This window comes from Poecilia formosa, unplaced genomic scaffold (genome assembly GCF_000485575.1).
Source record: "Poecilia formosa unplaced genomic scaffold, Poecilia_formosa-5.1.2 Scaffold52, whole genome shotgun sequence".
In the NCBI taxonomy this organism is placed as follows: Eukaryota; Metazoa; Chordata; class Actinopteri; order Cyprinodontiformes; family Poeciliidae; genus Poecilia; species Poecilia formosa.
In genome coordinates, this window is record NW_006799991.1 from 1,104,511 (window position 1) to 1,233,782 (window position 129,272).

Here is a 129,272-nt window from a genome sequence, read left to right on the forward strand (position 1 = left end):
ACGACGCAAAATACGTCAAATGCGTGGCTATGGCTCTGTTTTTAAAATTAAAAATCGATCAGTTGTGCTTTGGAAATAAATTCATAAAGGTCTTGTGTGTCTGAATGGACACCATCTGTACTGCTGCGGATTTAGTTTTCAAAAATGATTTTTCAAAAATTCTGAATCTAATCGCGCCTTGATCTTGATTTACGTCAGGACGCCGTCTCACCTACAGACACTGGTTGTCACCACGCTTTCCATAAAATCATTCAGGGATTAATTAAGATCGAGATGGAAGAGGCAAACCAGATTAAGACGGAGAAAATCAATACGTCGTCAGAAAGAAAAAAAAAAAGCATTTTTGCTCTGCAGGCGAATACTTCTGTGATCAGCACCTTGGACAGAGACGGAAATCCTTACCGAGCGCACACGGTTTTATGTAAAGACATTTATTATATTCTGGTACAAATGTATCTGAAAAAAAGGCAACATTTACTATGTGAGGATTGATTTTCCCTAAAAACGAGAATGTACCATAATAACAGAGAAAGAAGGTGAAAACAGGATCAGGAAACGCGTTATTGGAAAACGTCAGAACGAGAGAAAATCCTGAATGAACAAATCTCCAACACATTTCAATAACATATGAAAACCTAATAATTTTCATTTATTATAAAAATGTTTTTTTTTCCCCTCTGTCTGATTTATTACAATTTTTGCATTTTTTTAAAGGAGGAAACTCTTGGTTGATTTTAACAAAGGATTCATATATAAATTCCTCACCGCTGAAATTCTGCACACAATCTACTTCGGCAATGTGAGAAATAAAGAAAACCCTCTCCTTCGAAACGACTTCCTATAAATACAGCGAACCTCTCTGATGATGTTGGACCTTTGCCTGCCTTGTGCCGGTGGCTGAGTGTGACATGGCCTTCTCGTTGTTTCTCCTGGCAGAGATCCCTCAGTGTGCAGGCTGCAGTCAGCACATCCTGGATAAGTTCATCCTGAAGGTGCTGGACAGACATTGGCACTCCAAGTGCCTCAAGTGCGCAGACTGCCAGACCCCGCTGGCGGATAAATGCTTCTCCCGGGCAGGCAGCGTCTACTGCAAGGAGGACTTTTTCAAGTCAGTGCGCCTTTCTCTTTTCTCCTTTTCGTTGTGTTCTTGTTATTTTTGAAATGAGCATAATCACTGTTTTGTGTTTTTATTTTGAGTCGCACAGATTGCAGCTTTTCCATGGAGGACTATATTTAATGCATCAAAACTGCAAAAAAAAAAAAAAAAAAAGTGGCAAAATTCCAGAAATAATGCTTAGAATATGTCATGTAGCTAATATATATTTTATGCATAGCATAAATATTGCTGCAGATTAGACATGAACCGGCATTCTATGTTCACGATATATGATGTGCAAAAATACAATATTATCACAGTATTGCAATATTTATAATAAAAAAAAAACAATTATCATAAAGTCTATTTTATTCTTAGCAAGACAGCTGAATGCATCCATACCAGAGCTAAATTTTTTATAACATTAGAGGTATTATTACAATCAATGGCTTTGTTTTTTTTTATGTGATACACAAATTTAAGCCAAAATACACAATACACAATAAACTGACGCCAAACTTATTAGGTTTTGAATGCTTATTGCATGAAATATACCTGCCGTCATTCTGCTCTTTGTAGAGTAACGTAAGTCCAATATGCTGGTATTATCTGGTTAATTAGTGGAATTGCCTGGTTGTGACTTTAATCAGCTTTATCATTGGCGTCTTTTTAGTTTCCATATCATGTTTGACTAGAAGTATTTTGGAACAGCTGATTTTTTATCTTTTTTGTAGGGGGGCAGGAAGGTGCAATAGGTCTCTTTCAGCCATCTGACTGGCAGTGTGTAGCAACATGTGGGGGATGGGGCAGATGGTGAAAATCCTTTTATCTGATGTCTCATTAAAAGGATTTTAATGTGTCACAACAGTCTAATGGAAGAAAGTTGTGAAATATTTATTTTAAATCGGTGGTAAACCTTCACACTGGTTCCCTGCCTCCCTGGTGAAGATGCTATTTATAACATCTGTGATTTCCACACCCATAGATTAACTTGGCTCTGATTATAAATCCCTATTTTTCACTATCTTCTTTCTTTCTTTCATTTTTTTTTTTTTGCCGTTTTGCTTCTTTCTTTTAATGATTGGATTTCAGAAGCATTACAGAAGAAAATTGAGTTTGACTTTCATCCAAAACAGGATCAGCAGATCTGGGCTTTTTACTAAATCACGTTTGAAAGGTTTTAATGCTCAAAGCTTGAACGAGACCCCCGAGGAGCTCTGGAGTCTAACTGGTTGCTAACTGTATTAGCTGACCCAGGGGGACCCGCGAGGGGGGACGTTGGCATGTTCAAAACTCTTCAAACATGGAACAACACACATGTGGTTTTGCTGGTTAGAGACTCGAAGGCTTCACTTTGCTTTTTTATGTTTGATTGGGTGGTTTCCTGATTTAGAGCCTCTCCTCTCCTCTGTCAGTGTTTTACTGTTTCTCCTCAGGGTGGGTTTACTGTGTGCTGCCTCCCTCAACAAGCTCTGTTTAATGTCGGTACTTTAGCTGCAAAAAAAAAAAAAAAACAAGCATGCCAACACACAAGCAGATATGCAAACCTGATGGATTCCACCGATGCATCAGTCAGGCTTGCTGTTAACAGAAATGCACTGCAGAGCTCGTTTCCTTTTGCTTTTAACAGCAAGGACTTCAAATGTTGCAAGCTCTGTGACATATTTCTGTTTGACAATGTATTTTATGGAAGCTTCGCTGTCTGCATCATCATCATCATCATCATCATCATCATCATCATCATCATCATCATCATCATCATCACCACCTCTGCTTCCTGTTTCCCCTTCAGGCGTTTTGGAACAAAATGCGCGTCGTGCCAGCAGGGCATCCCTCCGACGCAGGTGGTGCGGAAGGCGCAGGACTTTGTGTATCACCTGCACTGCTTCGCCTGCATCATGTGCAGCAGACAGCTGGCCACCGGCGACGAGTTTTACCTCATGGAGGACGGGAGGCTGGTGTGCAAGGTGGATTATGAGACCGCCAAACAGAACGGTAGGTGTGCGCACTGACAAGGCAGAACGAGAAGAAAGGGTGAACATGTACTTCCAGCGACATAAAATGATTGTTGCAAATGTCCATCTATTTGCTTCACTGCTGAAAGGCTCTGACCTAACTGGGCCGCATCAGAATTGCAGAAGAGCGTGATAGATCAAGCTGTATGCACCTCTCAGCGAGGCGAAATAACTTCTGACTGTGGATCGTTGGTGTTTGTCATCTGGGTGTGTGTGTGCTGTTTCTGTCCCTCCCTCTCCTCTGAGATTTCCATGCGTCTCTGATTGATTATGTAAAGTGAACTGATGCTCTTATATGGTGCGGCTCCAATAACTCCTCTCCTCTGGCAAAGGGTAGATTTATGTCCTCTGCTGTGGGAGTGGGACAGATGCACAAGGACAATAATACACTGCCCCGCATAACTATTCTCTTCATTTAAAACACACACACACACACACACACGCACACACACACACACACAAATATATGCAGAGGGTTGCCACTCATGTTTGCAACTGTGTTTGCAGATGATTCAGAGGGTGGGACCAAACGACCAAGGACCACCATCACCGCCAAGCAGCTGGAGACCCTCAAAAGTGCCTACAAAAACTCGCCAAAGCCAGCGCGCCACGTCAGAGAGCAGCTGTCCTCTGAGACAGGCCTGGACATGAGGGTGGTGCAGGTAGAGCGTTCATCTTTTAAAAATTTATTTTTAGGAAATTGACTTCCAAAATGAGTACGCTCCAATTTTAGCGTTGATTGAGTGAATTCCTCTGTCGTAGGACATTAATACTTGTCTCTCTGATCATCTGTAGTAAATTAAACAATGTCATTATGACTGGAAAAGTCTGCAGTTTTATCACCAGGACTTAAAATCATGTTTGCTTTACGTGTTTAGAAGCTTCTGGGTATTTTTGCGAACCTCTGTTTCTTGATTATGCTGAGATAGAACATAGTTATTATTTTAATCCATTCTCTTTGTTGCACTGACATCGTTTTTATAGTTTTTTTTTTAATCCTTTAAAAAAAAACAATAAATAATTATTTATCTATGTTCTGTATGTGCAGAATTTTGAATTAATTAAAATGTATAGATTTATTTATAAATGTATTTGTACATTTTATAATTTTTAGTTAATGTTCTAAATTAATAAACATATTCTTATTTTTCGATTTTAAAGTTTTTATTGCAGCAAAATCTTTGATTATATCATATATTGGTAAAAAAAAAATCAGTTATAAGTTATTATTATTTATTCAGCTTTTTATAGGTGCTATAAACTGTATGCCAAGCAATTGGAGAGGTTAAATATTACATCATGTTTACATGAAAAATAAACTTGTTTTTAATGACAAACTAAAATTTTCAACCAAGGTTAAAAAAAAAGAAAAAAAAAAGGAAATTATGATGGCGATGTTATTGCTTTCACAAACTCAAATAATCTGGTCTGAATCCTTGATCTGTCTTTTTAAAGATGAACATTACGGTTTAACCCGACAGGTTTGGTTCCAGAACCGGCGAGCAAAGGAGAAGCGTCTAAAGAAAGACGCCGGTCGCCACCGTTGGACTCAGTTCTATAAAAGTGTCAAACGCAGCAGAGGAGGAACCAAAGTGGAGAAGGAGAGCTCGGCTGACGATGCAGGGCTCAGCGACAGCGAGCTGAGCTTCAGAGGTATTTTTTTTTTTTCCAGATCATTTAGTCCCAGAAAGGGAATTAGCAGACATATTCCTGCTAATAGGATTAAGGGAGCATTCAAAATGGTAAACCACACGAGAGCTGCAGATACCAACGTGGCTTTTCATTTGCCTGCTTGTGTTTCCTGTTGGAGCGTGCCACTTTGAGGCAAATCTGAAATGTCATACCTGTTTGGGTTTTCCTCTGCGGCCGCTGATGCCTCCTGCCTTTGTTTGTTTGTGTGATGGAGCTTATTGGAAACGAGCAACGGCTCCTTGGTGGGATGCAAATGGAGTTTTAGGCATCTTTTTGTTATTTAATATTCACAGCCCCCCCCCTCCTCTTTTCCCTTTTTGGATAATTGTAAAAGTCTCTGAACCCATTTGAAAAAGAACGCTGTTTTTATGAGAAATGAAAACATGGTGACAGAAACTCTATAAAGCATGTGAGGCTTTTATTCAATTAGAGAGAAAGTGCTTTTGGGCTTTGTTGTTATTGAAGCCACACAGGGGATCGATTGGAGATGTAAACACATATTTTGTGCTGCAGTTATTGACCAGCACACAGACATAGATATGAATTTCAGGTTTAGCATATGCGTCATGTTATTTAGAAGATCAGGAGCCACACATTTTACTTGATATGAGTCAAGAGCTTCTGCAGCCTTTAATAATGAAGGCTAAAAAGCAAAGTTTTTAAAATCTTTTAAGTTTCTTTGGAGAGAATCCCAAAACTTCTTCTGTAAATACTCATATCGCTTGATTTATTTATTTATTTTTTCACATTTTGTCATGTTGCAACCCCTAAATTCAGTCTATTTTACAATACACAAAAAAGGCAGTGCACACATTTTTTTCCCTGAAGAAAAACAATGCATTGTTTGATTTTTTTTTTTTGATTTTTTTTGTCCTCAAATAAAAACATTTGGTGTGGATTTGTATTCACTCTCCTTTTTTCTAATAGCTCTAGATAAAATCCCATTCAACCAAGAGGATATTCCTCCAAATAATATCCCAAACTTTGACAGTCTCACAAAGCTCCGTTTGATCAATCACCTTAAAAAGGAGAGAGTGTGATGGAGGACTAGCATTAATCATGCTAGTGGCAGCATCATGCTGTGGGGCTGTTTTTCTTCGAGAGGTACAGAAAAACTGGTCACAGTTTCTCGGCCTCGTTGTGGAGAAAACCCGTTCACCTTACAGGTTTTCTGCATTGACCCTGAAACACAGTCAGATCTATAACAGCTCAATGTACGTACAGACTGGCCCAGTCAAAGCCCTGACCCAAAATACAACTAGGAATATATGGTAAGGATTGTTCATGCTGAGTTATTTGGATGGGAAAATTGTTCAGTCTAGATCTGCCGAGCTCCAAAACGTATGCCGCAAAATAATTGCAATTATGTTTGGTTGTTTCTCCAAACCTTTTAACCTGGGAGACGTTCAAAACTGTTTTTCCAAACACCTCAAAGTTGTTCACCACTTTGAGGCTTCTCTGTCATGTAAAAAGCTTTAAAACAGATTCCCGCTGCAAAAATAAAACGTTAAAGTTGTTTGAATACTCAAGCAAAGGACTGTGTCTTACTTACTGCTCAATTAAACCTATTAAAGAAGAGAAATCTCCTGTCTTATTTCTTACTGATCTTCTTCTCTGATCTCCTCTCTAGACGACCAAGTCTTGTCTGACCTCAGCCACGCGAACGGCCTTTACGGGAGCGTGGGAGACATGACCAGCAGCGCCGTCCTGAACGGCGGCTTCTCCGTCGACGCGGCGGGACAGCCCTACCAAGACATCCGGCCAGGGAGCCCCTACGGCCTACCACAGTCACCTTCCTCCATCACCTCCCTGCCCGGCCACACGCCTCTCCTCAACAACCTGACCTTTAACATGGACAGTCTGGTGGCGCAGGGGGGCCCGGGCGGAGTGGGACAGGCTCTGAGGGCCATGGCGGGGGGCCCCACCTCAGACCTCTCCACGGGCAGCAGTACGGGATACCCTGACTTCCCCACCAGCCCGGCCTCCTGGCTGGATGAGATGGACCATTCCCAGTTTTGAGCCTCCAGCTCAGCAGAAGAACCACTATGAGGATTTATCAAAAGGACACGACAGATTTTGTTTTTTTGTTTTTTTTACATTTCTTTACTTCACACTGCGAGACTTGCTGTGCTTTGTGTTGCTTGGTGGAGAGAAAAAGCTTGACTGGAGTCCAAACAGTGAGATAACAACCAGGCTGGAAGGTGCAGACTGGACTAAAGCAGTAAAGCAACACATGAATGTTCAATCTCAACACCACATCATCACCATCATTTTTTCTTTCTTTTTTTTTTTAATTATTGCCTGTTTTTATTTCGTTCAATCGCTTCAAAGGAGACTAAACTCCAGAAACATTGGTGGACTGTGCTCAAACACACAGGTCAGGGCCGTCATTTGTACCGGGCCCAGAAGGCAGCTGCATGCTTCTGATTCACAATGAGTTGAACTGCTGGCCGGCCGGCCGCACCGGAGCCTTCACATTGGCATTGCACTTTACTCTCCTCTTCTTTTTCTACATGGACGGACAGGAGTGCAGAGGAGAGAGACGTATGCACAAGGCAAACAGTGTTTCACTCGGAGAAAAACTTACAAGAGCAGTGGCACAAGCGTGAATCTAGAAACATGTTCATGTTTTTTTTCCTTTTTTTTTCTGTTTAGTTTTTTCACGTGTTACCGACAAAGTGTTTTGAGAAATGGTCTGATCTGCTGATCTGTGCATCCAGAAATTGTTTTAATGAGGGCGTTTTGAGACAAAGCGGTCATATTTACAGAATTTAACCTGAGTAAAAGACGCTTCAGAGAAGAAATCCGTTAGTATTAAACCCTTTTTCACACGAAGGAGCCGAAACTTCCAGTATAGATCATATTTCTGCATTCATTTATCCTTCAGATGCAGAGATATAAAACATGTCGTTTCTGTAATAAATAAAAACACCAACAAGTATTAAAAGCAACAAAGAAACCCCCCCTTTTGTGTTTGCTCTCTTCAGTCAGAACCAGCCTTCTCCTGATAATCTTCTCAGTCAGCAGCAGCCTCAGCTCTGCCTGCTGTCAACCTACTTCCCCCAACTCCAGATGTGATGTCGGCCCTTTGTACCAGAGGGATTAACACAGTCTGCCACATTTGGAGCTGATAATTCAGCATCCGAGCTGGATCGGCTGCAGAGATCAGTCACCGTCAGCTCCAGCTTCACAAATTATTTGCTACAAGAAGAATATCTCAAAAGTAAATACCGCCCCCGCCCCCGCCGTGAGCTGCGTTTAAGTTGTAAAGTTATCTAACAGTTTCATGCTTGTGCAGGAAAATGCATCCTCCCAGATCTCATCTCTGCTCCTGTCTCTGATCTGAGGACAAACCGGTCGATGTGAGCAACTTTTTGGAGAAAACGAAATGCCAAGTCGTCTTCTTTTTTTTTNCAGGACGCCGTCTCACCTACAGACACTGGTTGTCACCACGCTTTCCATAAAATCATTCAGGGATTAATTAAGATCGAGATGGAAGAGGCAAACCAGATTAAGACGGAGAAAATCAATACGTCGTCAGAAAGAAAAAAAAAAAGCATTTTTGCTCTGCAGGCGAATACTTCTGTGATCAGCACCTTGGACAGAGACGGAAATCCTTACCGAGCGCACACGGTTTTATGTAAAGACATTTATTATATTCTGGTACAAATGTATCTGAAAAAAAGGCAACATTTACTATGTGAGGATTGATTTTCCCTAAAAACGAGAATGTACCATAATAACAGAGAAAGAAGGTGAAAACAGGATCAGGAAACGCGTTATTGGAAAACGTCAGAACGAGAGAAAATCCTGAATGAACAAATCTCCAACACATTTCAATAACATATGAAAACCTAATAATTTTCATTTATTATAAAAATGTTTTTTTTTCCCCTCTGTCTGATTTATTACAATTTTTGCATTTTTTTAAAGGAGGAAACTCTTGGTTGATTTTAACAAAGGATTCATATATAAATTCCTCACCGCTGAAATTCTGCACACAATCTACTTCGGCAATGTGAGAAATAAAGAAAACCCTCTCCTTCGAAACGACTTCCTATAAATACAGCGAACCTCTCTGATGATGTTGGACCTTTGCCTGCCTTGTGCCGGTGGCTGAGTGTGACATGGCCTTCTCGTTGTTTCTCCTGGCAGAGATCCCTCAGTGTGCAGGCTGCAGTCAGCACATCCTGGATAAGTTCATCCTGAAGGTGCTGGACAGACATTGGCACTCCAAGTGCCTCAAGTGCGCAGACTGCCAGACCCCGCTGGCGGATAAATGCTTCTCCCGGGCAGGCAGCGTCTACTGCAAGGAGGACTTTTTCAAGTCAGTGCGCCTTTCTCTTTTCTCCTTTTCGTTGTGTTCTTGTTATTTTTGAAATGAGCATAATCACTGTTTTGTGTTTTTATTTTGAGTCGCACAGATTGCAGCTTTTCCATGGAGGACTATATTTAATGCATCAAAACTGCAAAAAAAAAAAAAAAAAAAGTGGCAAAATTCCAGAAATAATGCTTAGAATATGTCATGTAGCTAATATATATTTTATGCATAGCATAAATATTGCTGCAGATTAGACATGAACCGGCATTCTATGTTCACGATATATGATGTGTAAAAATACAATATTATCACAGTATTGCAATATTTATAATAAAAAAAAAACAATTATCATAAAGTCTATTTTATTCTTAGCAAGACAGCTGAATGCATCCATACCAGAGCTAAATTTTTTATAACATTAGAGGTATTATTACAATCAATGGCTTTGTTTTTTTTTATGTGATACACAAATTTAAGCCAAAATACACAATACACAATAAACTGACGCCAAACTTATTAGGTTTTGAATGCTTATTGCATGAAATATACCTGCCGTCATTCTGCTCTTTGTAGAGTAACGTAAGTCCAATATGCTGGTATTATCTGGTTAATTAGTGGAATTGCCTGGTTGTGACTTTAATCAGCTTTATCATTGGCGTCTTTTTAGTTTCCATATCATGTTTGACTAGAAGTATTTTGGAACAGCTGATTTTTTATCTTTTTTGTAGGGGGGCAGGAAGGTGCAATAGGTCTCTTTCAGCCATCTGACTGGCAGTGTGTAGCAACATGTGGGGGATGGGGCAGATGGTGAAAATCCTTTTATCTGATGTCTCATTAAAAGGATTTTAATGTGTCACAACAGTCTAATGGAAGAAAGTTGTGAAATATTTATTTTAAATCGGTGGTAAACCTTCACACTGGTTCCCTGCCTCCCTGGTGAAGATGCTATTTATAACATCTGTGATTTCCACACCCATAGATTAACTTGGCTCTGATTATAAATCCCTATTTTTCACTATCTTCTTTCTTTCTTTCATTTTTTTTTTTTTGCCGTTTTGCTTCTTTCTTTTAATGATTGGATTTCAGAAGCATTACAGAAGAAAATTGAGTTTGACTTTCATCCAAAACAGGATCAGCAGATCTGGGCTTTTTACTAAATCACGTTTGAAAGGTTTTAATGCTCAAAGCTTGAACGAGACCCCCGAGGAGCTCTGGAGTCTAACTGGTTGCTAACTGTATTAGCTGACCCAGGGGGACCCGCGAGGGGGGACGTTGGCATGTTCAAAACTCTTCAAACATGGAACAACACACATGTGGTTTTGCTGGTTAGAGACTCGAAGGCTTCACTTTGCTTTTTTATGTTTGATTGGGTGGTTTCCTGATTTAGAGCCTCTCCTCTCCTCTGTCAGTGTTTTACTGTTTCTCCTCAGGGTGGGTTTACTGTGTGCTGCCTCCCTCAACAAGCTCTGTTTAATGTCGGTACTTTAGCTGCAAAAAAAAAAAAAAAACAAGCATGCCAACACACAAGCAGATATGCAAACCTGATGGATTCCACCGATGCATCAGTCAGGCTTGCTGTTAACAGAAATGCACTGCAGAGCTCGTTTCCTTTTGCTTTTAACAGCAAGGACTTCAAATGTTGCAAGCTCTGTGACATATTTCTGTTTGACAATGTATTTTATGGAAGCTTCGCTGTCTGCATCATCATCATCATCATCATCATCATCATCATCATCATCATCATCATCATCATCATCACCACCTCTGCTTCCTGTTTCCCCTTCAGGCGTTTTGGAACAAAATGCGCGTCGTGCCAGCAGGGCATCCCTCCGACGCAGGTGGTGCGGAAGGCGCAGGACTTTGTGTATCACCTGCACTGCTTCGCCTGCATCATGTGCAGCAGACAGCTGGCCACCGGCGACGAGTTTTACCTCATGGAGGACGGGAGGCTGGTGTGCAAGGTGGATTATGAGACCGCCAAACAGAACGGTAGGTGTGCGCACTGACAAGGCAGAACGAGAAGAAAGGGTGAACATGTACTTCCAGCGACATAAAATGATTGTTGCAAATGTCCATCTATTTGCTTCACTGCTGAAAGGCTCTGACCTAACTGGGCCGCATCAGAATTGCAGAAGAGCGTGATAGATCAAGCTGTATGCACCTCTCAGCGAGGCGAAATAACTTCTGACTGTGGATCGTTGGTGTTTGTCATCTGGGTGTGTGTGTGCTGTTTCTGTCCCTCCCTCTCCTCTGAGATTTCCATGCGTCTCTGATTGATTATGTAAAGTGAACTGATGCTCTTATATGGTGCGGCTCCAATAACTCCTCTCCTCTGGCAAAGGGTAGATTTATGTCCTCTGCTGTGGGAGTGGGACAGATGCACAAGGACAATAATACACTGCCCCGCATAACTATTCTCTTCATTTAAAACACACACACACACACACACACGCACACACACACACACACAAATATATGCAGAGGGTTGCCACTCATGTTTGCAACTGTGTTTGCAGATGATTCAGAGGGTGGGACCAAACGACCAAGGACCACCATCACCGCCAAGCAGCTGGAGACCCTCAAAAGTGCCTACAAAAACTCGCCAAAGCCAGCGCGCCACGTCAGAGAGCAGCTGTCCTCTGAGACAGGCCTGGACATGAGGGTGGTGCAGGTAGAGCGTTCATCTTTTAAAAATTTATTTTTAGGAAATTGACTTCCAAAATGAGTACGCTCCAATTTTAGCGTTGATTGAGTGAATTCCTCTGTCGTAGGACATTAATACTTGTCTCTCTGATCATCTGTAGTAAATTAAACAATGTCATTATGACTGGAAAAGTCTGCAGTTTTATCACCAGGACTTAAAATCATGTTTGCTTTACGTGTTTAGAAGCTTCTGGGTATTTTTGCGAACCTCTGTTTCTTGATTATGCTGAGATAGAACATAGTTATTATTTTAATCCATTCTCTTTGTTGCACTGACATCGTTTTTATAGTTTTTTTTTTAATCCTTTAAAAAAAAACAATAAATAATTATTTATCTATGTTCTGTATGTGCAGAATTTTGAATTAATTAAAATGTATAGATTTATTTATAAATGTATTTGTACATTTTATAATTTTTAGTTAATGTTCTAAATTAATAAACATATTCTTATTTTTCGATTTTAAAGTTTTTATTGCAGCAAAATCTTTGATTATATCAAATATTGGTAAAAAAAATCAGTTATAAGTTATTATTATTTATTCAGCTTTTTATAGGTGCTATAAACTGTATGCCAAGCAATTGGAGAGGTTAAATATTACATCATGTTTACATGAAAAATAAACTTGTTTTTAATGCCAAACTAAAATTTTCAACCAAGGTTAAATAAACAACAACAAAAAAACGGAAATTATGATGGCGATGTTATTGCTTTCACAAACTCAAATAATCTGGTCTGAATCCTTGATCTGTCTTTTTAAAGATGAACATTACGGTTTAACCCGACAGGTTTGGTTCCAGAACCGGCGAGCAAAGGAGAAGCGTCTAAAGAAAGACGCCGGTCGCCACCGTTGGACTCAGTTCTATAAAAGTGTCAAACGCAGCAGAGGAGGAACCAAAGTGGAGAAGGAGAGCTCGGCTGACGATGCAGGGCTCAGCGACAGCGAGCTGAGCTTCAGAGGTATTTTTTTTTTTTCCAGATCATTTAGTCCCAGAAAGGGAATTAGCAGACATATTCCTGCTAATAGGATTAAGGGAGCATTCAAAATGGTAAACCACACGAGAGCTGCAGATACCAACGTGGCTTTTCATTTGCCTGCTTGTGTTTCCTGTTGGAGCGTGCCACTTTGAGGCAAATCTGAAATGTCATACCTGTTTGGGTTTTCCTCTGCGGCCGCTGATGCCTCCTGCCTTTGTTTGTTTGTGTGATGGAGCTTATTGGAAACGAGCAACGGCTCCTTGGTGGGATGCAAATGGAGTTTTAGGCATCTTTTTGTTATTTAATATTCACAGCCCCCCCCCTCCTCTTTTCCCTTTTTGGATAATTGTAAAAGTCTCTGAACCCATTTGAAAAAGAACGCTGTTTTTATGAGAAATGAAAACATGGTGACAGAAACTCTATAAAGCATGTGAGGCTTTTATTCAATTAGAGAGAAAGTGCTTTTGGGCTTTGTTGTTATTGAAGCCACACAGGGGATCGATTGGAGATGTAAACACATATTTTGTGCTGCAGTTATTGACCAGCACACAGACATAGATATGAATTTCAGGTTTAGCATATGCGTCATGTTATTTAGAAGATCAGGAGCCACACATTTTACTTGATATGAGTCAAGAGCTTCTGCAGCCTTTAATAATGAAGGCTAAAAAGCAAAGTTTTTAAAATCTTTTAAGTTTCTTTGGAGAGAATCCCAAAACTTCTTCTGTAAATACTCATATCGCTTGATTTATTTATTTATTTTTTCACATTTTGTCATGTTGCAACCCCTAAATTCAGTCTATTTTACAATACACAAAAAAGGCAGTGCACACATTTTTTTCCCTGAAGAAAAACAATGCATTGTTTGATTTTTTTTTTTTGATTTTTTTTGTCCTCAAATAAAAACATTTGGTGTGGATTTGTATTCACTCTCCTTTTTTCTAATAGCTCTAGATAAAATCCCATTCAACCAAGAGGATATTCCTCCAAATAATATCCCAAACTTTGACAGTCTCACAAAGCTCCGTTTGATCAATCACCTTAAAAAGGAGAGAGTGTGATGGAGGACTAGCATTAATCATGCTAGTGGCAGCATCATGCTGTGGGGCTGTTTTTCTTCGAGAGGTACAGAAAAACTGGTCACAGTTTCTCGGCCTCGTTGTGGAGAAAACCCGTTCACCTTACAGGTTTTCTGCATTGACCCTGAAACACAGTCAGATCTATAACAGCTCAATGTACGTACAGACTGGCCCAGTCAAAGCCCTGACCCAAAATACAACTAGGAATATATGGTAAGGATTGTTCATGCTGAGTTATTTGGATGGGAAAATTGTTCAGTCTAGATCTGCCGAGCTCCAAAACGTATGCCGCAAAATAATTGCAATTATGTTTGGTTGTTTCTCCAAACCTTTTAACCTGGGAGACGTTCAAAACTGTTTTTCCAAACACCTCAAAGTTGTTCACCACTTTGAGGCTTCTCTGTCATGTAAAAAGCTTTAAAACAGATTCCCGCTGCAAAAATAAAACGTTAAAGTTGTTTGAATACTCAAGCAAAGGACTGTGTCTTACTTACTGCTCAATTAAACCTATTAAAGAAGAGAAATCTCCTGTCTTATTTCTTACTGATCTTCTTCTCTGATCTCCTCTCTAGACGACCAAGTCTTGTCTGACCTCAGCCACGCGAACGGCCTTTACGGGAGCGTGGGAGACATGACCAGCAGCGCCGTCCTGAACGGCGGCTTCTCCGTCGACGCAGCGGGACAGCCCTACCAAGACATCCGGCCAGGGAGCCCCTACGGCCTACCACAGTCACCTTCCTCCATCACCTCCCTGCCCGGCCACACGCCTCTCCTCAACAACCTGACCTTTAACATGGACAGTCTGGTGGCGCAGGGGGGCCCGGGCGGAGTGGGACAGGCTCTGAGGGCCATGGCGGGGGGCCCCACCTCAGACCTCTCCACGGGCAGCAGTACGGGATACCCTGACTTCCCCACCAGCCCGGCCTCCTGGCTGGATGAGATGGACCATTCCCAGTTTTGAGCCTCCAGCTCAGCAGAAGAACCACTATGAGGATTTATCAAAAGGACACGACAGATTTTGTTTTTTTGTTTTTTTTACATTTCTTTACTTCACACTGCGAGACTTGCTGTGCTTTGTGTTGCTTGGTGGAGAGAAAAAGCTTGACTGGAGTCCAAACAGTGAGATAACAACCAGGCTGGAAGGTGCAGACTGGACTAAAGCAGTAAAGCAACACATGAATGTTCAATCTCAACACCACATCATCACCATCATTTTTTCTTTCTTTTTTTTTTTAATTATTGCCTGTTTTTATTTCGTTCAATCGCTACAAAGGAGACTAAACTCCAGAAACATTGGTGGACTGTGCTCAAACACACAGGTCAGGGCCGTCATTTGTACCGGGCCCAGAAGGCAGCTGCATGCTTCTGATTCACAATGAGTTGAACTGCTGGCCGGCCGGCCGCACCGGAGCCTTCACATTGGCATTGCACTTTACTCTCCTCTTCTTTTTCTACATGGACGGACAGGAGTGCAGAGGAGAGAGACGTATGCACAAGGCAAACAGTGTTTCACTCGGAGAAAAACTTACAAGAGCAGTGGCACAAGCGTGAATCTAGAAACATGTTCATGTTTTTTTTCCTTTTTTTTTCTGTTTAGTTTTTTCACGTGTTACCGACAAAGTGTTTTGAGAAATGGTCTGATCTGCTGATCTGTGCATCCAGAAATTGTTTTAATGAGGGCGTTTTGAGACAAAGCGGTCATATTTACAGAATTTAATCTGAGTAAAAGACGCTTCAGAGAAGAAATCCGTTAGTATTAAACCCTTTTTCACACAAAGGAGCCAACACTTCCAGTATAGATCATATTTCTGCATTCATTTATCCTTCAGATGCAGAGATATAAAACATGTCGTTTCTGTAATAAATAAAAACACCAACAAGTATTAAAAGCAACAAAGAACCAACCCCTCTTGTGTTTGCTCTCTTCAGTCAGAACCAGCCTTCTCCTGATAATCTTCTCAGTCAGCAGCAGCCTCAGCTCTGCCTGCTGTCAACCTACTTCCCCCAACTCCAGATGTGATGTCGGCCCTTTGTACCAGAGGGATTAACACAGTCCGCCACATTTGGAGCTGATAATTCAGCATCCGAGCTGGATCGGCTGCAGAGATCAGTCACCGCCAGCTCCAGCTTCAGCTTCACAAATTATTTGCTACAAGAAGAATATCTCAAAAGTAAATACCGCCCCCGCCCCCGCCGTGAGCTGCGTTTAAGTTGTAAAGTTATCTAACAGTTTCATGCTTGTGCAGGAAAATGCATCCTCCCAGATCTCATCTCTGCTCCTGTCTCTGATCTGAGGACAAACCGGTCGATGTGAGCAACTTTTTGGAGAAAACGAAATGCCAAGTCGTCTTCTTTTTTTTTCTTTTTTCCCTCATATTTTACCTCAAGGCAAATCAAATAACAGGCAGTGACACAATTACAGATTACAGCCCACAAATTACAATGTGTTTACCTCTTAAAATCACAATACTTTTAACATGTGTGTGAAACAGACAAGCCAGGAGAGGGGAAGGAAAAAATTTGGCCTTTAAAATGGATCTTTATTTTTTAAAGTGCTTATTTATGCATAATTTATTTTGACTTTTTTTTTTAATAAAGGTTTTTTGATTATTAACTATTAAGACCTTACTTAAAAAAAAACATGAGTTAGAAAAGTAAAAAATGCCATGTATTCATGCATTCAGTGATGGCAGGTAATTCCAGTTAGTTTATGCCATGTAAATAAAAAGCAGAATCCCTCCAATTATAGACGTGTGTCACAGCTTTGTTCCCTGCACAAACCAGTGGATGCGCAGTAAATGCTGCTCACGGCTGAATTACAAAGTAATTTGTCGGCTGAAATCTGGGATTTTAGAGGAAAACAACACAGAAAACCCATCATCGAAGCAGTTTTGTTCAATCTGTTTTGCCTCAGAAGTTTGCATCTTATTGTTGTAAATTTTGTACAGTTTGAAAACGTGTAGATTGTCTTGTTTCATGAGTGCTATTTATTATTATTATTATTATTATTATTATTATTATTATTATTATTATTATTATTATTAATTATTAATTATTATTGCCATGTGTCTTTGAAAAAGATGTAAAAGAGAGCACTGAATTTATTCATTTATGCCTTCTGTGTAATGGTATGAACCGTGTACAGTTAAATCTATATGAGGAAAATAAAGCTGAATTGTCTTTGGTTACCCCTCGAGTGAGTTCTCCTTTATTTTTCACAGAGCTGCCTTGCAGTGACGAATGCGAGAGCTAAGATCGCCAGGCGAGCTTTATTTATGGCGCATTTAAAGAAAAATACGTCCTGTTTGTGTTTTTATTATTTTTTGCCTTATCGAAACGCTCTTCGAGCCAGTTAACCCACAAATTCATTTACCCATTGAGAGCATTTACCACACACTTAGGCCTCTATTCAATTGTGGAGATCCATTTAGTACCTCCAACAGGCACTGGTCAGTCATTTAACAGTGATCGATGCTGTTTTCCTCTCTCGCTCTCCGAGAGTGGGGGTGACAAGAAAGATGCATGAAAAGAAACTATATGGGAGGACAGAGGGGAGGGGAATAAAACATGCACACAAACAGATGCCTTGCTGGCTGCTTCTCTGATCCTATCAGTGCTGAGGAGACACTGGAGCAGATTGCAGCACAGTCAAATCTACCCTTAATCCCTAGACTGTTAACTAATCGTAGAGTGATTTGTGAAATATGGCCAAACATGCATTGTAGTTATCAAAGAGAACGTGTCTCTTATGAGAGTAAGTCAGGATTTTAAATACATTGTGCAGTGTTGATTTTAAGCCGTCACGCTTTGAGGATTTTCTCAAAGCTGACTAAAGTAATTTCCTTTTGTGGCACGTTGTTAGAGATGAAGATATTTCTTCTCGTTTTTATGGATCTCTGAGTCAGGAATCAAACCACAGACATTTGTGTCAACGACTAACAGTCTCTGTAAAAACGAGGCTCCTGCTCTGTAGACATGAAACTATCGCTAAGGTCTTCACTAGTGTCTCACATCCTTTTTCTTTTTTCTCATGCGACACAACTATTTAAAAGATTTGTAGTTATGCAGCACTTTGGAAAGGCATTCATACCTCTGGAGCTTTTTCTCATTTTGTCATATTACAACCAAGAACTTCAATGTGTCTTCTAAGGATAGTAACTATCCTCGACAGATTTGGTCTTTATGAAAGGAGTAAGCCTTCATCAACATAAAGCTACAATGTTTCTCGTTTGACATTTCCCACGAGTCATGCAGGGGATACAGGAATGTGGAAACGCCACAGTGAAACTTGTTGGTGGCAGCGTCATGCTGTGGGAATGCTGTTCTTCAGCAGAAATGGGGAAGCTTGTTTCTGCTGCGCCTGCAAGGGACTCGGTACTGTGGTGAAGATCCACCTTGCAGAAGAAAAGCAATCATAAGCATGCAGCTATTCATGCTATTCATGCGTTTGACCGGCCTAGTCAAAGACCTCCTTCGCTTCCTGCACTTAAAAAGAAATGTTTATTTGAACTCGTTTTATTAGTTTTACTCAAGCTATAGTTCTGATTTGGATAATTCTGAAGTCAGTTATAACTTGAGCAAAATTAATCAAATTAACTGTAACAAATTTGAGTAATTTTTGATGCTAGTTAAAAAAAAAAACAACTAAAAATGTTTTTCAGTGACAGTACGTGGATGGACAGATGGATGGACGTACCGTCCAGTGTGTGTCCCGCTACTCCTCCTTTTGCTGGTATAGTCCGGCCTCTCTGCCACGCTGATCCAGATTGAGTGGATGTGAAAGATGACTGAATTATGATCTTGGCTAAGCATGTTTATTAAAATAATTAGAAAGAAATGAAATGTGTTATAATGAAATTACAGCACAGCGTACATCGGTATGAAACTCATTTCTATGTGGGAATGTGGAACATTTGTCTGAAAGGAGGGGCTTGTAACCCAAACATAAGTGCTATCGATTGCTTTGTTTTAGATATTCTTTCAGCATTATAAAAACAAAAAGGCAAACACTCATTCCGGTTGGAGTTTGCACGTTTGCATAAAATGCCACAAATCTAGCTGATTTTTATTTAAGCATTGATTGGATGGGCTATGGGCATTAATGGATAGGGTCTAATAGAACCGGCATACAAAGATAAAGAGCCGCACAGACAGTTAGGATAATTTACACGCCACTTACAGCACTAGTATACATATAAATCTGAGGGAACTCCACCACTGTTGCTTTTGCAAAGATGACAAACACAAGCGCAAATGCCATTATCATCGATCGCAAGGCTTTTATTACAAACTTCCTAAAGGAAACGCCATGTTTTTTTTTTTTCCTTGCATGAAGCAAAAAGGAATAAATTAATATGCAAAACAGACAGGATTTGTTTTGGACCGAAAGTCAATCTCAGAGCATCGAGAAAGGACATTTTTCTCCTCAAGTGATTTCAATGTAGCCCTGCAGTAAACAATGATCTGCATGATGGCTGAGTTGGCTGGAGTCAAGCAGGAATCTTTCAATGACACATTCAAGGTTGTTTTAAAGGAAAACTGCGACTTGTCCACCAGATAGTTGCTGTAGCTGCAGATATTAGACAGATGACAGGTAAAATGATACGAGCTCATGATGATCTAGGGGGATCAGTCAATCAAATCAATAAATCTAATTTTATCTGTACAGCACATTTCAGCAATGAGGCCGTTCAACATAATAAAGGCACAAAAATCAACAAGTGAAACGTTACATTTTTCCAAGTGCCATTGTTACACATCGAAATGTTGGTTAGTGTTTCATTTGTTATGGTCCAAAAGCAACTCTAAACAGCTGGGATTTTAGTCTAGATTTAAAGGAACTCAGTGTTTCGGCTGTTTTACGATTTTCCAGAGGTTTGTTCCAGATTTGTAGTGCACAGAAGCTGAGTGCTGCCTCTCCATGTTTGGTTCTGGAGATGCAGAGCAGAACCAGAACCAGAAGACCTGAGAGGTCTGGAAGGTTGATACAACAACAAGGATAATATTCCTAATCCTTTATATGTTTTTTTTTATTTTTTTTTTAGCTTTGATGTATTTACTTGAAACAGATCATTCTCAGAATCCTGCAGTGTAGTTTGTTATCAAAATCTGGAATCTCAAGCAGCAGAAACACTTCCTTCATCATCTGAACTCCACAAAGATGAATATGATTTAATCTAAACACCTTTCGCTCCGGCTGCATGTTTAAGGTTGCTGTCCTACTGGAAGTTGAACGTTTGCTCCAAACTCAGGCCTTTTGCAGCCTTTCACATTTATTTTCATCCATCTTCATGTTAATTCTGACCAAGGTTTCCTGCCCTCAATGAAGAAATTCATCCCCACAGCATAATGCTGCCACTGCCATGTTTTTACATGAGATTAATGTTAGCAGGGTTCAGTTTGTGCAGTAGTTTGTGTGATGCCCAAAGAGTTTAGTGTTGGTCTCTTTTTTAAATATGTTTGCAGTTACAGTGACATGATTGCACATTTTCTTGAAGTACATCTTCCATAATGACATTAAGTTCTAGTTTAAAACAGAAAATAAGCGGTAAAATAAACAAATCTTTGCATAGATCTACAACTTAAATGTCATTTTAAGAAATACTCTGGCTTTGCAGTTGAATAAATAAAATTATTACATCGTTACAACTTTTATTATCATCATTAAGAGAGAAGATTTGATTCTCTTTCTTCTGACTTAGTAAGCTGAGTTCATAACATGGTGGGTTGAATCCTAATTTTACTAAACTAATAAAAACAATGTCTTACAAAAAGACATTGTAGATTTTTTTATGTTTGAATCTTTCTTGGTTATTAAAAATGTTACCTTGTTTTCTATTTCTAGATAAACTCTAAAGAAGATTTAAAAAAGGCTTTATGAAGCACTAAAGTGAAGTACATCTTAAACTGCTCCTGATCCTACTTTATTACTTTTCACCTGTAAAGAAACAGCATAAATATTCAGAAGGGCTGCTTACAGAGCGGTTGTGGTGCATGTGAGTCTGAGGCTTGCAGAGGGAGGGAGCTGCAGTGTCACAAGTGAAAAGCTCAAAGGAAAATTGAAGCTCCATAATGGAAGCATAATGGGCTTAGTGTCACAGTCTTGCAGACAACCCGGAGGGGGGGGGAAGTATGACTGCCGTCAACCTCTCTTACCTCTATCCATTGTAACCGAGGTTCAGGAAGCAACAAGGAGACAACAGTGAGACCAAAACAAGCTCCAGAGGAACACCAGCAGCCTAATGGCTGCATGTGGATGGAATTTATAACAGTGAAATGGCCTCCTCTCCTCTTTGTGGGATTGTAGATCATCACATCCCAGACTTGCCTTGAATACTCAAAAGCTTTTGATCTCAGCTTACGTAGGGTTCATGAAAACAAATCCTGTTCTATAAATCTCATACTGGAGTTGAAGATACTTTGGTTGGATTTCACAAATGCAAATAATAATAATAATACATTCAGAAAAACAACACCAGTTCTAAGGAACCAGAGTGTTTGATTAGAAGTAAAACTAACGCTACCAAAACATCAGCTCCCCTGATGATTAATTCATTTGAGCCATTCCAGTAATCTGAGGCTGCCCATACACTGAAAGTAAACAGATTCAATCGATTGTGGATTTTCATATTGGCCATATAGCTCACTGCACAGGGTGATATCCCTTACTTGCTGTTACAGAACAAGGTTTCTGTGCATTTGCAGTAGCAGGTGTCGCCCTGTGTTGTGCACAATGTAAACACTGTAGGAAAGTGTGGATGCGATGTCTAATGGCACTGGAGGTGGTCTGTTTTTAAGGAAGCATTTACTTAAAGTGTAAACTATCTAAACTGATCAAACCTTGATTTCACATTGAACAGATCTGTATGAAATACTAAGACTGATGGAGTCTTTATTTTTTCCTATAGTTTACTAATCCAGACAGCAATGAAGGAGGGATTAGTTCAGAAACCCGTTTGTGTGAGAAGTGCCACTAAGCTAGCATTTTAATTGGTCTTTATCAAGATATTAATCAAGATATAAATTGATGTGAAGTAAAAACCAGGATGTCTGCCATGTTTATAATGCACTGAGGTGAGGGACACCTTGTATCTCTATTTATTTTCTCATTTATTTTTGGCAGCTTTTGTGTCCCTACTGAAAAACCCTGATGCTGCCGCACACATACGCATGTCAAATGCTATCTTTCCACCAAACACAGGGTTTTGCATGTAGGTTAAAGAGTATTTCTTCCACAACTTTTTCATGTACCGTTTCTTCTTGCAACTCTTCCTTAGGGATCATGTTTGTAGAGTGAATCACTGTACTGTGTTCCTTAGTCCTCATGATGCAGCAGCTGTTATATAGAGGTACATCAGAACATCTATATGAAGAAAAAGTGTAAAACAAGTGGTAGGGTTTTACCAGGCAGACTAAAGAGTAAAGCTGAAAAAATGCACCTCTCACAGGCTGTTTTTCTAGATTTTACCTGGATATTTTTTAAATACATAACTTTCAGAAACTGTTTTTCTGTCTCAGGCTTTTCGTCTTGTTTTAGTTTCCACTTTTCTAATTATTTTAACACATACAGCACAATATGCTACATTATCAAACAAAAATAGTGGTCAAAAAACCTTCAAATTTTGTTTAAGAAGTCAAGTTTAAGAAAAAAAAAAGACGTCAATCCATTTTTTGTGCAGACTACTGTATGTACAATCCAGTTCAACCCATGGCTGAGGGTCTGGCAGCTTCCCACCAGACATGTTGATAGTTATCTAACACCTTAAGTCGCAGCAGATTTTCAGTGTGACACTGGGCAGAGAGGGGGGTTGAGCATGGGGTCAGAGTGAACTTGTGCGTTAGATAGTCAAGGATTAAGCTTTGTCTCAAGTGCTGTGCAGAAAATCTGCTGGGGGATCTTCATGAATGTGTAGTTAAAAAATCTGGGTCAAGGTTTAGCGTATTTTCAGAGTGTGTATCTGTGTGTGTTTGAGCCAAGGCTTGACGACAAGTAAAGGAGATTTAGACTCCAACCATGTGTTGGTTATGTCCAGATACGTTCCTCTATGACATCATAGTCCAGAGGCAGAGCTGAAAACATACTGTGTTGTTTTATGAGTTTACTTTAGATATGAATTGGTTACTTTTAAACATGAGGAGTATATTAAAGCTGCAAAATATTATAAACACTAGACAATATATATGTAGCATACACCTGTTGGAGTGGTTTTTAGTTGGTCTCAAAAGTGTAGAAATAAATTTAAATCTATTATTTAAACTTTTACCACATTTAATGTGACATTCTGCACAATTCAACTGAATAAAAACTGAAGCAATTCAAGCACAACCTAAAACTAATACCATGTTAAAGCACCTTCTGGCTCCACTACCAGTGTTTTTGGCAGGAGTTTTTCAGTATCCAATACCTTAATCTGATCGCTCAACTATAGCTGGTAATGTTCTCTAAATCTACCAGGTGTTAAGAACGTCTTTTGTCAGAAATGAATTAGCTGACCACTGTTTCTGCTTACAGGACCGAGCAACTGACGGAGGCCAGGCGAAGCTTTAATTAAGACTTTAATGATGAAAACTTAGAAATGAATGAAGCATTCCTTAATATACAACAACAGAATCATAAACTAACTCAGAGAGGACGAACGTAGAATAAAAGTGTGTCAGGTTATCAGGTTTCAGCTGGGAGACGGGTTGATATGAAGTGTCTGTATGGTGCAGTACATTATGTTCATAATACGTTATGTGGTATTGTTCATTTTTGTGGATTGTTCTAAAAGTATTTTCCCAAAGACTGAATAGTTCTCATAAATCCAGATACGTCACATCAAAATGATGCAAAATCATTCCAGTAAAATGTTTCCAAGACGTTATCCAGTTTATTAATTTGTCATATGGTCCACGTAGATGCTTGTTAAGCAGAAGTTATTCTGGGAGTGCTTCCCTCAGTACACCAAAATTATTGTCAACAGATCTTTACTGGTTACTACAATGTCTTGCAGTAACCATCATGTTATCCTGTTCTACTGTACAATCAACATACAGTTTTACAAATAACTGAAAACACATGCAATGCCCTGTTTTTGTCTTATCAGATGGGACATACATGTTCACAGATGAACTCCAGAAGAGCTAAACATGATTTCAGATTCACCTTCAAAACTTGAAAACTAAAGAACAACAAAACAAAACATCTGCAAACCGCAGAACCTAGAAAGTCTTTCCAAGGACCAAGGACAAGTAATGGGAATACCGGACAAATGTGTGGAGAAGAGACGAGAGAAGACTTGGATGGCACTATAAAGGGATGAGCTAGCCTTTCGGAGCGGTGTACTGGCGCAGGAGTGTGGAGATGGCGCTGGATTCAGTGACCTCCTCGGGAAGAGAGCCCTCCATGTCTTTGATGGATGGGTCAGCGCCGCTGTTCAGGAGGAGCTCTACAATGTCAGCAAACTCGCAGGCGGATGCTAGGAAACACAGAGGACATAATGAAGCAGAGGCTAGGAGGAGGTGTTCAAAGCAAAGTGTTGAGTTCATGAAGGAGAAAATAATTTTTCTGTAAACTGTGTCGATACATGACTAACTGGAATATGGAGATATGGAGAATTATCAACAAGTCATATAAAAACAGAGAACAAAGCACGCAAGCTGTATGTGTTTAGACAGACATGTTGCTAAAACATACATGTTTTAGCAACATGTCAAGATAACAATTTTTGCTGGACGACAAATTGTCCCAGGACTCATTGCGATAAACTATAAAACTGTTGTTTTGAGACCAATTTCAAGTAACATAATAGCAATAATGGCATAATAATGCCAGAACACATTCTCATGGATCAATAAAATTTTAATTCTAATGAACATTTAAACAGTGGAACTGGAAGACATTTGAAATATCCAAAACAAATAAAGAAAACAACAGAAACAACAAATGACATTAATTATGAAGTCTGTGTAAGCAAAAAATATCTTTTGAAAAAAGGGATAGTTGAGACCCAAACACCAAACTGAAGACTTTTATCAGTCAGTTTTTAGTAAAAGGAGAGGGAATACAGAAAAACGACAAATAAACCAAATGGAAATGATTGAGTTTCTTTTAATTTATCATGCAATTAATTGATGTATTGTTTATTGTGACTGGCCCAGGTGCCATGTTAGAACATTGCAGCTTTGTTGACCTTGTTAATTTACCAACGTGTTACGGCTGACCTGCAGATAATTTGCTAGGACAAAATACCGGTTGGAGTCAAGAAAGATGTAACATTCTGAACAAATCTCCATTGTATAATTACACAAAGGTAATACTGAGAAAAAGTAGAGTCCAGTTTTACTGCACAGTAAAGCCACTTAATGCCTTAAATAACAGTAAAGAAGTGTTGCACTAAAACATTTGGTGCATTCCTTTTGTTAGAAATTTGGTTGGAATAAAGATGAGCAAGAAGCATAGAAGGGAACAATAAACCTGCCAGGAATAGGTTTCACTTTAGATAGAAAGATAAAAAGAGTTGTTTTACTTTTTATATAATTAACTAACACTTAAGAGTACTATGTTTTATTCAGCAAGTATTTAACCATATATGTTTTGCTAAGCTATTGATATGATAAAGTTAGACATGCCTCTTTAGTGATGGGTATCTGCTTTAGGTAAACCTACCAAATATCTTTTCAACAGCTAGCATTGTTTAATATAGCATATGTAGAGGATTGAAGTTAATGAAAAGCTTATCTGCAGACCCTGCAGTGACACTAGCCTGGACCTGAGCCTCCTTCAAACACTTCATTTCTGCCCCACTGGCAATATGTGGCCCGCTAAAAGGGTCTTCTCTCTCTCTCCCTGTTTCAGTGCAGAATAAAGAGGAGAAGGGACAGCTTGCACTTTCCTAACCCAGTTAGTGAGTCCCATCATTCCTGATGCACCTCTAAACCATGTGGCACCCCCCCGCCCCACCACCTCCTCCCCTCTCTCCCTAGCCCTCTCTTGTTGTGAGTGCTCTTCTCTGTCAGTATCAATCGCAGGCTCCTTTTAAAAAGCAGACTTTGTGCTGTGCCACGTTCGCTGATGTCAGCAGCTGCGGTGATTGACAGCTAGGCCTTTTAACCTGCAGCCCAGAGGTGGCTGACGGGCCTGGATGCTGGTGGGAGTCCAAATGCGCGAGATGTGATGATACATCGGAATGCATGTGGGCAAGTAAGCAAATGTGAGTGGCACGTATGAATGCGGAGGTGAATGAAGTGTTAAAAGCTCAGGGAATCAGCCAAATCAGACTGAGCTCGACTGCTTTTTCTTTTTTTTTTCTTTTTTTCCGCTTTTTACAGCTTTGCTTGCAGCTTTCCTCTTGTTGCTCTAAACAGTATTTTATCCAGCCAGCCGAGTGCGCACGTGGCGGGTGTCTCGGCTGGGCCTTGAGCCGTAAAAAGTGGCCAGCCCTCAGGGGAGCAGTAGAGGAGGAGAACAATTTATGGTGAGCAGTAAACCCTCAATTAATCACTTGCCAGCCACTGCGGCCCTGTGCAAAGAGAGGTAGGAATGAATTTTCATTCTCTGCTATTTGTCTCTTTGAGTTCATCGCTTATGTTTATTAGTCATCTTTTTATACCACATCCTCAGGGGCTGCTCTGATGAGTGCATGTATATGTGTGTGTATGTAGCCTGCTGGTAGGTGATGCAACATGCCCGCTCCGACGCCACCACGCCGTCGGAGGACAGATGGTGTAGCAGCTCATACACACATGTACGCTCATAAAGAGGCTCAAAGGACGTGAGCACCGCCCATCAGGGACACGTGTGTTGGGGCACGAGAGGGTCAGGGGAGTCTGAGGACCACTGCTGATTTCCTCTGGGAGGTCTGGCGATTATTACACACACACAGAAAAGTGTGCACACACAGACACACACACACACTCAGCTAAGGAGGCACACATACAAACCAAAGAACAGAGAAGAATCACAGAGACTTGGTGAAAAAATAGAAAAGTGTTGAAAATTAAGATGAGGAATGGAGCAGAGAGTGAGAAGAAATATGATAAATCTGAGACAAATATGGGCAAAGGGTGTGTGTGTGTGTGTGTGTGTGTGTGTGTGTGTGTGTGCGCGTGTGTGTGGGCAAAAAACAAGCTGCTGTACAAAAAGGGAGGACGCATGCAGACAACATAGTCATGACAATGTACGTTTTTTCAATTGCAGAGATGAATACAAGGGGGGCTCCTTACCATAATGTAGCGCTGTCTGCCCTTCATTATCCTGAAAAAGGCAAAACAAGTGTTTACTTCAGCAGACCCATGACAGAGGAGCAATAAAATACTCCAGAGTGAGCAAATTCAGAGAATAATCAGGGTGAGATGCTGCATCTTTGCACTGCATATTGCAAAAAAAGTTTTGAGCAGTCAGTGTCTGTAGTGGAGGACATACTGACTGCTTTTGTTCACTCTATTTTCTCTGGTTATACTCTCCATTTACTGTTTACTGCTAACATTAACTTGAAATTCTCACTTTGTCCACCTTCCCATATAGACGGATGTCTTACTGACACACTTAGAAGTCAAGATCCAGCATGTTATAGACACGTCTCTGCATGGACACATCTCCAGCACGTTATCAAGTGTTCTCTTAATTTTGTCATTGTACTGTTTTTTGTTTTGTTTGTTTGTTAATTGTTTTGTGGGTTTTTTTTTTTTTATCACACAAAGCACTTTGAATTGTCTTGTTGCTGTCCAAATCAACATGTCTTAACCTTGTTAAAGCAAAGGTCACAGTTAAAGATTGTGTTTACTGTTAGATATGCTGCTTTTGTCCTGCTATAAAAAGAACAGGTCACGGTCTCACTTACTATTCAAAGCTGCGTTTTTCAGCAGATTGCTGCTCAAACTGAGTCTGGGTCTGCAGAGTCTAAAAGTGACAGTCTGTGTCAGAAAGTGTGCAGAAAATCCACAAAGGGTCTCTCATGTGGACGAGGATGACTCTGTGTCTTTATAACAGTACAAATGGCATTTGGGGTCAAAGGGTCAGAGGTGGAGATGTAACTCTTGTATGAATTGTTTGACTAGGGACAAGGGTGGGGAAATATGTGTGTGCGCAGGTATAATGAAGCAGAATATATGACAGGCAACATCAACAGCAGAATCACTTCTTAATCACCACTCCAGACTGCCTTTGCACCTCATAATTGAGACAAATGGATCAAACTGTTGCCACTGGTCTGAGAAATGAAGAGCTTGTACTGAGCACAGTGTTTTGAAATGCTCAGGAAGACAAATTGATTCGCATTACGCCAAGGGAATGCAAATAAAAACGTTGCAGAAAAAAAACAAACAAACAGAAATAACAACCTCCTGGTATATCAAAAACAAGCAAAGCGTTACATAAAAGTTTGATACATCACACAATATGAAGAAAGAAGCGGTAATAAGATAAAAACCCAAGACATGACAAAAATGATAGAGCTTTTTTGACATTTATGAAAAACCCGTAGTAAACAAAAAATGTTTTCCGTCCTGATTTAAAAGTGTCAGTGGTTCCTGCGTGTCTCAGTCTTTTGGACAATTGGATCTAGAGTTGAGGAGCACACTAGTAACTAAATGTGCCTTGATGTGTTTTAATTTGAGGTTTAAATTTGCAACGATTCCTAAATCTATTTTGGTCCTAAAGGCCTTTAGTGGAATAAACAGACAGGAAAACAGGCAGAGAGAAGAGAGGAAGACATGCAGCAAAGGTCTTAGGGACGGGAATCGAACCCAGGACGGCTGCGTTGAGGCTTCTACCCTCTGGATGTTGCACTTGCTCTACCTGTGCAACACACAGCGCCCCAGCATTATTAAAAGTGATATTAAATATCAATTTTTAAAAATATTTTAGAAAACCAAATGTGCTGTCTCAAAATGTCTTAATTCTTTTCATGTGACTGTGTTCCTTCTACTTTTCTTCAGTCCTAACATCCACCTTTCTCACTCTGCCTTTCCGTTTCCTCTTCACTTTCATGTCCTCTCCCTCTCTTTTCCACCCAGCTTCTGAGGCTGGGAGTCGGTGCATAGTGAAACCATTGCTGTGCTTTTCTTGGTCTCTCAGGACCAGCACTTTGGGGACCTGCTTATTGGATTAGCGCTTGGTATTCCCTCTGGGTGGATTTCAGAACACAGATGTGAATCGCCACCAGTGTGGAAATCAGTGATGTGATTCAACCAAGACAGCAATGCTGTCTGTCTGCAGGTAAAAAAAATCACAACTTAAGATGTTCCGCACAAATTGTCCATTTTATTTTTCTGCTGTGTGTAAAGCAGAGTTGAGAAAAGTATCATAAAAATACAGCTTTTAAATAAAGATTCTTATGGCAACTGCCATAAAAATCTGGTTATAAATATAAAACTTTGAAGGTAGTGGAGAGGGTATTATGTCAAATCAACTTTTTATTTAGCTTTATGTCATGTTATAATGTTATTCCCTCATCAAAAATATACCTGGAGTTCAGCTTTGATTCTTTAATGCAAATTTGAGACATCCTTGAATCTCCCATGGTAACCAATCAGGGGTGCGTAAACGAATACTCCCACAAAGCAACATCTATTTCCATGCAGTCCGCCTCATAGAGCATCCCTCTCCTGCAACTCTCCCCTCTCTGCTCCTACAGACTAGTGGCAGCAGTCAGCAAACACGTGGAGGAATTGTAAGTACTCCTAAGAATGGTTGTAAATGGCATCATGGAGGAGCACTGAGGTCATGATGGGCGGAAGAGGGCGTGTTGGAAAGTGTAGCAGCTTCTTAAAGAGATAAAGACCAATTTCAAGGTGTCAAATTGCATTTCTATAATAACTGATGGTAACATAGTTACCTGATTGTGGTATAATATGGCACTATGTGCCTAGAAAATACAAAATGTCCCTTCTTTAAAAAAAAGTTCCTTGTTTTTGTACACATCAAACAAAAGCAAAAACAGTGAGATGGGGACTGAAATGTAAAAACTGAAGTGTGTTAAATCACCTAACTCCATAGCTTTATTTAAAGTGAAAGGGATTACAGTTCCCATGTTAATTTTTTAAAACACAATGATCTCTTAGCTTTCTCATACAAAAAAAGAGTAATAATAACAGATTATGAGCATATTTGAAGAGGATTATAGTATATGTAGGCAGTGCAAATGCAGCCTAAGGCCTTCTTGCATGACTGTGGGGGTCATTCTCCGCAAACTTTAATGCCCCTGGATTCAGGACGGAAGCTTGATGGAATCACAGGAAATTGGATTGTCTTCTATTTGCTTTGGAAGCAGACACTCCCCCTCCGACCCTCTTACCTGCAGTCAACATCCCCCACCCCTCGCTCTCCTGTCTCCCCTGTTCCCATCCCATTATGGAAGCATGTCGCACCAAACCTTTGCTTTTACATGTCATCCAAAGTTTCCTCTTGCAAAACAGAAACGCTGGGCTGGATGTCAGCAGAGAGCTCAATAAAGTACCATAGTGGCAGAGGAGACCCGGCTCAGAGTGCTAGTGTATCACGCTCATGGGGAGGGAGGAGGCGGGAGCAATATGCTTAGAAGCTGCATGGATCTATCAGTCTGATTACAGTTTTGCTGAATTCAGGTCCCACTAATCTATCATTTCTACCACACAAATGATGTGAAGCAAGATGAATGTAAGGAAGAGAAAGTGAATTAGAGGGATATAAAAAGAAGGCAAGCAGTCTTGTGAAAAAAGGAAACACTGTAACTAGTCCAAAGTTGTTTGAAAAAAAAAAGAATAGCAAAGAGACCAAATAATAATTTTAACTTAAAGGAGCAGTTTCTGTTATTTTAAGTACAAGAACAGCATAGGTCAAACAACTAACTCCGTAACTCTAACTCAGGCCAGTAAAAAAAAAAAAAAAAAATTTACAAATCTATTTCGCTGTATTTTTGAAATACCAAATATACAGCTAGTGGTTCATTATACTTTGTTCATTTTCTGAACTTGTGGCTCTAAGCAAATAAAGCTCTAGCATTAACAGAGTTTGGTGTCTAACAGGGCTAAGCTAGCCTGCCACATATTTTTTTGGACATATAGTAAAACTACACAGCACTAGCACAACAACTTAGAGACACTATTTATAAATTGCACATAATTGTCACTGCTACAAAACTAAATGACATGCAACAACTTTTGCAATGACAGAAGAATAAGGTTGCTCCATATCGTACCACAACATGCCAACGCTCTGTCTGTACTGATGAAGTACAACTTCTCTCGGTATGCCGAATGCTTGGACTGGTCACAGTAGGACAGCTTGACCAATTTTCTGATTAATCCAGCTAATAAAGATTGGACAACTTGAGACAACTCTAGACCAACTCTAGAATGGAGGACAAGATTTTTTATTTATTCATTATGAAGACTCCTTTGAAGACTCCTTATAAGAATACACAAGTAAAATAGAAATGTGATAAAATTTGATGGATTTTTTACAGACATTAACATATGTACCAAAGCAAGCATAAGTGAGATGATAAGTGTAAAGTTTGGATGCTTAATCATTCTACAATGTATTCAAAAAACAGAAAGATATTGCTATTGTTCATTTGCAACAAGTAAAAATGTTGATGCATACAACATACTGTCAGAAAATTTAAATACTGCCCAAATTATTCAACTTGCTGAAATTCACTGTTAATAAATAAACTAATTTAGAGTATAAATATTGCAGTTCACTAAACCTGTAGTCTCTCTCAAGAAGACATCATGATGTCCAGAGATAAGTACATAGGTTTTGTTGACAGTTTTGTAAAGCCAACCAAAAATATTTTAGTTTTTATTTCTAGGAACTAACTACCAAGGTGGAATGGGCTTACATATTTGTCTCATTACAGTGATCTTTCCTGTAGCTCTCTTTTCTTAGCTCATTTTTCTGTGTCGCAGTAAACTTTCTTTGGGCTTTTCTTCCTCTCTTCCCTTCCCGCCTCCTCCTTTTCTCCTCCTGCTGTCCCTGACAGCAACATTAAACAAGTAGGGAAAAATGAACAAGCAATTATGATTTATGATCAATGCATGCAGCAGCTGCTGACTTTTATAATGACAGTGGTTGGGGGGAGGGAGGATGAATGTGTGTGTGGTTTGGATGAGGGGGAATCAATAGGGGCCTGGGATCATTGGTATGCAGATTCCAAGAGATAGGGTTATGACGAGTAGGTGCCATTAATCAGAAAGCCGAATGCAGATCAGGATGGAAGAGATGATACTCCTATACGGCATCATAAGTAAATCTGGAGCAGCTACTACAGAGCCAAAAATCAAAAATCAGACTCTGTGTGCAATAAATTACACAGTTTGTGCGTGGCATCCAGTTTTTAAAGATACTGTGTTTAAAACATTCAATGAAAGCTTCCAAAGGAAAAAAAAAAATCTTAGCAAACTTTTTCCTGCAAAGTGAGATTCCCTTATTATTTCATGCATCTTACATCAAATGTATTAATATATATTAATGATATATGGGTGGCGCAGTTGGTAGAGCTGTTGCCTTGCAGCAAGAAGGTTCTGGGTTCGATTCCCAGCCCCGGTCTTTCTGCATGGAGTTTGCATGTTCTTCCTGTGCATGCGTGGGTTTTCTCTGGGTACTCCGGTTTCCTCCCACAGTCCAAAAACATGACTCTAGAAATTGTCCCTAGGTGTGAGTGTGTGTGCATAATTGTGTGTCTCTGTGCTGCCCTGCGACAGACTGGCGACCTGTCCAGGGTGTACCCCGCCTCTCGCCTGGAACGATAGCTGGAGATAGGCACCAGCAACCCTCCCAACCCCACTAGGGACAAGGGTGTAAAGAAAATGGATGGATGGATTAATAATATATATATATTAGCTTAGTGAGATTATATATATGACATTTACAGTGAAAGACAATGAAGAGGATCGTGCAGATCCATCTCTTTGTGTTATGATCTAAGTACTGTAGTCTTTAAGTACTGTAGTCAAATATTCCCAGGCAAATCTTGTTCAAAGCAACATGCTAAGTTTATTAGGCAGTAGAACAATTTTTAGATAATGGCACTGAAATATGTTATAAGCCAAGCCATCAATAAGTCACATCAAAACTTATAACTCAGCTGCTGAAGGTGTTCAGTATGTTCTATATAAAATCCTTGCAGGCAGGAGCAAATCATAATCTTATTAAAGATTGTAGTTGACAGAAAATATCTTCCGGAGTAAAGAATAAAGGCTGGCATGTTTCAGGTGCTCCCAAACATTATAGTAAATTATAAATTCTGACATCTACATGGCTTAGCTTTTAAGAATTATAATAAGGTGTTGGCCTACAAATACACAAGCCATCATATCGAAAACAAAAAGTCTTTATCAATGTGTTTTTGAAAGTAGGTTAGACATAGTCTTGCACATGAATTTGCCCTTTGTATTTGTGTGCGGTTATCCTGCTGGTGAGTGTCTGAAAAGGCCCCCTCTTAAAAGGATCTGGGGCCAGCCGTAATCAGATTTAGGCATCTGTCTGTGTGCAGGGAGAGGTGAGTTTAACCATTCATTATGTGAGCGCTGCCACCCACGGCCAGATTAGCCTGACACCAAACTCCCTGCCCTTCACATGTCCAGGAAGTGTCCTTCACTTGCCTGGAACTTCACCCTGCCCCCTCTGATTCAAACCACCGAAAAGAAAATAAAAAAAATAAAAATACACAACTTCTATAAAACAATAATAACCTATTGGATGTTTTGGATACTTTTCGTTTGTCTTTTCTTGATGGAAATGCCTCCCTGTAAAAACCTTGCCAGTCTAGGACAATAGCAATGCTTTATCTCGGTCAGGTTTATTGAAATATCCTGAACACGTCATTACGTTTTGACTTTCTGGTCCCACCAAACAAAAGAAACTGGGTTTTCATCAAATTTGCTTCTCGATCTTTTTCTTACATGCTCATCTTCTCCCCCTACATTTTTCTCTTCCCCCTCCATGTCACTGGGCTTGCTTATCCTCATGGGACACCTTAGCCTCCATTAAAGCCATCAAAAGAGGAGGATAGGGCTGAGGCTCAGAATTAACCTCACCAGAGGCCCCGTCTGTCCTCCTGCGGCTCATCGATGATGTTTAAAAAGAAATATATGAAATAAATAAATACATAAAAGAGTGTAATATGAAAATCAATGCCAGCAGTGGGGGCTGTGGCTGAGGCATTTGGAGAGAGGGACTCATAAAGCTGAGTACTGCAGGAGACTGATGGAAGGCAAAACACTTACTTTGTTTATTCTCTCTCCTCGGCCCTGTCCCCTCCCCTGGCTGTCTGAATCCAGCTCGCACTCCCTCACTCTGCCCCCTCTCTCTGTCTGAAACAGTCGAGGACAGCTTTAATGCGCCTGACAATTTATGTGGATGGTTAAGAACGATGGAAATCAAATAGTTGAGTGTAGGCAAGGCCCAGTGAGTGGCCAATAAGAAAGAAACAACAGCTGATGATGGCAAAGAGGACTGTTACCTGCTTGAATGGCTCTTTAGGCTGCACTATTACTGTCAAGTTGCTGGCTCTTTTCTGAGTGCTCATATTATAGATTCATAACTGTTTCTGTGTCTGATAGGCGCTTTTAACACAGCTTGGCAACAGCTTCCTCATTTCATCGAGTTGGACTAATGTGCAGCAGGTACTAAATATGAATCCCATATGAGCAGCTTACAGTGTCACTTATAAAATGTCAAAGGCGGTGTGAGGTGGATATTGTGCCTTTTGTGTGGTTGTATGAACTTTTACAGAGGTATGCGTTCATTCCTACTTCCTCAGAAAGAACCATCTTGAGCTCGACCAATGTTGCGTGGAAACCAGAATAGCTGCTAAGCAGCAAAACTGCTGTTCTAGCATCAGCTAATCTTAGTGTTCATGTGGACGGCTTGGCAGGAATGCAGGCAGCCTTTTAAAATAAAACAAATTTAGATTGATTTAGATTGAGCATAATATTTTGCACTTTGAGTCTACAAGTCTCCTTAGCTATAAATCCATCTTTCTTGGAGTTAGACCTTCACAAACCTAAATATTAAGCTAAAAATAATACTTATGTGTAACATTTAATAATGTTCACTTGGACGTAAGTGCAGAAGAAAACGTTTGAACAGCAAAAATAGCTAAATCATAGTGTTACAAATCTTGCAATTTGAATATTATGAGTATCAAACAAAAATAAAATGTTCTCTGTGTTCAACAAACAATGCAATGGTGTCCATCTCGGAAATATTGATACATTCCTTTGGTTTGGCTACTTAAAAGTCCAGGCATCATATATATATATTTTAAATGTTAAAAGAAGCCATGAAAACTAAAGCAGGGTCTACAACGCATTGTTTCAAATCGCTATTATCACATACTTCTCCAGAGATTTCAATTCTTTTAAGCCCAGCTTTACAGTTAAACCTGTAAAGCTGGACATGATGGACAGACTGATGGACAGACGGATGGATGGATGGATGGGAAGAATTGACAAGTGGATGGATAATTCCACCCAGGATAAATAATCCTGGGTGGCCAGGATAAATAATCCTGGGTGGAATTATCCATCCACTTGTCCAATGGAGGGATGGATAGATGGAAAAATTGATGTATGTATGGATAGATCGATGGATGTGATGACTGAGGGTTGAACTGATAATTGACACACAAGCAACAGACGGAAGAATAACAGGAGTGGTGGACTGATCAACAGATGGATCGTTATGTTTCAAGAAAGATGGGAAGTTAGCTTTTATTACTTCGTCATGGAATTGCACACACTAAAAAAAAAAAAAAAAAAAATATATATATATATATATATATATATATATATATATATATATGACTTCATCCACCTGGTGTATTTTTGTGCAGGCTCTTCTGTCTAATTCTCTAATTTCCTCCATTTTTCTCTATCTGGGACATTTTAAACTGCTACGTTTCAGGAGAGGAGACTCTTGGCATCACTTGCTGCCTACCAGCCAGCGAGCGCACGAAACATCTATAAAAATCCCTTCATTTACTACATCCCCCCTTTCTCTGTGTAGGTTTCTGGTACACAAACAATCGGGTTCTGTTGTAGACGGGAGACGTTCACACAAATCCAGCAATTCAAGAGGTGAGCAGAGAGAGATGTGGATGTTTCTTTTTTCCAGTTTAGAACATAAAGTTTGATAAATTATGTTTTATTTCTCTGATTTACTGTTTTGTACAATTACAACTGGCTGCAGAAAGCCTCTTTCAGGCTCTTTCAGCAAAGATAGGGTAGAAGTGCAGTGCTTATAAACAGCATCTGCTTAGTCTGCATCTAAATGTGCTGTTATGGATTTTCTTTGCCTTTCTATGGATCCATCACATTATTGTGTGTATATATATTGGCATGTAAACATGCTATATAATGTATCATTTTTTTAAGGTGATATAGAGAAATTGCAAAAACCTTAACTGTTAACTGTTAACTTAACCTTAACTGTTCCAGTTGCCCAACTTAAAAAGGCAAAACGTGAGAATAGAGATCATGACATACTTACCAATATTGCCTTGGTATTTTTTCCATCACTTTTATTTTACACCTCATTTTGATGTAAATTTTTCAGAAGCTTTCAGCTGCTTAAGTTCCCACCTTTCTGCCTTTCCTCTCTTGATGACCCTTTACATTCGAGACGATGGGATGCACAATTACTCACACACAAACACACATGCACACACACAATTATGACGAATCTTGCTGGATATTTGTTATGACTGGGCTGACTGAGCCATTAGTTATAGGAGGCAGTGCTGGGAAAGGGGAGGGATACAAATGTGTAATAATGCCTCCGCCGTAGAATTTCAATCAGCCACCAAGGTGTGTGTTGGCCGATTTTATCACACAAACAGTTGATAGGAGTGAAGAAGACGCAGATGAGAGGATTAGGTCATCTCTGTTTGCCAAGAAACGACCCGAGCTTTACCTGAACAGCTTAATCTGCACACCAGATCCATGCAAAAGTAAAAAAAAAAAAAACTTTAGTTTTTTTTTCTTAAACATCAAAATGGTATTTACTTAATACTGATCAACTTACAACGTTTGTCATGACATCCTGCAAAACTGCACAATGTTTTATCCTGAATCCAACAATTTAAGAAATTTCACATTGTCAGTGCTTTAGCATCATCATATTTAACTTGGATCAGTGGGAACTACCATGAAGATTTAAATCTGTTATGGTTTACACATTAGCTTCTGATTTGTTTTCAATAAATGTATGGTTATGTTTGGGCAACAAAACTAAGGGCTGAGAATCTCTGGGCAGTTATGAGTGAACAATGTTTAGATCTTCTAAAACCTTTAAATGTTTTTCCACTTTCCAAGATGTCAGGATGGAAGGTTCCACAGAAATACCCAATTTGGATGAAACAGTTAAAGCCCAACTGGCCCATTATATTAGGAGGATTTCAGTTAATCAGTAAACAGTTATTTTGACTTGTCAGCTTCGTCTTGTTTCTGGCATCCAGGCTCTTGCTACATTAAAACATTTCCATCATTTTAATGAGTAATTAAATGGACTGTAAACTATATTATTCGCAGTTAACAGATCTCCACATAATTTAAAATCTGTTTTTGTTTCCTATGGGAATTACAACAGAATCAGTACTTCTGCGTTTAGCCTGGTTTCTTCCTGGACAAACCCATTTACGGCGATTTTAATAAACTGAATCCTGCTGTATTATAATTTGGATTGAACTGGACTCAAGGTAAATAAATCAGAATTAAACTATAGGGCTGGAATGAACTATGACCAATTTTAATTCTATTTAAATGGATAAGAATTTGATCAGTTGGCTTTGCAAAATGCCCTGAACAGAGATTTGTTGTGAATTAGCCTTAGAGAAATAGACTGAATTGTACTGAATTAACAAAGTCAGAACAGTCAAATGAGGAAACTTTATAAGGAGGGAAGTCTTCCAACACTTCAGCAGAGTGTTAGACCAGGACTTTATGCAGTGTGCTATGGTCCGACACCTTACAGACAACAACTTGTGTGCTTCTTTTTTGTTTGTCAAAAAAATATTGATATACACAGATTTGAGAAAGACCTATTTGACACACACACGCACGCACGCACACACACAAACAATAAAACTGTCCACATTTCTGTAAGGGGTTCAAGTGCAAACTGTGTGCATGAGATTTGTTGTGTATTCGCCAGCCACCAACTGAAGGCCACCCAGTCAGATATTTATTACTATTGATCTAGCTGGTCCTGGCTGGAGACTTTTGTTCGTTCGGCTTGAGGCTCTGACCTCAATTAAGTTATGAATTTCTATCTGATAGACTGAGAGTGCTTGGGGCCTGCCGTGGCCGAGCCACCACGCTGGATTAATTAGAATTAGCGGTGCTGCGAGTCGCTCTCCCCGCCTCATGGATCATGTTGTTTTAATACAAAGCAGGGGCAAAGGCAGGGAGAGTTGGATTGAAGGGAACCGGGGTGCGGGGGCAGGGCTGAGTTATGAGGAGAGGATGAGAAACAGAGTCGTGCAAAATGCAGAAAAAAAAGGAAAGAAAAAGCAAAAAATCCGGAACAAGTCGAGTAGAAGCATGTGACACACAGACATGTGCTTAACACCAGCGCTGCCTTTTCTTCCCATCAGCCCCCCTTTACGTCAAACCTTAATATTTCCTTCCTTCCTGGCATTGTGTTCCTGTTGGGTTAACCTGTCTCTCACCTGTCTATCCTCTTTGTCACCCTAATCCCCACTCTCTGTCACACAGCCTCTCTGTAATCACAGACTAACTCACGTATTGTGAATGTCTTCATTTGACCATTTTTGGCCATTGTTATCACCTGCAGCATCACAGACCCAAAGCACCCAAAGCGAGGCCTTTTTATTTTATTTTTAACCCCGTTTCATATTAATTGGCATGTGATATCTTCACATGCATATCTCCATAGTAACCCTAAGGCTTGATGGTAAGGTTAGAAGACAGGTTAGTATTTCCAACTGGAAAACAAAAGCAGTGCATATGTGAGAGACAGAGAGTGAATGTGTGCGTGAGTGTGCATGAATTTGGGATTACTCCACCCGCACTGCAATGACCACCAGCAGAGCGAACTCACACACACTTCTGTTGTGGAGACTCTCCATTGACAGAAAGCATTCCCAAGCTTCTTACCGTCACCTTTGACCATTTTATTTATATAACTAAGTATCTCAGTCCGTCCAAATGTAATTACAACACACATCTTATCAGTAAACTTACCCTAAAAACAAACATGTCCCATTAAATATCCCTTAGACCTAAATCATACCTTATCGAAGGAGTCCTATTGTTCTGTTAAACCCAGCAAGATGTTGCACATCGTTTGCAAATTTGTTGTAGAGAGTGTAATGTCTTCTGCCATCAGGCGTTTCTTCAGAGCTGCTGTAGTACTGACTGCTACAGGAGATCCTTCTGGCCCTCAGCCATTAGCATCTACAGCAATTCTCAGAAGAGAGCTTTATAATATAAGTTACAGCAACATTTAATCTACATTTGGGTTTAATAATGTATTTTTGAACTGAATTTGAATTTTGTTCTCCAGGAAAATTGTTTACTGTTCTCCTTTCAGATTTTATTGATGCACAGAACAGCTTTTTATCCAAATTAGTCTATTTTTTTGCAATCAACTGAGTAGTTTTGTTTGCTTGATTTTTTTTTTATCCTTTTGAGACACAGTAGCATATTTTCCACTGCATCAAGATGTGTATTTATACATGGTTGTTCAGTTTAATAAAAAGCTACTCGTCAAGCAGAGTTAGTAAACTTTTTGTCTGTGTAGTTTTTCTATTTGAAGACACACATCTTTTCTTGGTAAATGAAGATTAAATTGCATAATAATAAATGCATGCATAATAAACATTATGCATGCATACATCATGCTTCTAACATGGGCAAGCCTTCCAGCCCTTTTGGAGGATAACAATATAATCTTGACATTCTTGAATACTCAATTTGACCTGTTCCCAAAGAAAAACATTACAATTTGATTTTATGTTTACTTGTTTTATATATATATATATATATATATATATATATATATATATATATATATATATATATATATAGCACAACATTATTATCTCACAAGAAGGGGAAAACATGGTTACTATGTTTTTAGATCTGCTGTAATTCAAATATTTCTTATTTAGATCAACCTGTAGTTAGTAGCTCATTTATATAACTGAGCATAACCGAAACCACCACACCGCCTGTTTTAGAACATCCTCTCATTTACCTAAGCTTAATACGGTGTAATAAAAACCAATGACATTACTGACAAAATCAAAGAGCCTCAATGACAATTTCAAGATAGCTACAAGTCAACAGCTCTATTAAGACAATTAAGAACACAACACTTGTTTTTAGCAGTCTGTGCTAAAATGAATGTAGCACAAAATCACACAGGTTGCTCTGCATTTACTGGCACCCCTGGGAAATATGTGTAAAAATGTCTATAAAAAGAACAAACTAATCAAAATTTGTCATCATCACCATTCAGATTAACAAATATGTGGGTTTTTTGTTTTTTTTAAAACTGAACCTGTGAACAGAGGTGGACCAGGTCAAACCACTATGCAGTCAAATCTGCAAAGTTCACTGTTAGAGAATGCAGCCGCTGTTACTTAAAGGTTTCTACACACATTACCCAGGGGGGAGTTTTAAGGATTTTTGGTTTATCTAAGCATATTTCAATAATGCCTGCAAAAAAAAAAAACCTGCAGCTGGATGGTTTGAAAATAAATAACCATACCGACACCAAACTTATAAAATCTTAATCATTTACGACCGTTTTCCTGTGTGGATCAGGTTTTCCCTGTTGCTTTAGAACGAAAGCATGCTGAATATTTACACTCTACCATTCATTATTACGTACTCTGGCCTGAACAACAGGTCAATTATTCAAACTTCAGTTTACAGCGTTTTGTGAATTAAGGTTTTACTGCCTCTGTCCCCCACAGTTGGTGAAGCCTGCCCCACTTTTTCAGGGAGTATTAGCTGCAGGAACACGGCGAGGTTTAATGTACCGTACAAACACCAGAGCCGGCTCTACAGCTGGCAGGTGGCAGATCTGTGATCTGCGTATTCAAACTCACGCAGCTACCTATTGTGGTCCCTTGATCCTGGATTAACTATCAAACGAGCTCTTAATGCAGGTTACCAGGGTTTGGGAACAATTCCCTAAAACAATCAGTTGATTACTTTCCAACGATTTTCCTCCTCTGCCAAGCAAATAATAATACTTTTTGTTTTAACTCTTAAGCCCCCCTCCCTGTTTTAATCAACAAATTAAACATAAATCATGTTTGATCTTTATTTACTGGTTGCTCAGCAGTTGGTAGAGGTCAAGGGAGATTACTGGATGCTTTAATAGCCCGAAAACAAGCCAAACATTCCTCCGTTTCTCTCATGGACATGTACAACCATAAAGCGTCTTTGTTTCATGTCAGAGGCTTTGGGGGAAAGGACACATTTATAAAAGTCTTTATTACATTTTTTTTTTAATCTTCCCCATCTCCTTTGGTTTATTTTGGCTCCTCTCAAAGTAAAGGATGTTCAAACACATTCTAATTGAGAAGTGTACTGTTTAGTAAGCGATACATAGTGAGATAATTGGCATCTTGACAGAGTGATATGATTTAGCTGATTGTACTTTGCTCTCTGCCACCACATAAATCTGTCCCTAGTGACTCCAGTGGAAATTACCAGTTTTTTACATATTCAGTCTCCTCCACTGAACAGTTCCTCAGACACCTGAGAGAGCGGCAGGTGGAAAGTTCCCAATGACCTGAATTTATGAACAGATCAGTGCTTTGATTTCCTATGAAATCTCACTTCTTAAAAAAAAAAAAAAGTCCTGAAGTTTTCCATGAATGGACGAAAAATTGTTAATAGGATCAATAAATTAAAATGTGGTGTCAAGCAGTTCACTGCAGGCCAGCCTGAGCAAATTTCCTGACTAAGTAGGCAAGGAGAGGCAACTTTATTGTTTTTAGCACATTTCAGTGACAAAGCAATTTAAAGTGCTTTACATAATTAAAAAGTTGATAAAACAACAAATAAGCAAAACATGACATCGCAGTGGTAAAACAGAGGAAAGCAATGACAGGTTGAAAAACAAACTACAATTTATGATGGTCCAGTTGTTAATCAAAGGCAGCTTTAAACAAATGGACTTTTAAACGATACAAGAACTCAGTCTTCCAAAGTTTGTTCCAGATTAGTGGAGAAGAAAAGCTGAATGCTGTTTCATCAAGTTTGGATCCGACTCTGGGATTGCAGAGTCGACTTGAATCAGAAGAAGGAAGGTTGACGCGCTCAACATGCTCTGTGACACATTGCATAGGTCCTAATTTTCATTCTAAGTCTTACTTTTATAAGGGTAAAAAAAAATAAAAAATGCAAAAATAGGTGGAACCAGCACTTGAAGCCTACAGCTAAATCAGCAGGAGCTTCTCCAATAAAAAATAATTACAGATAAATCACAAATATTATTATCACAGTAATAATTAATGCCATACCGTAATAGCAAAGGCAGAAAAATGATTCTAAAATGTGCAACATTTTCTGTTTTAACTTTTTCGTGAAAGTATTTTGATACTGTCATATTTTCGCTCAAAGTTGCCATAATGTGAGACTCTAATATCAGCCAATGTTCACATTAATCAGAAATAAATTACTGTGAATGGGTTACGTTTTGAAAAGAGAAAAGTAAAAGAAAAAAGCCTCTATTTTCACACGGGTCCAGCCGTGCTTGAACCATCTTGGTGAGGCTGTAAATCACGAGTGAATTGTTTTGTACTTATTCCACTCTTACGTCCACCCCCCTCTCTGGGAGCATTCACAAACAAAAGGGGCCACACATGACCACAAAAGAGAAAGTCATTTGTGAAATGTCCTGATTATGTGGGTTGTGCAACGTAAAAACAATTTGCCTGATTACTTCCAATTGATTTGTCCTCGCAGTTAAAACCTCAGCGAGCAGCCCGGTGAGCCGCCCCGTGCCACGGCGGTGGGCAGGGGGAAGAGGAGTAATTTCTCGGATGTGCAGCTGAGCCAGCTTACTGCCTAAGCTAAAGCCCGCTGGATGCTGCTAAACCTCTGAGAGTCTAAACACCAGGCTAGCTACCAGCTAACAGTGTCTGCTAAAGCCCTGAGGGATTTATGTGTGGAACAAAGTGAATTAAAGGTGACCTTCTGAAAGGGATGGAGAGACAAAAGGGACGGCTGATGGGGGGTGCTGGGGATTTCACAGGTTGCTCATGCTTTACCTGAGCAGATGCAAAAAAAAAAAAAGCTCTGCTCCATAAAAAAAAGTCTCTCACAACTTTCCCATCTTCCCTGGCATTTGGAAAAATGTCCTCCAAATACATAAGAAATAGCTTCATTAAATTAAACTGAAGTAACTAAACAGTTTGGAAAAGCAGATCTGCTCCAAAAAGCTTTAGATTTAACAAGATCCTTAGAAAAAGAACAGAAAAAAAATGTCCACATTGTGTTGCTCTTCTGTAAAGGGGATCTTTACCTCCCAGATATATCTGAAAATACCAACTCAGTGGCCACTTAAGCGTCATTGCTGATTGAGTGCATAATAAGTTTACTTCACTCTGGATTGACGTAGACCGCTCTATGTTCGACTGCAAATTAGGATCTCTACTTTTTCTAAAGAAAGCAAAACCCTTAATTCTGTCCGCAAATAACCTGTTTTACCCCAATTTGCAGAAATTCAGCTTTTTTGTTCTTACCTGGAATAATGGACAACTTTCTAAATTCCAGTGACAAAGAAAGATCCAAACTGAATAACTTAATGAAAGAATCTAACCGGTTGTCATTTAATTAACTGATTTAAAAAAAATAATGTTTCAAAAAGGACTTTTTCTGGAAGTTACACATTAGGACTTATGAAAAATACTACACTGTTGATTTTTCAGGGCATATTAGATACAGTAAGACAATTTATTTTTACAGCGTCACCTACTTCTACTAGCATATTTTACAGTGCTCTTAAATGTCTCAATGCAGGGAAAACTACTCACTTGAAGGGAGTGTGGGAAAAGGGAAGTTAACTAAAATTACAGATGGTGAATGGAATGATGCCTGGAGAAATGTAAAATCTTTAAGTGTTTGCAACAGAGTCGAAGCAACTCAGCTTACCCTTGCACATTGCTTCTGGTGTTGTACTAAAGTGAAATAATTTTGACAGATCATTGGTGAGGAAATGAACAAAATTCTGTTAACTAAAACAATAATCTTCTATTAACTATTAGAATAACTTACCCAACTACTGCTGATAAATATAAAAGAAAGCGCTACAGAATGCTAACTTTCCGTTTGAGAAAATGCCTCTTCAGCTGGATTTTTGAAAAATATTTCGTCCAGGATACAATGGCAGAAGGTTATGCTCAGCTATGTCTCTCTTGTAACTGTCACAATTTTTTTTTTTTACATGGTCTTTTGTATTATAAAATAAATACAGTGCATGGTTCAGCACTAAGAGCTACATTCGTAACACCTGACTAGGACTCTTGAGTGTGCTTATGGGCTAAATGTTCTTTTGTTTGTTTGTTTGGTTTTTGTCTATCTACTATGTAGATGTTGAAAAACCCTATAAATATAGAGAGAGGATTTCTGGATTACCTGACTGTTGATGTCGGCTTTGTGCTGCAGTAAGACAGACACCAGCTCCTTGTGCCCTCTGTCACAGGCCCAGTGCAGGAGAGCCCGACCCTGCCAACACAAGCGCACAAATCACACAAACTTGAAGAGCTGCATAATTGTGAAGCGGAATAATGATGACTGATATTCAAGTGTTTTTTTTACAAATAGTAATTTCACAAGCATAGCCTGCACTTATATCCACAGCTCATGAATCAATACTTGGTGGAATCACTTTTTTATTGCAAATACATCTGTGAGTCCTTTGTGCCAATCGTCCTCCAGTTATGGACATCTAGAGACTGAAATGTTTGTCCATTCTTCTTTGCACATTACCTCAAATTGAAGGGAAAGTTTCTGAACACCAGTGTCAAAATTTAGGTTTGGACTTTTGCTGAGCCATTCTAATTACATTTAAAAACTTTGATCTAACAATTCCTCTGGATGTATGTTTGGGTTTGTCGTCCTGCTGGAAGGTGGAACATTTCAAGTCTTTCACAGCCTCTGACATATTTTCTTTCACCGTTGCTCAGCATTTAGCTCCAGCCTTCTTCCCGTCAACTCAAACCAGCTTGTCTGTCCCTGCTAATTAAAAAATAACCGCCGCATGATGCTGCCACCATTTTATTTTTTTTACCATGGGGGCTGTATGTGCAGCTTATTAGTCTTAATCTTCTTCTTAGTTGAATGCAGGTCAAAAAGTTTCATCTCATCTCTGAGATGAGATGAAACTTACAGACGGCCTTTTTTTCTTAAAGGTTCCTTTTAAACACAGTTTGTTTCTGCGCCACTCTTAAATAAAGGCAAGGTTTGTGGAGTGCACAATTAATAGTTGTTCTATTAGCGTATTCTTCCACATGAGCTGTAGGGCTGTGCAGTTCTTTCAAAGTTACGGGGGGGCCTTGTGGCTGCTTCTCTTTGCCCACAACCGGGTCCCTAACCTGTCGGAGGTGTTTTTTGGTTCAGGATTAAGCCGTTTGTTCACTAATGTTCTCTAACGAGCCTCTGAGCCCTTCACTGAACAGCTGTCTAGCACAGCTTTGACTGAGATTCATTTACAAACCTGTGGACTCCATTTACTAATTACAAAAGTTTGAAGACGGTTAATTGAACCTAATTTTTATTAAGAATAAATGACTAAAAGGAGCTGAATACATGTGCATGTTACACTTTACAGAATTGTATTAGGATGTTTTTTTGTTATTTTTTTTAAACCAATGCTTTTCTTCTTCAGATTCATGCACTACTTTGTGTGGACTCATCACATAAAATGTCAATGAAAGATAGAAATGTTTGTGGTAAAATGTGAAGAAAATATGAGGGGTATGAACACTTTTTTGAGGCGCTGTATCTTGGTTTGTGTGGAGAAGAATTGGTTAAAAGCCACAAGACAAACTGCAGAATCAAGCACTTCTTACGCATACACTATCCCACAGCCCTTTCCTTGGGTCTAAGATTCTTGTTCTAATAAAACTTCAAGAGCTCATTTTTCAATGAGGCCAATTAGGTAAAGCAAACTCTGCAAGTCCAATTCTGTTGCTTAAATCATATTGATCACCAGGGCTGCATGTTAAAATGGCTACTTATAAGTCAGGTCAGAATACCGATGTTGCCTTCTCTCACTCTCTCTTTAAGGTGCTCTGCTGCAGAGTGTTGCCTGCATTTTCACTGCACATCAGAGCCTCATGGTTCAAACAGGAGAATACAAACTCAGAAATATGATGGCTCTCAGGTCCAGCAGTGATAAAACCCTAATTAAATCATGTAGAAGACTGAACTGGTACAATAGATCGCACTAAATCATGACTAAATTAGTGGAGGGAGGCTTTTTTTTCTTTTTCTTTTTTTAGCACTGTCTTATTAAGTAAGAAAATCTTATTTTCTTAATGCAAAGAGTTGGGACATGTTCCAAAAAAAGAAACACATCTCCACAAGAGAATTAGCAGATAATAAAGCTGGCAAAGGTTATAACATCAGAAAAGAAAATAATTACACATTTATAAACACCTGTTGTGCAAGCCAGATGTGAAAACGTGTTTTGAGTCCTCCTGTCATTGAAACATTGACATCTTGCTTCAAAGGTGTGTATGTTACAACCTTTCTTTGACAACTCTGGCATTTTACTTGCGTGAATTTGCCAAGGGGTGGTTTAAGATTGCACTTGTTTGATGACAAGAAGTAAAAATAACATGTTTTTATGGTTATCATCTTAACAAAAAAAATGTATATAATGGAATTACTTTAAAACAGCTTGTCAACTAAATCAGCAGCACCTTAAAAAGCTTGATTAGTGATGCTCCTTTTTATTACCAAACGACGATTACGTCTTTCTAAGCATAGCAGCCTCTTTTTTTAAACTCAACTGACTGCCAGTGCATAGCAACAAGTGGGGGAGGGGCAGCATCGCATAACTCTATTTCTATTTCATATGGAGTTATCACAATACTTTGAGAAAGTAAAGTCTTTTTTTAATGTTTTGTTACGTGTTTTGCTGTTTTCATGCCTACCAGGATTATTTTTAACTGTCTTTATAATCATTCCACTGCTTTTGCTTCACTGACAGACACAGGACGCACAGCAGCAAATTGATTAAAGACAAAGTTAAGCCATTTCTTTTCACCTGCTGAAAATATATCACAAACTTTAACATTAACATTCAACACAAGAACTGAACTGAGGTGATATTTCTGATCCACACTCATAAAACAAGTGTTGAGACAGAGCCCCTTTCTTTTAACCTGCATTTAACACTATTTTGAGCTGAAACGTCACCACTGCCCTCTGCTGTCTAGTGGGCAGAACAACAAAAAATTAGAAGAACACAGTAGTTGTGGCTAGACAAGCGTTTTCAGCAGGGATGGCTCAACCATCTGGCCTTTGACTGTGAGCTCAGCGGATGAATGCCTGTTTATTGTGAAGAGTGGCGGTGATTGAAGAAAGGGCAGGGGGCCAGTTGGCTCGTCTGATAATGAATCAAAAGCAGACGGATGGATTTCACGATCCATCCAGGAAACACCTGATCACCGCAGCGGCAGTTTCTGCAGTTTTAGACATTTCAGTCCTACCTATTGGTCCTTATGTCTGAGTGAGAACAGAAACCTCTATGTGTAAACTAAGATGGAGCTGCATTGTCTGCCACTCATTAACAGGTCATATGCATCTTTACAGCAGGTCCAAGCAAAGTCACTGACTGTGGACACATACAGCTCTGGAAAAAATTAAGAGACCACTGCATTGAACCCCATTGAAAACCTCATGGTTATTCCACCAAATCTTGATTTTTGAACTCTTCCTGAGTTAAAACATTAGTAATGTTGTTTCTAAATGATTATGAACTTGTTTTCTTTGCATTATTTGACATCTGGAAACACTGCCTCTTTTTCGTTATTTTGACCATTTCTCCTTTTCTGCAAATAAATACTAAACTTTTGCTTGGAATTTTGGAGACATGTCAGTAGTTCATAGAATAAAAGAACAATGTTCATTTTGCTCAAACATGTACCTATAAAAAGTAAAATCTGAGAAACTGATCATTTTAGGTTGTCTCAATTTTTTTTTTTTCAGTGCCGTGTATGCAAAATATTGGTGAAAGAGTCCTCAGCAGGACAACTTTGTAGAAATAGCAGTCTAATAATAAGTAATAATTTGTTGGAGTAGGTCTATTTACAGCAACTCTCACATGGAAACTACGTCAGCCTTTACATGCTGTTTTTGGAGCTGTACCTCTTCGTCTTTGGTATTGACATCCAGTTTCTGCGTGCTGATGGCATTCCTGATGTGCTCGATGTTATTTTCTCTGCAGTAATCAAAGATGTTCTTGTCTTCTTCCCTGAGAACAAGATAGGAGGAAAAACAGAAACAAAAACAGTTATGTTGTCATTTTTCTTTTAGCAAAACAGGAAAATAAGGGCAATAATTTATGGTCACTAAGTCTTTGTAAATTAGTGGGTAAATCCCTGTGCAACTCAAGTTTTGATACAATTTTTTTTCCTCATACGTTGTTTTTGGTTACTTACAGCTTGCAAGAAATGCATTTGCGAAAACCATCGATGTCAAAGTTATTTCCCTGCTCAAAATACTCTCCAACATATGTGTCCTTTGCCAGTCAGTGAACTTAAACTTCCTTCCTGGTTCATACGTCATCCAGACATATGCCACATAAGTAGTAATGACATCAGTTTTGAATCATCAGAAATTTAACACTATCAACATATGATACTCAACCATCTGATACCACAGCGGCAGACACACATGCCACATCCCCAAGGGACAGAGACACGCACAGCGGCACCATCCCACCTCTAATTATATCTCTCTGTCTCTAATCACCTTGTTGCATTGGGGACAGGAAGGAGTGCCTTGGGGGTGTGGGGAAGGTGGGAGAGATGTTGGGTAAAAAGGAGGGGTGCAAAATCTCATTTAGAGCTTTACGCTTTCCACTCCCTCTTACCCACCCAAGCCATTCAAATTAATTGAATTTAGTGCTCTATTGTCTGAAAGAAAACCTGCATATTTGACACTCCTACTGCTCCTACAGAGTCACTCAGTCAACACAAATCCCATAGTTCCTCAAGTTGTCTTCCTGTGCTGCTTTGGGCATGGAAAAGTCCTGAGAGCCCAGCTAGCTTGAGCCACACTTACACTCCATGAAGGCTAAACATGTTCAGCACAACTGAACCATCGGCGGGTGATACAGTTAAGCCTGAATGTTACTCATACTCTTAGCAGATTTTGATTTTAAATGATTTTTTTGATGAAGAAGTTCCTTTATGGTAGAAAATGAGACGGGTATCGCTCAAAAAAATAACAAAACAGCATAAAAGAAAGCAGCTGAAACAATAGTCATTGAGTTATATGATGCTCAAAGAGCAGAACAGCTCTTTTCTGCAAGTTTTTTTTCTAAACATGATCTACTCAACTTGAACTGAAATATATGGAGTGAAAATATTGTCAAATAGCGTCAAATCAAAATATGGTAAAAATGCTAACATTAACCAATGTTAGCATAAACTACATAGTGCAGTTTATTTACGACAACTATATATGCACAACCACGCACACGCACACACATTTGTTTGAGTAAATTACACAAGATCTAAAGTATAGCTTTTAAAGCCTGAGGAATTTTGCAAAAACTATAATTTTCATGCTTATTTGGGTAAAAGAAGACAGTACAGAAAAACAAAAACAAAAAAAAAAATGTTGAGTAGCTCAGATCAGTTTAACACCACATTGAGGGGAGATTAAACTTGAAATTTAAAATTTAAGTATGTTACCTTTTTCTATGAGAAAAAACAGATACAAAGAGAGTTTTCTCAGTGGTTCCTTCTTTTTTTTTTTAGTAATCATCACTTCTTTTCTTTCAGTTTCTCAGTTACATCATCTCTCTTTTGTCTTCACTCACTCTTTTTCATCTGCTCCTGGTGAATGATGAATAACTCATCACGCTTTTAGCAGAGGAGGGTTATGTATCAGCACATTCATTTACATACTCCTGATTACTGCAGCTATGTTTATTCATGAAGCCCTCTGGTGGACCACGCCCACTTCCTTGTCTGATGGCCATCATGACCCCAATGTTTGCCTGATGCGTGGCCACCATCCGTCTCCCCCGGCAACTAATCAATAGGCCGAGTCATCCGTCTTTAGTTGATGGTGAGACAGGGCTGGCATGACACATACATATGAATGACGATCAAGAACCCACACACACGCGTGCATGCACGCGCACGCACGCACGCACACACACACGCAGCAGGGAGCTTTGGGGTTATAAACAAGCATTAAAATGATTTTACAAATGAAGGCACACACACACGAACAATTATTTGGACAACAACTTTTAGCACAATTGTACAAAGGAATCCAAATACACAGACGCAAAGCAACAGGCCATATTCAAACAAGTGATTAATGTGGGCCTTATAAACAACATGACATTCACAGCAGTGCAAAGCATGCTGGGAAGGTCACAGGCTACTCTGTCATCACGGCAGCTCCAAGGTTTTTACCGTTTGTGTATCTAGGATGTGCATGTGTGGGAACATTATGTGCTCACAAACGTGTGTATGTCCAGTGTGGTGTACTGGCAGATATGTCCTTCATCCATCAGGCCAAACTGGTCACACTGGTAAAAAAAAAAAATACTCATCTGTCTGGCCTGAGTTTTAGTGATCAGCAATACGGCCACATAATCCATCAAAGGCACACGTACACTCACACAATCTCTCGTCTTGCTCCCTCGTAAGACCTGAGCTTTGATAGAAGCACCTGAAACAATGAGAACTGAAATAACAAAGGTCTGGCTTCCAGCAAAGAGCTCGCTTTTATCGGAATCCATCTTGCAGGTGGTCGGCAAATTGCAAATGCAACATTCGAACCCTCCGATCAGCTCAGCGATTGCTAATCAATCCTGTTTTCATCTATAAACGTTCCACACACACACACGAGTGGAGGTAGAGTGAGCAGAGCAATTAAATCTGCCTGGTTAACAGGTGTTCAGCTGTTTAATATGGAGGCTGTTTATGTGTGAGAAAGAGGAAATTGAAGAGCAGCAGAGCAGTGAGTTCATCACGTCTGGGAGGTTATGCATGACTTCGGATGATAATCACGTGGACATACAGCATGAAGTGTATGACTCTGTCTACTCAGGTGTGTTTGTGTCATGTTAATGTCATCCTTGTGACGGGTTCCCCATGAGTCTTTGCTGCGACTGGATATCACCAGGGGAACATCGTCCTGGGAAGTCGTCTGTAGCAACCTCGCTCTGCTGTACTCGGTGCATCTCCATAATCCTGCCTGTGTAATTGTGTAATTAAAAAAAAAAAAAAAAAAAAAAAGTGGGGAGGGGGGACTCCGGGCACTTCTTACAGAAAATATGCATACTAATCATGTACAGCCATTTAGGAGGAAACCTGCAGGATTCACACATCTCATATTCATCTCCAAAAAGCTCTTTTTGCATTGAAATGAAGATGGGGGTTTCCAAGCTTCAGTGAGTCTGCCAGGCAGGAGTAAATGGAGAAAGGATTTCATTAACATAAATCAGAACTGCGTGACATTTCCAGACCTGCGACTGCAGTTACCGTCTGTTGAATATAATCAAATACAGCGTCAAGTCTAGTGGTTAACAATGCCAAGCTCACTAAGTTGACCTGAGAATTAAAACAGGGATACTGCTCCACAAAGATCTATGAAATACTTACACACAAGACAGTACAGATCTCTATGCGGTGAACACATATTTACTTTGAATATTAGACTAAAAAGCAGATTCTGGTGTGTGACTGAAGAGTTTTGAGCCTGGTTTCTGATCTCCAGTTTTCCAATTTGCAGTCTCTCTTTAAGAAAGATAATATATGAGACTATATGAACTGCCTTGCAGTCAGAAGGGGTCATATAATATCAACAGAGGCGACATGTGAGTAAATTCTGTTTTAGTCATAGGTATATCCGTACATTAACTCTGAGATTTCCAAAGCTCAAAACAGTTAGCTTCAGCCTTCCTTTTATCTGCCGAAAGTCTTGCTCTCTCTCTTTTGCAGTATGAATATAAGTTGAGTTCGGGTCAGTTTTATTTATACAGTGCTAATCCACAACAAATGTAGTCTCAAGGCACTTAACAAAAATCCTTTCAATTCAATCACAAATACATTCCAATTGATCCTAGTTATCAAACAGTACAGTGAGCTCAATTAATAATTTAATTAAAAGGTTTCTATCTCAGCAGATTGCATCAAGTCCTTGACTTGCAGCATTCACTGTACTGCATGGCATCATAGGTTGGAAAATGTGGCTTCCTTTTAAATTACTTTTTACATTTTGAAACATAACAATTAAAAAAAATACAAGTTTGAACCCAACAAAAATAAAATAATTTAAGAGCCACATTTTCAAGATGAAGGCATCTTCAAAGTATGCTTCTTCTGACTTTATTATTAAAAACCGAAAGCGAAAATAGCTAAGTTGGAGTCTTCTTTCTTTAGAAACATCATCCACAATCAGGAGTGATGACAACAATAAGTGCTTAGGTGTATTGAACTTTAACACTGCTAAATTGGTGCATCTCAACTTGTATGTGTTGCCTCCGATTTAAATACCTTATCATCTCCTCCTGGTATAAAGAGCTGACCGCTGCTCCTCCGAAACCTGTTCTTCTTTCTGCTCCTCGTCGTTGCTGTAAGAATAACACAGAAAAATCTGAATCCAGCTTTGAGTCAGTTTTCAGTAAAATCTGGTATTTAAACACACAGATGTAAGCGACAGTTAACCAGTTTACAGTGCAGTGATGGCTTGTCTCAAGCACGACCATTTGTGTTGACCACCTGTCAAAGTCTCCACCCTCTCTGAAGAGAGGCTTTGGCCTTGCTGCTCTGTATTGACTCGACACAAAGAGTCAGACATGTCTATTCACCATGAATGCCTCCACATGTAGACCCTCTCTAACAGTCTGTGCATTCCACATCCTGTATATAATTTTGTAAATACTCAGAAACTCCCCTGTGTTGTCGGTCTGACCTCATTCCCGATAAATAAGTGCCAAAATGAATGCAAACATGATAACGTGTACTGCGCCTCGGTTTGTGACTCTTGTTAATCATCTGTGTTTTCATTTAATTCCATTGAACATCCAGTTGGGCAAAGAATTTATTACCTAGACTATTCTTCACTAACCAACCTTGACTCACAAAAGAAGCAGCACAAATCGGATTTCAGGGAACGGGGAGAGAGGGAGCAAAACAACTATGCGTGCACTTTTGGGACAAACTAATTCACTTCAGAAACTCAGAATATTCGCTGATGCACCGGCCCTGCTTCTCTGCCTTATAATGTAATATAAAGCCAGTGTCTGCTTAACAATTGAAAGGGGAACAGAGGTCAAATTGTGGCTATTATTCTCTCCCCTGCTCCTCTGTCTATGCACTCCTACTTACACCATTTAACTGTGCTTCCAAAAGAATAGCTGCAGCCATGCCATGACGCTTTGTTAACACTAATGCAATCAGGTTCTTTTTCTTTTTTTGAAGGCGTGGGTGGTATGAGCTTTTGCTGGGTTCTCCTCTGTTGGGCCGAGTCAGCAAGTATTTTCCCTGCACAGAATGGCTGAAGAGAAATGTGACATGGTTTCAATTGTGGTGGACAGTGATACTATTAAAAAAAAGGGGACATAAAAGAGGAAGAAATGAATAAAAGTGAGGGACATAAAGAAAAAGGCCACTGGGGTTAAAAATGGAAAGATGATTTGGGGGCACAGACACAGAGCGCTAGTGGACGATAGAAAGAAAGAGAAGGAGCTTAAGCACAACAGTAGGTCAAAAAGAACATGTGAGATGAATCCGCTATTCCTTTCTTTTCAGAAGGAAGAAAAACAACCTTAAGCTGATTTGTCAGATATACTGCTTGTAATGTTTGTAACTTCATACTTACTCCTAGTGTTAACAGCCAAAAGTTCACTTTTCTATTTGTTCTTCGCAATTTTCAAAGTGTAACCAACATGTAATGATTTTAGACTTTCAAAAACATACGGTGAATGGTAGAGGCATTCGTTTTTTTATTCCCATCTATCTGCTCTACATGCAAACAGCTTCATAATCCTCTACAGCAAGGAGAGGATCATGAAACCTCTCCTACAAATGCTTTTATTATTATTAGCTTCCTTTACTCTATTTCTGCAGCAGGTTCCTGAATAAAGGTAGTTTTGAATCTAAAAGAAAATGAACCCTCTGCATCCCAAGTTATGTGTCAAAGCACACATCTCTCACCTCTTCAGATTTTTAGCAAACTGAAAACCAAATGCACTTTGTGTGCACTGTGGAAAGTTCAGGGTAAATTCCTCCAGTTTCTCTATGAGAGGTGGTTAAAACTTACAGATCAACACAGACACATATAACTGACTGTAGAATATAAATAAACCAACCACAAACAGTTACCTGTAATCTGAAACTGAGTCAAAGCGTAGATGAAACACGTACTAAAGTAAAATTCAAACAACTATGGACCAAACTGCTGTGCTTTCTTTTTGACTTCCAATAACCACCAGTGTATAATGAACCACCATACAAGGCTCAATAACTGCTTCTTGGAACTGAACTTGTTTTAAAAATCTTAACATTTTGATGCAAAAAAAAAAAAAAAGTCATCCAGCTCTTGGTTGTGCTAAACAACATAAATGAATGTTATGTTGGTCATATCAATGCTGCTTCCAAAGCCATTATTTGAAGCGAGCAGCAGATAAGAGCATGGGTTTTTAAAATGTGTTAAAAGTCTTGATGGAGGGACAGGAAAAGGGAATGACTGCCAGCAATGTTGAAATTGGTGTGATGAGAGACAAAGGTGTTTTTTGTAAAACATACACTTGATATGTACTCTCCTATCCCAAAGGACCATGCGTCCATGGCAGCATAACTCTCATGACAGTCAACTCACATCATGCAGTGGGAAGTGAAAAACTACATACAAGCTGACTGACAAAGTAAGATCAGTTTTACTTATATTTATTTCTTTTAAAGCTACTGCCAAAAGAAAACAAACGTATTTCAACTTATATATTTTTTTCTTATGCTGCATGTACTGTATAAAATAATTTGGTAGCTAAAAACTGCAATATGACAGTGGCATCTGCTGGCAGAGAAACTACACTACATCCACTCAATATGCTTCGCACATAACAAGGTTAAAAATGTCGTAATGAAGGACCAGGAAGGCTTTACAGAAAGACGTTATATTAAACACAGACGGATCTAAACACTGAAAATGTAAATGTCTCATAATATTATTGGTTCTATTCTTAGAATACCAAATGTATCCAGAAAGCCTGATGAGTCTTAATTATTGCACGGTATGTCAAGATCCAGAAAACTGTAAATGACCATCTCGGGATGCTCAGAAGTGGTTGTGGTTTTACCTTTGTGGCGCCCTCGGGATCTAACACGTTGACAAGGGAAATGTATTCTTGCATTGCCTGTTCCGGCTGCATGTCTCCAAGCTGCTTCCAGGCTTGCCTGTCACGATAATACAGTGTTGCTTACAATTCAGGACCGCTCCATTTTAGATGCTAAATCTAGGACTAGATGGGTGTTTTAAGAAAGACTCAAAGTAAAAAAAAAAAAAAAATCTTACAACAACATACATGACTAACGAAAAAGATTTTAGCTGTCAGAATCTACAAAAGCCTGTAATACTGAATGTTTTTTTGTTTTTTTCATTTTTGCATTAGGCCAATTACTCTTCTTCATTTTTCCTGTCTTTAACACAAATGCAAACTTACATATGAATTTAATTTTTCAGAAAACTGAATGTTGCTTGTTGAATTGCAACAGACTGAGAATTCTTAACTTACCATTTCCGTTGTCCTTCAAAATCAAAGAAGCCAGGCTTTGATGTATTGCACTTTCCAACTTTGACCTGTTAGAGGAAAACAATTAGCAGGCATAATATCTGATGAACTACAAAGGTAAGCTAAAACAAGTAGGATTAAGTTTTACTACAAACCTCCAAAGAAAAGGGAAAGTGCTGATGATATGTACTACATTTTGCTAAAGGAATTATTCTCATTGAGGTTGTACACATTTTCCATGTTGCAACCACAAATGGATATGTATTTTATTATGATTTGTGTGATAAGCCAACAGAAAAGTAGCATCTGATTGTGAAGCAGAAGGGAAAAAAGATCAGTGGTTTACATTTATTTAAATCAGCATCAACAGCTCGTGTAATGGCCATCATATTGTTTTGTATTTATTTTCAAGTCCAGTTTTTAATCTTTAACTACATTTTTAAAAAGCATATGCTTTCTTGTCATCTTCTGGTATTTGTGTTAAATCCTCACATATTTGTGACCACACTTGGGGTCAAGAACCTAACTTTGGGAACTTCTGCTGTCGTCGGCTTTGATTTTTGGTATTTATGCAAAGCACTGTGTGTTTATAGAAAACTAACATTCCTCATCAGTCTGAACACACCATACAAACAGTGAAACATGGCAGTAGCAGCATTATGCTGTGGGAGGACTTTTATTCAGCAGAAAGCAGAGGCAGAAAGCTGGTGCTTGATGGGAGGTTTGCTGAAGCTAAACCCTGAAGCTAAACTGGGAGGGGAGGAGGGATATTTGTATTAACAAATCCGATAACCTCACAGAGAGGGAAAAAATTAAAATATATTTGAATGGTGTTGCAAGGCACTGAAGCAAACATTTGCCATTTTGCCTGAAGCCACATGGTGTCACTACCTACATCCAACATACACCTTTCGATGCCACTGAAATCCAGTTTGGTTTAACCCACACACCTGTTTGTAGCGGGCGTACAGGTAGAGCAGCTGGTCCCTGCTGGCTGTCTGTATCAGATCCTTCACGCGGTCGGCTGCAGACTCAAACTCCAGCTCCAGCTCATCTCCCTCCAGCTGGTCCCCCATCCCCACGGCGCTGCAGTCAAATTTACTCAAACCCAAGTCCGAATCAGAGTCTGAGCCCGCTCCACCAAGAGGCTCTCCCGTATCGGGCCGGGCTGGGTCCGTACCGGAGCCCGTCGCAGTGTCCGGAGAGGACGACGGGGAACCAGAGGCCATTGTTATTGTTTACAACGAACCGTCTCAGACGACCGAGACTGTTTTTTCCCCCCGTGCGATAAACGTTGACAAGAGAGGCACGGCCGTGGCAAACTGCAAATCAATTAACAATTTAAACGAGATTTTACCATTTAATACGATAAAATTCCACGAGAGAGGGATTTGTTTCTGCCGTTGGTCCGTCTCTGGTACTGTCATCAAACGGCGCCGGTGTTTCACTAACGCTACTGAGAATAGTTCTGGTTCCACTTTGAAACGTTCAGTTGGTAAGAAAATTAACATTAAGGGGAATGTAACAATTAAACAAAAATATCTAAAAAATAATATTATTTATATCATAAAAAAAACGTCCCGTGGGATGTTTTGTTTTTGACGGATAAGTCAAGTTAAGAAGACAAAGAAGAACAAATGTAACTAAATGTTGCATTACGAACTCTAAAGTTAGCAATCTGATCTCTTGTAACATAATTATCTGAAAAGCTTTACTAGTACATTATTTTGGAGCGACAGCTATTTCAATTTTGTAAGATATGGTTAAAAAGTATTTTTACTATCTATTATGAACTACAGTGCGTAGTCAATAAAAACGCCCTTCGGACTATACTTTATTGTAATATTTTAGCTAGCTAATAAGCAACTATTAGACTCCTATTAAACGGCCGTGTTTTCAATGAGTAATTAGTAAATTATTTAATTTCTATTCCATGTAAATGTTATCCAATAGAGATCATCTTCAAATCAAAGCTGTCATAGCAAATGGGAGAAATTAATTCATCAAAATTTGGTAGGTATTTATTTTTTCACCTTGTCTTTTTAGTGTTTTCAAAGATCGTCGGGGTGACAAGCTTTAGCTTCAAATGTCCAGGAGATGGTGCTATTGGAACAATCATTTAATGATAATTTGTGATTTTTGGAACTGGTGAAACAAGGCTTTGGTCAAAATGTTTAAAAATGTACTCAGGTCACTCTCAAAACGTATACAATTAAGTTACCCAAATAAATTTAATTTGCATAGCCACAATGAATATTTCAATTCAACAAAATTCTTAAATGTCTGCATGCACGAGATTCTCACAGTATCTTAATTAAAAATTCCAGTTTCACAGTATCAGTGTACCACCACAAAAATTTTGAAACAAAAATTTATTTATAACATCATCTATCTACTTTTATTCAAATCAGGAAACGTGCTATATGTTTCCCAATTCTATAAACATAAAACTAAAATTATGCTTCCTTTAGTTTGCACACCATGAATGTGTGTGTTTGTAGTAACCAAAAATGTTTTCAAACAAGCAAATGTGTCTTTCTTGTAATAGAGGGAGAACTTTAGCCTCCTTACAACAAGTTGACTGGCATTGCTCACTGGCAGGTGGGAGAGAAGTAATCTTGTATTATTTTCATGAGCCAACAGATAGAGAAAACATGGAATAGCGGTGAATCTTCACAAGAGTGGCTGGGCTGAGTTGCCTCAGTAAAGATCTGTGTTTATAGCTTCCCAAAGGAAAAGGTTTCCCATAAAATGAAGGCAAAAGGCAACTTTTTTCCACTGGAGCTTTACCTTTAGGGCCCCAGACTCTGGAACTTTCTACCTTTGGACTTAAGTCTTGTTAAAAATATATATTTTTAAATCCACTTATTATTTTTCTCTCTTGTGAGTCACTTTGTGATTTTATAGAATGAAATGTGGTATAACATTTACTAATAAGAAAAAGACTGGGCAAAATGGTGTCAGTGGGACAGTTTAAAGTAAAAAAAAAACTACTTAAAAAAAAAGAAATTCATACCGTCAATCAAGTGTGGTGGTATTGTGATGGTCTGGGGCTGAACATTCAGAACCTGAACATTTTGCTGTAGAGCAGCAAAATGAAGGTCATCTTTGTATAAAACCCAATGTTATCAAATTTGTTGATCTGAAAGGTTTTAATGTGATAAAAAAAACCAAATGAATTAATCATGACATAGCCCACCTTGTTTCAAACAATTTTTCATTGCTGGGAACTTTTTCCACTAGAGCAAGGGTTTAAATCTGACTGCATAATAAAGCTGAATAACCCAACTTTTTAAGGTACGGTAATTTGTTTTTCTTCTTCCACCATCATTAAAGTTTTTTTTTATTTATTGCATCAGTCAAAAATCAGATTTGGAGCATGATGAAATGTTTTTAAAAAGATAAAAGTAGGGGTTGCTTGTTATCCTGTTCTTGTAGAACTTTATAATGGGATACAAACAAGCAAAACAATAACTCAAGCATCCAATTTGTTGTTGCAAATAAAATTGGTCAGTCCTATCCATGATAATTAATGAGATTATGAGTCAATTATAGAAACAAATCATGCAACTCTGTAAGTCTATGCTTTGGCTTTCCTGTATTTAGAGGGAAATTAAAGCTGTAGCATTTAGAAGAAAAAAATAATATGATCAAATAAGTTCATTATTTTATGCTTAGTGAAATTTATTCTTCTCTAGACAGTAATGTTCTAAGCTAATGCTTAATTAATTAGTTATATTAATTCACTTGTTTAGTGTCGAACCTGAGCAGGTGTTTTATCTGGGAATTAGCTGCAGAAGAAAGGAACTCTTCTTCATTCATAGAGTGTAACATAATTTCTGTTTTTATTGCAGACAACTCTCCACACTGCAGTATAGAAAGCCTCTATAAGGACACATTTAAAAGTAAGGAGTAGGTATCTGGAGTAGCAACAGTTATCCGGAGGTCCCAGCAGCGCCCGGTGCCAGAGCGCGCCCTGCTGACGCAACCACGTCAGTGCTGTTCACTGCATGGCCGTCAGCAATGTCCCCAGAACGTCCCAGGGAGGGACCGAGGAAAGTCACTGAGCCAGCCTCACATTGTGCCGCCGGGCCACCTGTTAAAGAGAAGCCGCTGTCACCGCCTTGGTCCCCGTGAAGTAGCATGCGGGACGGGATCCGCTCGGAGCGCACTGCGTGGGACGAGCCCAAAGTGAAGTGAGAAGGAGCGGAGAGAGGCGCGCTTCCGCACCGCATGTTGAGCCAGCAAGTTGCCTGACAGAACAAAAGTCGCGTCGACGGGGAAGGGGAGAGACGCTCTCGGATTTAACAGAGCTTTCCAGGGACACTTGTTTCGGCAAAATGAAATTCGCGGAGCATCTTTCGTCCCATATCACCCCAGAGTGGAGGAAACAATATCTTCGCTATGAGGTACAGTCAAATTCAAATTGCAGGCTGTTTAAAAATAAATGCCTACTGGATGAAGACACAGGCGAAGATGTATTATGTTTTTAATGTCTTCAAAGAAACTAAAATACAACAAAATTATCTTTTTTTTTAAAGCACCTTTACGTATTTTTTAAATGTATATTTACTTTTGAAGTTTATTCTTCTCTTGAGGCCAATAAAAGACTGGAAAGATAGGAGATGCCCTATTGTTTATGGAGGGGGAATTGACTGCGGTTAAGAGCCAAAGGGAGCATTCAGGGTTTATTGTTGGTAGCTGAATGTAAAACACCTGAAATTAACTATTCAGCCTCTTTACCAACTGAATTCCTGATCAATATCTATTGTAGAAACATTTTTTCTTTCATTTTGGCCATTCCTAATATTGTATTTGTGCAACTATACATTTTTTTCTACATAAGCACTCTCTTTTATTTCAGATCCCAGGAATAAACCTTGAATTTTTTTGTTTGTCTAGTTGATTTATGGGGTTAGCTCACAATTTGTGCTGTAATTTGTTGCAAAATTGGCAATTTACACTACCAATTATTAATTTTTTTTATCATAATATTAAAAAAAAAACAGAAAATCATGTCTTTTTTCTCATTTGTTATAGACATTAGTAATAATATTGTTACATTTAAGCAGTGGTAGTTAGCTCTATAATTATAAGAGTGTAATATTTTTTGTCAGAAATGTCTGCAGCCATAGAAAGGTAGATCCTTGTTAATACTCATGCTCTTTGTTGAGGGATGTACAGGACTTGGGGAGCATGCTATTTTTCACAACCTACTTCTTACCGGAGAAGCTTTGGTGCAGACATGCTGCTCAGTTCCATTTAGCTGTATGAATTATAGACAAAGACCCTGTTCTCGTCACCCTGTGCAACCTACACCCCAGACTCAACAGGAACTCTCTGCGGCAGTGTTATTTTGGTAACATGCACTGGATATTAATATTAAGTTTGGAAGTCCCTTCAGTAGGCATGGAGAGCTCTCCATCTTGAGGCAAATGACATGCTGCCGTGTTCGTGTGATTAACATGTCTTTAGATAAACCCGTAAAGGCGGAAAAAAAAGTTGATAATTTATCAAATGCAGTGGGAAAAGGTTCATCCTAAAATAAGTGCTATATTTAACAGAGTTATTAATTTATACACATGCACTCCAAGGCTGTGTAGTGTCGCTACATGTATATGGGGAAGCACACCGAGCTTGGGGACAGATGCATGGCCATACCAGCCATTTTACACCTCCAGTATTTGCCAAAGCACTCACTGACCTGAGATGGATGAGGATAGATTTTTTTTTTTTTCCCATTTTCCGTGCTCAGGCGTAATGCTCATAAATGGTTAGAATTTTATGTTTACATTTATAGTGGTGTTATATTTTGGCCAAATACAACGAATACCATAATAAAATAAATGTTATAGCTGGTTCATTTAATGCACCATATAAAGACATGGGTGCGCTAGAGATTCTACTCAATCGCTTATTTAGAGCTTAAGTAAATATATCATATTTTTAGTAACCGTAGTCTATAAATATCTTGTTGAATATTTGACTCTTTTTTGTTGTAAATAGTTAAATAACAGAAATGCTCTCATGTTCATGTTCTTTGAGTTTATCTCCAGTCTAAGATGCAGACTGTGGACCAAGGATGTGTTAGTGCCTTGAAGCCTTCAGTCTTTGTCTGACCTGTAAACACCATCAGCACTTGAGTGGGTGGCAGCTCAATAGCTGCTCTGTGCTGATCATGGGCAACTCAATTAAAGTCAGTATATAAGTTCAAACAGGTAAAAACACAATTTGAGTCATTCTCAGTCATTCAGCAAATATAGGTTATTGTTTATAAACTAGAATATCCACAGGGTGTCTGAGAGTGTGTATTCTCATGCAGAAAACATCATTTCTGTAATGTTATGCAGTTGTCAGTATTAAACGATACACTAACGTATTGTCTCAACAGTGCAGGTGTTTATTTGACCAGGACACAATGCAGAAAAAGCGACACCTGTTCACGTAGCTGTGTCTTTGGTTGGGTGGAATATTACAGCTGTTCAGATCCAGACTGAATATAGTTGTAGGTGACATTCTGTCTCCTGTGTGCTGACATTAATTAACCCACTGCCCAGTTTTCACTCTTCATTTTTTTTGTGTGTGTGCTCTATTGTGTGGGGAAGAAAGAAAAAACATACGCGGTCTGGGTAGATTGGTCAACCCGTTTCCATGCAGATTAGAGAAATGCGGCAAAGTGAGTGTTCTGTTCTTGCAAACAATGCCTTTAGTTGGTGAGGCACTTCATTCAAACGTGGGAACATTGACAAGATGATTGAGCGATGGAATAATTAGGTGTGTGCTTTACCCTGTGGGACTGTAGGTATAAACCTGTATGCTAAGCAGCTGCTTGTTATGTAGGCACATGTCCTTCCATCCCAAGAGTTTTGTCCAGAAGGACAGTAGATGTATATTGATGAGAAAGATTTTTCCTTTAAATGCAAATCTTACAACGAAGCAATTAATTTAACCTTCTGAACAATTATTGGATTTTTTCCCCTACATTTTACATTCAATATGGAGGTGAAAAAAATAGCCAGATGTGATGACAACTGTTGAATGTACTTGTATTTTGTCTAGCGGTGGAGTCTGAAAAACACCATAAGAGATAAAGATGTAGGTATGTTTGTGTGTGGGCGAGAGAACAAGGTCTTTATATGCATTTGGCTGTTCCGTCTAATCATTCCTGAAAACCCAACGAGGAGGAGGAGAAAGCATGACTCCTGCTTACAGATTACAAACCAAATTACTGTCTCGATTTAAACTGAACATAGATGTGATTTCACTAGCTTGCTGTCTGTTCAAAGGTCAAGCATTGCACCTTGCCTTTATCTTAATTAGACTGAGTATAGTGGTTTAGGCTTCGTAACAACTACATAAATTATGTATTCTGAGCAGTAGAAATGTTATTCATATGCAGAATACTACAGTATGACCATTATGTATACAACAAGCATTGCATGGCAACTGCTGAGAGCCCCCCTCCTTTCTATACCTCCCTCCTCCCTCCCATCCTCACCTCGCCGTTCCTCCCCCACTGGGAAGACATCTGGTCCCTTACCAGACCTGCCCTCTGCACTCCTCCTCCCCTCTTTCCAGCCTCTCCTCCCATCCTCTCCACTCCTCTTAATGTACAGATCCACTTAGACACAGAGCTGCCGTTTTAAGTGATCCATTGGCTTTCTGTTTGAGCCACAGATCTCTTCAGGCCCGGAAAGGGTCACTTGCATGTGATTATATAGCTGTCTGGCACTGAAATGTGTTGGTTAGTTTAAATTCAACACATTGCGGCTTTTTAAGGATTTGTTCTGAAGATATTCATTATGAAAGCCATTCTTCTGCTTTGTGGAGGAGATTTAATCCCAGTACTTGTGCTGTATTTGTGTTTGGTTTAAGTGTGCCACATTCCTGCATGATCATCAAAGCTGATCCTCCCATAATACTTGACTTTGGTATTGTCCACAGGCTTTGCAAATAAAAACGGTAGTGTCTGCTGGATCAACTCAGTTACATTTAAAGCCACACTCACAATGCTTCTTATAACAGCCATGACCTACAGCTTAGCCCTGCAGGTTTATGTCAGATATCAGAGTTTCCCATATATCAGTTGGTAGGTGTTTTCTAGTCTTAAGCCAACCTATGACATTCCCTATATGTCTGTAGTGGAGAGTGTAATCGCTTCATCTCTTCTGCCATCATCTGTTGGACAGAGCCAGTGACTTAGAAAGACTAAACAACCTGATAAACGGTTTCAGTGACTGCTGTGGAAGCTCTGGAAATGATGGTGCAAAAAAGGATTCTTCATAAAATCTGTAAAATTATGAACAACCCTGAGCATCCTCTTAATGAGACTACTTTCAGTCAGAGGCTTCTTCAGGTTTGCTGTAATACAGACTGCTATTGGAGATCCTTCCTGCCCAGCATCCACAACAAGTCTTTGAAGAACCTGGGCTAATATGAGTTACAACAACATTTAATTTCCCTTTTGGATCAATAAAGTATTTTTGAATTTGAATTCAGAGTGCTCCAATGCTACTTAACAAAATGCTTAGTTCTTGGTGGACGCTTCAGTGTCAGAGCTTCCGTCTGCTGCCGTTTTGCGGGTGGGGGGGACATTAGTATCAGCTATCAACAAGCCTAATGCACTTTGATTCTCACCCACACATAGGATTTCCCACAGTGCTCCCTCACTGCTTTGTTGTTAAAAAAACTCAAGGATGAAGTGACAGCAGACTCTTTTATAAATAAACCTAGGTTTTGGCTCAGCACTAGAAGTTTCTCATATGGATGTACATATTTCTGCATCTTATTTAAAAAAAATTTTTATTATGAAAGACTGCTTGAGGGAACATATATTATTTCCTTTTTCAAATGCTTAGATCTTAAAAGCTTAGATAACTAAAACTTTCCATTTGTAAGTTATGTTACCGTCTGCTTGCTGCAAGTTTGCTGTATCTCTCATGAGGAACCTTTAAAATATGCTGAGGCTCCGTGCTTGTCCATATATGCTCCTTACAGAAGCAGTATTTTCAGTTGAGATGTCCCACAACTTTAAATACTCCTGTTTACTGTGGGGGGGAAGAGTGCCCTGTGTACAGTCACAGGGTTTTGGTTACAGCAAATATGAAAGGTTCTGTGCTGATCCATAGTGATGGTTGCTTGTGTCATTATAGAAATTTAAAACATGCATTGAGTCAAATCTGTATTTATAATTGGTAAGCAGTATTTCAAATGGAACAGCAGATTGAAAACCTTTTACAAATAGTTATTAAATGATCAAATGATGTCTGTCTGATTGGATTGGACTTGAGTGACCTGAAGTGATTAAAACTGAATCTCAATTGTGTATACATTGATATAAATTCAAGGCGTTTGTCTTGTCAAGACTCTTGAGGTCGCATTTTGTGTACGAATTAAAAACTTAACTAAAACACAGAGATGTAAACCTTAAGCAAACACGAGTTCTTTCATGTTTTCTGGGTGCATGTCTGCAGCCATCCATCATTTTAACACTCATGTCTTCACCAGGCCTTCAAGGAAATGCTGTACTCGGCCCAGGACCAAGCCCCATCCATAGAAGGTAAGGACCCTTGCTGTTTGGATAAACAAACCCAAACACACAGACGGGCAGAAACACTCTCAGACACACTTACATGCCCCCTGTTTGGGCATCCCCAGAATAACAGCCCTTCATCTGCTAAAAATAAATTCAAATTACTGCTAACTTGTTGCCACACTCTACACTGTGTGACTCAACAAGACCAGAGTCAATTATTATATCATTACTGTCTGCTTTACCTTCACTTTGTTCACTGCTTAAATGAACAGATAACATCACAGGAGAAGATAGAAAACACCTGACTTGTCTTCATGGATGATTGATACAGTTAATGGATACATTTGTTCCGATGTTTATTTTATTCCAGAATTGGTGGGAAAGTGAATGTGTCTGTAGCAAATACATGTATAACTGTTAAAATATCCTATATTGTTTAGAGCCATGCACTGCAGGCCTGAGTGGCATAACAGAACTTGGGTTCAGTGCCAGCTTTGCCGAGCATTGCTGCTACCAGTGCAAAGATAAGAAAGGGCACTGGCTATAATTACTCTGTGCCGCTGGATTGCAAGAGATGTGTACTGAGGGAAAGAATTCAAACCATTTGCTTTTTATTTCAGATGGCCATTTGTGGAGGTAAACAACTTTCTTTAGTTGCAGGGTGGATGTGTACTTTATGACGACACGGCTGCACCGGCTGTGACTGACAGAGTGTGCCAGATCCAGTAGAGAAAAAAATAGTACTTGACCTACATGTGGCAGCACAAACATGACTCCTGCCATTCTCTGTTATCTGTATTAGATAAAATTGTGCGGTTGGCTCACTTTTTCAGGTCCCCTCATAGAGCTGCAGCTCTGCTCACTGTGCAGACCTGATATGGAAGAGAGTGATGTGACTCTTTCCATGAGCAATAGAGGTGCAACATAACCTCACTGGGATGACCAAACTTTCAGTTTGTGTGAAAGCTGGAGTGTGAGCTAGCTTGATAAAATCAGTTTCAGAAATTTGCTCATTTGTTTTTTGATTGCTGCAGGTGTAAAATGAGACCTTTGGCATGCGTAATGAGAATTTCTTGATGAAATGAGATTTAAATATCACATGATTTTAAAACCTGCATTTATTTCTGGAATAGACAATTCATGCCTTGATGGTAACATATGAGGCCTGTCTATCGTTTGACTAGTGTCTCTAGGAGCTGCAGGGCAGGCTCAGTGTGCATGATAGATTATTTCCTGTCCTGTGTATAAACTGTAGTCATAGGTCAATGTTCTGTCTCTGTCAGCCTAGGATGACATACTGCGCAATTTCCTTTGAAAAAATACAGAATCAATCAGTCAACAGAGAAATGTGTCTTCAAGTCGGGTTATTATAACATTTCCAAATTTCCCCGCTCAATCAACCTGATTAATATTCATATCACACTTTTGCACAGAATGTATTTGCATAGACATTAGTATCCTTATTAGCATTTTTTGTGTTCAGGGTTTTTTTTTTTACTGTTGATTAGTGAATTTAACAGAAGTTGAGTTGATTTTGTCCATTTTGCTAATCAATAGGATGTTTGTTTTTGGATTAGTGTATTTAATTCCTTTAAACATTCATCGTAATATCTATAAGTCTTAACTTAATGAGACACAGCAGGGTGTAAGTGTAATCCTAAGATGACAAAATTAAAGTACCAATATACTTATTCCATATGACTAATATTGCAAGATAAAATTTGTTTCTGAAGATATTAGACAATTCTCATTTGTTTTGGTATTGTCAGGGGAAACAGGCTGTAATATAAGCAACAGCAGAAACAAATAGCATTATTGAGCCCTGAGAAATACATTCTCCTGCGCCTTGGTTTTTTTCCCCTTTTCATAAGACAAATAAGATCAGCATGTGTTATTAAATATAGACTGACTGCAGCACTTTCTCTTACATTAGATTAAATTTAAAGTAGGACAAACCAGTCGATTTTCTTAATACTTTCATTCTTTTTTTTTATTTTTGTAGCAAACCAGTTTGTAACGACGGCAGCAAAAATGGGAGTTTTGAATTCAGAACTATTACATCACTAATTGTGCAGTTTAACAAAATGCATGGTGCTTGAACAGTTTAATGACCACTGTATTACATTTCTAAAATGTCCTTTGTTAGAGGAATACAAACATACCTGGTTGAGTAAAAAAAGATCATAATCCTGCTTATTTTACTTTCTACTGAAGGTAAAATTATTTAACAGAATTTCTGTCTTCCTATTTTTTTTTGTCTTTTTTCATGCTTCAGCATTTTGATATTCAGAAAGTGTATCGTTTGCCTGGGGGAGACAGTTTATTGAATTATAAGAACTTGCTCACCCACACCGTTTCTTTCCTGGATACCCTGCTGCAGCTGATTAAGATGTGAGCGGTGCAGTAGTTGGTGAGTGCTTAGCAAAGCGCATTTCAAAGCCTCCTCTATCTAAGTCTCCTTATATTGTTAACAGATTGGAAGACTAGTGATGCACAATATTAGGAAGACAATAACAACCATCACTGCAGTGAGCGTGTGCAGGAATACAAAGCAGAAAACCAGACCCAAGTAGTGTTCTGTTAACCACTGCATTTAAAATAATTAAAATATAATATCTGTTTTAAATTACTTCATGATCTTTTATCCCTCAAGTCTTTATTCTTAATGACCCCATTTTCTTTGGTCCATGTATAACTGTAATTAAAGCACACCTGTCATGTTTTGAGTGCCAGTGGAAAACAGAGAACAGCTGGTGCCCAGTCTTCTATCCGTTGGAATGAGCTAAGCCAGTTCAATCACCCAGATTATTACGTAGATAAAAGTGCTATGATATTATATGCAAAGCTTTAAGATGGATCTGCATTCTGTAAAGGTGTGAAGTAGTATCTGGAGCAATGCTCAGATTTATGTTGTGTTTTGGTATTGAAGCCATTCATTTTGTGCTTCATTCATGTGTTCATTCACTGAGTCTTTGTTTCTACCACCACCCTCTTAATGGCCAGTGCATTGTTTTGATGTTATCTGTGCAGGGCTGTGCTGCTTTGCTGAGCAGTGGATTTGATTATTATTGATGGTGCTGGTTTATGCACAGTGAAAGTGAGCTTAATTCTCAGTGTTGCTATAGTAGGGTGCCAATTATTAACATGGACATCCACATTTTTAGCCTGTAAATGATTTTCCAGTCTTTATCCCATGATTGATGACCATGTAAGCCACAACCAGGAAAACAGTATACCTCAAACTATTATTAACTTGTTTTGAGTCGTATGAAATATTTGACATGTAGGGAGTGTCCACACAGCTGCACATCTGTAAAATAGCAACATAGCAACATTTAACAAGCAAAGCTTGATATAGTTGCTTTCGTTGTGTCTTAAAGAAGTTCCTACCTATTTCCTAAAGGTAGGAAAAATTAAACAAACAACAGGAAGGGTTGTCTTCCCATGGAGACAGAAGTACAGATGAATAAAACCACTCGTCAGGTGAGAACAAACCGACCTCAGAGTCAGACGTTCATCGCTCCGTCTTGGACACCTGTTCCATCAAAGCCATCAAAGCTTCCTGCACTGCAACTTGTTTTTGTTCTCTCAACTCCCATAAATGTATAGTTCCTCTCACTGGCTGTGATAAAGCTTTAAGAAAAATTATTTTGGGAGTGTCTTTAATTTTCATTACTGTTACTGTTTTTTTGCACAACCAAAATGTTTCAAAACATCCCAGTTTGTCTAACTTGTAAGAAAGGGAGGTGTGATGAAGGGTTTTTAGCCAATGACGATGTGCAGCAGTGTGTGTGGGACAGGAAGTGCCATATTACTCTATGTTCTGTATGAGGACTGTTGTCAGCTTCTCTGTCATCTACTTCTTAAAGGATTTTAAACAGTAGGAATGATATGATAGAACATTTTGCTGCTTTTAAAAGCATGACTTGTCTTAGCAATTTCTTGGTATATCTTGATTTACTTGGTATGTTATTACTTGGCTTCTGCCTTTTTGGCACTGTCTGTCAAGCTTTAAACTCTAAACAGAAAAGTCAGCCACCACACTCAAGCCTACAGCCTGGCCACTTTGACCAGGTGCCAATCTAAACCATTTCCTAAGGGATATTTTTGTGTTTGTGTCTGGACCTTTTATGCCTAGTCAAAGCACCAGCATGAGCAATGAATATAAATCATGGTAGCCGTTTTCTTATGTGGCTGTCCATGGTGTTTGCTCGCTCGCCATTTTGTCTGCTGTTTTCACACCCATGATGAGGGGATAGTTGAAAAGCTGCTTGGCCGTATAATACAGAGCTGATTGTTATTCTGCATGCATACATGTGTGAACAGCCGCTGTTATTACTGTTCTTGTTCTTTGTTGCCGTCGTCCTGCGCCCCATGTGGAAAATTACATTCCAATTTATGTGATAATTTTTTTTTGAGCTTCAAAAAACTTTTTTTTTTGCTCAGATGTACATTTAGAAATACTGATGCGTAATTTCTCGTTCTTTTAACTCTTTGTGTCAAAAATGAATTTTATCCATTTAAGATGAAAACAAAGTGCACATAGTTGCATTAGTACATCCAAGATCCCCGGAAATAAGCCTAGTTGAAGAAAAAATGTGCACATTGCAACCAAAACAGACCAGGATCATGTTTGCGTCTGCAGTTGAATTATGAATGAATAAATATTTTCAGGTTCCCTAAACCTAGCACTTGAGATAAAGCATACACACATCTCTGTTGTTATACATACAGATAAACCCTGGCAGGTTTTCCAGAGGTCAGCCAGTCAGTGAGATAAAAAACAGAACTGGAAGGGGGACATATGGACATGCAGACAGACAGGTAGACAGGCAGAGGAGGGGGTAGTGGGACAGTAGTTTGGCAGCCATGGTCTCCCCCCAGCTGCATTATTGATAGCTTCTTTGACAAGCTGCTGCTCATGCTCACCTCAAGCACTAACTGGTGGGTTTTTGTGGGGGTTGGTTCCATGTGTGGTTCTTAATCACGGTGCCACCCAAGTCAATATAGTCAGAATGAATCAGTCTAAATCCACAGAATGCTCTCTTATATGGCTCAAAAAGCAAGTAAACTTCAACTCCTAGGCCAGTTTTGAGCTATGGAAGTTATATACTAGTCATTTGATGAAGTCTCAAAAGGGAAAAGATGCAGCAGGATCTGGGTCAATACAAATCTAGGATTGCTTTTCCAAGGTCAGGGACTCATTGAACTGAGGTAACGAGCAATGATAAAGGTATTGAGTAAGAGCGTAATGAAGAAAGAGTGAGAACAGTCTGGGCTTTGTGCTTGCCTTGATGGGTATAAAAATAATAATGGTATCCATTTAAAAATAAAGGACATTGATAGCAGTTGTCAGGGTTTTGTGTGGATCAGGAAAATGAGACAGAAACTGAAGGAAAGGAAGCAAAATCCTTTGCACAGCAGAGAGACAGACTGAGTGGGAGGTCTCTGGGCACATCTCCAATGCATGTTGCCCTGCATTAGCACTATAGCCATCCCGCAAGAAGACGGTGAGAGAAAAAGAACCTCAGCAGATGAAAGTCTTCTATCTGTCCATCCATTATTCATCGATGAATTAGATCGTGCATGAATGAAGTTGAGGAGGAGAGAGGAGGAGAAAGAGTAACTGAGGAGAAAAGGATTGGGTTTGTTTAGATAAGATCATAATGTTAAATATTAAACGATTTAAAAAAATGAATTTTTTTTTTTAGATGTGAGGGTTTCTACCAAAAAGAGCAGGTTGCTGAGAGGAGGACACATGAAAGAATGATCATGATGTGGTGTATTCTGGAAAGGCATTGGGTGAGGGACCGAGGTGAAGGAAAGGGTAATGATGCTCAAAGGAGTAGAGGTCGTTATAAACCTTTACACCTCCTAAGCAGAACTATGAGGGTTTCTAAGGCTCATCATGGGTCCTGCACTCATGGCTGTTCCCAGTTAGCACTTTATGTAGACATTCAGGACATCTGCACTTCTCTGACTGAAATGCTGGAGGGAATAAACAAAGAAGTGCAAATGGAAATGCTTTTCCAACTATTTTCCACATACTATTAGACTGCAGTTGTCATCTCTTCAGCCACAAAGACAGAAGGTGCAGAAGTGCTCAAAGAGATGTAAAAAAAAAAATCTGTCCATCCATTTCTATACCTGCTTGTCCTTGCAGGTGCAAGGGGAGCTGGCGCCTATCTCCAGCTATAATTGAACCTTGAACAGGTCATTAGAGCAACACAGAAACACACACAGGACTGACTTGGTACATATGCTGTAATAACGCTTGTATCTTTTTATGAAGTATTTTCTTTGTTCCAATAGGAACACAATTCTGTAAATGTGAAATAAAATTAAAATACAGATTATTGGATTTGGCTGCCATGTAGCCCAGTTGGAATCAAGTATTTGAAGCACCAGTGATCTCAGCAATCTCATGCATGGTAGGCATGTGAATATAATTAGATCTGTCGTTGTTGATTATTTTTCATGTTTTAGCACTTCCAGAGCCTGCAAACTGTAAGGTAACCACAGTTATTAGATAAGTTGTTTCATTAATCAAATGTTAAGAATCTTAATTGACAGCTTTGGCTGCCAGCCAACAGGTCAGCAGCCTCTGCAGGACGGAAGCTTGTGAATTTATTGTAGCAATTAAAACAATGTGCTGAAAACGAATTTACAGCTTTGGGTGTCATGTACACTACTCACATCACATCTGTGTTTTAACAGACCAGATGAATGGTTAATAGAAAATAATGCAAAACAGGAGATAATGATAGAAAATACACACTCATGACTTTGTATTTCTTTATCTTTGGTTTGGTGTTTTCACATCCAGTGTGTCTTTGCTCTATGCCACGCTCACATACAACTTGATAAAATAGGTTTTCACATACATGCGTTTAGTGCTACTCACGCTCACAGAGGTAGCTGCTCTATGTAGAGGGAGTGGGTGTGATTGTGAACCACGGGTGATGACAAGAGCGCCATATGCTGATGTATTTTTATTTTTTCTAGTGCTCTATAAAGAGGAAAACCACTTACTTGTTTTTTTTTCTACAAATGTTCTGAGAATAGTAGAAAATCTTAATTGATAGAAACAACTGACATCCCCTTTTAAATGTCTAATCCTGGACTTTGTTATTTTTTTACATTTCTCAGCTCATTTTATCTGTTTTGATTAAAAAAGTTGCGTTTCTCATGAAGCATGCTGGCCGTATGGTTTAATTTATTCTTTATGTGTTATTAGGTGATTACTGTCTCTGGAGAGAACTTGTTTCAGACTGGCTCAAAGGCATGAAAACTTGGTTATGCTGGAACATCACATTGCTCTCTTTTTTCATCTTTATAAAGCAGTATTGCCGCTCAGATGATTATTGGGCATATTACAGGTGTCACCGCCCCCAACTGACAACTATTACCCTGTTTTCAAAATTATTACAATGACCTTTCCTTATCTACTGATGATTACTGCACAGTTATTATATTTTAACGAGATTGACCTCTTGAAAGTCAAGGGTACACAAGATGAATGCATGCTTGATTATTGGACTTTAAAGGTGGCATCCAGTTCCTTGCAAAAGTATTCATATCGCTTGAGATTTTCCTCATTTTCTCACCTTACAACCCAAACCTCAATGTATCTTATTAGGATTGTATGTGATGCATCCACACAAAGTAGTGCATAATTGTAAAGTGGAGGGAAAATTATACTTACTTTAAAAGCCTTTTGTCTTAGACTTCTAAATAAAACCCACAACTTTTTTTTCTATCAATTAAAATTTTGATAAGAAAAATAAAAAAATAAAAAACATTGAATTTTGCTGAAGAAAATGTTCAGCAAGTGTGACTACTTTTTTAGGGCAATGTTTTTGTCATTCTTCTGGATTTAATGCTACTTTATTTTATTCTTTTCTGCCTCTGAGATGAATGGAGAGACGTTCCAAAAGGAACCAAAGTCAGTGGGAAGTGAGGGAGAGTAGAGGATGCTAGAATGAATAGAAAAAAAAGAAAGGTGACATTGGTGATAATTGAAGGAAAAGAAGCTAAATCCTGAGGGAGCCTCTATTCTGAGATGTTACATCTACTTGTATAAAATATGTGAAAAAATGAAAGCACAGGAAGAGCCTGTCAGGAAGGAGTTTGATCAGTTTTGATTCCTTTTATGTTATCACTCTTTTCCATTTTTGTCAGTACTGTAATTTAGCTTTAACTTGTATGAGGAGTAGGGTTTTATTCAGCGAGTAGAAAATTATTAGTCTAGATTTATTTCTTCTCTTATTTACCCTGCATCATCTTATAATCCTGAGACCAGAGGAGAGAGATCAATAATTCACAACTATTGTTTCCCCCCGGACAGCCTGTCTGTCTTTATATTAAATGATGAATTATTAACAATGTGTGAGATGGGAAATCTGCTGAATTTCCCTCCTGATGCCCATGAAATTAAAAAAAAATTTGCTCTGGCACTCAGAGGCAGCCATAAGATCACAACAAGGAAGTTTTTTAGTTTTATGTCGTATCAGGGAAAGTTGGTGGTGTTAGACACTGAAAGAAACACCATGAAATCATTCCTTAAATCTCACCAACATGTGTTGAGATTTGTGCAGCTCTTCTTAAAATCACCATGTCAGACCATAAGCAGACCAGTGATCTGATGCATATTTTATATTTCATTGTTTGAAAAAAAATGTAATCTGCAGTCTGCCTTGATTATGCGCAGACCTCTGACAATCAAGCATGTTTGTATCTGTTGGTATGTTCGTTGACTTGCATAGAAATAGTCTCAGCAGCAGCTGCATCATTACAGAGACATGAGTCCTGAGCAGTTTTTCAACAGAAACAACTATTTGTGTCTGTTTTGCATTTTGTCTTCAGGCCTCTTCTCGACAAGTGCCATCTGATAATTAGGCCCCCTAATCACACTATTAATATGCAGCTCAATTGAGCAGAGAACATCTTATTGTTCCCCTGATAGGGTAATAGCAGACATTTAATATAAAATGACTACTAAAGATTTGTTTTTTAGGGTTTTGTCTGACAATTAATGTTTTTTTTTTTTTTTTTGTGGACTGGGGTAAATTGTAACATTGTTAATCTCTAAAGAATTTCCTTTTATTGCAGCTTGCAAATGGCATTGTGAAATTATAAAAGTGTTCATAGGGGAGGTAGTGGGATTGTGTATGTTTTAAAATCACAAAAAAAAAATCTCAACCCTAATGTCGCTACTGTTGTGTTGACAGAGAGCTGTGTCTAACTTTTTCTCTTATAGTTACCATGGCGCCACAGAAAGAGCCTGGAATCATTTGAGCCTCATTTAGTCCCCGTGACATTCAGGTTTCAAACACAATAAAGCCAGAACATGCAACTAAAGGGCTTGAGTGGTGTTGTGCATTATAATGGTCTCTAGTGAATTCATAGTGGTCCCTCCTGAAAACTCTGAAAAAACCCCACAGAAAATAGGAAAAAATCTGAATAAAAACTGATACAAGCAATGTAACTAGAATTGGTTGTGAAAAAGTTCAGTATTTTTTGTCACTGATTTCAGAACTTGCTTGGGCCTCCTCTTGCAGGAATTACTGCATCCATGCAGTGTGGGATAGAGGAGCTCAGGCTGTGGTTCTGCTGATGAGTTTTAAAAGGCCAGGTTACTTGGATAGCAGCCTTCAGCTCATCTGCATTTTTGCCTCTGTTGTTTCTCATCTTCCTCTTAACAACCCCATAGAGTCTCTATATGGGTCAGGCTTGGCCAGATTGTTGGCCAATCAAGCACAGTAACCACCATTGAACCAGCTTTTGATCTCTTTGATAGAGTGGGCATCCTGGTATATGGCTGCATTGATTGTGGATTTTAGAAAACACAGTGGATGAATGAGCACCCAGTCATCACTGACTGTGGAAACTACCTATTGGACTTCAAACAATGTGGATTCTGTGCCTCTCCATTTCACAGCCGAGTGTACCAATTGCCTACATTTCTTATGGCAGATTCCTTCATTTCCCACAATCCAAATGGATACTAGCGAGTTTGATGAGGTAGTTGGGCGCCCAGCCCCATTTCTTCTCCATCAGCCACTGCGTACCTGTCAGTGCGACACAGAGAGCGGCAGTCACGCTGTGCGTCCTCGTGACCACTTGTACCTACACCCAATCTTATCAGCTTGTTGTTGCATTCAAAACAGTTTGATGTAAACTCTGTTTCCTACCGGGCAGTTTAATGTGCAACACGAGTATGCGATTGCAAAAACTGACCTTTGCACAGATGTGTCTGACGCATGTCCGCCTTGAGTATGGGCAGACCTGTGCGGAGTGAAGTTCACCTGAGTATGTGGGAGTCTTAAGTCTGCAAGGAGTATACATAATTTTTGACTAACTTTATGTGCTGCATATCATGTTTGTGTGTATATCACATGTTAATAAGGGGCAGACACAATCCTCAAGGATTGGATCCATGCACAGAAAAAATAAAAACGATGTCTAGGTATTATTTGCTGCAGGGGTCTAGGAGGTTTTCAGGAAGGGCAAACACACACACACACACACACACACACACACACACACACACACACACACTTGTACAAGCACACATACAGATCTATCACTCTGATACCGCTGCAGGATTCAGCCATGACTATGTGGTTATTTTATGAATGTGATGAGTGGGAATTCAATTCCCAAGTGCTCACTGCTGTTAGATCCTGTCTGCCTCTTTTGATACACACATTTAGTGAGCAGCTACTCCATGCTGATCAGTGGCATACACACAGTGTGAAAGAATCTCACATGTATGCATCACACACGTTACATGCAATACCACATGCATGCATACTCTGGACAGCATGCTTAAGAATCAAGCCATGTGCCTCGTGTGTTTTCTAAACACCATCTTTAGAGCGTACACTGCACTGCCCAGGTTTGCAATAACATTTATTGGGTCTTTAAAGAGAAGGGAGATCATGAAGTTTCTGGGTCAGCAAAAGGACCATAAAACACTGATTGCTAATCAAAAGTTTGCATTCTTAGTAAACTGAATAGTTTCTATTTGTTATATTGACAGTAGATTTTTTTTTTTCTTTAATGAATGGTGATTGAGGTTAAGTATGACATTCATTCCCCCTTTCTATACCTACTGGAGCATGCATGTACAGAAAGGTACTCAGACTGTTTCTAATGTGCTAAATAGTTTTGTATTTTTTATCTGTCATTGTTTTGGGAAAAAAGTAAACAAGGTGCTTCCTGCTCTTCTAAATCATGTTAATGATATGACACTGAACCACCCCAAGGTCAGTGCCCACCTAATCAGATTGAGTCAGGAAATTGCTCCTAATCTAATAACATTAAGTATTGGATTCCTTCCTGCTTCCCAGGACTGTAAAGGTAAAATGGGCAGTATGACGGACCATTTATGAATTAAGAGTTAACATTACAATGCAAAAATGGAAACAGAACTTCAATGCAGAAAGATGGTCTACAAAACTGAATTAAAAATTGATGGTACTACTTTCTGCAGCATGCATTATTCACTTTGCCTTTGTTTATGCTGATGGCCCAGATGAGTTTCTGCATGTATTGAGAATAATATCAAAGTCAAATGTTAAATGTCACAACTATTCAAAAACAAATATTTTGAATAGGTTTCCTACCATTTTGGGGAAAATGATGTGGTTTCATTGTTTTCCAAAGTAGACCTCCACTAATCAAAATGTTATTTCAAGCCACACTGCTATGACTGGTCATAAATAGTTTATAATAGGAGCAGGAGTGACAGCATGGGGAAAGAGGTGGTATAAAGGGGGTTTATTATTATTTTAAAATAAAGACAAAATTATCACTAGTGATACTTTATGATGTCCTCAGCATCCAAATTAAGGGATTGGTGTTACTAGGATTTCTAAAACAGTAGATTCCCTGTGAATTCTTTAGGACAGGAATGTCCAAAGTGTGGCCCAGTAGGACCTGATCATAATTCAAGAATGATTGTTACAGCGTTTGAAGCTAATAGAGACAATTTAGAAGTTTTTTTTGTGTGTGTCTGTGTGTGAGGTTTTCAATAACTAACTGAAATCTTTCTTAAAGTGGATATATCATGCTTTTAAATCCTTCCTTTAAATGAAAAATATTTGGTAAACACAAAGTATTCATTGTTTATGAATCCTGCTTTTTGATTTGACTTTCTTTTCATAGTAAATACGATCACTATTCAGCACTCAAGAGCACCGGTTACAAAATAATACATTGTGGGGGAGTCTTTTGTTGACTTGTCAATAGTTTTTGTATCTTATGCTTTGAATCAGTTGGTGCCTGGTAAGCAGGACGGTTTGTAAGGAAGAGAATTTAAGCACGTTGTTTTATATTGAGATCTCTCTAACTATAAACATTTAACAAAGCTTAGTACTTTCAAATAATGCATCGAGTTTGAAAACCACTGAGTAAAGCATGATTTGAAACGGAGTGGTTGTGCTGTATTAAGAAAGACTATATTTAAACTAGACACCCAATAGTACTTCTTTATTTTTGAGGGTTTTTTCTTTCATGTCATTTTCAACTCGTAATATTTGTTTTCTGTTTACAACAATCACTTTTTTTTTCCTGTGTTTTGTATCTGACAGTTTCCTTGCATTACACAGCAGAGCCTCAACTGTTTCCCCATCACTTCCTTAGTCATTCACTAAGTCTATTTACATTGTCATCAGTGGGACTTTACACTTAAAACTGGACTTTGCTGATAGTAAAATGGATTCGAGGTGACCTTGGCAGGTGGGCCAGCCCTGCCTGACGGAGGATTTTTCAGATTGGACAAAATGTGTTCATAGGAAACGGCCTTGTTTCATCTAGATTTATCCTCTAGCTTTTAAATAGCTGCCATGTTACAGAAATATGTCTGTGTGAGAATATATCAGTGTGTATGTGCGACTCTTATCGAGAAACTGCAGCTGCTGTTGGGAAAGTGGCATGGTGGCTGGGAGGGACACCTTTATACAACGTTCACACACCTTGGTTTAATTACACCAAGCTGACCAGACATACACACCTAAACAATTATGAATAGTGTCCACATTTTACATTTACTCTCATATGAAGAGCATTAAGGAAACGACATTGTTCAGCTTGCAACTAGTAACCTTTATTTTGTCATCAAGATATTTTCACCACTCTCCTTCTCTGCTGCTACAATCTAAAAGGGCTTGGGCATCAAGGGAAGTAACCAACTGGGCAAATGTATTATTGGAATGCGTAGTGTGAATGCATTTCACTTGAGACATATTAATCTCCTCACTTTTTCATCCAGGCAACCCTTTACAGTTGTGATGTTGCACATCTTGTGATTTTATGTGTTGTGTTCCTCCCTCCTAAGCATAAGGAAATGAAGGATTGTTTCCCCTCACATGTTTGAAGAAATTTTGTTTTTTATTCAATCTCCTTCTAAAACATGTGGTGAGGAATTCAGTGTTCTGCTTTATTGTGACTGGCATGTTACTTTTCTGTGGCATTGCTGTGTCATTTAATTATAATTTCCTTGTAAAAGGATCTGGGAATGAAATTTAAATTCTTAGTTAGCTAATCAAGCAGTAAGGGACTCTGTCAGATTTATTTACAGTTTCCTACAGTGCTTAGTATATACTGTGAGATTCAACAATGATGTTATCGGGTCATTGCTACAATGTTTCAGTTGCAGTTGCATCGATTGTGTTGGAGTGGTGCACGTGTGTTACATGACATGAGAAAATTGCAGTACAGCAGCATATCTAAAATATCGGTGGTAGAAAAACGATGCATATGTTACATGTTACAATGTCAAATTTATTAAAAGCTGATATTGCATTATGTTACTGTCACACGCGTTTCCTACACCATTTAAGCAAAAGACAGATAGGCAATAGTGTGACGGGAATATAATGTTAGTTCCCTGACTCTTTCTGTTATTGGCATAGCCACCCTGTAGGGAAACGGACAGCAGATTTAATCTACAGCTGCTGTGCACTCTCTCAGCATTTGTCATGGTTATAGTAGAAAAGCCTGTTCTCTTGTTCTGCTTAGATTAATGACCTCAGTTTGGACTATTGACACAACACTTATCTGTTTTTATGAGTCCTGTGGCTTCTGTCTATAAACCCCAGTGACACAGGAGCTCACACACTAATAATAGTGTAAGTGAACACTCACAAACACACACACCTGGCTGAGACCCACATACATTTCTTCCTATTATTTCTTCTGTGTGTCTAAAACAATGTTTTTACCCCAGTCCTGATAGATCTGAGCCTAAGCTACAGCAATAAGCAGAGCCGGTATTTTATACAGCAGATCCTCTAAATCTTAAAGCATATTGTCTTTTGATTATTTAATATAAACATAGGAGGAATTTTAAAGGAGTCAACTTTTTTTTAGAAGTATTGTTTGTTCTCTTTTGTGTTTGGCATAAATGATGAACAGTAAAAATCTGGAGTATACGATTTTGAAGAAGTTATATTTGTTTCATAAAGGTGTGTTTTAGATTAAAGTGAAAACATATTCTGTTTTTTTTTAGATGGTTTGACATTTGTTTTTTTAGAATACAATTTTGCTCTTGATTTTGACCCAAACTCTCTAAAAAAAGTTAAATCTTAAACCTTAGCATGTTATTGACATCAACCAAGATGATACAAATATATAATTTATTCCTATACTCTTGTTGTCCTGTTATTATGAATAATTTAATTCAAAATATGTCTGCACAATCTCACTAGAGTCCACCAGGAGTCCATTCAGAGTAAAAATTGGAAACCTTTTCAGAGAAAAGAGGAAAACAAATGTAGAACAACACTGCAGTTACAAACATATTTCCCAACGTGTGTACTTGTAATATTTGTATTGTTTTGCAGCTATGTTGAAGATAAGAGACAGAGAGAATGAGAAAAAGCAGATGCATTGTCCCTGAAGGCTCTACTTCCTCTGTACCTACAGGATCAAACGCAAAGAGAGAACTGAGCATCACAGGAAATGTCAGCCACAGTTAGGATAACAGATTGCCCTGCCAAACTTATGTCTGTCAGAGAGATGGAGCCGATGCTTGTAGACAGTGGAGAAGAAAGTAACTGTGTTGAACACAAACTGGTTCAAACACAAACCGTGTAACATTTATCATCTTGTTACATGCACAAATACAAACCAAACTAAGGAAAGTGATGTTTTACTCTGGAGAGACTCGTGCTTAAATCTTTCAGATCTAGATTAAGCTTAAATGCAGGTTGCAGCATATTGCTATATAGTCAAGCTGCGTAATATATCGAATCACAAATGTTAGCGCAGTTTCAATGTGTCCAGTGTCCTAATTGTAAAAGCTCCTTCAATGCAATATTTGGTGGCAATGAAAGCTCTGCTACCCTTTATTATATTTGTTACAGATTTTAGTGACAAAGATGATAAAGCTCAAGGAAGTGATAGGGCTAATGTGATGATGGAAATAAGAGAAAGACGGGGAAATGTGAGTTAATCACCATCAGTATTGTACGGTCATCATAATACTCAACAATAATATTCCAACTTTATCTTTCTAATATGTTGCAGCCCTGTGGCATATCCATGTGTTAAAAGACATAAAATATTCTAATATTTTAAAATAACAGTTTAATAGCAGAGTTTAAATATTATTGTTTAGCACAAAACTGTGGGTACTTAATCACTGTAGAAAAAGGTTCTGTAATTAATGCTTCATACACAGATTCATTTAGTCTCCTAGCACCTTTAGAGGTACTCTGTTGAGAGTTGTAAGTACTTAGATCTGCTAACAATCAGGTGCATAATGAGTTAGTTGGATGTGATAATTGTGCCCTGTTGAACAGCAGCTGCTTGACACCAGCTATGATTGGCTAAAGTGGAAATTGAGGCTTGCGATTGGTTAGTTGTGGCTAGACTTGGATACAGGCTACTGACGCTTGCTGCCCAGTTGCCTGGAAACAGCCATCCCTCTCTGTGCTAGTGGCCTTGGCAAAATGACAGACAGCATAAATGCTCTGCAGAGGAATGTGTCAATCTGTTGATTCTGCTGAAGATTTCTTTATCAGTCTGTGCTGTGGATATGTGCCATTCCATGAATCACATCTTTTTTTCCCTCATGTTCAGTGTTGTGGTTTAAAGAAAAAAAAAAATACAGTTCAGTGATGAGAAAACACAACAGTGAACCAATAAGAGTACAATTTTTTTGTAGTAGTAATGATTTTAATTCCAGCATCAGTTTCTTTTTTCTGTGACAAGTGGGCTAATAATAGAGAAATGTTTTTTTTTTCTCCTTGACTAAAGGCATTACAAACTCACAACCTTTTTGCTTTCTACTTATTCTCCAAGGATTCTAAACAATTTTGTTCTTTGAGCTGTTTCGATGTCAGGGTCCTTAGCTTCCATATTTTTATTGTAATACAGCCTCCACTTTGAGCAATGCTGCTTCTGCAGTTGTCAGGAAATGGAAAGTCACAAACATCTTCAGACTCACATTCTTGAATTAAATTTTTAGTGCTGGAATTGAGAAACTTTACTTTCATGGCTGTCAGTGAACTTATTTAACTTAAAAAGTCCCAGCAGTTTTTGTTTTTTGCCAGTACAAACATGAAAATACTGCATGAAAATATTACATTTGGTTGGATAGATTTAGATTTATTTCCCTGACCTGACATAGATTTTAGTAACTGAGGTAAGAAAGAAAAAAGACAGACAGACAGACAGACAGACAGACAGACAGACAGACAGACAGACAGACAGACAGACAGACAGAAGAATGTGGATATAGTGTAGTTGTCATCAGCACTACAATATTTACAATATTGCAATTCAATATTGTACAACTCTAGTGAGCCTGTAAACTTTAGGGTCATATAAGGACCTAAAGGATGCAGCAGGTGGCACAGCTAAACTTATATTGTTGCTAAATTATAAAAACATTGTTACTAGTTGCAGTCAAACAAATCTATAGTCTCTGTTAGTGTTAGATGTACAAATTGACTAATTAAAAATAAATATTGGAAATGATTTGTAAATTTTAGTCCCTCTGTCCTTAGTTGACTCAATCTAAGTCACGCCACTCTGTTTTGGAAATAGAAGTCACTCCATGCCAACGTGACCTCTTACGTCAGACACTATAAATAATGGAAAGGAAAAGGTAGAACTAAATCTGAAATTACTTCTGTTTTGGAAGCACTGTTTAAGCTGAGACTTCAAACTGCTGGAACCTGTCAGCCTGCATTGTGGCATGTAAGCACATATTGGTGTCATCATGTCTGAGTCTGCTGTGTTGAAGCTCCCCACCATTTGTAGAAACATAATCAGAGTGACTATTTTCAAACCACATCTCTTTCAGGCGGCTTATTAAATCAATGAGACAGCAAAAAAGTTTTCATCTGAGATCATCCAAACAGAATAAGGACACCAGGACTATATTAAAAGTTAAAGACCTGCATGAGCTTTCAGACCTGAGATCATTATCTCTTTAAACTATGCATACTCTGGCTGGACTCCAGACTGTGGGCCCAACAGACTGCCTACTAATTTGTTATTCTTGGTGGCCAGACATAAAAACTCATGACTGCACATTCTCCTGTACACTTGTGGTCTGTTTTTGTTTGTGTCCCAGTTCCTGCCACCTCACTACAGTCGGCGTGTGTGTGTGCCCTCCAAGGAAGGCATTGGTTTTTCTCTCCGAGTGCTTGGCCACAGATTGCTGCCACACTGTGTGTGTTTCTTATGCTACTGATTTGTATTGCAGTCACATTGCTGTTCTGCAACAATCATCAGATGCTCTTCAGTTCTTTACAGACTTATTTCTAACTTAAAAATAGAGAGATTTTACAAGACTTTGAGACTAAAAGACTTGTTATAATTCTGACATAGAAAGACACAGAGATTGATGTGAGAGATCCACTGTTATTTATGTGCAAATACACAAAGTTAATTAGCCCATTAAACCTAATACACTCAGCGGTCAGCAGAGTGGCCGCTGGAGCATAAACAGGCCTACAACAGATGGTCCTTCTTAGCTGAACTCGAGTTAATAACTTCATTAGGACTTCTCTGAGAGCCAATTGAACACCTTTGTGCTTCACACCTGTTTACATATTTTGTGTCAATGAATGTGTTTTAGTTTCCTGCATATACAACTAAACCTTCCTGCACTTTGGCCTTTATGGGGGAAAAAAGCCTGAAGGCCTCAGCCTCTGGTGTTGACATTGCTGTTGCTACCTCCGTTACCTTAGCCACTCCCTCGCTGATTGTCTCTGAAGGCCACTGACACGCTCCCGTTGAACCCTTTCCTCAGTTGCCTTGACAACTGTTCTCTCACTGGGCGGGGTACCACTCACTTTCCCAGTGATGGCGCGATAAGTGCTACAATTATGTAAATTCTGTCGAAACGAAAGTGTTTTTGCAGATCAATCATTGCAAGCTGAACAGCTCCAAACTCAATGCTTTCAGCTTTCAGCGCTTAAGTTCTATTGATAATAATCCGTCCTGCTTTGTTGAAGAATGGCCTGCCTCCACTTCTGTCCTTATGTTTTCTATAGTTTTAAATTTTGTAATGATTTTGGAAAAATTGTGACGGTTTAACAAAAAAAAAAAAAAAAAGATACAATTTTTAAGTTTTGAATGGAAATGGAAATATTTTTGAATCTCCTACTTCTGTTCCACAATATCTCTCTGCTCTTTAAAACTTTACAACCAAGTGACAGTGTTGGTAGAGATATAGTTTTTGTTGGCTGTGCATGTGTTTTTGTTCTTTTTGAGAGAAATCTTGCCCTCTGGTTCAGCTGCAGCATAGCTCCTCTGAGGCACCTTCTTAGGGTTTACAGAGGCTGTACAGATTTGGCACCGACTCTCCCAGTGTAAGAAGTCTCAGTGTTTCCCTGGAGAGCAAAAGCTTGCATCCTGATTTAGTGTTGACATTCTTCTTTCTGTTGTCTCTGTAGCTTTGCTTCTGTTTGAATCAAGGCTGAGGTTAGCTTTGCAGGGCAACATATTTTTGAAGCCCTACTTTATTTGACTCAAAGCTAAATATGTTTGTTTCTTGTCTGTCCATCTGTCCATCCATCCAGCGATTGTCCAACATGCTCATATTTGCAGGGTTTTGAGGAGGGCATGTTCATTTTTTAATATTAAATATTTATAGAAAATGGTACCAAAAGTGAAAGGGCTGATAAATTAATATGAAAGGAAACATTTATAAATATTTACCTTCAGACATTGCCAAGGCATAATAAAATTGTACATCAGAGATTATTATTTTGTGTGATATTTAACAAAAGATAACAAAGTTAATGTCACCTGTATAATAATGCAGGTAAGTTGTGGCCTTTTTGATGCAGCAGCTCTCCATTAATTAGTTTCCCTATTTTTTTTTATAGCTCTATGTGCTTTTATAATAATAACTTGGTTTCATTTTTAAAAACGTCCTTATAGGGTGTGTAATGTATTACTATTTTAAATTATGGTTAACTAACTTGGAATAAGAAAAGAAAGTTAATCTTTTTGACAGTTGTACAGAGGGTGAAATACTGTTTTTTCTTCTGCAATGTGTGAATCAAGTTGATGTTTAAATTAAACAAGAGTTTATGAGTATATCCATAAGGCAGACTTTTGAGAATGCACCTGTTACTTAAAAGAAGGAGCAACATTTTTACAAATGCTCATGAATATACAATTAGACTCATCAAGATTTTACAGCTAAGTTTTGCTTAATCTACAGCTACACCCTCTATGTGTGAAAATGTATTTTCCACTAGTGGATAACAGGTGATTCACTGAGACCATAGATGTACCGCATGCTTACATGTTTGTGTGTGCATGTGTAAAGGGGTCTCATGAAAGGGCTCTTTTGAACTTCGGGGTAGTGCTGGTCTTTTGTTGTCTGTCTGTTAGTCGCCCACGCTCTCTGCAGCCCCCCTCTCAATCATGCAGTGTGAAGCCATCCTCTCTCTCCTCAACTCCCATCCTCCAACACAGCCACAGGCTCTTTCATCTAGCCTCAGTTGGGCAAAGGAAGGACTATGTGCATGTGTGTGTGCGTGTGTGCGTGTGTGTGTGTGTGTGTGTGTGTGTGTGTGTTTATCTCTACGTTGGATATGTGGTTCTCCCACAGTGGGTGAACAGCAACACAAATAAGAACATTTGACCTTTCACCTCGTGTGTCCTTGTCATTCATTGTATGCCATCAGCTATATGAACATGGCAGCGTTGCTGCGGATTTTACATGAGCAGAAAGACCTACATATTGAACGACGTGTGCCAGCAGTAGGGGAAGATCAATTTTCCCCTGGTGTTCCTCTAAATGGCAATAGAAGTGACATTAGAATACTAATAATCATAATATCATTCCCTGAATGCTACAGATGATAAAGGGCAGTGGAGCCAATGCAGGAGCAAAGCCTGCATTAGAGTCCTGGCCATAGTTTTCTTATTTCACTAAGTATGGTATTTATTGATGTAGTTTTTTTTCCCCAAGACAGTTTTGTGTTCACCAAAAGAGTCTATGGCTGCCTAATATATTGAGTAGACTTCTATTGATCCCTAATTGAGAAAATAGCCTAGTGTTACACAGTTTTAACTTTGGATCGTTCCGCATTATTTGAACTCCAAAGTCAAAAGAAGCTTAGAACCTTCATTTTTCTTTCTACTCATTTAGTATTCTCTTTTACCAAATGACCATTAACCAGACACAAGAAAGCTACAGCGTGCCACTTATTTTCAAATTTTAAATGTTTCGATGCACATTACACAATGGTTGTTATTTCTTTATTTCTCTCTTGCAACATAAAAGCAGTAAAACATTGTTATGCTGCCTGAATAAACCCCCCAAAAAGATAGCTTTTATCCTCTTTGCCTTTAATAATGACCAAAAGCAGAAATTCACGCTTAATTTATTTGATTTCATTGATATTTCTAAGAATATATTTCATTGTAAGTGTTGTAAAACCCTGCATTGTGCACAGGTCTAAGTCCGCTATAATCACTCCTCGTTAGCCTGGCAGCCCACACAGGACCTTTGCACTGGCACTGCTTCACCTTTACCCCATTGCAGGGTCATTCATAAATACACTAAACAAACAGCTGGGAGAAATGCTGGGTAGGAAATATCTGCTGAGCAGACTGATGTCATTCAGACTGTTCCTACTCTCAGATGAAGTTACCAGAGCACGTCGCCTGAAGTCTGGATTTGCAGAAAGCAACATACAGGCCAAGACCCTTAAACTGGGTGAATGTTTATTATTCCTCTGGTTATGTGAATACAACAGGGTGATCATTTTGGAGAATATGCTGAATGGGCCTTTCTTTGTTTTGTAGTACAGTTTGTGTTTACATGTGTTCTACTGCATGAGGACTGCATGTACTTTTCCTGGTCTCGAGCAGAACAGTTGTTTAAAGCACATTGTGGATGCCAGAGCTACAGGCACACATGTTGCAAAAACTCAGACCTCACACATGGTTACAAGTTAATGCAGTCCCTCCAGAAGCCTATAGGTCTACCAGAACTAAGTTTACTTACTGAATTTGATCCAGTTTCATACACATAGATTTGTAAATAATGTTCTGTGAGACTTATGAACACTTAAATAGGCTCTTAGGTATATTCACAGATGCTTTGTTTTTTCTTAACGTTTTCTTATTTATTTTTCTGTTAGTGTTCAATAGATACAATCCATCAGTACTTAACTTGGTTTTTGAGAAAAAATTTAAAGGTCAGTGTAAATGCCACTTATTTTGAGAAGAAAATAAGCCACATAAAAATGCAGAAAGATAAACAATTCTGTTAGTAAAGAGGCCCAAAGTAACAAGTTGTGTAAAGTAAGACGGTTTAGGTCTACTGGTAAAAAAAAAATTCTCACTCTCACTTGCACCATTTCATTTCATTTAGACATATTTTCATTTAATCAAGAAGTTTATTTCTGTTAGGAAATGAGAATGGTATCTATCAAAATCTGATTAAAGTATTTAAAAGGACCATTTTATAGAGAAAGAATTGCTTTGTGTTTTACACATTTTATTAAAAGGGGATGTTGAAAATTATTTAAAACGTACTAAACATAAATTTGCATTACATCAACCAAACCCCTCTTTATACTTGCTGACCAACTTTTTGCATGTTTTCACTGGCAAATATGATCCTTTTTGGTGAGATGCTACAGATCTTAAAGACCGGAAATTCTCCATGTCATCTTCCTAATTTGCAGCTACTTCCTCAGACACTTGATTGAGTCAGAAGATTGGGTGGGCCACTGCACCTAAAATCGTGGTTCTACATCCAAAATTATGTTTCTCCTTATAATGTATACCATAAGTGTTACATAACATAAAGAGAAAGACATTAGTAAAATTAGAAGATTATTTTAAACCTAAATCTGTCAAGGGTATGAATAATTTTGGACTTGCATGCAAACAAGTCCAAAATTGGACTAGTTTGCAAAATTGTTCACAGTAAAAATTTTACAGCCAGTGAAACTGTTTAAAAATCAAATATTGTGTTCATTCAGACAATTTCTAATGCTTTTAATATTTCTCTCAATTTAGATTCTTACAATGAATGCACACAGTTAAAATACAGGGTTTCCCCAGGGCATTACAGGGCTGGCGGGCCACCAGAGTTTACCTGTGCCCCACCAGGCTAAACATAATTTATCCTATTTATTTATAGATTTTTTTATACACCAGTAACAGTGATAGTAAAGATGGGTTAAAGAGTCTCTTTGGTGAAAAGGTTTGAAGCACAATGGCGACGTAGTATGGTCAGTCTGTGAACACGTTGAGAGGTTAAGGTTAGGTGTCTTTTTTTATTCACCAGAACGTTGTAACCACTTCCTGTTTTTACAAATCGACACCCTTACAACCTCAGCGAATAAAGATCTAACCATTTTGGACATTTTAATTAGGATGAAACAACTGAACTGCAAAAAATATATATATTTATTTTATTTGGGTTTGTTTACCTTTTTTTCAGTCTTCATAGTTGGTGTTTAGGTATCGTTAATAATGTCTTCCACTAACACATAATTACCTAGTCGTATTTTCAAATTACCGGTCACCTTCAAACACTTTTTTAACATAGGTTGCTGGATGATTGCCCTTGCCCCACAGGGATTAGCAAATTTAAACTAATCCCAGTTTAAATTTGCTAACACAAACACAAACACAGATAAAGCTGTTATCTGTGTTTGTGTTTAAGACCAGTAGCTGTACGCCTATACTTCACAAGTATCGGCATACTTTTGCCTTGTTGCACCTCCAGCTGCTGGTACCTGTGGATCCATGTAGGCTGAGACTGCCACATCCATCAAAATAAAGGTTGCATGTGTTGAGCACAGCTTTACTCTGTGGCATTTTAGGGTCCTTAAAGGACAATTGAAGCTCGCTGTAATGAATAACCCATCAGCTTTCCTGAGGCTGCCAGCAGCCACAAGGGCACTATCTGTCGCATCCATCATGAAAGGGAGGGGTCACTCAGCAAACACACAGGTGTGTACGGACAAATAGGGATGTTTTGTTTGAACCGCTTAGATGCTGTGTTTTGGAAGGAGTGCTAGAATCTAGGAACATAATTGGTAATGGGGGGAGGGAAGATGATGATGAGGGGGTTAGAAGGAGAGGTTGTCCTGGTCCAGAGGGGTTTAAGAGACACAAAGAGCTACAGCTCCCAGAGGACCTTCCTCCATCAGCCCACCCTGCATATATTACCAGCTTGATTATTCTCATGCTCCAGCCAGTGATGTAGCTATAATATATGTTCTCTGTCTCCCACACAAGCTTTTCACAAGCACGCTTACATCCCCATGGGCAAACTCTGTGATCTGTCACATGACTGGTTCCCATGGTTATCTTGATGTGTATTTTCCTTGTAATTATTCTTAATTGCATGCTTTATGTTTGCATATTTGTTATTCTTTAACAAGAAGGAAAAAGTGAAAAAAAATTGCTGTTGTAATAAAATGTGAAGAATCTTGTTTTATTTATAAACATCTCAGTTTGCTAAAAAAAAAAAATCCCCAGAGAGTTATGTGCTAAGATTGAGGAAGACAGTTTTATTTCAGTTTAATTATGATTATTATGCCATTATATTGCACAGTGGCTTTGCATAACTCTGGTAATAATTACATCAAACATACTGATAACAAATTATTTCTTTTTCAAATAACTTAAATACATGAACAGATTTGTTAAAAATAAGAATACACACACAAACATTTCCAATATAAAAGGATTTTTGTGTTTCTGTGCTGGGGTTAGGGTTTCTGATGTTTCTGAGTAACGTGTCAGTGATTGCCTAAAGGTTTGAAGGAAGCCGCTGGAGATGTGAACCTTATTTCATATTTTTGTGGGCTGTCTTTGAGCAAATGGTTGTATTTTTCCAACTATATGAATGAAAACTGTCGATTTATTAACCTATCAAGCTTCTCTTGGAGTATGTCGGTTTTACAGATGCTTTCTAGATGTTCTTATTGTAAGCCTGACTCTGGAGGAAGCACACACAATGTCTTGTCTCCATCTAAACTGATCCTCTCTCATGTCTTTTCATAACAAAGATCCAGTTTAAATCACATTCTGGGAAACAGGTTGTGCAATATTAGTTTTATTTTGCCATCAGTCATGGAGCAGTGCTTTTTTTTCCTTCTCATTTCAGTCTGTTGGTGTGTACTGCTCTTTTCCTTCTGCTCTCTGAGATTTACATCTAGCCCGCATGGAGATCCCAGCATTGATTCTCTGCCACACAGAGATGTTGTTTGCAGTACAAAGGTACTGAGCAGACCTAATCAGCACATATTGATTATTTTATGCTGACTGCCTATTTCATGTGCATTATTTTCTGTTCTGTATGGCTGCTGTGAATTATTTCTAAATTAGAATTTTATTTTATTTTTTTTGGTTTGATCCTCTGAGGATGTAATGATTCCTGAAATATTTGTTTAAGCACACATCTCAAATTGGGAATAAATTAGGAACAGTGGGATAGAATTTTATCAAACAATCAAGTCAGACACATCCAATCATGTCACTATCACTGGGTCACAGATGTGAGGGTAAACACACATACAAACAAATAGGGAACACCTGCTCATTCGCATGCGTGTGCACAGTCACACGGTGATGGGAGAGCAATTGGCTGCAACAGAGGAGAGGCCAACTCCTGGAGTTGGTTGCTAATGGCTACAGGATCCAGGGGAGCAGGAAAAGATGTCGATAATGACAATGTCACTCCCAGCCAACCAGCTCCTGAAAGAAACAGGATACTTACTCAAACTGATTCAGGCCTATTGGTCCATTTTTAGTGTGCACACACACACACACACACACACACCTACACGGATGCACAACTACACAGTGAAATGGAGGAACAATTTTCTTCCAGCAAGGTAGCTGTGTGTTATTATAGCTGTCAGAAATAGGCTCTTCTCCAAAGGGCCTTTTTGGCTCTGGCTGCAGTGTTTGAATTGATTTTTCTTCCTTGGATAACTGAAAGTATTTTTATCTAATATATTTAGCATATAATTTCCCCAAAAAGGAATTAAGTTTTATGCATAAATTGCAAAATAAAAAAATCCTATTATCTGTCACCTGGCCAAACTAGGTTCAAGATTGTTCAGTGCGGTGAAAAGTATCTTTAAAAATGTGTTTGGTTTTTCTTAGATGCAAATTTTTTAATACCAGACAAAGACAGGGTGTAGTTTTTAAATTATTTTATTTTGCAAGAGAAAATTTCTATTGAAAACAACGTAAACCTACGTGACAAAGTGATTGTCTCCTGAACCTGATAACTGGTTTAGCCAACGCTGACACAGCAGAAGAGAGATAACTAGTAATGAAGTTTTGCCAGAACATCTCTAGAAGATATAAATCTGTAATTTGATTATATCACTCTAAAAAAACAGTTTATTTTCAATTATTCAAACCGTTCAAAAATAGACTAGACTTGTTTATTTAGATTATGCTCTGGGTTTTTGTTTACTACCTGCTGGAAGAGTTCTGTGTGCTTTTAGGGTAATTTTGTTAGCCTGGTTAATTATTGTTTGTATGTTTTCTACATGTGGATAATACCTCATTGTGGTTCACTGGAGCCCCAAAGTCTTAGAAACGGCTTTGTGACCCTTTCCAGACTGACAAATGTCAATGTAATTTTTTGTAATTGAAGACATGATGCTTCTTGTGATCTTTTAAACAACACAATGTTGTCACACAGGTTCTGTTTGAGATGTTTTTTTATTCCAGGTCACTGAGTAATCGAATATGACTGAGTGTGATTAATTACAGTTAAAATATGACTGAACAAAAACAGTTATATTTTCACTTAGAGCCAGTTTAGTTAAGTTTTAATCCCTTAATTTGTAAATTAAATACCTCGGGTATGTTAGACTGGTGTTAATTTTGATCTGAATCATTTAAATGTGATAAAAACAAAAATAGAAACCATAACACTCTTCCAGCTGTAATTTCCATATCTAATATGTTAGCCTGTGTATTTTATTAAGTTTGTCTGGGTCAGTGAGTGAAAATGAATGCTTCGGTTATGAAAGAAATAATTTCCTTACTCCATCCATCAGTACTACTGTCCCTTGTTTACAGCAAGCAAAACCAAATTATGCCTGGAAGTATCAATGTAGTTTTCACTAAGCTCCATATTTAATATAGAGTGTGAGTCTTATAGTTTTTTTTTTATAAAATCCAAAACTATGGGATGGATTCAGTCATAGTCGGTAAATTAGAAAATGCATTTCAATGAGGCTTATTTGCCAAATTAAAAGTAACTTTTTTATGTAACTCGTAAGTAGGTATTAAACATACTTTTCATTAATGCTAGATTTCTGTATTTAAAATGTCTTTTTTTTACTTAGCCTGTTGTAATATTCTAATCTTTAATGATGAGTTTTCATCAGCTGTAAGCAGAAAGTAATAGAATAAGCCTTTAACCAACCAGTGTGTGATTATTTTTTTTACATGTTTCACTTAGTGAATGTAGTGAAATTAATTAACTTTTCAATAATATTATATATCATTTCAGTTGGGCAGTTTTAATTTAGAGCCCTTAATATTTTAGTAAATATTAGATGGATTCATCTGAGATGTCCATTTTCTCATGACACTTAATTTAGCAAGTGTAACAGCTGGCCCATCAGATTAAAATACCACAGAAGAAGATGATGTAAGGACATGCAACTCTATTGGACAGTTCCAGTGCTCTGCTGTTGAAATTATTACAATATTTCAAGTGATAATAGAAAACTAGATCTTTTTTTGTACTGCGACAGTAAGCTATGTAGTTCAGTATAGTTTTCAGCAGGACTTTGATTCCCCTGCAATCTTTCACTTGCTGTTATTTTCCATGTGAGTGCAGTTAGGATATTGCAGTCATTTCTTCCACTTGGCTGCCTGTAGATCAGCAGAACAAGCTCAACGAGGAGGAAAGATGAGAAGAAGAGTATCAGTGCACAAAGGAGGTGAGCGTTCTGAGATGAGCAGAAAGTAATGACGGGACAACAAAGGTGGAAGGATCGAAAAGAGATGCTAAATTCACGGATTAGCACTTCCAGTCCTCCATCCTCTTTCCAGCAAAGTGTTGCAATGAGGCATGAGCCTCATTTTGCTCTGATCTCTGTTGACTAGATGATGATTAATATCAGTCATGTTTGCTGATGCTGAGAGCAGAACATAAACCTTATTGTTGTTCTAATGAGCCATGACCATGTAACAAGCCCTGACTAATGGGGTTAATCTGATGGTGGACAATCCTGAAAGAGATTTCACTCTAGATCTTTTAGATTTTCGATTATAAGGGATTATTTTAACTCTTTTTCCTTTTTTAATTTACTTTGGTTCTTCAGAGGAGTTAAGTTTGGGAGAGAAACAAGTACTGACCTATTAAGTTAATGTTAATAGCTATGAGGAAAGGTTTTCTTCTTTTTTTTGACCAAAGGTTATTGAGTCTGTGCTGCTGTCTTCATTTTTCCACCTCATTGCATTAGGGAAATCATTTTGTGGCAGCGGCTAGATGTTTTGCATTCATAAGACCTGTACGACAGACCTCGGTTAAATGCACAACAGGCTCATACATATGCAAGCAGGGGCCGTGCAGTTAAGTGTTGATGTCTAATCATTTAGGGAAACAGGAATAGTCAAAAACCAGAGACTACAGTAGATGGTGGAGTTTCTCTGTTGTTTTGCTGCGGTTGTCTCGTGCTTTTTTTAAGACACAAGTGTAAGATTTAATGTTGCAGTTATTCAAAAGCCCCAAAGTGTTTTTAAAATGTTATTTATTTAATCTACACCTACCTTTCAGATGTTAGCACATTTAAGTTAATCAAATTTAAAACATTTACTTCTCTTTTAAACACATGAATATTGAAGAGACTGACTCCTTGATGACAGATAATGGAGAACATCCCATTTATAACAGGCTAAACCTTAAGTGTATAGGAGCAAAATGTAGTGCTACTAATGTCATCTAATAATTTAGAGATAAGTGTCTTTGTTATACCTTTGATCTGCCTGACATTTATACTAGAACTGTGTTTTCAAAAGGTTTCAAAAGGTTTTATAGCTGTAACATAACTAGGGTATGATGACCTTAAGGAAAAAAATACCAAAGCTCTATTGTATCACAGTATGAAAACAAAATGTATGACATTTTCTGATTGTTCTATTTGAAAGCCAAAACATATTCTTACTACTGGTGTTAATATTGGTTGACATTAGAGGTATCTGCTTATATTATTCCTACAGAATGTTTCCGCAGTAACGCTTCCCTTTAAAACAGCTGGAAACAGATCTGTTAAAGAAAATTAGATTTTCCTTGGTTATTATATTATGAGAGATCTGAGCAGTATGTGAGTTTGCATACTAAGACACTGATACTTGCCCATATCCTTTGTTAGACTTCTGCCAGTCATAGCAGACTATAGGATATGTGAAATTGATGATAACTATCAGATTATGAGAGATAACGCTGATGTGGCTCAGGATGCAATTACATTTATAATACACACTAATCAAAAGTTAGTTGAATCGGAATAGATATTACAGCTCCCGTGTCATAACGCTTTAGTGCAGAACATCTGCACAGTGGAATTTATTGCTTATATATTTTAATGTTCTAGATTTCACGGGCACAGATTGTCTGACAAAGTTTGAGAGATGTGACTGAAGCTAAAATGTCCTGGTGATCGTTTCAGTGAATGAGATGAATCAGAATTTATTTCAAACTGTTATCGGTTTGCCTTTTTCATTCAGTCCGTATCTACCTGGACAGAGATGCAGGAAGTCGGTGAGAGTCTCAGAAAAAACGGTTCAGATCTTCAAGGCCCTGTTCAGTGCTGGGAGGGGAGAGAGAGAAAGGTCTGGGCCAAACTTTCCCCTCGTTCTGTCTGTCAGAGATAAAACTTCACAGCAGCAGCTTTGGAAATTAAGGAGCAGCTGAGAAGAAAGGAGAAAGAAAAAGAAAGAAACTGATAAAAAACAAAATGGAGGAGAGCGATTCAGACGATGCACAGAGGGACTTTGGTGTTTTCCTTTCCTCAGAAGTTGTTGGAGGCAGTAATTAACTTTCATTTCTTCATCTATGCTGTGCCATTTGTTTGAATCTTACATTGCATGGTCCATTTCTGTCCTCTGTCAGCTTACTTCCATCCCAACTTTATTCCTATTCTCTTATATATCTATTTAACCTTCTCTTCACTTTGAACCCCTGCACATTTAGGCTTTCATAAAGTTTCAACCACAGTGCTCTATGTTTCAGTAGGATGCTGCCCTAAATGTGTGTCCATTTTGAGTTTAACAGACCTCTTTCCCCAGTCTGCAGAGTCTGTATATTGAAGCTTAGAAATGATAAGGGAAATCTTAATGAGATGTGGTTTGAAAAGACAGACACACTCAGCATTCTGTCCTCTGTAACTCGGTTGTCATGTATTGTTTTGCAGGAGACATTATGGAGAAAACCAGCCTTTGAAAAACATGACCCATTTTAATGTTGCTCTCAGGAACTTTGCCTGTTAGAGTAATTGTGGGAACTTTATTTGAGCTCTTATTTGGGTAATTGCTGCAGAGAGAAAACATTTCCATTTTCTATATGTATTCAGCTCCATTATTCTGAATGAGGAAGCAATTTTAGGAGATGCTTTTCGAGACATTTTTACAGTACCACGACTCCAGTTTATTTCCCCTTGCCTTTGATTATTATTTACTGATTTACTGACTCTGTCAACAGTAACAGTCTGCAATTTGACAGAAGAAACACCAATAAATTAAATGTCGACTGAACAATTTTCAGCTTGTTTGACCTGACCAGTGACTAGTCAGACCCAAACTGAAGATCTTTTTTTGAACAGTAAACAAATGATGCTACCAGATCTTACTGACAAGATGTTGTTGAGAAGACTCAAAGTGAACTATTTCAGTTTCTGTAAGCTTTAAAAGATGAAGTCAGAGAAAGCTGTTTAAAGGAATGTATTTTTTTTACATGCTGACACATTTCTGAGAATTAGAGAAAAAAAATACTTCAGCAGATAACAGGAAGGCTAAATACAGGAAGGTTGCTCTGTCTTATCTTTTGAGTTATCTTTCTATTAAAATGGAGAATTTTGTCATTAATAATTAGTTGTTTGCAGGTCTTTCTTTATAAGAAAGTGTACATTTAAAAAGGTTGGGCTTGAAAATAAGGACATCAGTAATTTTCTTAAGCCTGTCGTTAGTTACCACAATGAAACTGAGCTAAAATTGACAAATCTACATGTAAAATCAGCAAAGCAGTGAAGATCTATGTGGATTATAAGAAATAATCCACATAGATCTTAAATTTAGTCTTCAATTAAACTTAGTGAAACATGCAGTAATACTCTTTACAACTATTCTTTTCTCATACACACAATGTGGCATTACTATTGTTCCTAATATAAATAATAATGGCAAGAAGGCTAGACAAAATATTTTAATTTCTGTCCTCATGGCTTTTTGTATTTTATAGTTCCCAAAGACATGATTTGTTTAAAACTCTATAGGATAATCAAACCTTTCCAAAAAAAAAAGAGAGATCAGACATAATTCTGATTGTTGCATCTTTAATTTTGAGGATATTTAATAGAAAATCCATGAGCTTTGCATGGGCAACAAGACATTAAATTGTGTTCATACCTGTTTTTTTCCCCGAAATGTAAAAATAGTCAAGGAGTCCGTCATCTGATAAATTAAAAATAACAAACAGGTTTTTTTTTTACAACATGTGGTTATTTTACATAAAGGCAGTTGTTTGTATCATATTCTTCAAATGAGATTAGTCTTAATTTAATCTAGCATTTGGTTGATATTCCTTTGCTTGCCTATACTTTTCAGGTTCCACCATGTCTACCAACATCTGAACTTGTGCAGTGATTTGAAATTCTCTCCATCCAGTTACAACTTTTGTCTCTGTCTCTTCCTGTATCACATTTCCGCTTGTATTCCACCTTCTCTCTGTCTGCTAGACTCTTATATAATTTTCCAGTGTGTTTGGGTGTTGGGTCTTTTCCCTGTGGTTCCTATGATAATCTCACACCCCATCTGGCCTCATGCCTCTACTCCTTTTTATTCAAACGGCTGCTGGTAATTTGCCCATCCCATGTGTCTCTTATGTTCTTTCCCTTTCGCTCGTTCGCTCATCCGCCAACACAACTAGCAAAACAAATATATTTAGCTCCTCTCTGAATATGTTGGACATAGGATACTGTTCACTATTTGATATCTCTTCTTAGTTCAGTTTTCTTCAAACTGCTTTGCTTGCATTCTTGTTGTACAAATAGTATACTATGTATTGGGATCAACAGTGGCTCTTCATCCTGCCTCCGGTCATGTTTGGCTGGCATCCTAGCCCAGAGAGTGTGCATTCTTAATGCTCCCCTGGCCTCGATGAGAGAGATGATTGGTAGAATTAATTGTGGCTGGAGGGCTGAATGGGAATAAGTGAGAAAAACAGGCGTGATGGAGGGAAGGGGGGCGGCTGGGGGCTGGTATTCGTGTTGCATTCACTTCCTTAAAGCCTGCCAGTGGAGGAGATCCAGTTTATTTTCCTACATTCAGGTCTTTGGTCCCTCTAGATTAATATCAGGCCCGAATGAAGTCAATCCTATTCTCTTTTATAGCTCAGTTTGTCTTTCCCTGTGATTTAACACCTGTGGGCTTGCAGGGGGGAGATAACAGCATCTTCTAGAGCAACAATCATACTGTAATGGCCTGCTCGCTTCCCCTGAGAATAATGTTATCTGAGAGGTGTCATTAAATGGGATTAATAGGCCTTAAAATCAGGGACATACAATTTGCGTAGGGTGTTCTCATGTGTATAACTGTTTTACCGGACTGTAAAGAAATACATCCTGTGTTCACCCTCTAGTGTAATGAAAGATTACATTTGAGATTTTAATGAAGCATACATTTTCATTAATGGTAAAAGCAAAATAAAAAAATATCATTACAGGAACTTTACAAATGAAAAGTTTACCATATTGAAGTTCAGATTTGTCCAGTTTGTCTCCAAATCCTTCTCCTGGTCAGCAGGTTTAAAGGTCGGTGGTTTTATATGGTGGTTGACCTGACCTGACCAGTCAGACAGAAACTGAAGATCTTTTTCTGAACAGTATGATGCTTACCTGCTACCAGATCTTACTGACAAGATATTGTATGAATGTTGTTGAGAAGACTCAAAGTGAACTATTTCAGTATCTGTGAGCTTTAAAAGATGAAGTCAGACAAAGCTATTTTAAAGGAATGTTTTATTTATTTATTTTTTTACATGCCGGTCGAGACATTTCTGAGAATTAGAGAAAGAAAAATATTTCAGCAGATAACAGGAAGGCTAAATGCAGTACAGGAAGGTTGCTCTGTTTTATCTTTTGAGTTCTTAATATCAAGTCTATACAGGCGTCCTATACGCCTGTATAGGAATATAAAAAGCTGGGGGGTGGGGAGTGTGTGTGCGTGTGTGTGTGTGTGTGAGTGTCTGTGTGAGTGTCTGTGTGAGTGAACTGTTTCGGGGGTGAGTGGAGTGGGTTCTGGGGAAGCTGTCTCATCATTTATTTATACAATCTACAGAAGAAGGGGTTAGCGGAGAGAGGGAGGCTGCCGTCTACAAGCCGCTCTGGGAATACTGTAGGTCAAGAGTTGTTTTTCTAGCTACCAGCACAATTCTTTGTCTGAAAAAAAAGTGAAGCTCCCAAATAAGCACAACATACTCCAATGTGTGTAATGCATTTTTTCTCCAAATATCTGGTTTTCAATGATGCAGTTTCGCCTTCTTGATGTCACATGGGGTCCTGTTTTTATTATATTTCGTCTGCATTCCTATCAGACATTATGCACAGTTTAAACATTGTGACCTTGAGCACAACAAGTATAATTTTCGTTACTCATGCTGTATATGTATAAAATTATGGGTTGAATTAGGTTGACTTTTTTCCCCCCAAAATGTTAGTATTTTTTAATCTATGATTTAGTTTTTCAAACTCTCTAAACTTGCTGTTAATTTGTGCAAGCGATGGAAAAACAAAATCCCCAGATTTTACTTTTAAACAATAAAGGTTTTCAGCAATAAAAAATCACCTGAATAATTTATCAGCCTGTTTAGAAGTGAGACAAAATGGGCCCTGTAGTCGTGTGTCTGTATATTATAGTCATTAAATGTTGGTAAATATAATTACAACATATTAATGTTTTGTCTTTGTTAATCTGGATGAAATATATTCTTTATAAATCAGTAGTTATAATGCTGGAATTACACACTCCTATAGAAACAGGCTGTTTATTCCCGACTGCTGTATTAAATCTTTCTGTCACACACATGCAAGACTAGAGTTTCCATTACCTTTAAACAGTGGCTGGAGGAAATGCTGCAGGGTTCCTCTTTGTTGCTCTGCTGTCTGAAAGTCAGTTTGGCTGCAACTATCCTTCTGCAGACAGCCAAGAATGTCATTTACATCTCAGAATAGTGTTGAAAATTATTACCGTATCATGCAGAAGTCTATAAAATGCTATATTTCTTGTTTAAGTTTCTGCTGGGTATTGTTCCTTATCATTTTGCGAAGATTGCTGAACTTGTGAATGTTGTCTCTGCCATCATTTCTCCAGATAAGAGATAATGAGAAACCATGCTGTTTGACATGACAGAGACTCTCCCTCCGCAGTCTACATGTCGAATTACCTTTGGGAAGGAAACCAAAATGCTGACTCCTTCTCCAAAATGTACAGAGTTTACGCTAATGAGGTTTAGATCTTTCTGTTTGTAAGCATAAGGAGTGTGAGGTTTAGAAGAGGTGCATCAATATGGATGCTCTAATAATTTGTCAGTGAGGTTTAATTGAAAACAAAGAAGTAGGGGTGGAATCGTAGATAAACTGTCACCTTCATTGTTCTCATTGGACTCACAAATATCATACAAATATAATTTTATTAAAACAAAGAGATGTGGGCACATTCTGTGTCTCAGTAATGGTACTGATGTATTCCTAAGTGTGGCAGCAATCTAACAATGCTACATGTAATCATACCGAAGAATTTTGTTAGAGCCCATACGGTTCAGTAAGGCATGTGTACAAGTCGTAAATTAAACTTTTACCCATTCAGAGCATTTTTGTATGAAACTAAAGCACACAATTGTACTGTCCAACTTAAAAAAAAAAAGAAACCTAAACAAAGCAGAGCTTTAATAAAGTCTGTTTTCTGGGAACTTTAAAGGAACAATTGAGTAAAAAGGTGGCCCAAAACCAAAGCTTCACTTCAGCATTTTTCAACAGCAATGAGCTAAACTTGATTACTCACCTGGAATAGTCAGTTGAGTGAATCGTTTTGTAGTTCCTCTAACACAGTTACTTTAATTGCAATGTTTGGTATAGATTTTTAATGTTCCACTTTTCTCTGCCTCTTATTCCACGCCTCATGCTTCACTGTTATTTCAGGGTTTTCATTAGCCGTGTAACCTTTTTACTTTGAATTACCTCACCGTATGCTTGTTGCCTGCAGGTCTGACCAAAGTGGTGTATTAGCCCATCAGTCATTGTGTCAGGCTGCACTGGCCAGCTAGGTGCTCGATCACTTTGCCGAAACAGCTAATGTTTGCTGGCCAATCGTTTAGAAGTATAAATGTGGCTCCCTCCATGCCGTCATCCATCCAGCCACCTGAAACAGCCTGACATGCAGGGTGGCAGAGAGCAGATCCTCAGGGGCTGCAAAGCACCAAATGCACCTGTGTAGCTGTGTCATACTGAAGAATACATCTGTAAACTGATATTTAGAGTTAGAAAAATAAATTGTGAAAATGAGCATTAAGATTTAAATCAGTCAGTATTGGACATATCAGAATTAACATTTATCTCAGCTTTTTATAGACTTTTGTCTTTGTTCCGAGAACATTTTTAAGCCCCTTACAGGTTTGTAGTCCTGAACTAGAGAGTAGTTTCAAACTGCACACTGAACTGACCTTTACAATGTACGGTATTGTTTTTCCTTAGAATGATTATTTGACTACTTAAATCAATAAAATACAGAATTCCTTTTTAATTAGCACCTGTGCGTACAACAGCATTTAAATCTTCACTGTTGGATAATTGAGATGTTAACATTTATTTAAAAAAATTATCTCAATATATTTGTGTAGTTTAGGATTACTTTGTGTGATATGTTCTGTTGATAAGTAAATATTTTACTATTTGCTCACTTAAAATCAAATAGCGTCTTTTTGTGTTTTGAGTGAATATTTTAATTTTGAATAAAACTCTGGACTGATTATGATTTGGTATCAAAAACTCTGAGTAGGTTTATAATTATTACTCAGTATGTTATTTATGATGAAACATTTGCTGATTGGAAGGCTGCTTAAAAGACAATTGTAGGTACTTATTTGTACATCATATATGTGAATGTGCTTTTTTTACAGTCACTTTCCTTTGGCTGCATGTTGAGCTCTGTAGGGTGTTGGGTAGCCTGCTGTGAATGAGGCAGAGAATTGTTTGAGACAGCGCATCAATACTGATTGAATTGGCATGTCCTGAAAAAGATAGGAGGGTTTATTCAGCCATGGAGAGGCAGGAAGAAGCTGTAGGTCTAATTCAGACTTGAATGAAAGTCTGTTTGCCTGAGGTTTCCTGAACTCTTAAAGGAATTCTCAGAGTTACAGAAGGATTAGCTATTTAGGTCACCTAATCATTAATGAATGCCTCGAAAGCAAAACGAGTTACTAGCTCAACTCTATCCCATTTTGGATGTTTAATGTTCTATTAATGTAGTGGTACAGATGGCATGGCCAAATGTAGCAACAGTAGTTGTATTGCAGTTGGAGAACTTCAAAGTATTAATATTAAAAGGTATTAGCTAATCTGCCTTCATTTACATTTGAACACCAGTGGGTTCCCGTTCTTAATCTGTAAAATGTTCAGTTTTACCTCTTTCTGATAAGTTTATAAGTGTGCTTATTTCTGACAGTCATCCTAAAAGTGCATTTGTGAGGTCAGACACTGATGTTGGATAAGAATATCTGGCTCTCAGTTTCACCTCTAATTCATCCAAAAAGTGTTTTGTTTGGATGAAGTTGGGACTTTGTGCAGGACAGTGGAGACCTTTTTACCCCAAACTCACTCATCCACAAGTTTGTGGACCTTACTTTATCCACAAATGTCTTGGAAAAGGAAGGGGTTGTAAGTACACAGTCCCCACAAACTTTAGAGCATAAAATAGTACAAAATTTCTAGTCAATTTGTATTGACTAGAATGTCTCCACTGCTATACAGTTTATTGGCAAGATGCTTTACACTACTCCATCTGACATTTGGATATGCAATTGGTGATGTAAGGCTTGAATGGTTCTTGTACAGACATATAGTGTAAAACACCATCACATTAGATGTCTACTTCTCATCACATCTCATCTCATCCTTTTCAAAAGGTCTTAATAAGGTTTCATCCTTCAGCGCCTCTCAGCTTAATATAAACTAAGCTTTCCCACCTGTGTTGTGTGAAAGCTATGGATGGACTATGAAATGTTATAGTCTCTTACACATACTTGTTTGTAAAAAAGTCAATAACCTTCTGTCTGCTTGTTTTTTGCTTTTTGTTCCAGTCACAGATGAAGACACAGTGAAGCGATACTACGCTAAGTTTGAGGAGAGGTTTTTCCAGAACTGTGAGAAGGAGCTTCTGAAAATCAACACTTTCTATTCAGGTACTACTTTACTCCACAAATTCTCTGGGTCATGAAGATAAATAAATCAGTTGGGCATTTCTTTGGCCTGTGAATTTGAATAAGTCTCATTTTGGTTTGCAACAGGTTACATGTTGTAAACGTAAATAGTTTTTTTTTTTTTTTTCTACAAATAGAAAATCAAGCTCCTGGCCGCTCAGCACTGGCAAACTTTCAAAGCTTCTGCTTTTATAAAGGAGATTACTGATGATCAGCTATTAAAGTGTAATTTTATGAGCTGCTGAGACAAGCAACTTTAGATCTGATCGAGGCTCTGGTAATTTTTTATTATGGCTCTAACATCAAAATTTATGTTCAACTTTGGAGCAGAAATAAAAGTACTTTTGATTCATATTGACGTCAGGTTTGACGCTGTAAAAGAAATCGTCACTGTACCCATACCTTCTTATTGATCCAGTTTCAAACAAATATACTGAAAATCAGAATAAATCCAATCAACGTGGGAATAAAATGTTATTTCTTTAACAACAGTTGTACTTGATTTAGTGAAAGCCCGTCTTTTTCCTCAGAAGAAAGAAACATTTGCACAAAAATATATCAAAAGTCACAATTAAATTACGACTCTTGCACAAGGGGTTTGTAACCAGTTTCATTACTTGGGATGCAAAGGAAGGAATTGCTAGATAACACTGGGTTTAGCCTTAGTCATTAGACTCAACAGGTCAGTAGCAGTCATGCTTACGGGAGAAAGCATGCATGTATTTCAAGAAGTAAGTGAGACTGCGTGTGTGTGCTGTGTAATCTGAGATGTTCTCCATAATATATTCTGGTACCAGACGGATACTTCTAGAACTTGAGTTCATGGAAATGTGTCTGTAGTAAAGCCAGGCGCTGCCTCCTCCTGAGGCCATCTGTGAAATTGCGTCCTGAGGTGGGTCAGCGCAGGGACAAGGTTAACTGGGAAGATTGTTCCTGCTCATAACGATGGGACATTACAGGCTGATTGATGGCAAAAGCAGTAAAATGAGTATAAGTCACTCGGCTCATAGTTAGAAAGATGCTTTGTTACTGAAGTAATGGAAGTTTTTCTTTCCCAGCAGAGTGGAGTAAGCCATTTACCAGTATAATAAATTACAAACTTATGTGAATTGAGAGGACCTGTAATAAAGTACATTTTACTATTTAGGTCCATTATCTACTGTGGATGATTACAGCAAAAGTTTGGTCCTTTTCATAAGTATTATGCTGGTTAAACCTTCATAGGAGCACAGCAATGTTGAATATCTTCGAGATTTTAAAAAGAAAAAGCAGTAAAGAATGCATCCTCTTCATTTTAGTGCAACAGCAGGGGGGGTCATGCTATATCAGTACTAGAGTTATTCGCTGTGTCTTCAGCAGGCAGTTTGTCTGACAAGGGTAAATGTTTAGCATGAAAACATTATTTCACCCAGTTTGTTTACTATCAACACAGAAGGAGGAAAGAGGAAAGGCCACAGTTTTGCCCAGCAAGTGCGTTTATCTCATGTCTGTTTATGTGTGTGTAGGTGTGTGCGCATGTGTGTGCGTGTGTGTGCTTGTGTGTATGTGTAGCTATTTAAAAAGGATTTCAGGGTTGATTGAACCGTGGAGAGATGGAGATAAATGTGTGCTGACTTTACATGAACAACCTGCCTCCACATTGCTCTGTGTGCCTGTATCTCCCTCTGAAAGGGGTCCTTGACCTCTTAAAGCCATCCTACTGCATTGCGCTAAAATCCTGACTGTTGGACTGCAGGTTCAATATCACAATCCAGGAAGAGGACTAGGTTTTGTCAACATTTGCAGGTGTTTTATTATTATACATATTCACCTTGTCTCCAAACTGAGGTCGAATAAAATGGTTCACTCAACCCACTTTGGTTGAAATTTAAACCACCAGCTGCTGTCTAAGGTTCATTAGCCACATAGATAAATGTCCTCTGTTTTTCTCCTTCACTCCAGACTCCAGGTTTACTCTAAATCTGCTTTCAGAGGTCAGTGGGTGTACTGGCTTCTCCAAGCCTCCTTTTGTTGTCACGAATTGTTATTACGGACTGCACAGTTCAAACAAGAGGATTACTGAGAATATAGTTGTCAATAAAGAGCCTTGGCATTCCAGAGAGGGAGGTAGTGTGATTGTGTGTCAGGGTGAGTTCAAGCAACAAAGCGTGAAAGTCACCAGTGAGCCTTCAGCATCAGCAGTGTGACTTTATTAATTTAAGGACGGGTAGGAAGCCGCTGTAGCCTTGATTTCCCAGACTGTCAGGCTGACTGCATGAATCATAACATAATATATGTCTTTTACTTGTCTGTGGTTGCATACACAACCTATTTTCACCACTGTCTGATGTTAAATCTGACTTCCTGTCTTTGGTCAGTTAGGATTACCATATCAATTTCAAAGTGTTTTCGTTTTATAAAGCAAACTTGTCTTTTTCAATTCAAAAGATTGCATACATTAAGATTTTGATCCCTTCAAATAAAGAGAAAATCCTCATAACTATAGGTTTAGTATTAATTGGAGCCAAAACCTGTAGATGCATTTTATGACAACACCTCAAACACATCGCCTTGACCGACTTGGAAAAACACAAAACTCTTCCAAAGTTTCAGGTAGAGAAGTCTGGTTTCATTTTCATTCACCTGAAAGTGTCAGGTTAATATGTTCAACCACTTAAATGCAAGTATGAACACCAGGAGAATCTCCAGCCATCTTCAGGAAACAGACAGGTTCTGTCTCAGTTTGACGACAAAAAATTTTACTGGAAATAGTGAAGTAACATATCAAGCATTAGACAGGATGTTCAAACTTGGGCACACATGGATGCAAAGAAACAATGACTCCAACCGCAAAATGTCTCAGTTACGTCGTTTTTGTCTGGACGACTTGACCAAAATTCAATCAAACCACTGCGAGAAGCTTGGAGAAGGATACCCAAAACATTTTACTCTAGTCATACAGGCTACAAGGAACTATGTTACTCCTTTGAGGAAGTGTTAACCTATCTTTGACCCACATAGTGGTTCCTCACTCTCTATGCAGCTTTTACATGCCATCTCAGCCCATGTGCTTATGTTTCCTGGAAGTAACGGGAGAGAAGAGAATTTTAAGATTAGCACGTTCCCCATTGCTCTGCAAATTCTTGTAGCTTCTTGATGCTCTTTGAAGAAACCTTTCCTCAGCATTTGGAACAGCTGAAATGTCTCCTTTTTAATGATCAGTACCAGATTTCTCAGTATTTCTATATTGTTGGTTTTAGTTTATTACTTTATCGTCCTGATAAGAAAAATGAATCACTCAATGGACTAATCTATGCTTGCTGCGATTTCTGCAGACTGGAATATATCTGTTCCTCTCTGTAAGCTTTCTTCTAAAGATTGGTCTGTGCTGTGCGAAATGCAAACTAACCTTACAGTTTTCAGCACAATCTCATCATTCTGTCTGCAGAAAAGCTCGCTGAAGCTCAGAGACGGTTTGCAACGCTGCAAAATGAGCTGCAGTCATCAATGGATGCCCAGCGAGAGCGCAACGCTCCGTCCGGCCTTCGCAAACGCAGGACGTTGTTCCACCTGAGGCAGGAGGAGCGCTCCAAGAACCACAACATCATGGACCTGAAGCTAGCCTTCAGCGAGTTCTACCTCAGCCTCATCCTGCTCCAGAACTACCAGGTTCCCTTCACACACACACACACACACACACACACACACACACACACACACACACACACATACAGAATGATCTCCACTCTGATTTTATGTGAACATATTTGCCCAGCCTTGTTTCACCGTCTTTGTCCTGCAGCAGCGTGTCTGACTCCTGTCTTAAATAACGTTTTGGACTTACTTTATCCTCAGAACCTGAACTTCACTGGTTTCCGTAAAATCCTGAAAAAACACGACAAGATCCTGGACACGACTCGTGGAGTCGAATGGCGTCTTGCTCATGTGGACGTGGCTCCGTTTTACACCTGCAAGAAGATTACTCAGCTCATCACTGAGACAGAGGTGACTGCTCACATCTCCACAAACGCAAATACAAAATAAAGATTATACGCTGATGATATCCTTCTGTGGCTAGACTCTGGTCACCACAGAGCTGGAGGAAGGAGATCGTCAGAGGGCCATGAAGAGGTTGAGAGTTCCTCCTCTGGGGGCAGCTCAGGTCAGTAACAACTGGTTATTATGTTTACTGCACCTTTGATTCTGACATTTCTGCTGTATTTATTTTAAGTTACACAGGTGTTTAGGAGAAATCGTTTTCGGGAGTGAGCGAATCAATCGGAGAAACGCACATTTGTCTTTAGATATTTTATTTAGAAAATCAGAGTAAGTATCAGAGATCAGCGTGTGAGAAAAGAAAAGCAAGAGAGAAGAAGAAGAAGTGAAACTTAAAACATGCGATTCTTTTTATATATCTCTTCAGTCACGTACACAGCGCCTTCCACCCATCTCTCTTCTGTAGGGAGTTTCTCTCAGTTTCTCCCATCTCCGGCTAATTGGTTCAAAGGAGTTTCGGTTGGACAAGGAAGAAAAACATCTTCACTGAAACCTCCGTTATCAGTTCCATAAGAAAAAACATCTGCCCAGAAACCTTCGTTATTAGCTCATTCATCCAAGTAAACAAACCAAAGTTTTATTTTCCAAGACAACAGGCAAATACGTCGATGTAACCCTACAATGCCAACACAATGTAAAAAGGTTTTTATGAGCTAAAGTGAAAGAGTAAGAGAGGAAACCATCCCTTCACGCTATTCATCAGACAAGCTATTGTTTGGATAATACATGTGTTTGTGGACCTTTTAAGCCCATTTTACTGTTATTTCAAAAAGAATTTGTTTGAGATCCACACACATAAAAAGTATGCATGTAATAAATTGAGCATATGAAGTGAATAAAATCAGCCATATTGTTTCTTTGTTTGTTTTTTTTCCCCTTTAAAACATGGAATATGGCTGAGTAGCACCTGTGAGTTAGTTTTTTAAGCTAAAGTGCATCATTGAGATATCTGTATTAAACACAGTGGCTCTGTGTTTTCTCTGCCCGGCTCAGCCTGCCTTGGCCTGGACGACCTTCAGAGTGGGTCTCTTCTGTGGTTTCTTCATCATTCTGGTTGTCGCTTTTATTCTCACTGGTGAGTCATATTTTAAATCATATATATATATATATTATCATCGTACCGTTCTCTTATATGTGTTTGATATTTTTAATTAATCTGAAGGCTAGACCATCCAATTTCACACCTGCTCACCTCTAGTCTTCACGACCGAACCGGCCCACATCAACCGGGTCGTCCAGGACACGTCCTAAGAGAAAATATGTCGCGTTGCATTTATGAAACATTGAGTCATGAATAACTATTTAAAAGTTTATCGACACAAAGATCTTTTATTAGTAGGGTGTTCTTTTAAAGGACCATTGTATATTTGCTTTATAGGATTCAGAAGAGATACAAATATGTGTGGTACCTGTGATTTTGTGAAAATAAATGATTTATTAAGAAATGTTTAAATTAAAAGTAGTTTTTGTTTCTGTAAAAAGCCCAAAACATACATTTATTTTAAAGTTTATTACATATCTTTACCACAGACGCCAGTCTGGGAGATTATTTTCAAGCTCACTGTTTAATTTTTCATCTCTGCTCCGGTTTCTTTTAGGTGCTGTTTTCATCCGCTACGAGAACATTTGGCCTCTGGTGCGGATCTATCGTGGCGGCTTCCTGTTGATCCAGTTCCTCTTCCTGCTGGGGATTAACACCTACGGCTGGAGACAGAACGGAGTCAACCATGTCCTCATCTTTGAGATTGACCCGCGAGACAACTTGTCTCACCAGCACCTGTTTGAGGTTAGCCCAGGCAGAAGCACAAACTACTGAACACAGCCAGACGTCTCTTCAAAATTATATTTACTTTCATATTAATAAAAGCAACATTTTTATTATTCTCCTGGATTTACTGATGTTGTTTAGTCCTATTGAAGAGCATAAATGTTATAAAATAAGTTAACCCTGCAGAAATTTAAAACCCACACTTCTCAGTTTGTGTCACTCTGTTAATTGTTATGAAAAGTTATTGGCGCTTTCCTTTAATGCCGCTTTCCTTTTTATGTTTCTGCTGCAGATTGCTGGTTTCCTGGGTGTGTTATGGTGTCTCAGCATCCTCTCGTGTCTATACTCAGAGTACACCTACCTCCCCATGCAGATCAACCCTCTCATTCTTTACGGCTTCATGGTGCTCTTCCTCATCAACCCATTTAAAACCTGCTACTACAAATCCCGCTTCTGGCTCATCAAACTGCTGGTTGGTCCCCATCTTAAATAGAGTCCTTTTTTAATTTTCTTTTTTTAAAGACATTTTTATAGTGTTTTTATATAGTGTAGGCTGGTCACGACAACAAATTTTGCTGGATGATAAAGTGTTCCAGAAGTCATTGCGATAAACGATAATATTGTTGTTTTTAGACATTTTTTAAGTAATATAATGGTAATGGCATAATAATAATAATAATAATGCAAAAACATATTCTCAAAGATCAGTAAACTTTAAAGTTTAATGAACATTTGACATTGGAGCTGGAAGACATTTTAAATATCCAAAATAAATAAATAAAAAACAACAAATAAAATTAATTTTTAAGTCTTGGAAAACAAATTTATCCTTCAAAAAAAGGGCTAGTTGAGACCAAAGCACCAAACTGAAGACTTTTATCATCCAGTTTTTAGTAAAAAAAAAAAAAAAAAAGAGGGAGAGAAAAAGCACAATGAATTATGCCAATAGAAATGATTGAGTTTGTTTTAATTTATCATGCGATTCATTGATTATTATGACAGGCCTATACATGTGTTAATAAAAAGAATAAAACTGCTCTATTGCATTGTTTTATATCAGTGAGCTGTTTTGACATAAGTCTCACTCCTAACTCCATCCAGCCTCTGCAGTGCATCTGATGTTCTGAAATAAGATTGAAGATGTCTGAATAAATCTCAGTGCATAAAGCCCAAGGTCAGAAACCGCCAGAGCAGAGTCTAAGCTGTGCTTCAAAAGTATCCGCCGTGCCACTGGGATCAATATAGCCACACAGGCTCCGGAGCAGCACCATGGCATCCAGAAAAGTAACCCGAAACTCTGTTATGTAACATGGAAGCAGTTCATCATCTTTGTACAGCAACACATGGACTTCACTTGCCATGTTCATGGAAAATATTCCTGGGCTTTTAGTCAAAACAGGCCTTTAAATAGACAGGAAGCACTACAACTTAAAAAAAAAAATAGTCTGGAAATACGGACAAATTTCAATGGACAAGTTCATCTTTTGAACCATTTGGTTGAATTTTGGGACAAATTGATGTTTTGGAAAAAAAAAAAAGTCCTTGCCCCTGATTTCATTGGCAAACTGTAATGTCTTATAGTGTTTTATGTTGCTATATATTTTTTAGACCTTTAGGCACCTGGTAATTGTAGTAAAGGATGAACCAAACTTGTGAACGTCCATAATTCTCGTCTTGATATCTCGTCTGATTTCAGATTTTTTTATTTTTCCCATAATGTGGGAAAAATAAAAGCTGTGTGTTCAAGGCTTTGCCTTAAAAAACATTACCACAGGTGTGGCTTCATTTAAGTCAAATTTTGTGAATGAACCTTATAAGCGTCTAAACCCATTGTGTCATCATCTGAGCTTTCTCGTGTTATTTAAAGGACTAGTAATCTCAGTGCATTTAATCTCTTGAATTTGAAGAAAAATCTGATTTGTTTGAGCTTTGCTTGTGTTTTTTTTTTTTTTTTTTGATAGAGCTGTGTATTTTCCTGCTGTTATGATTTTCTGAAACTGAAGCATGTACTGACAGGGTGTGAGGGACGTGTGTGTCTTTATCTTATCTTCTCAATGAATGCAGGTACAATCCAGATATCTGTTTCCAGCTACATGTTTATTAAACCCCCTTCTTTGTCTGATCTGTGCTACATCGCTGCAGAACAGAGGATGGGGTGTGTGTGTAGAAGTGTGTGTGTGTGTTTTGGGGCGACTGGAGTGAGGATGGGGCCAAAGGGGTGAGGAATAATAGAACGGGCCTCGTCTCAGGGGAGATGGAGGCTGTGACTGTGCAATCATTACAGGCATAGATCTATCAGCATGCTGATGCCCTGAGCTCCTCTGTCCCTCGTCCTCCTTCTCGCATATACACACCCCCCTCCTCATATCTTGTCCTTGCTTCTCAGTGCCCCACAGTTCCCAGTACTCTCTCTCAGCCCTCCCCCAGTGATGAGGCTGTAATCAGCCTTGATTAATTTGGCACCATTACAACCATATGAAGGGTTTTTAGAACAAAAATGACTATTTTTTATTATCTTAATGCAGGATATCTCTTAGGAAGTACAGGATTTACTAGATATTTCAGTCTGCAGTTCACTGGACTGTATGTTGCCATAAGAGCTCCTATATTCTTTATTAATAGAAACCACTCATAAAATGTATTAGTAGAACAAACTGCTGCAGTTGTAACATGCAGTAGTGTTTATTCAGCAAATGAAAACCTGACCATACAAGCACAGCAGGATTAGCCTCAAGACATCAACGCAGAGTGGAAATACGTTCAAAATCCTCCTGATCAATACATACTTTGATTGGCACGGTCAGTTTTTTCTGAGGGTGTGTGTGGTTTTTCTCTCAGACTGTAAATGGGGAGCAGCGTACAGTCACCGGCTGAATGTCAGAGGAGGCCTGCGGGGTTAATGGAAAAAGTCGAGCAGGGTTGTATCATTTTACAAACGTGGTCAATAGCTGCAGCTCCTGCCAAAGCCGTATCCCAAATAACATTCCCATAGACACAGTTCCTGGCTGCCCGCGCATTACTCCACTGATTAGCAACACAAATAAAACATGAACACCAACACAAACCGTGACTCACCACAGCATCCTGTGCAGGGCCGATAAGGCAGTCTGGAGGATTTATTCCTTTGTGTCTCCAATTATTCAGAGCTTTTTTTCCCCCCCATCTTAAGGTTTCTCCAGAAATACTTCTCACTAATTATTGAATTATTTTGTCTTCCCGTTGGAGCAGCTTCAGCTGAGTGTGACATACGAGCTAAAGCTCGCTTTAGTAAGGTCGTCCAAGTCGTTTTTTTTCTGAAATGCACCGACCGTTTTCCATTTCAGCAGTTCTGTGCTTGTCCTCTCCTCACCTGCTGTCTTTCCTGCTCTGGTTTGTCTCCAGTTTCGTGTTTTCACTGCACCGTTTCATCGGGTGGAATTTGCAGACTTCTGGCTGGCAGATCAGCTCAACTCTCTGGTGGTTGTACTCATGGACTTCGAGTATCTCATCTGCTTCTACATCTTTGAGCTGCAGTGGAGCAACAGCAAGGGGTTGTTTCCGCCAGGTGAGGTGTTGATTCAGATTGGCCCGCAGCTAAAAGGTTGCTGCGCTGAATTTTGGCTCGAACCTTTCAGTGACTCTCAAAGCTGTGTTAACCTGTGATTCAGGTTAACCTGCCCACTGACTGGTGTATTCCTCTCAACATTTGTTCTTAGATATGTATATATGTTTTGTCCTTCACCTTGAATTTGTGAGTCAGATCTTTAATTTTTATGAACTCTTCTTATAAGAGCTGCAGTTTAAACTCTGGATGTTCAGCGTTTATTTTTGTCATTCTTGGAAATATTTGCGGAAACGCCCACTTTGGGTAAATTAATATATCAGGGGCTCACATCATTTCTACAATAAAATATGGTCTTTACATTTAAGCAACCTCAGCTTAAAACGAGGAAACGATCTTGCGTGAAAAACCGGATTCATGTTTAAAAAAGGAGCACTTTCTTTCTTTTTGTTTAGTGGGTGAGAGAATTGATCCTACAGAGAATCGAAATCTGTATCTAGATGAAGCGTATCACTGTGATGCCTGTAGGTGTGAGTGTGAGTGTGAATTGTTGTCTGTCACTTTGTGTGATCCCGTTCATTGATGGGAATCCACTGTTCACCCTGAGACGCTCCTCCTCATCTTTAAGCCTTCTAAGTGACAATTGAGCGTTTTCAGTGCCTTGCAAATGTATTCACGCCGCTTTAACTTTTAAAGGCGCACTGTCGCATGACAACGTGTGAGTGAGCTGGGTGTAAGGTGTTCAGACTTTTTGACATAAAATATGACAGACATGCTGCTAATTGGTGCCCTCTGCTTCCGTCCTGCTAGTTAACTCAGAGCTAATGGCTTGTAAATGTTTGGCGGCACACAGGTCAATGTCTGACCCTCATAATGAAGACCGTTTCTGTCCCCTCTTGCTGTATTGTATTCTAGATTCCAGTGACCACGTCTGCCACAGCTACTGGTACGGCCTGCGCGCCATCATCCAGTGTCTGCCCGCCTGGCTTCGTTTCATCCAGTGCTTGAGGCGTTACCGTGACACCAAGAGGGCCTTCCCACACCTGGTCAACGCCGGCAAATACTCCACCACCTTCTTTGTTGTCACCTTCGCAGCTCTCTATGCCACCCACCAGGGTAAGACTCGGGACAGACGACGCACTAAGGCAGGGAGATGTCCGTTTTATGACTCATCTCTTCCCGTACTCGATTTGATTTGTGCTGAGCAGACATGATAACACATCGGTTCCCAAACGCGTTGCTTGCTGTAAATCCCTGTTTTGAATCATTGCAGACACACTGAAGAGAGATGTAAGACTTTCTGAAGCTTTAAATCAGCAGTACCGATGTGCTGCTGTGTTAGAGGGGCATGTCAACACACAAGTCTTTGAGTCTTTTGTGTGCGTGCGTGTGTGTGCTCGGGAAGCAGAGGTGACCTTGAGTGCAATTGCTGGAAGCCGGCGTCGGTTTCCTACTCTGTGCCCAGAGCTTTATAATGCAACAGGAGAGGTTTGTCAAGCCGAGCTGCGGATAAACAAGATTCTGCTCCCACAATGTGGTTTCACTCTCAGGGCAAGAGGTTAGAGAGACCAGAGATGTACTTTGGACAACAAATACAGAGAAGAAGATGAAAAGAGAAACATTGCATTTCAAAATCTTTTGGCAGGAGCATAAAAACCATGAAGAAGAAGTTGCATCAATAGTCCGGTCACTCTCTGGCTGACAGCCTTACAATTAGCCTGACATTATTCTTATTGGTAAGACATGCCACAGAGAAGCTTGTTTTCAAAAGAGGAAAAAAATAAATCATAATTATTAGGTCAGTCTCCATCAAAGACTTGGAGATTTGTCCCCTCTGCCACGTTCAAAGCAATCATTTCACCCGACACGTATTTAATCTCTGGCATTTTCCCTGCAAACAGATTTATTTTTCTGCAAAATGCCAGCTGTGGAACCTAATCTGCAGCCTTTCAAAAATGCTAAATGTTATGTCTCGCTCTGACTTTATTCCTTTGCGGTAAAAACTTGAATCAATACATTTGCTTCTCATGCTGACCGCCGGTCGTATTGAATGAACCCAAGCTGAGAGTCTGAGGCAGACAAATCCCTCTTTTTAAACCCACTGCTCGGTAGGAAAGACGTCCATTAAACCATATCCTTCTTCCTCCTCCGGTCTGAAGCCTGTGCGCTCTTCCATTAATGGCCTCTCTTCATGTGTTATTCTCTGTGAAGCTGTCTTTCATCCTGCATGTAATGGAGACTAAGGCCGAGTGTTGGTTAAGTAGAGGAGGAGGTTGGAATCTCACATGGATGATGATGGTTAAGGAAATTGCCTGTTGTTGAGATATTTTAAGAATCGTGTGCAGCAGCAGCTCCTCTGGATTTTAAAGCTTGTTTAAGGGATCAATTCAAGCAGCAGAATCAAAAATATTCTGCATCTATACTCTAAAAACTCTTCCAGCAGCGCTTCCTCTACGCTGGCGCCAAGTCCTCCTGCATCACTCTGCAGCGCCGGTAGAGCCGGTGGCCTCTCAGTGTCATGTTCTCACCACCGGGTCCAGCTGTAAGAGGTGCCTCAGATGCCAGTCATTATCTGGCAGATGTCCCGGTGTCTCGTGTCACCTTTGCTGCTATCCTGATCACAGCCGGCAGGTTTACGTGTTTCCTCGCTGTCAGACCGACCCCTCCCCCCCAATGATTCGTGTAAGTCAGAGCCCACATTTAGATCTGGGAAAGCAGGAAGAGAAAAATACATCATGATGCCAATAAATCATGGAGCACTCTGCTGCGGAGCGGAGTTTAATTAATTGACCAACGACACCGTTTACAGATCTGAAGCTGCAGAATTAGAAAGGTGTGTTAATTATGCATATATCACTACAAGATGCTCTGTCTGTGTTGGAACAGAAACGATTCACATGCTGCCCAGAAGCCTGAGCATATTTCCTTTAGAGAGTCCCTCGCTTCACTGCTACGAGTGACTGACTGGACTCCATCATGAAGCTGTAATCTCAGCAGGTTCTTGTTGCATTAATGACGATTCTGGATCCTCTGGGTTCTGCTGGCATCCCAAATCGTGCTGAACATCGTTGGAGGCCTCACACTGAAGCAGAAACATTATTTGGATCGATACAGGATCAGATTTATGCCAAGCTGATTTATGACCTTTCTCATTGCAGGGACATTACAAGCTAATGCTAATTTGAATGTTTGGGAATTATTCAGAAACGATCACTGAAAGCATGTAGTTTACTGTTCTGGGGTGTTTTATTTTTGGTGAGCTCGGGTGCCATAAATAAGATGTAGCAACCTACACAGCACTTTACACAATTACTGGAAGATAAATTGTGAAGATGCTTAAAATGCTTTAAGATAAATATGTAGTCTTGTGCTGAAGCATCTAGAAACATCCCAGCTTTAAATTTCAGAGAAACATTTCGGAATAGTAATGATGAGAAATTGTTTGCAGTTTAGTTGCTCAAAAAACCTCCTAAGGTTGCTGCGGGCTAACTGTAGCATCGACCAACATCTTTGGTTCACCATGTCTCCATTATTTAAAAGCTTTTGTTTACTTCTTCACTGGGGATGCCAGTAATTATTGAGGGCTTCATAGACTACATGTCTCTGTCTGGGAAATCTACAGCATATTCCCAAAAACCAGGCCTGCTGCTCTCTGTGAAGAGTACAGCTTAGCTTGGTTTGCTGGATTGGAGTATAAAAATCTCAGAACTGTCAGCTTTTGTAACTTAATTTCATCTGCTGACCTCTTGTTTGCTATCCGGAGGAATTGCTGCACTCACACCTTTACTGATAAAGATGTTTAGTCTCTGACTGCCTCCCTGAACTCCGATTCGCCAAAAGCAATCATTGCATGTCTGGGTTCAGATTCAGGCTGAAGGTCGGACGGAAGTGTCTCTCTTGTGCGGGCGAACTGCATCAGAAATGTTGTGAAAGGTGGAAATAAAGTGTGGTTAGATGAAACAGATTGAAGCACATTAACTGAATCAGAAAGACAAATTCAGGAAAAATGAAATGCCTTATTCTGAAGCCAAAACCTCACTCAGCCTCCAAATTTAATCACAATAAATATTTTTAAAATGAGATGAATTTGGTTACCTTATGTTTTTGCCAGAGGACGATTCTGTGTTATTAGCCATAATTTCACCTCTGACAGCTCAGAAAGACAAAAGGTCGAAGCAGCTTTGCAGGAAGAGTCTTTAAGCCAGGAGCTGAAAAATTTCCATTATCCATTAGTTCCCAAGACGGCCCTCCATTCCTGATAGCTTGACTTGAAATAACAGGATTAGGACAGGTGTATTATCAGTGTCTGCATGCCGACTCTCAGTAGAGTATTTACAAAACGAGAAGCTCTTCAAACTGCAGTGCGGCTGTTCTAGCCCGACCACTTTAAGCCCAAACTGCTTTAAAAACGAGCTTTTGCACCTTGTTGAAGAACCGTGTTCCCATGGGAACAGATGAGATATCGTTGTAACAGCAGTGACTGACTCTTCTTGTTTTAAATTTATTTCGGTGGGATGCTGGATAAAATGAGTTCCAGCTAAATCGCTGTATCGGCCCAGGCTCCCGCGAACAATCTCTGCTCTGTGTTTGAGGACTGAATGTGCGTGACAGGAACCAGTGACCAGCGTTTGCCCTAACTGAGCATCCAATCAATGTCCATCTCACCATTTTAACCTCCTAATGGCTGAGCGGCCTGGTGAAAAACGGCTTCGGCCTCCGCAAACACCGAGGGGTTAAATACCTCTAACACACTGAGGAAATCACCAGTAGATATTCTCCGCTGAGGGGTCTATTGTGGAGGACTAAGTTTAATCTACATCTGGGAGACGTGTGTGTGGCCGTAGGGACTACTTCCATCCCATTGCTCAGCAGACGGCACAACGGAGGCAGCAGTTAACGGAGCGGTGCTGCAGTAATTCTCCGTTAGAGACGTCGCCGCTCTAATCCCCGGCGTCTTGTTGGCTGGTAGCGGGAAGAAAACGGTGACGATGACAAATTGGAGGGAGCCTGGTCTCCGTCTGGAAGCCGGTGTGAGTCACAGTGAAAGGCCACAGGGCGCTGATTTATATAACAGCACCTGCTGAGCAACAAGCAGATCACATCCACAGTTCGTCCGTGTAAAGCACGGCGGTGCCGCTGAGGACGGCTAATTACAAACGCTCCCATTATACGCAGCAGACATCTGTAAACCGATTTGACGATCTCTAGGCAAACCGAAGGCACCACAGTGGTCTAATTGTTACCATTACAACCCAAATGTAAAATGTTGCACATGATGAATCCTTTCCTTAATTTCCATTCTGATTAATATTTTTCGAAGAGCAGTTTTGTTTGCAGTGACATCATAATCTATTTTATTTACTGTTTCTGTTGTGAGTGTTTTTTTTTTTTTTTTTATTGTTTTTGGTTGTTGTGTTTTATTGGATGTCTAAAAGGTCTTCCAGTTCCAGTGAGGACTGTTCTGTATAAATTTAAAGTGTATTAGTCTTTGAGAGGACAAACTTATTATCTCGTTATCAATTTATTACTTGAAGATGGTCTCAAAACAACATTATTACTATTTGTTGCAATAATTTCTGGGACAAGTTTGGCCCAGCAACATTTGTTATAGTGACAGGCAATACTCTAGAGCTGTGATCTCAGCAACTGATTTTAGGATGCTTAGCAGAGTTAGTTATGAATAACAAACAAAATCACCAACTGATGGAGGTGGATGGTATTTATCCTTTAGATTTTTTCACAGGTTAGTTTATATCAGTTCTTGCTGATAAAACTAACTGAATAAGAGGCCAATTGAACCTGGGAATGGAAAAAAAAATATAAGAGAGTGTCAAATCTTTGATAATTTACTCATTTTAAGTTTGACATCATAATCATTTTCGTTGTCAGGACATGGAATAACCATCCTAATAGAATAGAATAGGATATTCCTATTAAGGTTCATGGCCATATGTGAATACATGAATACAAATAAAACTTTTGTATGAAAGTTTTAGGATTTGGTATTTTGACAGGCTCTGAAGTGACATACTGATTATTTATTCTTAAAAATATGTATATTTCAGGATTACTTTTTCACAACATAACAGAATTAGAAGGTGAACAATTAATCGCAGTGAAATATAATATTGCTCTTTGTAAAGCGCTTTACATTTGGTAAAACGCCACAAATTAATTGCCATATTTGCCTTGTGCCTCGATAAGAACGCTTTGCTAGAGCAGTGGTAATATGTGGAAGATCCCCAGTAGAAATAGGAAATGCAGGAATTAAGTTAATTTGAGTTTTTATTCTGAGTATATGCTCCCCTACGCATCCGTGGATTTTTGGTGATGGATATTTGTTGGTGATTGAAAGCAGACAAATCAACTGAATCTTTATGCAAATGATAAAAATAAATCCCAACTTGGGGGCGGAGGGGGGGGAATGAAAGGGTTAAAAGCATGTGCTTCAGGTCATCTATCATAACCGTCACTGCTGTCGAACTCATGACTGTAGAGCTCCCCCTTGTGGACATTACATTGAAACATTTTTTTTTATGTCAATTTATCATTTGACATCAGTTGACTTTTTTGTGTGTGTGTGGTTATTTCAGAACAAGGACACACGGACGCAGACATGTTTCTGTACCTTCTGATCGTGTTCTCCACCATCAGCTCCCTCTACACTCTGACCTGGGATCTGATTATGGACTGGGGTCTGTTTGATCGTGGAGCTGGAGAAAACACTTTCCTGAGAGAAGAAATCGTTTACCCGCACAAGGTAAAGTCACAGTGACGTCGAGTCCTTTGTAAGACACAGAAACACCCAGAACTTCTGAACCTATCAATCAGTAAGTTTAACTGTGTAAATATTGGGTCTGTGTGATCTCTGCATCTCTCGCTAAAGAGACAGCGCTCCCCTGCAAAAGAAAAATCAAGTCTATATATCTTTTACTTAGTACTACCCCCACTCTTCCACACAGTACGCCAGAGTGAACACAACAACCACAGAAAAGAGACATTTAACCAAAAAAAAAAAAAAAAGAGTAAAATGCATCTTCATTGGAATCTGGGAAGGACGTGGCTTTAATTTATGAATTCAAAAAGCTTTACTGCTTATCAACATGAATATGATGAATCTTTGGTGAAGGCAACACCTTAATTGTTTAATTTTCCCCTGTATTTATAACCTCAGTTTTTAAACTCTTACTATTTAGATCTTTCTGTAAAGCACTTTGAATTGTCTTGTACTTGAAATGTGCAACAGAGATAAATTTGACTGCCTCGCCCATAAGGAGCACCCACTGAGCCATGCTCTCTGTCGGTCCAGGCCTACTACTACTTTGCCATCGTGGAGGACGTGCTTCTGCGTTTTGCCTGGACGATCCAGATCTCGCTTTCTACAATGACCGAGCCTCACTCTGTGGGCAACATCGTAGCCACCATCCTGGCTCCTCTGGAAGTCTTCAGGTGAGTCTAAAGTACATTTCCTCCTCACGTTGCTAAACTTTCCTTGTGCTCCAAACAGACTCGGAGCCCCCCCGAATGACTCGTCCTCCCCTCCTTTCCTTTCCAAAAGGCGCTTCGTGTGGAACTTCTTCCGTCTTGAGAATGAGCATCTGAATAACTGCGGCGAGTTTCGAGCGGTGCGAGACATCTCGGTGGCGCCGCTCAACGCCGACGACCAGACGGTCCTGGAGCAGATGATGGACCAGGAAGACGGCGTCAGGAACCGCTCAGGCAAGTCCTGGAAGAGGAGCCACAGCCTGTCCATGCGACGCCCCCAGCTGTCCTCCTCACAGTAAGTAACCACCGACTGACGCATGCGGGACACTTTCAGGTCCCACATACTGGTCGCATATATTTGGAAGTGTGAACAACCACGGCAAAAAAATCTGATTTGACAAAACAATCGGAATTGGGTCACTTGAGGCTGCAGTGTGAACGTAGCCTAAGTGGTTTATAAGTGTTGAGGAAGAAATAATGTATATGAAGTAACCTGAAATAAGCCGTTATGTAAATATTAGTTCAGTAACAGCAAAAAGATTAACATAAAAGATGTGAATAATAAATAAGTGTATCTGATTTTCTGTTTTTCTTTAGCTCAAAGAAGGACACAAAGGTGCTGATTGAAGATACGGATGACGAGGCCTTCAGCTGAGTGCGCTCCAACATCTAAAACACATACACACACACACACCATGCTATACTTATAAGGACCCGCCTTTCTTTTCCTCCTTCATAGTGTAACGTGTTGGTTTAAACATCAGCGTAATCGCTTCAATGAATAAGAAAGCTCCTCACCTTAACAGAAATTACCTCATCTTCATAATCGCTCAGTGTCTAGAGTTGGTCCTTAAAAGTATAGAAAACACAAAGTACAATCCAGAGACACACAAACACGAAGAGAAACCCGCTAAAGCACAAGCAACTCGTTCATCTCGGTGCTGTTGAGGAGAGAGCCGACGCCACAATCACACTGATGTCAAAGAAACCTTCTTCACTTAACCTGCAGAAAGCAGACCACACTGCCTGGGATGATTCACTGCTTTTATCGACAATGACTTCTTTACTATATGTTTGGGGCTTTTGTTTGCTTTTCTTTTTTTACGTTGAGATGTTTTGGGGTTTTGTTGAGTTTCTCTTCAGGACGCGCTGCAGACGACTGTTCACACGCCTTTCTAACACCTCCAGGATCAACAGGGAGACGACGAAGCCAATAAAAGACTAAACCCAGGAATCTAAGGAAGGACTGAACACCATATCTAACAAATCAACTGGTTTCAACTTGTTGATTTTTTTTTATACTCCTTTTGTTGTGTGTTGTTGTTTTTTTTTCTTTAGCTGTAGTGAACGATAGCAACCCTTGAAGCACTTGCAGGAAAAGTGCGTTTACAACATAAAACGTGAAAAAGGTTCCTTGAGAAATATGAAAGATGTTTAGATTCAAACACTTATCTTTGACGTTTCTTTGTTATATACGTGTATTACTACTATAGATGTTTATACTAATCGACTGTTGATGTTTTTTTAATAGCGTTAAATGTGCCACGTCTTTTCTTAGAAACACAAAGCCCTGAGGTACTCCCCGACTTAATTAGAGGATTTTAAATCTCTGATGTTATCTTAAAGTGCTCTTTTACACTGACTTCAGCTAAGGTGCATGGTCGCAATTAACACTGGTTACCAAAGTTTTCTTCCTTATGAATGTGATTCAAATGAGGATCAATCTGTTCATCATGTCTGCCTGATCGAGTCGAACGATACCAGAGCCGGAGTTTCGTTTACCTGCTGCACTCTGCTTCATTTTGTAGTCAGCCTGTGGCTTGTTGGAAACACGAGTGGACATTTAATCCTACAAAAAGGTCTTTATATAGGTTCATCTCGGTGAATTAGAATATCACAAGAAAGTTTATTTAGTTCAGTAATTCACAACATTAAACTGATGTAGATTCAAACTCTGTTTGGTCCACAGCAAACAGAAGAGTGGACCAGCCAATCTCCAGTATTTACCACAAATACTTAGCTGGGTCTCTTTTCACATGAGTTACTGCATCAGTGCGGCGTGGCACGGAGGAGATCAGCCTGTGGTTCTGCTGAGGTCTTCAGGAAGTTGAATTAAGAGACTCCAACTTGTTTGTATTGTCTTTGGTATCTCGTCTTCCACTAGATAATAAATAGCTTCTCCATTAGGTTCGGTTTTGCTGGCCAGTCGTGGTTAGTCATGACTGGCCAGCTCATTGATGAGCTTAGGCTCATCAACGTAGCTTAAGCTCATCAATGAGCAGAAGCTCATCAATGTAGCTTAAGCTCATCAATGAGCAGAAGCTCATCAATGTAGCATATGCTCATCAATGAGCATAAGCTCGTCAATGTAGGTATTGATATCTTAGATACCTTTGGCACTGTGGAAATTAAATCAGCATCTCGAGAAAGATTGAAACATGATTTGATCTAAAGTTTTCTGGTAAATGGTTGAGTTCTGTGCAGCTCGACTTGGTTTTATTTGAACTTTGAACAGCAGTCCTTTATTTTTCTCTTTATTCAAGTTAAGATGATTTCGATGTCTCTTGTTCAGGAGTGTTCAGAGTTAGCCAGTGTCCTTCTGTGTGTGGTGTTAATTACACAGTCATACTTTTTCTTTCCACTCAACTTTCCATTAATGTACTTGTGTATGGCTGTTCTTCCCCACAACATTAACTTTACATCTACCAACTGTTGGTTAAGCCACAATCATCAGTTAACAGAAATAAATGCTTGAAAAGTTTCCCAGTGTGTCATAAATAAACGAGTTTCACTGATGTTCTAATTTACCGAGACGGGCATTAAGGGCGACGCTAACCAGCTAAAAACAGAAACAAAATAATTTTCATGCGCTGTGGTTTACTGTCCAGAGATGAATACGTTGTATAATTTTAGGACTGAAGTCTTTGTAACAGTTTAAATTAGAGCTTCTTGCTGAATTGGTTTCTGTTTGCAAACAGAAACATTACTGGAAATGTTTGTGCGTGCTTTGATTTCTGTGCTCACAGCACCAGGGTGCTGATGGAAACCAGGATTTCTCTCTGCTGCCAGATTAGTCCTTATGTTGACTTTTGAATAAATTCAGAGGCTAATCTGGCTTTTTTATTTTTTTTTTTATTTCTGTGAATGAAATATTTGCCGATTGTCAGACTTCAATTATTCTGCGCTTCATTTATGTTTTTGATCTTCAGTGTGGCCTCGCCTGTTTGACTTCAGGTGTTGTGGTTTCTTCAGATAAATATGCTGATGTCTGCTCTTATTTCTCCGCTGGCTTTGCTCACACACGTTTCCAGAACCTCTAAGCGAGTTCCTTCTTCTAGTAACGAGCCCTGGCTGTCCTAGAAAACACGACGCGTCTTTTTGTTGCTTGCACTCCCTTCCGATCTTAATGTGAACTGGAAAGTTTAAAGGGTGGAAAACCTCTCTGTCCACATTGATACTCTGTACAGACACCAGACATTCGCACACACGCTGACACCTCACATTGTCTCTCTCGTCAGTTTTGTATAAAGGTTTTGTCGTCTTGCCTGCATGCTGCTCTTGTTTTTACTTTGTACAGAGCTCTTAATTTATTCAACATAGTGTTTATATTAGTAATATTTGCACACACCGACAATGATGAATTTTTATTTGTAGCCATTTGTGCTCCTGGACAAGCAGTATTTTTTAGGCAAAGAGGAGCTTTTTGTTGATTGTGTGCAATCCTGCACTCTTATTTTGTTTTTCCTCTACCTGTGTAAAGCTGTTGAAACGTGTTTGTAAGAAGAAGAACCGATGTTTCGCTGTGTCTTGTTGATGGTTTCTTTAAATTTAAAAGCCTCACGGCGGGGGGCGGGTGACGGGGGCAGATTCCTGAGGCTGTTATGCTGTTTGTACATTTGTGAAAGTGCATGAAAACATTTGTGACATCTGTTGTTGGTGACTGTCCTGCAGACAGAAGCACTTTGACACATTTCAGTTCAGCCCAGGAACAGACGGTGGTCCAAGCAGAAGTCGGTAAACTGATCCCAGATCAGTTTAGATGACCTGTGTCTGTTCATAGATGCTGAAAACAGGGTTGTTTTGTACAGTTTCGTGTTTGATGAGATGATGGTGAAAAACCCTGACATCCCGTTTTCTGATTTTGTTTTTCTTTTTTTCTTACCCACCGCTTGCTGAAACCTTCATGGTGTAAAAGTGCTTAAATGTGTGCACCCCTCACTCCCCGATTGATGTCGTTTGTACCCTTTCTCTGAACTATTTGAACGTGCTAGTACCCGTAGTTTGGTAGATGGATGTTCTGCTTTGATAACTTTTAAGAAAAACAAGAAACTAAATGTGATTTTAAGAGAAAATGTCTGAACATTTCTCCCAGAGTCGCTTTTACAGAGTAGTTTGTACATGTTGAGTGTTTACCAATGTTCTATGATGGTTTTTCTCATGGTCTTTGTATTTCTGTAAACACTTTGGTGATCCTGTCATATCTGGGTTTTATAAACCATGATTATTTTTAAAACTCACTCTGCCTCGTGACCCTTCTTTCGCCTTCTGTTTTTAGTCTCCATCGGATGAGAAGCTCTGCCTAGGGACATTTTCAGCTTCAGCGGTGCGTCGCTTCAGCGGTGCGTCGCTTCAGCTCTGACCGACCTTTTGCCTGATTCACAGGTACTTTAGAGTGTGTTGGTTTCCTCTTTGTAGCCGGCTGTTTGTTTTTAAGGTCTGTGTGGTATGTCTCAGTCCAGTTCAAAGCCAGTTCTTCAGCATTCCTCCTCTTTTAAGCTGACTGGTTGGCAGGATTTACAGATTGGTGACGTTTTTTCCTTCATTCTTTGTGTTTATAGAAGTTAGTCACCCCTTATTGCCTGAAAACAGCTTTTTGGTGGAGAGAAGACTGAGCCCAATTAATGTTAGAGTTTGTTTTGCCCCCAATATTAAAAATGCCCACTCATATTCCAGTAGATTTAATAAATGCATCTAAAGTCAAGATTTACTGCAAATTAAGTTTGACAAAATTACTTTTTCTAAGCTAAACATAAAATGCCACTTTTAAAGTTGCAACCTGAGGTTTAATAAAAGGATGTTTGCATATTTCTTAAAACCGTCACTATGTTGTGACATAAAATTAGATAATTTGCGGAAAAAAAAAAAAAAAAAACCTTGTTCAATTTGCCTCCTGCCAGTGCTACCAAAGACAACCAATCAGAGCCAGGAGGAAGGGCTTAGCATCCCCTTCATGACCAGTATCTTTAGTTCTTATTGCCTCCCTCCTTTCATGACCCACTACAAATTATTCCTGGTCAGATAGCAGCTTCTGGCAGAAATCCTGAGGCAGCAAAGCCATTCTCCTCTGTTTAATTAATAACACTGATGTTTTTTTTTTTAAATGACAATAAAATCAGGCAATTAGGATGTAATTTGAAACCTTGGTGGTTTTTAGATCAGTTTCCTGTTTGAAGGTCCGAGCTTCAGGTTCCTCACAGACATCTGGACATTTCTCCCAGAATTTCCTTGTGCTTCTGTGAAACCAGTTTTCCATCAACATGCTTTGCTTTATCTGTGCCAGAGGAAGCAAAGCAGCTCCAGAATACGTTCCAGACATTATTCACTACTGAAGCAGCAATATTCTGCTTCAAACAAATGAAAAACATGAAGATGAATGCAAGAGCAACAGACATGAGAAATGATCCCATGTTCAGCCTGTTACATCTGTCCTGCTTCAGAAATTATTTATTTTTAACAGCCGTGTTACAGTCTGGTCATCTAAAATAATTATTCTACTGCCTTTGAAAAAGTCCTGCAGACTTTAGAGATTATCCGGTTTTAATCAGCTCCTCATAATTAATCTTCAGGATCATGACAAAACCTGTCATGATCAGTTTATATTTAAAGTCGGAGCCCAAGTCCTACAACTCTGCATCACACTCAGCACTTTGTTTTGCACTATTCCTGCTAAAAATGTTCTCCGTCACCCTTCATTCAATATCTTAATAATAATAAGTGTCTAAATTTAGAAATGCAACACTAAAATTTACCATTTTAAAGTAACTTTTCTGCATAACCGAAGGTAAAATCATTAACTGGACTTTAAATCTGTTGGGTTTGGATGACGTACAGTGAAGTTAATAATGTACTTTATGATGCGTTTGAGTGCAGCTGCGGTATCTCGTGTTACTCCTGCAGCTTCTTCGTGGCATTCAAGCTGATGAATATCTGGAGCAACAAACAACCCGTCAGTCCAAGTCTAAGAAGGTCACAACTAGGTTGTTTATTATCTGATAACTGATACAAGATAAACATTATACATTCTTTTTAACACTGATGATACTTTGCTTTTATTTTCAATGTCAGTATGCAAAAGAGAACAATGCAAAAGAAATGTTTTGTGAAATCATGGATAGTACATAATTTGACTGTTTCATTAATATTAAACCCATTAAATTTAAGCACTCCTTGTTGCCCCGGTGATAACTCATTTAGCTACAACACAAAAAGGAAGAATACAAAAATAAAAAATAAAAAAAAGAAGAGGAGCACGAACATCAAGGTTGGCTGACAACAAATACTTTCAGGAATCACATGATCTTCTGATGTATCGACTTGTGTAGATGCATATATAAAAATACAGGATCCCTGTATATATGCACATACAGTAATAATGTAGATACTATAGTTATAAAGCCTGTTCTGGACTCACAGACAAAATGTAGAGAGCAGGATACACATACACACAAACATTTACCATTATCTCTCCATATAAACACGCATGAATCAACCAACAGGCAGAAGGCTCTCTGGCTTCAGAAGCTAAAAACTACACTCAACATTTAAAAAAAAAAAAAGGAAGAAGACATTCACATTTCTGAAACAAACTCCATGATCTCTCGGCTGATCAACCATCAGTCCTGTTAACTCTAGAGCCGGGATGATAGATCTGCTGCAGATGAGCTCTGTTTGTGCAGTTGCGTCCGACCGATCGCATCAGTCAGAAACCGTTTGCTTTCATTGATTACTTCAGTCTGTTGGTCCTTGCCCTCGCTCTGCACGCTCACTCACCGACTTGCAGTGTTTCTGCCAGTTTTATTCATCCATGAGTGACCATGTGGGAGGGAGGCGGAGAAATGGGACTGTAGCTGTTCATGTCTGTTTAGTGTGCAGATGTCCTGTAAGTCCATGCATTTACCTGTGAGGGCGCCGCAGGCTGCCTGCCGATCTTCACGGCGAGGACGGGGCTTTGCTACTGCTGTAATGAACCTGGTATCTGTTGACCGCCTGTCCTTTCAGCTCGGTGGACAGGCAGGTGGTCTTGCAGGGTATGAAGTCCTCCTCCTCCTCGCCCATTAGCCAGTTCTGCACCGAGCGCTCGGCCGAGGCCGGGACGTGATTGGCCAGCCAGCTTTGGTGCCACTTGTCGAAGCGTTCGTGTTGGCACGCTGCGACTTGGTGCTGTGACTGTAGGAGAGCGGGAAGACGGTCAGCGTCCTTCACAGTGTTCAGGTCAAACCTCCACAGCTTCTGCTCATTTTTTAAAGGGGCAGTATTGTGTGTTTTACAGCATAATCAAGTAGCAGTGTTGCCTTCAGTTGTTAAAAAAAAAACAACACGCCACATATATCAAATATGATGTGGAAGAAATTGGACTTCCTCATGTAAAGCCTTAAAATTGAGTCTCTGTTTCTTTAAAAACTCCTGCTCTTTCTGAAACTCCGCCTTCAGGAAGTTGTCACAACATCCCTCCTCCATTAGCCTTTAACAACCTTCTTACCAGGGATGTTTTTGATGAGGGAATGACATTAGATGATAAAGGTAAAAAAAAAGTTTATCAAGGAACTTCTTTAAGGTTTCTAAATAAGAGATCTTCCAAAATCACCAAGAAGACGAACGAGGGAGGGAGGGAGAGAGGGAAGGATGGACGGACAGACGAGTTGATAAAAGGACAGAAATATGAAGATATATAGGCCTGATGCAATGGGGAGTTTTCCATTAAATAATTGTTTGAATATATGTAGTTACATTAAACAAATGACAGCAAGTTATTTATGTCGCTTAAATCATTTCAGGCCTAGTTTTGCTTAAACTCTTGGGCCAATCATATAATAACCAACTAATGTAAGCAGGAAGTACTTCAGCAGAATGGAAAAACCAACAGTTGAATCTCAAATGAAGTATTTTGACAACTTAAAGACATCTTCTAGCAAAGTGGGTGGGACCTTTCAGGAGAACCAATTTGTGCAGCTGAGTCAGGTCAAAGTGTCTTCAGCGTGTCTGTGCAATTTAGACGTCTCTGGTATGTGAGGTGAGGAGCAGCACCTACCTTCCTGGCCTTTACCAGCGCGCCGCGGCGGTACATGTAGTCCTCGGAGTTCATGACAAACACCATCTTGTGAGTGTTGAGTTTGAACCGACACTCCAGACTGCCGGCATTTTCCACGGCCAGCTGCCGGTGCCACTCTCTCCTGCAGCGCATCGCCTCCACCTGCCGCACCTGCCAGCGCCGGAAACGCCGCAGGTTCCTTTCCAACAAAACACATTGATGAAGACTTAAAAAAAAAAAAAGTGTTGGTTTGTATAATGCTCATTGTTCACACAACTGTTCAATCACTCAAACTTTCACAGTGTTGCATTAGTTACATTTTATTTTCAGTTTCTTCATCTAAATCAGACTCTTAAATCCAAATACACGAAACGGAGAGTTTCGATGCTTCCCAGCCAAATTGTAAGATAAAAACCTGTCGATTCCTGGTAGCGATGTATAAAGTAAGACATTTTTAAAGAGAATCCTGATGTAGACTTTATAGTCAGATGTAGCAGACATTTTGGCTAAAAAAAATGTTGAACTGCTTTAATCCCCAGAAAAGTATGAGGAACAACCCATGAAATTTGTTAAACAAACCATCTACTGGTAACCATTCAACAAACCAGAAGGGAAATGCTCTGCAGTGGCATAAACACATCCTGTTCTTTTCTGGAGCTCCTACCTGGGCAGGAACACAGGTTTGAAGAAGTAACCTTCTGCCTGAGAGCACAAACTGGACTCTGTCCCCACAAACTGCTCCATGTAGCTCGACAGGCACTGATGGAAACAAGAGTCATGTTTAATCATTAACTTCAGACGGATTGTTCTTCTGTGTGTAAACATGTTTATCCATTAGCATGGCTACCTGAACATCTAACGGATCATCAGCCTGAGCTTCCTCGGTGTCCAGCAGCTCGAGGGTCATCGTCACCTGACCTTTATTTTGGATAAACATGACCTGAGAAAAACAAAACATTATCAATCTGAGCAAGAAGACGATTCAAAAAGTGCTTCAACTTTAACATTTAAATTCTCCTTTTTGTAAGGACCTCATCCATCCCAGTTTCCCTGCTGGATGATGTGTTTTTTTTATTTGTGCACAGCAGCATTACTCCTGCAGAGGTTGTTCGGCCGCTGTGACGGTAACAACCTCTGAGCTGAAATGCTGTTCACTAATTCTGTGCTGCAGACATGAGTTAATGTTAACAGGGTTACAACTCTTCTATAACACTGCATACTGTTCAAGGGCTCATTTTTTATTATTGTATATTTATTATTTAAAAGCTCATAGTCGATTTATGGCAGGTAGATGGGAGGAAAACAAACAGAAAAAAGAAGAAAGAAACGAATGGAGGGAAGAAAAAAAACAGAAAATTATAACATTTATTATTTTTAGCATTAAAATAATAAATGCAACTGGTAATAAAATTATTCAAGCCCAGGGTTCACAGCATCAATTTTGATTAATTAATAAAATTGCAATACAAGAATGTTAACGCAGTTAATCGCATATTATATTTGGTTCACTTATAAAGCCAATAGAAGCAAAAACGGCAAACAAGGCAACAGACAACAGGATTATTTTTTGCTGAAATCATCACGGTTGACATCACAGAAGCACGG

General features: G+C 39.0%; 5 protein-coding genes across 5 annotated transcripts in view; 3 read left to right on the forward strand and 2 right to left on the reverse strand.

The window, feature by feature from the left end:
* The window catches only part of lhx4 (LIM homeobox 4), a 10,376-nt gene extending 2,298 nt beyond the window's left edge, over positions 1 to 8,078 (forward strand). Inside the window, exons 2-6 of the mRNA XM_007552688.2 lie at positions 937 to 1,108; positions 2,889 to 3,091; positions 3,619 to 3,773; positions 4,593 to 4,764; positions 6,434 to 8,078. Coding sequence (XP_007552750.1) covers positions 937 to 1,108; positions 2,889 to 3,091; positions 3,619 to 3,773; positions 4,593 to 4,764; positions 6,434 to 6,822 — 1,091 coding nt within the window. The 3' untranslated portion in view covers positions 6,823 to 8,078. The remainder of the gene's footprint in view (positions 1 to 936; positions 1,109 to 2,888; positions 3,092 to 3,618; positions 3,774 to 4,592; positions 4,765 to 6,433) is intronic.
* Positions 8,079 to 8,704: 626 nt separating this feature from the next.
* Positions 8,705 to 17,071, forward strand: LOC103138559 (LIM/homeobox protein Lhx4-like). The gene is made up of 5 exons (XM_007552799.2): positions 8,705 to 9,130; positions 10,911 to 11,113; positions 11,641 to 11,795; positions 12,615 to 12,786; positions 14,456 to 17,071. The coding sequence occupies exons 1-5, from the start codon at positions 8,931 to 8,933 to the stop codon at positions 14,842 to 14,844; spliced, it is 1,119 nt and encodes a 372-aa protein (XP_007552861.1). The 5' UTR covers positions 8,705 to 8,930; the 3' UTR covers positions 14,845 to 17,071.
* Positions 17,072 to 23,421: 6,350 nt separating this feature from the next.
* On the reverse strand, positions 23,422 to 57,264 carry acbd6 (acyl-CoA binding domain containing 6). The gene is made up of 8 exons (XM_007552689.2): positions 56,772 to 57,264; positions 55,825 to 55,889; positions 55,390 to 55,486; positions 52,586 to 52,662; positions 48,210 to 48,315; positions 44,469 to 44,558; positions 27,087 to 27,117; positions 23,422 to 24,340 (listed from the first exon to the last, which is right to left on the reverse strand). Exons 1-8 carry the CDS (start codon positions 57,048 to 57,050, stop codon positions 24,186 to 24,188), a joined length of 900 nt encoding a protein of 299 aa, XP_007552751.1. The 5' UTR covers positions 57,051 to 57,264; the 3' UTR covers positions 23,422 to 24,185.
* Positions 57,265 to 59,811: 2,547 nt separating this feature from the next.
* xpr1a (xenotropic and polytropic retrovirus receptor 1a) lies at positions 59,812 to 121,381 on the forward strand. The gene is made up of 15 exons (XM_007552691.2): positions 59,812 to 60,230; positions 65,329 to 65,380; positions 102,411 to 102,512; positions 105,958 to 106,178; positions 106,365 to 106,514; positions 106,588 to 106,671; positions 107,559 to 107,640; positions 108,164 to 108,351; positions 108,626 to 108,805; positions 111,715 to 111,877; positions 112,790 to 112,990; positions 118,468 to 118,634; positions 119,184 to 119,323; positions 119,433 to 119,654; positions 119,957 to 121,381. Exons 1-15 carry the CDS (start codon positions 60,162 to 60,164, stop codon positions 120,012 to 120,014), a joined length of 2,079 nt encoding a protein of 692 aa, XP_007552753.1. The 5' UTR covers positions 59,812 to 60,161; the 3' UTR covers positions 120,015 to 121,381.
* A 4,215-nt stretch (positions 121,382 to 125,596) lies between these two features.
* On the reverse strand, positions 125,597 to 128,783 carry LOC103138491 (paired amphipathic helix protein Sin3b-like). The gene is made up of 4 exons (XM_007552692.2): positions 128,515 to 128,783; positions 128,332 to 128,426; positions 127,668 to 127,866; positions 125,597 to 126,805 (listed from the first exon to the last, which is right to left on the reverse strand). Exons 1-4 carry the CDS (start codon positions 128,623 to 128,625, stop codon positions 126,569 to 126,571), a joined length of 642 nt encoding a protein of 213 aa, XP_007552754.1. The 5' UTR covers positions 128,626 to 128,783; the 3' UTR covers positions 125,597 to 126,568.
* Between the last annotated feature and the right edge of the window lie 489 nt (positions 128,784 to 129,272).

What these genes read in the sequence shown, in the direction of transcription:
- acbd6 (XM_007552689.2), bottom strand. Translation starts at nt 57,050, where the DNA reads ATGGCCTCTGGTTCCCCGTCGTCCTCTCCGGACACTGCGACGGGCTCC. An exon ending in TGTACGCCCGCTACAAACAG is followed by an intron (nt 55,890 to 56,771) that starts GTGTGTGGGTTA and finishes TTCCTCTAACAG; the next exon opens with GTCAAAGTTGGAAAGTGCAA. An exon ending in ATCCCGAGGGCGCCACAAAG is followed by an intron (nt 52,663 to 55,389) that starts GTAAAACCACAA and finishes TTATTCTTACAG; the next exon opens with CAACGACGAGGAGCAGAAAG.
- LOC103138491 (XM_007552692.2), bottom strand. Translation starts at nt 128,625, where the DNA reads ATGTTTTGTTTTTCTCAGGTCATGTTTATCCAAAATAAAGGTCAGGTG. An exon ending in ATGATCCGTTAGATGTTCAG is followed by an intron (nt 128,427 to 128,514) that starts GTAGCCATGCTA and finishes TGTTTCCATCAG; the next exon opens with TGCCTGTCGAGCTACATGGA. An exon ending in AAACCTGTGTTCCTGCCCAG is followed by an intron (nt 127,867 to 128,331) that starts GTAGGAGCTCCA and finishes TTTGTTGGAAAG; the next exon opens with GAACCTGCGGCGTTTCCGGC.
- LOC103138559 (XM_007552799.2), top strand. Translation starts at nt 8,931, where the DNA reads ATGGCCTTCTCGTTGTTTCTCCTGGCAGAGATCCCTCAGTGTGCAGGC. An exon ending in TGCAAGGAGGACTTTTTCAA is followed by an intron (nt 9,131 to 10,910) that starts GTCAGTGCGCCT and finishes TTTCCCCTTCAG; the next exon opens with GCGTTTTGGAACAAAATGCG. An exon ending in CAGCGAGCTGAGCTTCAGAG is followed by an intron (nt 12,787 to 14,455) that starts GTATTTTTTTTT and finishes TCTCCTCTCTAG; the next exon opens with ACGACCAAGTCTTGTCTGAC.
- xpr1a (XM_007552691.2), top strand. Translation starts at nt 60,162, where the DNA reads ATGAAATTCGCGGAGCATCTTTCGTCCCATATCACCCCAGAGTGGAGG. An exon ending in TCCTGCTCCAGAACTACCAG is followed by an intron (nt 106,179 to 106,364) that starts GTTCCCTTCACA and finishes CTTTATCCTCAG; the next exon opens with AACCTGAACTTCACTGGTTT. An exon ending in TCTCTATGCCACCCACCAGG is followed by an intron (nt 112,991 to 118,467) that starts GTAAGACTCGGG and finishes TGGTTATTTCAG; the next exon opens with AACAAGGACACACGGACGCA.